This window comes from Varroa jacobsoni, unplaced genomic scaffold (assembly GCF_002532875.2).
Source record: "Varroa jacobsoni isolate VJ856 unplaced genomic scaffold, vjacob_1.0 contig00557, whole genome shotgun sequence".
NCBI classification, from domain to species: Eukaryota; Metazoa; Arthropoda; class Arachnida; order Mesostigmata; family Varroidae; genus Varroa; species Varroa jacobsoni.
In genome coordinates this window covers 1-141,612 of record NW_019214486.1, presented here as the reverse complement: position 1 = coordinate 141,612, position 141,612 = coordinate 1, and the positions used below count along the sequence as shown (strand labels likewise).

General features: G+C 41.2%; 2 protein-coding genes and 2 long non-coding RNA genes across 4 annotated transcripts; 2 read left to right on the top strand and 2 right to left on the bottom strand.

The window, feature by feature from the left end:
* Window positions 1–58,956: 58,956 nt before the first annotated feature.
* On the bottom strand, window positions 58,957–83,235 carry LOC111271357 (uncharacterized). The gene is made up of 2 exons (XR_002686817.2): window positions 82,943–83,235; window positions 58,957–59,108 (listed from the first exon to the last, which is right to left on the bottom strand). It is a non-coding gene; the product is annotated as an uncharacterized LOC111271357 (long non-coding RNA).
* Window positions 79,707–111,140, top strand: LOC111271356 (uncharacterized). The gene is made up of 2 exons (XM_022852091.2): window positions 79,707–80,010; window positions 110,551–111,140. Exons 1-2 carry the CDS (start codon window positions 79,781–79,783, stop codon window positions 110,948–110,950), a joined length of 630 nt encoding a protein of 209 aa, XP_022707826.1. The 5' UTR covers window positions 79,707–79,780; the 3' UTR covers window positions 110,951–111,140.
* On the bottom strand, window positions 110,847–122,115 carry LOC111271358 (uncharacterized). The gene is made up of 3 exons (XR_002686818.2): window positions 121,997–122,115; window positions 113,256–113,353; window positions 110,847–110,936 (listed from the first exon to the last, which is right to left on the bottom strand). It is a non-coding gene; the product is annotated as an uncharacterized LOC111271358 (long non-coding RNA).
* Window positions 122,116–137,060: 14,945 nt separating this feature from the next.
* LOC111271359 (uncharacterized) lies at window positions 137,061–140,598 on the top strand (the record flags this gene model as incomplete). The annotated part of the gene is made up of 3 exons (XM_022852092.2): window positions 137,061–137,747; window positions 139,766–140,058; window positions 140,390–140,598. Coding segments are annotated over exons 1-3 (504 nt in total), but the record flags the coding sequence as incomplete, so codon positions are not given.
* Between the last annotated feature and the right edge of the window lie 1,014 nt (window positions 140,599–141,612).

Here is a 141,612-nt window from a genome sequence, read left to right as displayed (position 1 = left end):
TACGTAATACCCTACGGAAGCGGGTTGACGCGCGTGTCTTGTACGTGCCTGGTCCAGATCTTTTCCTTTTCGGTCATGCTAAATATCACTTGATAATGGGCCAACCACACCGCCAAAGGGGCAGAAATATTTCACAACAAAGACACAGGCGGAAAATTAGACGAGCAGCGTCTCACCATTGTCAAGTTTATTGCATGAAGTAAGCCTACCCGTAAGCCTACACGCCCTCCTTTCAACCTTTCTTTGAACCCATCACTGTATAATAACCGCTTTTAGGCAACTAATATTCGCAGACAACCTATTTGGAAGTAAATTGCAAACGTGCTTTGCCTATTTGTATGACCTCTACTCAAAAATGCATTTTCTTGAGCTTTACCTACACAAGAATTTAAAGGATACGTCCTAAGAAATATTCGAAATAAAAACATGCGTGTATGGATCATAGTAAAAAAGGACAGACTTTAATGAATGTAGAAAATGCAGGTTATCTAGGTGGCCTCAGATGACCTTACAGACAGTGGTCCCACTGGTCTATATGAAATGTTGCTGTATAAAAGGACCTGAATTTGTTTTGGTTAAATATGATTCTTCGTATGATGAAATAATAATAATGTGTTAGAACTTCTGATCGACTTAAACCTCATCTCCTTTTTGTAGTTTCTACGGAATAGAAACGCTATATATTGAAAATTATGTAAAGTTTGTGCCTGGAAAGCCTTCAACTTACCTACATTTGCCGTTCTTTTAGCTAACCTTTGAAGTATTTATGTTGCGAATGTTTCGATTATCGGGGGCATGAGATTCTCGGGGCGGAGGTTATCAGATCGTACAAAGCATCAACAGAATTTGGAAAAAAATTCTATATATATATATATATATATATATATATATATCTCGCTAAGAAGCGCAATTTCGGGTCGCTTTTCAGCTTCAGTAACCAACAATTATATGTTCCTGTTCATCCGAATTTATGCTAAGAATTATAGCATGAGTCTTCGACATATGTATAGAAGGCATTTACAATCAAGATTCACATTAATACCTGCCAAAAATCGCCCAGCAATGACTCAAAGGAAAACCAGAACGGCATCGTTCGGCCGATTCGTCATAATGATTCTCTTACTGTATTTATTGTTCATGCAAGATCCTATGGAGATTTATCCAGCTATTAGGATCGCTGTTATACAAAGACAAAGTAAGTCCTTCTTTTGCTATTTTAAACAACAACTTGGAAAATAAGTAAAAAGAAAAAGCCTATTTCGCATGGATTCAGGTTGACTTAGCTAGCACGCCTAGCAAACCGCCATATTGCTGATACCATTATTTCGACACTCCGATGATAGATGTCGTGTATTTGCAAGGATTAGGTTAGCAGTAAATAGAGGCAATCGAGAAACACAAGTTATAATGCCGGAAGGTACGATATTGAAACATTTATCGTTCTTCAGTGAGGTAATCCCACTAATTTTCTATGAAATTTCATAACGCCAGAGTGGTATTTTGGTCGATCATTGTCTTGATAAAAAGTTGTGCTTCTTGAGCAGGTAGCTAAATTTTTAAAAGAAAAAACATGTTTCTACAAAGGTACTAGCACAAGTTACATGTTAATTTGGTTGTCTAAGTTAGCAAAGAACATCGCTACGTCTAGTCCTGAAGTTCTTGATGAAATTTTTTCTGACTAAATAGTGTTCTATGAAACCATGCTTAAAGTGTTTTTTTTTTTGCAAAATGTTTCTATGTGCATATTCTCTACTCTAACAACTAAAATTACCACAGAAGGGCTGTGCATTACAGTGATTATTTCTGTGTTTGTAGGTAGCATATTCTGACGGTAACTGACGATTGAAATAAGTTTTTTGCATGGGCAGGCCTATCCTTACCTATAGTTTTCTATGATATTTTACTAAATTAACGAAAGCATCAAGAAAATGTATATTAGAGCTTAAAATAGGCAAAAAACGAATTCAACTCCTTTTGCACTAAATACGTCTTGCTATTTAAATGGCACAGGTTGAATGGCGCAGACCTATAAAATATAGCAGCCTGATCATTTTACTATGCTATCTTAATATATGCACCTGAAAATTTAGGCTTCTTTTTCACAGAACCTATGTAGGCGGGATGATGTGTGTGAAGTGCAACGGGGCCTCATCAACGTGAGGTCAGACAGTGAGTTGGTCTACCTGCACGCTCATACACCTTGTTTTGTGGATCCTAATTGAATTTTGTTTGCAAACTATATGTTCTACTGAATGTATTGCGATAAGGCATAGAATCAACATTGATTTAATATAGTTATATACTGTGACAATATCTTTTTGTTTATGTTATTATCAATGAAGGTCTTTATTTGCTGCGTTACGTAGAGTAAGGATCGCTGTGAAGAAAAAAGTAAAATTCTATTTTAAAACTTGTAGAATTTATTTAATATCTATGCCTTACTTGTACTTATAATATTTAAGTATAAGATAAGTAAGAGATGGATGCCTATACACACAAAGCTAACATCGGTGGCCATCAAAACTGTTATGGATTATATTTGAAATAAACCCACAATCGGGCTGACGGTGTCCATTATGCCCAAAGAGCGCAACTTCAGCTACACCAACAACGATCATTTCTGCAAGCAAACAGATGACGACGCGGCTGGTAAAAGGATAGCCTAAAGCATTTGTTCATCACTAAGCTTCATTCGCCATTCGAACAGTTACCGGGATTTATTTACGTTGACCGGCCCACTGTGGAAGTAACAAATGCCGCAATACACATAAAACGTTACTAACTTATTGCAAGCCATCTAAAAACGCTAAGTATCATCGTTCGCTGCGGGCAAAGAAGACAGGGTAATACACTTTTCTGGAATCGTGCTTTATGACAGAATAACTTTACCTAAACAAGTAGCAGGCCGATCAGTTGATATCAATGCATTGCAATTTGCCACAGGTCTCTCGGCAGTAGTGTGTATCATGAGGGTATTATGGCTTTCGTTAAAGAGGATTAAGTGGTTAACCCTTCGCTCGTTTCGCCTGACGCTACGAACGGCCTGCACTACATGCCGCGTAACCAAGTTGTTGAGTACAGGTGAGATAAGTAAATGACGTACTGTGTACGGCCGCTTTCAGGCAACGCCAGACCGCACTTAACACCCTTTTGGCGCTCGGATCCGATTTCCACCCTAATTTAATGAATTTTCTAATCAATTTTGGGCGATAACGGATCCGTTTTTGCTGTCGTTGCTTGACCCCGCATGTGACTAGATCTCGGGAAAAACAATAGTTTTTTTTTCTGCTTCGTTTGATAACGAACCGACGATGCTGAAGCCTGCTGCCTTAAAACGAAAAAGGTAACTCTGGCTAGTGGCTTTTTACTCGTAGTGACCCCTCTAGAGGCTTTCAGTCTCGCTGGTCCTGAATACGCTCATTACCCGAGTGAGTTTGTTTATATAGCCAACCGGCTCACTTATTGGCTTAGATCTGCGAACAGTAGTTTGGCCAAGGCGAATTTGTTGGTTATGGAAATCCAATAGGATCAAGAAGATGTTGAAAAGGCGTTAGCTTGATTCTCAGATGGTACTTCTCTCAAGATACTGGGTCTTTCGTGGTCATCGTTCTAGGACCGCTTTCTCATTTAACTGGCCCAACTCTTCAATGGTATCACAACTTCTAACATATCATAAAGAGGGTGGTGCTTAGATTTTTAATCGTACGAGGTGACTGCTCCCATTAATGCTGCGGAGAAAATTGCAGTCCTTCGAATCCATACGAAATTTTGCGTTTTCGAAGATGTACGCTGCAGCTGTTTATCGCCGCCCACCTTCCACCGCAAGTTAAGATCGAGCCTGTCACGGTCTCCGTAGATTTAACTGTTCTCAGTTACTGCTAGTCAGGTAAATGGCTGCAGCGATAGAAAACACTTGTTTACAACGGTGTTGAAAAGATTAAGCACAACTCAATATTCAACCAGTGATATCTTCCAACTACATTCAACATCGCTCATGTTGCAAAGCGCGACGTGTCAGCCACCCTACTCGGCGCAGGCTCAAAGCGGCAGATAGACCTTTTACTCCATCTTTACTTGAACAAAATCCTGCTGCAAGTGCGCTACATGATTGCACACGATAGTGCCTGAAAGGCAGCCGTTGAGGTCATGGTAAATTCTTTGTGCTCTGTAGTTTACTATAGGCTTTCGCCGACTCCTTTTAATGAAGATCTCCAACGACTCAGAAGTTCGAGATCCTCACAGATTCCAAATGTCCTTATATTCGCTATTCGTTGCTAGCGAAAAACTTCTAAGAGTCAAAGTGCGCCTTATGAAGAGACTAAGCGTTAGACAACATTAGAACAATGCCTTAAGCGTTGGACTAAATCTCATCTAACAGGCCTGTTTTAAAAACTTAGGTCATCATTATCAGCATATCGCTGTATACGTGAATTTGAGCCCAGTATTTGTTCCTAATGTCAATGCTCTTGGATCATACCTTTGCGATCCTCCAAAAAAATGCCAAGAACTATACCGTATTAGAACGGCTTATTTGCAACTAGCTATATATGGATACCGTAGATCTGCCTCGTCTTCGAAAGTTCCGTTGTATGCCGACCTTGTACACAGGCTGTCACTGTTGATGCTTCTATAGACCCTGAGCAAGTTCTCGATTCGCCATCAGCATTGTCTTTCGAAAGTTGCTTGCTCAACATCGGGTCAGTTGGGCCTGATGGATTCCTTGAACGAACTGAGGGCATCACAAAGGTGGCATTCACGAACGTGGTGCGTTATGGTTATTCAGCCTTAAGGAGTTAAGGGCAATCGTGTGTCAGATTGCTTCAATTACCAATTAGAGATCCCTGTTTTGGGTCAACAATGGAGCATACAAACATCGTCTACTGATTTCAGCCTGTTTTCTGCGAGTTGGCCTACTGAAATTGCCACTGTGCCCATCCGCCCCTTCGGGCAAACTCGACCTAGATGGACACACGCAAAGGCATAATCTGTGTGTGAAGAATTCTATTTTAACTAACAGCAAGGAACAAGGTACCCTCTTTAGAGCCTTTTTCTTAGCAAGAGAAGGCTATTCTAATCGTTGCCGTCTGTTAGCTCTGACATAGCTTGCAACGAATGTTTCAGGAATAGGCTTGCGATGCAGTAGAAGCGATATTCATCTACGCTGATTTAGCGTGCATGTTGCAGGGAGTGTTTGCTGACGTTGCTTTTATCGGTAGATTTCTCACAAGAGCTACATCCTTTCAGTAACGTGGCCAGTAGTAACTATCTGTTGATCCTGACGTGGTAAGATCCAATTTAAATATACTGATAGTACAGAATGTAGAGCAGGGATTGACGATACATGAGTAATACATGAGGTTGCCTGTGACCAGCGCAACTGCGTAGCGAGTTACTAAAAGCTTATATGATTTGAGCGAATTTCCAAGATCCAACCCAGTCAAAGCCTAAACTTGGTGAAATAAGCTGATTGACGCCCAATGATGAGATATCAACCGGCGGATCAACCAATAATTTTATAGTTGTGAGCTCGTCAGCCTTTTAATGGCATCATGGAGGTGTCCTTGTCTTTCAAGTAAAGCACTGTCTAGTTAAACTTATTATCAACATTAACTATAAGTTCCAGCTTATAATGTTACATTGATTGTCTGTTTTATTCTACATTGCCGATCTACGAACAATGATCTATCCATTTTCGTAGGCTGTTTCGATGAAAGTCATGGCGTGAGATGCTCTATGCTTTTGTTACGCAATGTCAGCGAGATAATCAGATTTTTGCCCCGACGATTCAGTCATAACTAGTTAGGCAATCATGTCTTTTGTCTGCATTTCATGGGATGTTGCCTATTTCCTGCTATTCGACCCAATATGCACTAGAGGCGATGAAGACAAACGAAATCTTACATTAAAACCAGGTACGTCTTACAGAGCTATTGGTAAACGTAAATTACTAGTGCAGTCATCATACATTATTTAGTAAACACTCCGCGACAGTATACTGTTATCTGTCTCGATGCCGCTTTGCCGTATGCTGAGTCCAGTATTTCACTGTTCAAATTCATATATGTTAAATAGTAAGTTTGGGCTTTATAGGTAATTTTTTATTTGTTTTTTTCTCTTAAGTCGGTTTTACAGCAGTAACAAGTGATTTGAGGAAAAATGAGCCCGTTCGATAGCTAGCGACTGTCAGAGAAGAGAACGCAATGAGGCCGTCTCATCAGACCGTGCTCACACGTCGAGTACCGAGATTTTTCATGTGGTCGTAATCAATAATTGATTCATATCTCATTTATACGACCTGAGGGATTAGTGACAGAAGAAAAAATGCATCATTAATAGAATTACGTTTAGCCGATTATCTTGACTGTATTTTCTGATTATGCAAAGGCCAGCAAAGGCATAATATGCGAGTATACCGCGATGAATTCTGCTTGGTATTACCGGGATCTTACAAGATTAAGCAATTCGTGCGTTTGCCTATGACCAGTGAGTGCATCGTGCACCGTCTGTCCATGCAAAAACAGGCACCGCCTATTCTACCGCAGGTCAAATCGAAAGCAATCGCTAAATACGTACTCATTTTCTACGGAAATTTGTAAAATACACTATTATGACTCTACGCAACGCCTGCTTAAACTGTTAGTAAAGCTGTTGCTGGCCACTGCGACACGTCGTGTCGCGGTCTGCCTTCAAGGATTGCCACCTACAAATTTCCAACGACTCTCACTTAGGTACTAAGGAAACGCTCTTTATAAAATCAGCTAGTCAGAGTTGATTAATGTTCCTCAGAAGAACCTAATCTGCAATATGTCGATAGGCCCTGCCTCAGTTTCTCATATAAGAGGCCTGTGAAGAGGGAGGATCTGTTAAGGCAATTCAGATACGCGTGAGGCTGGCAGTACTTGAGAAATGTACCAAATCCACCCGTAAAAGTGGCGGATGAGGAAGAACGTAGTGACACAATCTATTTTTAACTAAATAGGGCAGCTCTTTAAATTAGGGCTCTAAAAGGCGTATCATATTATAGAGTTTAACGGATATCTAAAGCTGGTTAACGAAGCTTCGTGAAGGCTTACATGACATCAGCATACAGCTTCACGACATTATTAAAAGCCAGATCTAGCTAATCAGTAGAGTGCTAGAAAGCCGTGTCCTCCAATGATTTCATATCCATTTCGAACACAAGTTGAAAAACTTGTATTTATAGGTTAGCTAATCTCATTTACATTTCAAATAAGTTTTTGCTTCTTTCAAAGATCGAACTTTAGCTTCAGCAAACATCGTCATTGTATGAGTGAATCAGAGTGGACCGATTGACTCCATAATGACCTACTACATTAGGCTTAAAGAGGAACGTTATAAAAAATAAAGTTAACAGCATTTAGGTAGATCGCTTGTGAGCGAAAATCACCCACTGGCTCTATGAATATATATAATAATCCATAAAACAATTTAAATGCATTTATCAGAAGAAACCAGCAGTCCTATACATGACGTTAGCAAATTGCAACTTCCAAGATACCAAAGTCCACTTCGTCTGATTTCTTTCTAAGCGACATGAAATATTTCTATTGATATTCTGTGCGTTTCATCACTATCACTATCACATCATATTCTGTGCGATCAGAGCAAAATAAATGATCTTAATAAAGCTCACGTATTCTCTATAGAAGGAATGAGGTGCTTCGAACCTTTCTTTATCATCGTAGTGTAAAACCGCTACCTTGGATAATTAACTATTGAAGTACAGATTATCACTATATAGCTAAAGTACTTTCGCTTACGAGAAAAGATTTTACTGCGCCTACAGCATTGTATATCCGAAACAGCCTCGGGGTGTGGGGCGGGGGTTCCAATACTATAAACTGACATATCATAATAGCGTGATGTAATTATGTCGTCTATTCTTTATTACTCTTAAAGCATATTTTGATCAATTCGAAAACAGCTTTTTATTATTTAAAAACATATTCATCTAACCTATATACCAAGAAAATATACAGGTTTATAACTTACTATTAAACTGTACAATTCTAATATTTCGATATTCGCTACAGACAAAGGCCCAGGTTGTTAAGCTACGATGTAGTTTTTCTTCGTAATCATACATGCAGCGGCATCGTGAAGAGGTCGAGTCGTTCCCAGGGATAGGCATAGTGCAACGGTTAGCGACTAGCATATTTGCCCGCCAATTTTAAGAACGCGTTGTTGAGAAACATGGCTTATTTCGTACTGGAAGCTAGCCCCCTGTCTGGTGGAATTCCTAACGGCGACACCGGACGTAAAACTCGACACAGGGACGTATATCGTAAGTACTTGTCGTCGACAGACGTTGGCTAAGCTTTATACGTTCGTTCTCCTGACACCATTCTCAGTTCATTGGGCACGTTTGACACGTCAGTGCTTTAAGGCAACAGTAGCTGCTAGCGCTCTTCTACAACTACTGGTTCATAGCATAACGAACCGCGTCTACTGCACGCCATACTCATCCAGCCCAGTAAAAATGCCATTATATATGCCTGACTCTATGTGCTATATATTTCCACGGCCTTTGTGCCACAGCGGCTTTACACGATAGACACAGGGCTGGTCCTAATGATAAACTTATACGAGGCAGATTGCCAAAGGGGATTTGGACATAGGGCCGGCGATTTTCTGGCGATTCAAAGAGTTCCACGCTGCGGACACCTGATGAGGGAAGACAACTTTTCAAAGCGCCTCAACGCTTCAGGAGAATGTGCTGTAGCACTCAGGGGCGGGCATATGCACGTTGATGTGTTGGATGGCCGAACCGAGAACAGGAAAGCACTTCAACGAAGTAATACTTTCCGTGGTTCCCTGCCATGTCGAGCAGGTCGCGTTTGTCATGTGAAGTGTCTGGCGAGACGCAAACCCCCTAGGCTGGAAGGATGCCTAGGTAGTTCATAGCCAATAGAATTCACGCATACCTTGTTTTCTATGCGTAAGTAGTACAAAAATCAGTTGCTAAACAACATTTTGAGCTGTGTCATCATGATGTAAACATATAATCGCTCGTGTGTTCATTCAGGTGATGCCCCAATGATAATATACAGCTGCGGCTGGCAAATTAGATATCCGTTCTAAAAACAATGAGAAAGTTTGCTTTTTATAGCATTTATTTTTATTATCGGAGCTAAAATATCAGTAACTATAGCCATAAGGGAAGAGTTCTGATAGCAAAAGCTAATAAAACGTGCTCTTGCTTCCAAGCTCGGATGGATGCCTCCAAGCTCCCTTACGCAAGGGTCTAGTCAAGAGTCTTAGTTTCTGCTTACAGGTGAAGCTTTACGTCGCTACGAAAGCAGCAGAATACTGTTTACCTTTGTAGCTGTTTAAACTGAGATGTTTCAACGGTTATCGAAAAATACATCTTTTCATAATTTTAGGTGCGTTGATATGCACTGATTTTACTTATCAATATACTAGACTATTTGGATCAGCGCTTCGTTATTTGACTATGGCACTATCTAAGCTATGAGGGCTCGCACATCGCCCGTATTAGAGCGCGACTGTTCACAGCAACGTTCACCCTTCGTTTAAGATATTGTGTGACAAAATAGTAACAACTATGACGGTGGGTGGCTAGTTTCTGCATCCTTGTATGTGGTCGATCCTTATGCAATCGACCCCGGACCTTCAACTGCCAGGGTATCCGGTCACGTCAGGCGGCAAACCGGAGTGTGACGACACTGCGTAACTAAAATCGACCAATAAGTCTGTGTACAGTCTCTAAGCTATTTACAAAGCACATACAATATACAGACATTTGTTTACATTTCTATAGTTTAGTCCTGCTTAGCCAGTATTGTGGCTGCTGGTCCCATTGCCAGGACTAACATGGACCCGATATCTTTTCAGATGCCAGTCGTCATTGCCTTAGTATGACCCGTTGGTGTGTCTCGCATCGAATACGCCGCAAATGCTATGGGGTATATTGACCGGACATCGGGGCTTGGGCGGTGGTAGCTGGAACCTAGGTACGACGATGCCTCGTCCGGCTGTTGAAACCCGAACGCGGCATTTTTCCTTCTGTTCTATTTATGTCTGATTCGTTTCTGACGCGTCATGTGTGTTCTGCTATAGATGCTTACGTGTAATGTGGGTCACGTCTTGCTGGGATTGCAACGTCGGTGCTCTACAACGTAATTCTTTTACCATTCATTTCAGGTAGCATCCCTTGTGCGTATCCCACTCACACACAATAGAAAGACACGGGTGAGTCTCACATGAGCCCACGGTTGGTTGAAGAGGCATTTCCTCCGCACGCAAATTCCTTTAGACTAACAGCGACTGCAGTGGGGGGGGGGGGGTAGACGTGGTAGTTCTGCCGGAGATGAGGTTTAACTCAAAAGAATATTTTATGTGAAAACGTTCAGAGTTCGGTCCACTTGAGTTGGATTACCTACCGACAGAGGCCTTCCATTGAGTTGCACTATGTGTTCTCGTCGTGAAGTCTCTTGTGTTTACGCAATTCGTGCAGGGTCCGAGATCTCAGGATAGCTTGGAATTATCAAATTAAATTTAACTTCTCTACTGGAAAATGTGATTATGCAACGGACCCGCAGGTGATGGCTTCGCACCTATCCGTAATATGCTAAAGTTTGCTCTGTACAGGCGGTTAATCCATTGAACGGAAGCCCAATGAATACATTTTTTCTTATGTTATATTTGAGACTAAGCTTAGTTTGTAAATAAAGTAACAGCCCCATGGCCGAATGGCTATTGCTGCTTATAATCATGCTAAGTTCTACTATAATTTGGTAGATGAAGCCGGAGATTGGTCGTTTTTGCTCCATGGTTTTACGTCTATTCGCCGTAGTTTAGGCTGCAACATTCTATTTACACTTGATAGTGATGACTACATTAAACTTCATATAATCTCAGCTTAGAGAAATATTATCAAATAATTCATTCATATTTTCCTGATCACCACCAAAATTTATAGCATCAAATGTTCATTAAATAACTATACGTTTGAAGGCTTACCTCTGCTGACACTGCGAAGCATCTTTTCAGACGGCCGGTCCTCAGTTTGATAGGACTAAGGAAATACCAACGGAATGTAGAGTTTACGTCCGAGATAGGAACGGGCAAGAAAAGCCCAACAGTTATAACAGCAATATTTAACGAAGCTCGACATCAGCAGTTATTCAAGGTAGATATGTGTTGTCCCCATGCCCCTTTACCTGGATATGTAACGACACCTGGGCTGCAGTTGAAGCTCAAATAGTATGGTACAAAAGGAATATACTATTTCCTTGGATGGCCGGCGAAGGTTACTATGTCTTAGAGATATAAGTTGACCGATGGAGCTAAAATAGGATTGCTGTGCTAAGCGCAGTTAAGTAAATCATGTACATCAATAGAGATAGCAAAAGCAGTCGTATTCGTTACTCTATGAACCCGCACCGTCTAATAATAGCTGAGGCTGTGACTGGCAGGAGTGGTAATGTTGAAGCCAAACGGGGTCTCTTCCTACCATTTGGGAGCGAGTACTAAATGCAACTGGTAGTGCGTTGAAGCGGCGCCACATCGGGAAACGCTTTCCCATCTCGAACAGACCAACTGCTCACGTCACCGCCGCGCTCGTGTAACTTTTGTCTAGCAATACGACCGAGTCCGCTCGTTCACACAATACTATATAGCGCTGACGATGCTTTTGTGTATAACGAAATATCGACGTTAATCATGATCTTATTCTATGCTAGGCTCAATCGTCGCGGAAAAGGACAGGGAACTTTGTCAGAGTGACCTAGAGCAGGATCCGTGTAGCGCACATGCCGCTCTCGCCGAATTATAGTACACGTGGTGTTGCCGAGTTTTACCAGGAGCTTGCGCGATCCGCGCGCTGCTCCGTGTGTCCATTACAACAGCTGTAAACACAATTGGCAGTTACTGGCGCCCACACAAAGACTTGTTCGAGCTACAGTTGGCGATATATCTTGTTTTCGTTCTGTTCGAGCCACTGTTTCCGCTAACGCTAATGTGGATATAAGTCATTAATAGAAGAGAGAGAGAGAGAGAGAGAGAGAGAGAGAGGGAGGGAGGGTCGTCTGCAACTGGCGCCATCGAAGCTTTTGCCCGTTTTGCCACAGTTGCTTGTTACCAGATCTTGCAGCAGCTCCTGCTTTGGATGTTGCTACGCTAAACGTGGGCAAGGCATAGGCTCACGTCAAAAACTAGTAGGATAAAGTGCACAGTAGATCATCTCTTTAGTAGATCTGGACGAAGTTGGCACTTCTTTACGCTCAGCTCAAGCCTATTCTTCCCCCGACCAGCGGTGAAAGGCGGTCTCCTTCCTTATGCTGTTACAGAAGTGCTAAACCCTTATCGTAACCGCTACAGCCAGCTAGAAATATAACACAAGAGAGTAGTTTCATTTGCATATTACGGGTGTGTACCGAACCGCTGACACGCCTACCGCTAGCTAATCATGGACTGCTATTAACTGCGTGAAACACTGAACGTCGAGACGACGCCACCGCAGCCGTTAATGGCCGACTATGTCGTCACGCAAAAACTCCGTCCGCCCTTGTCCGCTACTTCTGTCGACACCATTTCACTGAGTGACAAAGTTACCGAATAAGTCGCGTTCCGTCCTACAATAGGCTTAACAATGAAAAGTAACACGAGCGAGGCGAGCTGAACTAGAGGTGGGCCAGAGCACCTGCCGACGGCTGTGGCCACTACCGTGTTACTCAGTGGAGAGACAGCGAGCTTCGTTTACGTCACCTTTCCGACTGTTCTGCTCACAGGACGAGGCGCAATGAGACGGAATCGTATAGTTGGTTGAAAATAAGTAACGACTGTCCTGGAGCACAGAGTTTTTGCGGGCCTTGTATGATGATCTGGCCTGAACTACATATTGTAATCGACAGCTAGTATCTGAGAGGAGCGAAGAAGGCGCAACACATGCGTAAAATTTTTGCAGCTCAGTCTGTTCTTTTATCTGACGTTAAGGTCGATATACGATGCAGTTCAATATTTAAACATAGCGGCAGGCGAGAATCGCTCTCGAGTACACCCAATCCAAAGCATTTGAGCCCTACCGAAAAGCGTATAAATTATTGCTTGCTCACGCATTGGTAAGACGCGTTTTAAAAGTCGAAACAACACTACTACATGCGATATCATACTATTAGCCATAGTTGGCATCTGTGAAATGTCTCAAATCGAAAAGAGAGTGCACTCTTTATACGAAAATTTTTAGGGCTCCCACCTTAGAGTCCTAATCCAAGATGACTAAATAATCCATTTGTCGTTATGGCATGTTGAATCAATTCGTCGCACTTCAATAAACAAAACGATATGTTTATCCAACAAATGAGTTGCTCAGTTCTACATGTGAAACATAGCACATGTATCCTTTTTCAGGACCTAATGTCAAAATTGTATTAACGGACGCCGAACATCATAGCGGGGACGTTCCTCCGTCCCTGGTCTCGGCTCAGTGTTTATCTTAATTTATTTCAATAACTGCTGAATTCACAATTTGATATATTCGTTCCTTTATTTGTTTCGATTAAGGTTACAATATGGCTCCTGACTTTGTTTCTCCTGCTTCCGCGAGATTGAAGTAAGCATATTTGAAATATAATTATCCTAATGAGTTAGCATTTCAATTCACTCAGGGTTCAAGGGAATAGAGCACGGGCTTCAAGCAGCCACGATCAGTTCTAAATTAACATGGCCTCTGGCTAAAAATCCGGGCAATAGCATTCCCCAATGTCGGCTCTTGACTGCGGCAAGTGTAGCTCCTGTGAACTTTAAGGTAGAGCATTTTTTGGTTTTATCTTTGGACGAAAGGCAAAGTCAAGACGATGATTAACTTCACTAGTTTACTGTTGGATGTAACATAAAAGGCCTCTTAAATTTTTCAGCTAGCCTGCAAGCGACGCTTGATCCAGCTCGATCATATCCGGTACCATTCATCTTACAACATTAGCATTAGTGTGCACGAGCCCGACGATAGAAACGCAAAATAAACAGTTAGTGATTAGAGAAACCAATAGATCTAATCATTTTAGTATTCGTTTTGTCCAGCACAAAACCTCTACGTTTTTTCTCAGGACAGTAAAAGGAAGAGGAAGATGGACCGGGCTTAATCCGTCCAAAATAAGATTTTTTTCTGGCGTGTATGCGCAATGCCGTCTTGCGAGTTACGATGCACCAGTTGTTGGCGTCATTATCAGATGCTATCGTCGTCGTGCGCCGGAGCGAATACAAAAGGGAGCTTCTGCGGCAAGAAACCATATGCCCTCCGTTCTTTTCTCGACCTTTTTCAGTCTGTTCGCCCCCCTTTCACCCTGCTTTCGGTTACATATTCCAATGTCTGCCACCCAATCCTCAACCTCCCTCATGCCCTGTATAATTGCTTGTTCATTCGTCGTAAAACCTAACTACTCTGTTTCCAGAACAAGCGTTCCGCCCTATCTTGCTGCCAACCCTGATGAACCACAAAACCTCTCTGACCTACCACGAAGTTGCAATATCCCAACGGGATTTTGGCCTTCAAGCTTCGATCGTCTATGCGCTCCTAACTTCAACCGTCCGTAACGCGTTACGGCCAAGCAGAGTCGGCGGCACTGACAAGATGAGGGCTCACCCTCTCTTTTATTCAACAGCTCTAGCAGTGGCAGATATTGCCTCGCCAACTCGAACTCTATGAGGTTGGTTTTGAGAGACTGATGCGATGACAGAGTACGTTGCCGGGTGAGCGGAATCTGGACCGCCAAATTCGACAAGCGGCCTCGGATTGGGCTGAAGCTTTCGATTGTAGCCCTCTTTCCTCTCTTCGTTTTTACCTTCAGCCAGTAGCAAGTAAGGTGAGGCTGGGGGTTGAGACAGCTACGACTGCCCGGAGCTAAGGTGCTTGTTCCACTTTGCGGATAACGAAAACGTAACTTTACCACTGTGTTGGTTGGCTAGTCTGTTCGAAATAGGAAACGCTAAAATGACTAGTATCAATTTATAAATATCCTTTGGTTCTGATCAATTCGATTCCACTTTGACTAAATCACGGCGACTGGGCTGCCGACGACGATGCCTGGAGAAAGCCCGGCGACCGAAAAAATAGACAGTTGAATGAACGATTTGCTCACAGCCATTAATTCCAGATGACAGAGATACGGACTGTTACGAGGTATTGAGGTCGTCTGTTTAATTGCCATGGCGTCCTGTGGATTAATTTTGCGTGTAAGACCCATGTTCTCACATGTCCTCAATCCGAAAGCAGCGTTCAATAAACCTTATCAAAAAGAGTCCTCTCATGAGGGACTGCAGTGGGGTGAAACCAGCTCAAAAATTACTAACTACAATCAAACAGTCGAAGAGTCGGTGATTTGGTCTTGTAGAGATTCTTCGCTTAAGTAAGTTGAGATAAAGAAAGTCAAATAGTATAGAAAATGTAACTTTTTTGGGCTTTTGTGGTTTATGTGATTCGGCAAATTCAACCCAGTTCACCACCATAAGTCTATCTAACCTATATCCCAATGGAAATTAATGAATTTACATTTAGTTTTCCCACTTTGGCTTGTCACGATGTGCCATCCTAGAAAACATGAGGAGCGTTGCAGCGGGAGCAGTCCTCCATTGCGAGAATGAAAACAGACAGACAAGCGACTTAACATTAGATGAATCAACAAGTTGTGACGAATTCAGGAGAACTGCGTGGGGCGCGGCGTGACAAACAATCCAATGGTCCGGTGGCTCTCAATAGTCGGGCGAGGGCTCATATAGATGAAGACAAGGACCTGTTGCTGAGCTCCAAGGAAACACATTCGAGACTGCCATCGGCGGTCGATTCTTTAAAACGACTATGCTCTCAAGCGAGAATTCACTCGATCAGTTCATAACAAACAGAACTGAAAATTATACACTAACTTCTGCACGAGCGTTGGAGCTGTAGATGTGAGATCGTACCGCACTGCTTTTCTCATCGACGGTAAAGATAGCTTGGAAGCGATGCTGATTGTTTATTCGTTCAGGCCTATGTCGAGGATTTGCGGAAAGAGGTTCGTTGTCGAACCTACAAGCATTGGTTGCTAGGGCAACGTCGTCGCTCAGGACGTCCCTCTTGGAGGGGATGAGAACGTCAGCGGTAGCAGCGATGGCCGTAGCAGGTAACTCTGATAATGACCCAATGCTAGGGGTGGTGGCCACAGCGGCCGCATTGTTGGAGAGACGGGTGGTTCGAAAGAGCAGCAGTGGAAGCTCTCGAGAGAAAGGGAAACTCGGTGTGAGGGTTTAGCGGCGTGGCAAGGGAGCCCTTGGCTGCTTGCCATGGCCGTGTGCGATATACAGCGCCGGGGGAAACTGTGCGGTCTTGTGGGCGGATGATGGCAGAGAGCTACTGGAGCGAGTCCTGTCTGGCTACCAGTTGACGTACAAACTGCATGCGGCTCCGGCTGCTGCCACTGTCACTGCCATTTTCGCCGCCAGCGCGATGCTTGTGCATCCAACTCGTCTGTCACAGGGGGCCTTAGAGCGTAAATGGGACCCTGGTAAAGAGGGAGAGAGAGTGGGCTATGAGTTTTCTAGAGGGGAGGGGAGGTGTAAAGGTAAAGGGTACGGCGTTCATCTCAAAAAGCGCATGCGCAAGCACCTGTTTTGCGGTGGCTGAATGCAGCTGGCGACAGAAGGCCGAAGCTGGCAACCCCAACCTGGTGGAGGAGAGCCATTTCGGAGGAGAAGAGAAAACGACGAACAAGAGTCGCGAGCCAGCTCAATGCGAAGAGCCCGACAGCAGCAGCAGGCCAACAGCCCTAACAATATCAAACAGGGACCAAACGTATGGCAGGCGCGGTCACCCGCAGCCGACTACCCGGATCAGCATGCCGAATAGTAGAAATATCAATAGCACTAACAACAGATACTACTACTACGGATACTACAACAACAATAGCGGCCGCAACGAAACAGAAAACGGTGAGAAAAGTAGTTGATCCGTTTGTGGCAGCTGCGTCGCGAACGGTGGAAGACAGCGAAAAAAAGAACGTCAATCGCAACATAACGCCGAGCTGGCGAAGATCTCTTGAGGCTAGGCATCCATCAAGACTAAGCATTAGCAGTCATCGCGGCCGCGGTTCAAAAAAAGTACTTTGATTACAAACGCAGAAATAAAACAAGCAGTAATAACAGTTCCAGCAGTGGGAGTAGGACACAAAGGCGGAGCAGCTCGATTGGAATAAGCAACAATATTTGTTGCTCCAACAACTTCAAAGGAAATTAGTCAGTGTTTATGACGTGTTGCCCTAAACGGCGAGCTAAATGGATAATCGACGCCCAAGCGAGATCTCTCCCGGAAGCTGTCTCGCTTCACGTTATATCATCTCTCCTCCCTGCTATTCCTAACAGTAATAGTTACCCATCGAACGGTTTCGGCGCTGCAACAGCTTTGTTAACAACTAACGTCAAACAGAACAGCTCTCTATTGACGGCAAGGAAACGACAGGCCGCCAAGAACGGAAGGATATATTTTCCATACTTTTATACCATGATGGCAAAGTGGACGGCAACAAAGTCAGCGAGAGCAACGACGAAAGCCTAAGCTGAAGCAGCAGAAACTCTAAAGGTAAACATAACTTAAGCTACTTCGGCGCGACGGTTGGCGGTAGGCGACGGGCGTGCGTCATGTTAATGAACGCTACAAACGGGACACACTGTTGCTTTTGATAAACGAGTTTTTTTTTTTAGAAAACGGCCATTAATAGGAAAGAAGGAAACAGGCTCGAAATAGCTAAAGGATTATTTGTCTTTATCAAAAGGAAGTGGCGCTAAACATTGAAGGAGGAATCGAATTTTAATAACAGCATTGATAATAACAATAATCGAGATAAAACATATCTAAGTTGGCAATAATAGAAACGAGCCTTATCAGCATAAATACTAGCGAAGCTTTTATTAGATCGGACACCAAATGTCAGCGATGACAACAGCCGCTTATTGATTCGATACCGTCAACACCCTTTCTGATGAGAAATTATACCGCCAGTGCGACTACTTTTCCAGCTCAAGGTTCTGTTGCGGCCGTCATCGTCGCCTATAACAATTATTTGAAGCAAATACAAACTTTTCATTAAACAGTGACTGCCCCGCGGAGCTTTCCGCAGCGGGAAGTTTGTCTGCGCAGCGGTATGATGATTAAATTGTTACAACAAAGGCTTTCTACTTTATCCACGACTACCGCTCTACAGCAAACCGTTAGAGTTCAAGTGTCGCCATCCGGCGTAATTGCCGACCTCGTTGTGGGGGTGCGGCAGAGGGAAACCTTATAGCGACGACGCAGTGAACGAGCAAAGTAGAGATCTCTAAGACGTCAATGTAAAAGCTGATGACGATGGCTACAGCCAAAATGACGCTGACGACCACGTTCGTACCTCGAGTGCATTGTTTTTAATCAAGCTAATAAAACCAATAGGAAGATAACAAAAGGCTCTATTAGCAGCTGGAAAATTACGCTACGCCAAATGGCGACGCAACGACAGTACAGTTAGAAACATCAACAAGCGACCGCAGTAAGGCCAACAGTTATCGAGACAATATGGGTTTTCATTAGTATTACTCGCGATCTAAGCCTTCGGAGCTTCATTTAGGGCGATGAATTGCAGTGGTGTAAAATCCGTGAAGTGATGTGATGTGATCGGTGTTACCGGTAGATGCAGTAGTCGTCGGCTGTATCGGTGTGACTTTCTGTTGGATTATTGCTTGGACATTGTGTAGATCCCAGAAATATCGTCGTGTGAAATTCGGTTTCATCTGAGGTGGCTGGCACAACCATAATGAGGCCGTTAGCTTGAAGACCACTAGCGCTGACTGTATGGGCCAGCTGTTTGTTGCCTCGTTACCCTCTGTGTGAGACGCTCAACTTAGCCTCAGAGAAACACCGAGTTGAGACGTCGGCCGATCGGTCAGTCTATATAATTCCTTCGATCCTCGTTGTTGCTATTCAGCGATTGATTGTGCAATGGGTGTGTCGTAGGTGCATCGTAGTCTTTAATAAAGCGGTATACAGTGGAAGGAGATCGAATGGAAGCGTTTGCACTTGAACATCATGGCCATATCTCACCGCAACGCCTTGCATGGATTTTATAGACTGTACACCAACAGATACCATCATACTAATGAAAATGTTCTGCTTTTAACTGGCAGTAGCGGCAGCACTGGTCCTTTTTCTGCTTTAACTGCCCGACCCAGCTCAGCTGAGCAATTCGTGCTCTGGGAAGCCGCTGGCCAATAGTTACGGTAGCGCACTATTACAGGTAGGTTTTCCAGTAGCGTTTAAAAATTCGAGGCAAAATATCATCGTCCAACCCCTGCATTTGGGAAAGGGAATATGGCGAACAAACATATGGGCGTTTAGCTTGTGCCTCTACAAACTAACATTTTAAATCACGTTGCTCCCCATATGCCAACGATCGAGCGGTGCTATTAGATTGTGCGATCGTAAATCACCTTCGGCGTGTATACGTGTAAAGTTGAAAAAAGAACGATAATTCTAACTTGGCCCGTGTACTATGTCATTTGTCTTTTTTCCCACTGCTCGGTGTCAATCAAGTATAGGCACGGATACGATTCAACAACCTGTTGAATCTCGTCTGTCATCTGATAACTATATGGCAGCGTTACGTACGGTTTTGGCGCCAACTTACCTCATAGAAGTAACTTTATCTGCTGATCATGCAAAAAAAAAATAAGCACCAGCGTCCAACGGATTGCGAAACGCAAAAGACGTAACGCTTCCGTTGTTGTACGAAGCCACAAAACGCTAATAGACTTAAGTCTAACCAATTGGCTCCCAGCCACCTGTGGATTCACTAGGACTCCAGCGCATATTCGACTTCATATAGAAACGCTTGCTTAGTGTAGATACTGTAAGTAAATCACAAGATCTATGCTAAACAAGTACATATATATATATATAACATGAGTAGCTTCACGATAGCGAACATTTTGCGTTAATGAAACTGGTCCTATGTATTGTTATAACAGCACACCATAATTAACAAATACAATGTAGCCATAATCTGCGAAATCAAGCTTGTGAATATTCCAACGTTAATTCAGTTTAGTGTTTAGACAGACAAATGGCGGCCTCAAGCAGGCGCTGAGCACTCATATTGTGGACCCCCCCCCCCCCCATTTGCTAACTACATATGACTGGTATTCTACTGCGTTACAGAAACAGAATGGACATTGGGAAAGCATTTTAGGTTGTATAGTCAAACAGAGAGTAGAATAAAGGAAGACCACGAGGGTAGTGTTCGATCCCGACGACACGTTTCATTGAATTGGTACCATTTCTGGGTAATTCCCGCATCTCGACCGCCGCTCTGCCCACTACAGGCCTCTATGCGAGTGGGACGTGGTCTGGCTCTTTGTGTTCGTGCGTGTGTATATCTAGTTATCATCCTATTTAACCTCGACCATTCGGTATGGCCTTTTAAGCTGAAGCCTTCGTGACTCTTCGTCCTTATTCTTTTAACCTTTATTCTCCTGTTCGTGTTCGTTGTTGCTAATTTTGCGCGCTGCAGAACAAAACTGATCGCAATTTACTGCTAGTGCTACTATTTTGTTGTTTCCTGCCATGGTTGCCGGTGTAGCGAGCCCAGTTGACATATTTTTCGTCGCAACGTGGCAACAAGAGACCAATTCGAGAGGGGTTTTGCAGGGCGTTGGATACAGGCAATTACAAGTCGGTTGGCGCCAGTCCCAACACATGTAGCGTCACTGCCCTAGCCAGCGGCTACGTCGACAGATTACCTTGCTGCTGTTTTTTCTATACTTGTTCATACTTCTCTTCATTCAACTTTCAATTTTTTTTTGTTTTATATGGCCTTGTTTCCTATATATGTTGGTGTGTGGGTGTATGTGTGCAAACTCGACGAGAAGGCCAGCCATCATGGGCAGCTTTGGCCTGACAAAGCGGCAGGCAGAAAAAAGAAAACGAGACAGAACAACGAGACTAGCCGAGCATATTTGCATTCGCAGACTGCCTTAATGGCTAATGGTGCATCTTTTAAAGAACTGAACTTGTGAGCCCGTTTATACTGCAGCTGCTTCCACTGCGCTTCCTTCGTCTCCTTATGCTGGAGACCATCCGTTAAGTCTACCTCTATCTGTTTACTTTTCTTTCGCTCTCGTTTACAGTGTATTCTTTCTGTCCCCCCTTACCGCACCCCCTTTTTGTCCCTTCCGTCCAGTTTGCAGCAGCCCGAAGCAAGCCAACTGTTTCACTCTGTTCTTACTGGCTATCAGATCAGCGGTCGCGACGCCTTTCAGTTGAACGTACGCTCCTCAGCCAATAGCACCATCGCCGCTGCCGCTTTCTTTGCAGGTTCATATTGTGCTACCATGTTTTATGGTATACAGAGGGGCCGTCTCAAAAACTACGGCACACTTTCTTAGTATTGGTTGGCCCCCCGAGCGGCGTGATGATTATGGATAGGAAGAAACGGTATGGACTCGCCCTTTTGCCTACGGCTAGCAAACGTCCTGTATTAGAATACGTAATGCGTCGAGACATACCTTATGTAGGCTCACATCGACAAAGAGAACTGTATGTCTAGATACGGTTAGGTTTCCAACAAGTAATGACTTGATAACAAGTAATTGGAGATGTAATGTGGGCCGGCCTCGACTAATGCTGATATTAGTTTACTGTTATGACATGGTATTCTGCTCGGGGCAGAATCGTAGGAGGAGAAGCGAGACACGGAGCGCCCACCTAGGGCCAGTAGCACCTCTACGATACGAGTATGCTCAAAAGACGAGAGGGCGAAAGGAAGAGGTGAAAGTCTAAACACCAGCGTCGATGGGTCGCTGTCGTAACAGGTCCACACAATGGAGATGATGGATTATGTAATCCCTGAGCTACTCCACCTTCGCAGAGGCGGCAGCAACAACAACAGTGGCGAAGGCGACAGCCGCTGTACGGCTGAAACACACACAAATGAGTACCTTAATAAATAAAAGCACGAAGCAGACGACGAAGACATCAAACAGCAACTAGATGGAGCTTGCGAAAACGCCTATTTACATGATTATTAGGGAAAAGTCAATGAGATAGCATTGTATGTGGGTAGAATTTTGCTATATCCTGGACGAGAAATCGCGAACATAGTCGCAATAAATAAGACTAGTTCGGTTGGTAAGTATGCTGCTAATCGTGATGGTTCGTCCACTGGTAGTAGAGGAAACTATGAAATGTTTTACGTGTTGTTTCTGGCCATCAAAAGGGCATGCAATAAGTATTTAGATAGAAGCTATTGACTGTAAAAAGATGCCGGAGATATGTGTTGATCTATTAAACGCTTTTGACTTCATGATAATAATTTCTATCTAGTCCTCACATGGATTCGGTGACTGTAGTTCCAACAGCGATGTTCGCCTCGAAAACGACGCCTGCATTAGAGCGTAGGCGGACCGACAAACAGCGGAGGCAAATTTGCTGGTTGGGTTCCTGCCAAATTGCAACCTGTAGATAGATAGATAGGTAGGTAGGTAGCTAGATTCGGAATGAATAGTCGTCTTTTCAAGGCTTTAATAGTATTACCCCCCAAACGGCCCCAAAAAATGGTTATGAATACAAGCTGTATGAGCTAGCTAACCGTTCAAACGATGTACATTAATTCTAGCACATTTTATCGTTAGGCACCATTCTGGGTAGCGAGTTCTGATTCAACAAGCCTATAGTAAGCACGCTTGTTGGGTATGACTATTGCGGTTTGCCACCCGGAAATCCTCATCGAATATCTGTTCCTTTCAACGGACTCTAACGGGGCTAACGTCTGTAACGCGTGTGATGAAGATTTTCCTCTACGGGGAAGTCAATTGTCGACCGCTGAACTTCATTAATGCGTTTTAGCTACGCTTTAATGTACGTACGACCGACGTATATGGTACGAGTCGCAGATAGCTAACGATACCAGGTGCAGTCTAGTCAAAACCTTTCCGCTAGCCATAGATGGAAATACCCATCAATGGCTGTTTGCCGCAATCCGCTCTAGACTAGATGATACGTTAACCCTTTAGTTCAGAACTGCAGCTGTTGTCAGTAGTTTGGAGGCGACAGGGTTTGCGAATGGGAAACAAAATCTTTTATTTATGCCCTACCGGTGCTACCTCAAGTGGACGGAGAACTCATTATGAATCTCGTCAGACTTGATAACCTCAGAGGCAAATAAAGTGAAGGATCTTTATTGACTAACAGACGTCGATAGCCCCTTTAACGTTTTTACTAAATTTCCACTAAATACTACCATGTCATTTTTACTTCAGAGTTCCTTTTCATACATTTGTGATAATTTTAGTTCGGCGACAACATGGACGCGACTAATATGTTTTGAGGATAAACTCCAATGGATATCTAGTTGCGCATATTACTCAAGTATCAGCGCGGTCTGGTGTTGCTAGCTGCATCTATTCTGATAACCTCCCACCACCTACAGAATGATCAGATTTTTTAATAAAGTAACGCGTAAGGTCCACGTAAACGTGTCAAGCAGATCTAAGTTAAGCGTTATCCGATTTTCTGCAGAAGAATTTAGAAGTATCTAGAATGTAATGAATATGTGGATCTAGTTATATGCGAAGTGTTCAGGAACATTGGATACGCCGCGCGCGTAATTTTTCGTTCGGCAATCGAACAATCTCGCGGCAGAAAAATCTCCAGAAGTGACCATTGCATGCAGCTGTAAAATTTAGCCTTCGTGCAAATTAAGCGACAACATTTCCGTAATGTATCACGACAAATATCAACAAAAATACCTCATCGCCTGTCAAGGAAGTATTTAAGGTGTTATTTGTACTGATTCCCACCAAAAACCAATACTCTGCCTCTCGCATCTAAAGTTCATCTATAGTAGATGTGGTACACAGTTCTGTCTGAAAATACCACAGATCATATACACGTATATGTATGCCCATGCGTATACGCTAAAAATAAGGCTACTTTTACTGGAATACATTCTTCTATATAAACTTTTTGGTCAACGTTTATTAGGAGTCGCGGCCGAGTGTTTACGAGGGAACGAATTGCGCGACAGCGTGGGCAAACTTTATTCAACCACAGATGGAGGCTGAGTTTCACTTCTCGTTCAGTCCTTGCTGTATGACGCTGGCAGTGATGTAGGTCTCCTTGGCTGAGCTCTTTCTGGGCTCAACGCGTCCAGTTAGGACCGGGATGTTCGCTTTGACGCCACCCAGGGCAAATATGTTCTTCTAACTATACACGATGGTAGAGAAAGTAAGATAGTCGGTTTCTGGCAATCCAGTCGACTTGACATAGTTCCCATGTTGTGCGGTCTCACGAGACCGGCACAGCTATACAAGAGCCCACAAACAGCCAAATAACGCCGTTACCACTTAGAGTTTGAACATGTAGTGAATGCGTAGAATACGTTCTCTCGTACACTCTCGCGACTTGACGGCAACGTCAACGATGGCGACAGTGGTAACAGTTTGAGGCTCCCAATCGTGACGTTCTTTCTTTCTCCTTCCGTCAGCCTTGTACCCGGCCGGTACGCGTAGACTCGAAAAGCTCCCTATTTGAAGTGGCTGTATAATATAAATACATATCAAAACGTACCAATGTGATTGACTAAGCTAGGCTAGTCGCCCTGTGAAAGGTTTTCTCGACCTATTATTTGAGGACACAATATTGACCAGTCTCTATTTGTATATACGTGTAACGTTCAAGTAACTCAGATCGAAACGCGTTTTCCTCAAGTAGGGAACGGCAGGTCGACTACACGTCCACCGACGGATTTCAATCTCTTTTTAGCAGGATATTGGTGCGTTATAATTCGTTCATTGCTTGGATACATAAGTCGATTATTTTTTGTCAATAGTACTAATAAACGGCGTTTTTGTTCGTTAAGGTCGATGTTTTTTTGTTTTCCGCTAGTCCGAGGTGAAACATCTATGGACACAGCATGGCCGATGTGTACCAAGAAACCCTTCAGTAAACGTGCTTGGCTGGCAGTATCGTTGTGAATCTCGACCATAACATAAATGACGATCATCATCGCTTGGAACAAACCGCGAACAGAGTTCAGGAGCCCTTTCCCAGCGACCTCATCAAAGCACACCAGGTCACTACTGACCACGAAGTAGTAACTACAGACCGTAACAATGGTTCCGCGTGCGGTCCGAGTGTTCGGCAGAAGCTGGTCCCATCGTACCATAGATTCCTCCACCGTATTTTCAATCCGCCTGCATCAGCTGAGCCTCTCTAGATAGTTCTGCCTCCACCGCCGCCGTTGCTTTTGCAGGGCTTGTGCTATCGAAAGTCGCCAAACCAGTTATATCCTGGTCGTTGTTTCATTATTCTTAGGGAGTGAACTTCGTCTTGTCTGCCGTTTTGCAAGCTGGAATAGCATGCTAAGCACGATCGATGGTAGCAGAAGGTGGCATCGAAAAGAAACGCGAGAGGGACCAGGAACGGGACGAGCAAACCAGCGTGTGAACATTGGCCTTGTCCAATGACAGTGCGAGAAATAGCACAGGCAGCAGTGGCCAATAGATGACGCTGGTCGCTCCTCTGATCTAGAAGGCTCAGCTGGTAACACACCTCGCTTCCAGAGGGTTACTCTGTCCTGCAACACAGAACGAACGCCGTGTAGAGCTCGTATACTAAGGCAGCCCCTCTGTTTACTATAGTGGGGTTGATAATACGTGGTGTCCAGAATTGTCGGCGTGGGGGAAGGGAAAATAAAGGCAAGTTAAGCAACACTAACAAGGAACAGACGGGCGAATGATTGTACATTTTCACTGCGTTAAACCATAGCATGTAGGAAGACACTTTTAATAGCAGAACGAATAATGGTGGACAAGACAGAAGGAAGGAAGATTAGGAATACGATAAAAGAGCTACCTTCTTGCCGCTCTTCTTAGCAGATCGTGCTGCCAGAAGAGCGGCTCAACAGTGAGCGTGTTTCCTGGTTTCGAACACAGTCTGTGTGCCCATTGTAAAACGTTGAGCTGTGGCTAACATTAGTAACAGCGTGCCTGTCAAATAGTGTCCTACCAACGTTCTATAACTGTTCGTGCTGGGATGAAGGGCACATTTTCTAAGAGCAAATCACGTATTTTGCTGCGCGGATCTCGAGGAGATAATAGTAGACACTGATGGATATCAAGCTAACTAACGTATTACGTGCTCTGAGTTTTATGTTTAAGATGACAAATGCCTCACTTGCCCTGCGTTTATTGTATTGCGACGGTGCTTGCGGCCGAATAGAACGCATTTTACTAGACATATCAACAAATAGTTATACGCTGGCGGCACCATAGAGCTAGCTCATGGACTGGTCTGATAGTTATTTGTCGTATTTATACAGTTTGTTGGTCCGCTAGGGGACAATTAAACGTCATTAGAATCATCAGCCTGTAGATTTTTATTGATAAACATTATCGCTATCAAATACGCAGCCGGCATTGCGAATGTCCTACAATAGTTCAATAGTATGTGTGATAATCTAGTAAGGCATCGGTCAATTCCGATTCCGATTGAAGGTGACGACGAATCTGTTTTAGGGCTACGCTTTGATCGGCCTCATTTATTATACTATAAAACGTCATATTATGTTAAATAGCAATGTTTATGTCTCATTCACTTATTATCATCAAAGCTAAGTGTTTCACATAGAACACTAGCGAATCACCCCCTCCGTCGTCATAATTGCAGTTAGTGGGAACGTTCTTCTGACGTGACGAGTGGGCTAGTGAATAGTCGTAATCGTTCGTGTTGCGGTAGCCACTGTGATCAGAATAGCTAATAGATAAAGCGACCACCGGTTACTTCATCAGTTATTCTGTCGGTGACCAAGCGTCGTCTTCCGTCATGGCAATGGCGGGCAACTCTTTCTCCTTAGGGGTCCTTACTTTGGGCGCCTGTAGGACTGTTGACGTTTCCTGAAGGACTATTGCATCGCTGTATTTTATGCCCCGTCATGATAGTATATCCTACGCCAACTACTACATTTGGCCAGCTTTCTGGTTATTCTTCTAGGCCAGCCATACCCCTCCCGATTAGGTTTCCGACGTTGTTGCTAGACTAAATTTCTTGTTGAATTTGTCTTAGGAAATAACAAAGAAACGAGGTTGACTGTTTGTGGCCTTGTTTTTCTACACTGAGAGAACTTCAGCTGTTCTTACATTGCCGTTTTGCCTAGATATGTAGAGTAAATTAAACCGAATGAGACCAGGGACGAGGTCAAATAGGGCTTGCTTTGGATGTGATAAAATAAGACCCATTTAGCGCCTTAGATGATCTAAACGCACTAAATGGATACCCTCTAAAGATCTTCGTGAAGTATACCATAGTGTCAGCCGTCAAAAACCGTGTCAGCTGTTTCTTTGTTAAATTGTTGCATATAACTATAACGATTTTCAAGTTGACAGATCGCTTCTAGCAGTAGTTCGTGAATTTATTATAATTATTTGATATTCAGACGTAGATCTGAGAACTTTTACTCGCAGTATCGTTCCCTTACTACATGTGTTCTCATAGAAAAGATCTCCGCGATTGTCGCGGTGCGTCAAGTTACGGCTTACAGCTCAAAAAGAACGTAGTTTTCCAACGTGGACTTGAAACGTTATCATTACAGCATAAATTATAAGTATTTCAACAGCTATTATTTTGGATTGCTTGATGCTTGTCGAATCTAACTCAAATTCAATTAGAAATAAGATTCGGACTTTAACAAGTGACAGCGTCTTTCGCAATGGGCTTTTTAAAAGACTTCTTTGAACAAAGACCAGGTTAAATGCCCAGTACGTCCCTACCCTCGTATTCGTTAACAACGACATAATGCTGCTCAGTCGGGCAAACGATGAACGAAAAGAGCTGACGTTCAGTGCTGATGACTGTAAGGCCTTAAAGACCATGTTCATGTATTCTCCGGCGTCACCTAAACCTTTACCAGTGCCTATCAACTCGTTTGCATATTGAATTGATCCGCAGACGAAGCGCCAAAGACGTCCAGCGAATAGGTACCACGTAAACTCAACCGGTGTTTTTACCAGGTCCATACTCTTCGTACGCAAAGCACAAGTATCGCTTTCAAATGCGGCCATGTATAGCACAATCTATAGCCAGCTGCTTGCGCTGTCCTGAAAGGTGCACACAATACACGAACTGTGAGCCTAAGACTAGTATATTTGTAGTAACGATGGCAGAAATCGAAAACGAATTGGTCCTTACTCGCAACGACACTCATGCACGTTAATTATCGGAAAACTTACAACTGTGTAAGGGGATAATACTAGCTAAAAAATACATCCATGAAGTTAGGATATTCCATCCATATCGATAAGGCCAAGTAAGATCATGACCAATGTTTCGATAGAATCCTAATTTTGCAATATTCCCTATTTATTATTTATATTCCCTACTGGCTCGAGGACGAAACCGTTTTCAAGAAACAAAAACGAAATCATTTTCTGCTTATCATTTTTGAAGTATGATCGTTGCCGGAACATCATTCCCAACTCTAATTTTCGCGTGAAAACCAGATTTGTCAAGCAACTGCTCCACTAGCACCTTTCTGACAGCAATGGTCTAAATGTCTCTAAAAAATACATTTTAGATATATCGCCTCGTTCAGTCTTTACTGGTAAATTTAGTTGGTTACTCTTCTAAGACTAATCGAGTCTGTTTTCTTTCGAAGCATAAGTGTAACAGAGTTTTTTTTCTTGAACAAATCCTCCGTCTTCGACCGTTCCTCTGTAATGCCACAGGGCAGCCACCATGATTACTTTGGGATCCTAGAACCAAAGGTGAACGGTACTAAAAGATCTTTCGGCCGACCCCATCTATTTTCGCTTTTTATTACACAATTTGATGAGTGTTTTTTTATCCTTTCTATCAGTGTACCGTGTTTCTCTCCTAGAACTTTATTTCACCAGTAATATTATATCGAATACGTGTGGGAAGTAATTATGTCTTTATCATTTCAAGATCCCATCTAAACGAAGTCCTCGTTCTATACAGTGACGAAGGACTAAACAAGCCAGGGAAGGACATAGTGTAAGCCACAAAACTGGGTTACTTTTCCCCATTGTCGATCCTCCTGGGACGGGCTAAAGACTAGCAGACGATCCTGTCCAAGACAAAATTCTGCCAGAAGTATTCAATAGCTAAAAGAGTAGAGAGGCAGGCAGCCCTAGCAACAGGCAGACCTTCGTACAGCCGTTTACCCAATCCTTCTTCACTCTTAACAGTTCTTCCATACAACAGTAGGGCGCTCCTTGCCATTGTCTGCTTAAAGACAGTCATGCTGTCTGCGCCTTCTCTCGTATGATTACCTCTGAAAAGAAACTTTCTCTTCGTCTCAGTACTTTTTAGTTACGCCGCATATTCGCGACTGGTTCTTCTTTAGCGTCAGAATATTATGAAATCCTTAATTTATATATATATATATATATATATATATATTGTAAATGCGTTACCAAAGAAAGGCTTAACGGAATCTAGTGATGTGATTTCTTTCGATAACGTTCAAGGGTCAAACATCTGCGGAAATGTATTTTATATAAGGGATCTGTAACCTCAGACTTACACGCGCAGGCTACTTCGATTACATGAAAACTATATACACATTGGACGCGTCATTATGGTGACAGCGTCAAATAGTAGTAGAAAAGCTTTCAGGGAAAATTTTTTCCGACTTTCTGAAGGCGCATTCCAGCTGGACTCCTAGAGTGAATAGATGAGGCCGGCCCACACACAAGTTACATGTTCTGACCGCACTATGTTAGGCCAAGCAGAAGGATTTCGCGGGTCGCGGCAGTCGCACAACAGGCACAAGGTAAAAGGTCGTCTGGAAAGTGAAGATCGGTTGCACAGGCGATCGCGAGAAGATTTTTTTTCTGAAGTATGCGTTAGGGCTCAGTAGGACGGGTGAAAGCCTTGTTCTTAAAGTTTATATTTTATCAAACCATAACTCCCGCACAACGAAGAACGAATGACTGTGAGAGAATTTATCAATGCACTTGAACATTGTTGACAGGGTAGCAAGCATCAGATGGTAGGTAGAAATAAATTAAACCTCATTGACCGTACGAAGCATATAGTTATAAAGAGAAATTCCTGAAATGCTTACGGGTTAAGACATTGCAAAATAAATGGGTTGGTATCAAAAATTTCAGGGCTATGTGTCTCCCCTGACTAATTAAACGTCTATTAATTAGAGATTTCCGTTAACATATGTTCCTGCTTTTTTACGTGGATTCGTAATTACGACTCCGAAATTAAATAAATTACCCAAAAATAATTAGGTTAATAAAAATCTACCCCACTTAATGGGAATATTAACAAGTTTATGCTATTACATTTGTCGCCTTAATCTGGCCCAGCCGGGTTTTATATATATGATACTTACTAAGAAGATTAGTAACGTTCTGCTATGAATTAATGTATGGACTGCTATGAATGGATTAACTATGAATGTTTAATAGCCCGTAATAGAATTGGTAAGTGCACATAAGGCTAAATTTAAAACGTTGTGATTTTTGAGTCGCGTAAACGTAACGACAATTACTGGACCCTTATGAAACTGCCACAACAGGAACGTCATCTACTGTTAATAATTACTTTACTGTTAATTATTTGAATTAACAAGGCCTGTCAGTATAATTGTGGTCTCATCGAAATATTTTTACCCCACGCGCTGATCACTGAGGTCGCTTTAACAACGTCAGCAGGCTGACTAGTTTTACCCCCCTGAGTTTAACTAGAGGGTATATTGCGAGTCTATTTTCAGCCGCTATATTTACGACCATCGTTCGATGTATTTTGGCCTGTATCTTTGATTGAGCTTTTTCCTTTAAGGAAACTTACCGTATGACATCTTCTATACTTCGAGTTTTCTCATACATTTTGTGCGGTGTTCACTGGGTTTGCCGGAAGTGGGTCTTCGTGTATGTGTATTGCAAACGAATTTCAGTCGGAAGACGATATAAACGTTTTTCTTCTCGAAATAGGGATAGCAGAGATGGATTTACTTTGATGTTAACCGATACGAGTAAGCCAGTTTGCATTTTCCACTAACTGTAATCCTAAATACCATAACACTATTTACACTCCACACACACATTGGATTGTCGAAAAAATACTGACCGTTTTTAAATTAAATATTAAAACAAACACTTTTTCTATTTCAAAAGAAAATTCCTAAGTACGCGGCATTTTGACCGATAACTTTTTGCCATTTTTCTGCCAACATTGTAAGCTTAAAATATTTGAAATTTCCAAACGAAAAATTTGTACAGGTGATTCTTGAATCCCTCAATTCTCATTCCCCCTTTAAAATGGCTAGACTTCGTTGCATTTCTTCAGAATTCTTTTGCGTTAATTGATTTGGCATTCAAATATGTAGCGAGCATTTTCTATAACCAGCTCCCTTTAAATGGCTTAAGAGTTTTTGGCGATTCACGTTGTTCCTTGGCCATATCGTGGCCGTTTGCACGTCTGGTTTAACTTGCATAACAAATTTAGTACTTTGTTTTTCTGTAACTGGCCGGCCACTACGAGGAGAACTTTTTACATCGAAAATTTCGAAACAAGGACCGTTTCTTCTGATAACTCATCTTGACCATACGCATCAGAAATTCTTTTATGGGTCTGGGCAGTATTTGCGAGCGCAGCCTTTAATACATGGACCTTTAAAACCATTTAGTTAGAAAAAAGATAATACTTTTTCAACGTACCAATACGTCATGTATGTTTGATATTTTAGTATACTAAATATTGCCTCGACTACCTGAGGAAAAAATCGGCGAGATGATCTCGTGCAGGAGGACTCTAGAGTTTTCTGGAAGTTCATCGAGACTCATTCATGTGGAACTAGCCACTAAAGCTAGACATAATATTCGGTTGCGCAATAGAACGGCGTTCTCCAACGTAGCTCTCCGTATTTCCGTAAGCAACAACATTCATCCATCCAAACATAATACTCCTGTTTTCTTTACCTAACAAATAGTTGCTACTTCTCTGACTTCAATAATATATATTTATAGCTCTGGCAAAGCAGAATAGCTCTATAAAATGCGGTGCTTCTAAGGTGTTCGTGTACAGATCAGTCACAGTTAAATTGATAAGCTTCCAGGTATCGTAGGAATGCACAAATTGCCGTTGCCTGTTTGTGAGCTGGTTGTCGATCGATCAATTTGACCGTTTTCTATATATAGCTTGTTACAGCTGACAACGATAACGTAATATATGTAGTACATGTGTTCGCGCTAAGTTCTTAATGAAATTTATTGACAAAATGCGCAGGCAGAATCGCGCTCCTTATCTAATGCCACTCACTGAACGTATGCATGTGACACCTAGTGGAACCGAACCGTTTTATTAGGAACAGCTAAACACAGACACTAATCAGACAGGTCATAAATTACTGGTATCAGAGGCAACTCGGTTTTTTAATACAGGGGGGGGGGGGGGGGTAAGCGTCTATCCTCTGGGTGAGGCAGGCAGCCGAACAGCGAGCGGGGTAAGCTGATAGCGGTCACGCCCAGGTTGAGACCTAGTTAGTTGTAGCCTAATGTACTATTGGATATTTGTCTCTGGCTTCTCATTTTCAAGGGCGTTTCGCTAGACCACACCTGAAACTGGATGCTAGCGGACTCCCATAGTGGGGTACTTATTGCTAAGGTCAGTGGCACCACATCCTTCGACTTCGAGGTAATCAGCAGTAGAGGTGAGGAAGTACACCGTGTTGTCGCTGCTGTGACCCCATCTAAGTGTTCCTTTTTCATTGCGTCGAATTGGTACTTTCTTTTATAGTGGTCTTTTTTAACTATGGTTAGGGAAGACGCCATTCAAAGACTCTTTTGTTTCATCCCAATCCTAATACGTTTACATTGGAAGTTATAGCACGTTAAGAATAAAGATTGGAGCACGCTTGTCTTCACGAAGCAACAGTCTTGAACCTTCAGTGTAAGATTTCGCGGTAGAACAGATTAGTAGGAGCGAAGTGGATCGTGGACTGTCAGGGCCGGGAACTGCGTTTACAGAACGAGCTGGCGAGCATCTACCAAATGACGATGTTCAGTGACGACGTGAAATTTCAAACAGAAAAATAAGGCTGACCTAAACCAAGGCTACTTGAACTGCACGTGGGGACTATTAGACTAGTAGACTATTCTGCATTATTCTTTCCTGTGTTTTCCTCGAACTTAGTCAACGGCACATAAATATTAGAAAATTGTTATAAATAAAAGACGTATTCCTATGCCCATTAGCCCTTCAAGAAATTTAACAAGCAAGTTTACGGTGTTTACAATTGCTGTTCTATCCAAGACGAAACGTACCCCTGTGTTCGAAGTAGTTCCGCTCACATTTAGCTGTACCAAATTGGCAATTTCCTCTTAATCTCTTTCTTCTAACCCGAATGGACTTCGACCGCAACGAGCAACTTATGGACCAAAAATAATCTACGCCTTTTTTTTGACCAATTCTTCGAATCCAAAGTGACAATATTTGTAGAATTGTCTGTGGAAAGCTTGGCGTCTCGCAGCGAATAGCTATATGGTCAAAAAGATTGCTGGTCCCCTGCTCCTCACGACGAGACAAATCCAAAGCTATTGGATCTTCTATGTAGCTATGTGTAAAGAAACATGAACTTTAATCGCTAAATACACAACGGCATATTGCATAGCTTCAGTAGGGCTTAGCGGTAAAAAGCAGAAAGTTCTAGGTTTGATCTGAAAAGTCAAAAGTGATGTGGGCAGCTTTCTTTCTTTCAACTTCTGAAGTGTTGTCGGCTATTAGATAAAAAGAACATTTTCACGTTATATTTTAAAATCACGCCTGAAGTTTTTCATGGATTGTATAATATTACTGTCACCGAAATATCTACAACGCCGAGACCCTTTCAACAGTATATTTTTGCACACACTAATAACTTCTGTAGGTTGTAATGAATTATACAATTGTACTTAACAATGGCCCATACAAAGTAATAAGTTGACCCAGTGTGATTAATTTAATGTCGGCTTAGGGTTCAAGAAAAGAAAAAAAAAATTCATCGTACGCACGAAAATTAAAGATTGCCTTCCGTCGTTTTCGTACGATGGCCCAACTAGGTTTACGACACAGTTCGTCACAGGATTTTCAGTTTTATGACTAGGTCGATAAAAAAATTTCGAAAATGTGTCACTTTTTACGAAGCCTTGAAACGAGAAAAGGTAGATAAATGCTATTATCAAAAATTGTATGCGACATACTACACCAAGCAACCAGTGCCATATAACGCTCCTGAAACTTCCATTGAAAACCATATATGTGCTTCAACTCCTACGACTGCTCCAATTTTGCCTACAAGAGAACATCAGCGGCTTGAAACTTGTGGCCTGACTAACCCAGTCAAATACGTTTACTACATAGATGTAGTAAATATAAAAAAAAAAATACTTTCCCCCAATTCTCCGTCAACTTACCTAGTAAGAAAATATAGGTAAATCGCGCTTGCTATTATCATCTGTTTATATCACAGCTGCGAACAGAAGATTCCAATCGACTGAGCTCTCCTGTGATTCAAGCCGTTATGAAAGGGGCAAACCCGTTTAATTTCATGCTGAAGTCAACAAAACTGACCAAAACCGCGTCTACTGATCACTGTATACAGATGCTAAGTGACAGATACACGGCCATCAAAAAGGTGGCAATGAGTTCTTCACAAACGATTCTACCATACCCGCTGAAGTAGGGACGAAATATAAATAGTTTTCACGATGCGTCGTTTGCTCAATCATAGTAATAGCGTCTAACGTATCTGAAAGAAAAGCTCGTACACTTTTTGTATCATGATATAATATAACGCAACATACTAAATAGTGTATGTCAGAGGCAAATAACTGTGCAGAGTCATGCAAATTTCATCGCAGAAGAGCCCCTTCCACACAATAATAATATAATACAATATAAGATAGTATAATATAAATAGAATAATATATCTTTTGCCTTTACTAGATTAACACGAGGTTAACCTCTGCCTAGCAATGTCTAACAGGCCTAGAGAAGCTGTTGGCAACAGTGACACTACACAGGGGCCAATAAGGTCACACAAGGACCACTCATATATATTTTTGGAGATTAAGCTATGCTAAGGTGATTCCGGCAAGAAAGCCGGAATAAGATTTCCAACGTTGAGCGTTGGAGTTACCGTCCGAAGCTGAATATCTCCCTAATAACTTGATCGATGCCATTAGAGGTAGCCTTTTGCACAGGCCCAAGAAAACCATTGTCTTAATGAAAATAAATTAAATAAATGAAAATAAAATCTCCGTCGCAGGCGTACTTTATCATTACACTAAGCTCGTACCCAGTTCAGCCGGACTTACCTTAAGCAATCCCCGCTTGCAGGCCTTAAATAGTTGAATTCAATTTTTTTCCAAACTCCCATTCAAGAACTGCTGCCGTATAAGCTTGTTCGCCGAATCTATGCTTAAAGGCTTCCGGGACTAGTTTTTCAGGTATTTTTACCTCTGCTAATTTGTCCTTGCAAGTGTTCTCCTATGCCTCCGAGTATGAGGACAACCGAAAACCTACCGCGTGAAAGTTCTGCGTACGCAATGGCGTTTGACATTGATCGGTTGTTTGAGGGCTCAAATATATATTAAATATATAAAGATATATTGCTCTACCATTAAGTTACGCAAAATAAGAACGAGCTACTTGTATTGAAATGCATACGCCCATCATGCGCTGGCGTCCTCTGTGACAAAAGCAAGGCAAAGGCTTAAAAACAACTCCGTTCTGATGTATACTAGGAACACTCAAGATCCTTCGTTGATGTTGACCCTTATCAGCTTTGATAAAAGTCAAGAGAATCTCTTGCATAGAAATGACAGTTCGCCAACTCGGACGTATTTTTTTGGAACATTAGGTAACCAGGAAGTGAAAGAGCAGAACAAATAGTGATTACCGTTTCATTCCGCAAAAAACGTTCTGTCTTGACGAACGTGCGCAAAGAACTGTTGCCCAAGTGGACTTTGGCCTTATTCATTTAAAATCATCAACTGGCTCTACAGAATTTAACTTGACGTAAGCTATACGTGCATTCTCCATGTTGCTTAACCTAGTCTGAATGTTGAGCTCACATCGCTTCGAATCTGTCACCCTGATCACAACAAGTTAGAGCTCATAACACATACTCCGTACAAAAGGATATTCAGCCAACTGTATATTACGTTAATAGCGAGTGCGTTTCCTAATCACCGGAAAAGCACGGAGCAACAGAACAGACAGATACAGCGTGTCGAGATATTTACGCGGTTCAAAGTATATGCGCGCGTTTCAGAAATGGACCATATTCAAAATGAGTCATCTGTTTTTCTGCTCTGTAGTTCCCGAAACAAGGCATATAGAACAGTAAGCATCATAACATACTACTAATACATAATTTAGTTAGCTTATTATTTAGTTAATTACTTAGCAGTTACTATCTTATTCTCTGGTGACGATGCCTTTCCCGGCGCCAGAGTTCTTAGACACCCCTTCCGACTGTGTGTAGGTATTGGGCCACCGGAAAGGTATTGATAATTTTCGGCCAAAATTAAAGCAAATATTTAGTTATAGTGTACTTTTTTGGTTGATGACCTACTGTGGTCTATCTAACAACACCGTTACCCTATCAGTGTAAAACTTCTATGACACAAATTGCATCCGTCCTTTAATTATTCCATTACTATATGTCCAAATGAACACGGTAAAGAGAGATGTTCCGCTGGGTCGCTTATGCTACATCCGGGTTATAGCGCGGATGCACTGAAATTTTCCGTACAGATTTTCTCAATCGTTGTTGGATGTCTAAAGATGTCTGGTATTATCATGACATAATTGGTTGTGTGCTATAGAGGCCCGGACTATTTCGTCACGCAGAAGCAACGCATGACTCCACCCAGCATGTAGGATCGCTTTCTTTACCGCTAAGCTGTCTTTTTCTATTTGCGCGTCACTATCGTATGTGGTCCACTTTTCCTTACCCGTGATCAACCAAACGTCGCGGATCGAAATACAATTTACTAAGATTTTCTTAAGTTAATTCGTGTCGAACCTAAACATCGAGCGTTTTCTCGGCAGTACTATAACTACCAATGTATTAGTTCAACTTTCATGAATTTTTTCCCGTAAGTTACATATCGAAAGTCGTAGAATGGAAGCGACCGAATCACTTGTGGGTCATTCTTTCGGATCACGCGCCCCAACCGTAAACAGTGTAGATTTTTGTAGGCCTGAATAGCATTTATACCTTTATTGTTGCAAATATATATATATATATATGTATGTTCACAGAAATTTCACTTAACTCTATAAATGCACATCTCCAACGATTTTAGCGTACTTCTACCAAATTTCGGCTTTCAAGCGACATCAGCGACGCGATTCATAGAACAATAAGTGATTTAGCTAGAAAAATACTAGCCAGTACTTTTGCAATAGCCCCATGTATATACCCCGAAAAATCGAAAGAAAATATAGAATATATTTTTAACGGAAACGTAAAATTGACACAACAAAAAGGAAAGACACACATATCTATACAATCATGTTATTGTACTTGTATGCACTACTACTCACTAGACGTACAAATATACGCTCGCTTGTAATGTTACATTTTTATGTTTGATGATGAGATCATCCGGCGAAAGATTCACCGTCCCTTCCAGACATGGCAGACACGTCGGTCTAAAGCTTGCTGAGACACTAGGCACTGAGGTTTCTTTCAAATGCTCTATATTCATATATAATCTTGCTTCCTATAGCTTACCCGGCTCATCCATATGGACAGTAGATGGGCGTGTATGACGTCCCACAATGGCGAAGCGACGAGATTTGGGTGATGAAACGAACTCGGTATTCTCGCTCCTTGTAACACAGACGGGCCGAAATAGAACGAGAGTTGCCCTTTGGCTGCTATATTTGGCGGGTAGTAGCACTTCCTGGGTCTCCGCGAGGCCAGCAGGTCAATGGCATCATAAATCCTCTTCACAAGTGCCGATACCTACCTCGCTTTTGGTGGATCTGTTTGTGCCCTAGGCCACGCTAATTTCAGTCCGTTGACCAGCCTCGTACACTTTGTTATATGCCAGGGTATCCAATTTGTCTACAACCATCTAAAGTAGAAGCAACATCATGTCAAAACGAGAGTTATCCATACGCAAAACAGCGAAGTCAAACAATAATAGAGTCTGCTAGACATTTCCAAAATTAATAACCTACCTATAATTCGAGACGAGTTACCTAGTAATCAAACTATTCAAGTGTACGATACTGCCGTGGGCCACCGTAGCATTATATTTGCGCTGTAGCACCATATGAGCTTTCATATATTCTAAATTATCATCTATAGAGTTTTTCGATTTGAATCGATTGAAGAACTTCCGATTTCCACTACAGTCCCGAAACCCTACAGCAAATGATCTTTCGGCGACCGGTGATCTTCCGATGTTTCGTCCAGAGAGCTCTTCCGCGTCGCATAGTGCTTTCGTAAAATTTGCCCTATTCAATTGTTGCTTTACGAGGACTGTCCTTGACAAGGCCCATTTGACAAGGAAAAAAATTAGCGGATCATAGTTCGTTACTAAGCCGAATACACTGGGCAAACTTGAAGGGAAAGAAAAGGGAAGCATATACTCGGCGAGGTAGTCCCACGCGAGTTCACATACATCACAACATCAGTGATAGGTAGCACTGTTTTACACATTTAGCTATGATCAAATGAATTCATGTTCGAATCCCGCTCGTCCAATTCCTGTTGCCGTTTTCATAGTGGACTATTAAATGAATAGGTTCTAATAATAATTTAATGTACAATAGCGGTTCCTTGGCATAATTACTTAAACTAATTATTATTTTCAATCGGTTTCAGCTTGGTGAAAAAGTAGTGTCCGTTTTGGCCCAATAAAAACAGCTATTATGAATTTGCCGCTATTTTCTATAACGTTATCTAATTTTTTAACCAATTCCTCTCCTTCCAGGGATTCCAGAGAATTTTGCATTAAAAAATTAGTCCTGTCAGGAGGTTATACTTTCTTGATTGTCAAACGTACTATTACGAACTTTGGTTGGAAAAAAATTCCGTCTGCTGGGGGTGAAGATTTGAAGATTACATTGGATGTAAAAGAACCTTTTAGCCAGGCTCTTATAACACAGTTTTAAGGACTTTTCCGTGCGGTCTGGCGTTGCCACGAAGAAAGATCACTGCTCTTTGTGTTGAGGGTCCTATCTGTTGAATAGCTTCGCTTCCTCGTCCATCCACGGACTCTTGTTGACCGTCTTGTACTCTTCAATTATTTTCCAGTCTATTAGACCTTTCCAATTCCACTAAAGAGAAATCACAGTCCGAATCCTGGTGGAGATCTGACTTAGCTTAAGGCTAGGGCGTATCGTTCCTATTTCGTGACGCATAACAGTTTTGTGGAAAAATATAATTGAGGGTTCATGATATTTGTAGGGGACAAGATGTTACGTTAGGAGGTAACGAGTAGTTTTGTGACCTTCACTTAGTTCATTTATGCCTAATTTTTGAATAAATTCCATCGAGTAACCGTGGCTGCTAGTCGTCCTGCGAACGTAGTTAGCCTTCTTGGTTAGTGAAATGATCACCGTACGCGGTTTTCATAGACTTGGCCAAACCGAGTAAGGTGCATCGTGTGTGTTATTGTTACACCTGGCCAACCAACGATCAGTTATCGAGTCTTCACTGTACCCGAAGCAAATATTCTGATAGGCTTTTGACTTTGAGAACAGACGAAATAAAATCGGTATCGTAAACACAATAACTCGAAATAAGTTTCTATTTAGCATGCAGAAAAGTTCCGATGAGGACCGGATATAGAAAACAGAACAGCGAAGATAAAAGAATGTATTCGAAAATATCTAAAGTTACTTCTTCATTAAGCCACTATTAAACTCACCAGGACGTTAGAAGTTATGCAAGAAAAGCATCTATTGGGATTTGGGATGTCAATTAGTTTATACTATACGTAAGTTTGATAGTTGCTCTTCAGCTAACCCTAGCACGTTTCGCTAATGTGATTGGTTACGTTTAGTACTGGTATGTATGTAGTACTAGTATGGAACTGCGAAGTGCCGCAAGTAACACAGATGTCAAAAGGAATATGATGTAAATTGTTAGATGTTTCGTCATTCTTCGTTAGTCAATCTGGAACCGCTGAGAAGCACGAAATCTTCGAAATGAAGCTTGTCTGCTTTCTGAAAAAACTGTTTACTTAAAAAAAATAAAACTGATCTTGTAAATCACGATCGATTTTCAATAAATATATTATTTTTATCTGAGCGATTGAGAAGGGGCTGTTGTTTTTTTTGCTGTGTGTAGTAGGATGGGTCTCGCTGCCTCTCTGGCCATGTCAAGGTTTAACGTTATTTATTACGAATAGAGCTCGTTCGAATGAAGCAAAACAAACTTTATTTGATCAATATTCGTTTGTGCTTCTGTGCCTATTGCTGTACACTTGCACAATTGTAATATAGAGAAGGCCTTACGTGTGTCATGTATACTATGAATCGTGTCAAGGCTCAGATTTGACGGAAACAAATACGATAATATTTGAGATAGGGCGTCTTTAAGGTAAGTGAAATTTCTGTTAAAAAAATCATATTACTTTGCGACCTTTATACAGTAAGGGCACAAATGCTTCCTCGACCTATATACAAATTAGGGAGAAAATTAACGAAATTATTTTGAAAGGTAACAAACGCCGGCACGTAAGTAAGTAACTATTATATTGCTAAGGAATTAAACCGTTTGAAGAAAGATAGCCGTCTATAAAAAATAAAGCTCGATGCACGAATAGACGCTGAAAAAGAACTTTAGTCAATCTGATTTCTGTCTGCGAAACTCTCTAGAATTGCAACACAGTCAAGTTGAGTTAATTACGGATGGTGGAAAGAGGATCACGTACGACAATTATGTACAGATAAAGAAAAGAGAACGGACTTCATAAACTGTACCAAAGCCCAAACTGGCGCCAAGGAAGGCAACGCTGTGCATGAATTTCCTCGCCTAGAAGGATAATTCATTCGGGTCCCTGCCGTCAACAACCAACAACATTACAACAATCTACGAAAACAAAAAACCAGCATTGGTGAACGGAAGAAGCGTACAATACCAGACCACATATATCGTTAGTTACCTGGCAGAAGTTGAGGCAACTCGGATGGACGATTTCCATTTGTCCGCCGTATACCCTCAATCCTAAACAATAAAACTTAGCTGTTTCAGTCTCCGCAGCGCTTTTTTTAATGATGTTTATTTAGCTTCAATGAAGGGATGAAAAAATCTCTTGTCACGGTTTCTCATTCAAAAGCTAGAAAATAGACAGAGGGTCAACTATCAAAATGGCGCATACCTAATAATTTCATTTTAGAACATTAACGAATTACTTTTAGCTTAAAACGATCAGTACTTCTTCTTCGACAACTCATTACCTAAGGAATATGTAGCAGACTAAAGGCCGCAACGTGCAACTATAAATAGACCGAACCGAATTGACCCCCGATCCATCTCTGGCCCTGGTCAAATCCATCCATAATATCGACGCCTGTCTGCATAGCATATATCCGTGAATAGGAAGCCGGCCTGAGTCTAATAAAAGCGGAAAGTTTTTAACATACATCGAAAGCGGACATGGAACGAACGCCTAGAATCGATTATTCGTTCTTACCCAACTGAGTGACAACAAGTCTTTCGCCGCAAACCAACTATAACGTATCTACACATTCTATACAAACCTGCCTTAAGCGTCAGCTTAGCTTATCCATAAATACTACTTCGTGCTCATTGAGGTGCCTAGTTGAGGGCTGCAAGCGTCACGGCGCGTACATGTCCATAACAGGTTCAAGTTGGGGAAAAACGTACATCACTTGAACGTACGGTGACAGGCATCACGTACCTCATACACATTGCGGCTGGCCCACGTACAAAGAGTGGCTTCTTGTATGTTAACTCAAGTAGCGACAGAAGCTGTATAAAGGCCAGCACGAAGCGGGTCGATGCGCGTAACGTCTACGTATTGTTCCGCTAATACATTAATATTAGGGGACCAACACGTTAGTAATAATAGGTGATTTCTAGGCTATCCAATTTACATAGTAGAAAGGTAAACCTGTCAAAGCGAAACGCGGACCGTGTTAGATTGCCATTTGAATTATCTCTGTCACTGTGGAATAAATAGTTACCGTTAAGTAAAATGGCAGCTAACAAATAATCGATAAGCTGTTTGCTTCCATTATGAAATGTAACATTTTATACGCTTTTATAGGTAAGTTAAAAATGTATAGCTTATAACCGTGCTGATTCAGGCATACTGTGTCGGATCTGCATGTGCAGATGGGGCTACGTCTCGTCTTTGGGTTTGTATGCTAAGTATAAACTATTTTCGGATAAGTAAAGATTAAGTACTCCAACTGTAACTAGATTAAGTGCCATGTATGAATATCATGCTTTTATAACAAAGCTTACAAACTACATTCTGTCCAACTCATTGACTGGCCTGAATGTAGACACACCTACTCTTGAAGATTTTACGTTTGTCATAATTTCTTTCCAGCACTAGGCCCGTTAAACTGATTATACGAGCACATAGAGACTGCTAGTGCACGCCATGGAGGTGTTTTTATATCACCCGCAGTTATGATGAGGCCTTGCGACTCTTTGACATAAACACATATTTCCAGGTGTCTCTGCCCCTGTATAATTGTCAATTCGATGCCTATTTGCGCTTCGTCTACGTCGCTATGCTCGATGTCTGCGTAAAATATAGAGAACTTATTCAAGAAGCGTCGATCTGCATCCCGCACGAGGGGCGGTGAAGCTGATGATGAGGCGCTGCCGCAGACGGGTCTCTCACGTCCATCTGCTGACCCTTCATTCAGAACCAGTTTTTTAAAATTCTAGATGCAAAGTTCTTTCTGCCGCTCATTTCTCTCAACAGTCGAGTCGAAGCAGGAAAAAAGTTGTCTGAGCTCATGGTTGGGATGATACACATGATCACACAACAAAACATTGAGTGACTCCGTAACCGAGGGACTTCGTTCCTCCGATGGGGATAAGGGCGGCGACGGACGCTCCAGGCAGTACAGGCCAGCAGCGCGAACAATAGAGCGTGGACGCAATGTGTTTTCCGGCTGAATTTTAGTCCGGCGAAGGAGAGCTCTTTTTGCCAGCACAACCTTCACTAATGACCCCACGACGACCTCAGGGCAATAACGTTGTGAACTGGGGATCGACCGGTGCACTAGTTAGAAAGAAATGCTTGAAACTGCAATGGCGATTGTTGGGGTAATGATGCAGCGCCGAGACAAAACGAAGCGGTGTACTTCACAAACGAGCATTGGCTTCGGACGTGTGCGTGTGTAAACATTTTCTAAGAAGGTAAAAGGTGGTAAAATTGTCAACGCCTTCATCTGCCCTGTTGGATTTCAATTTGTTCAAAGTGATGGGCCGAAACGGTAATGGACGCCCGCCATAAAAAGACGGTGCCTGTCTTACTCGCCTGCTTCCACAGAATATTCTCAGGTACTCCGAGCAGACGGTATTGTTCGGTTAGCCAACAACGGTAATTTCCATACTTATTACATGTCGAAGAACAGTAGTACAAGTAACACTATGGTTTCAATTGTCTTATGAGGCTAAATGCTACAGCTAGAAATGCACGTTTATAGTTGAAAAGTAAAATTATGACGTAAAATAAATTCAGTTCTACACCTTGACCGATAATATAATTTATAATCTATAGTTGTTTTTAATGACAACTAACGTTTAGCTGCGTTGCATGACACATACACACCAAAATCATTGCATAGGTTTTCCATCTTTGGTCTTTATTCCACCGATTTCGGGGAAATTTTAGGAATCGACTAGTTTTTTACCAAAGGAAGTTCCAAAACTGCAATTGCTATTGCAGAAGAAGGTACTTACCTTTAGTTAGAGAAAGACGATTGCTACTGAACCAGAACCGAACCTTAGGTAGCAAGCCGGCTTACTTGCAAAATTCGAGCATGTGCAATGATTTCGAGAAATAACAGTTTGGTACGAAGCAAAAGAGTAGGCTGGATCTATTTATAATCATTAAAATACGGTTATCGGAGAAACATATTGCCTCTCTTGATTCTACAAGCGCGTCAGAACGCATTTATGACTCACGCTGATGTTGATAAAATCCGTTCTGACAATGTTATTGTCAGAGCGGATTAGCAAACATTTAATTAAAACTCTATGCTATCTTGAGTTGACGCTTCTGGAACGCTTCCAGAGGAAGGATCCCCCAGCCTCCCTGGTCTCAGAGGCCAGGACAAGCATTTTACTCCAGAAAACATATCCATCAGAGCAGAACGTACGAAAAAAACCTGTCCATTTACTTCGTAGTGGTAAGAGCGTATGAAAAATCTTTATGAAGTTACCATCGATGTAACCTAGCCTGCAGTAAGTTTATACTGGCGTTCGTCATAGTGGAACAAGTTCAACTGATGATGGGGAAACAGCGGAATATTGTTTCATAATCAAGCACACTAATACTAACTTCAAAAGACCACCCTGAATTAAATGAATTTTGTAACAGTAGCTTGTTGGCGAAATTGCTGAGAACTTTTTGAGGTGTGCTGTGTTAAACACAATGACGCTTAAATGCATATCTGTAAATTTACTTTAAATAATGCACACATGTCACAGAAATACAAAGTTACTTCTCTATTTGCCTTAGTTGACTCCTCGCAAAATCTGAACTGTTCAAATTAATTTTTAAGAACCTCTGCTAGTTCTGCTAGCCAGAAGTAACACTAACAATTACAATTACAAATAACAATTACATTTATGGTAATAGTAACTAGGTTCTAATCCGCCTTAGGTCGGCTCGTTTATATATACTACTCCGCTTTATCGGTGACCAAAGCGAAGTACTTGTTGGAACTTGCTCCAACTCTTTAAACCTAAACCTGTTCGCTTATTCGGATATATTGCAATGCAATCAATTACAAACCGCAAGATCATTATCTATCAAGAGAATATAATATGCAGTGAGACGACTGGTTAAGTGTAGATGCGGTTAATGGCTCGAGTTTGGCAAAAGTCATGCAAGTTAAATATGGTTATTTTTCAAGTTTGATAAGTTTGTGGGACTGGTCCCATTTCCCTTAGGTATAACCAACGAGAAGAACAGCCAGCGCGTGATCACTGCGCACCTGACGAGAAACTCTGTTATGGTCGTAATCGGCTATCTATCTTATAGTTACTAATTATATATTATGCATACGCGACACTGTTTTTTTTTTCGGCGAGCAATCGGATTGCCATAGTCTGTATGATTAGTATAATTCAATCCTATCTGTTCAACTGTGTACGGCTATCTACGTAGAATATTGGGATGCAAAAGGCATATATACACCATTGCGCCGCCTGCATTTAACAGTATATTTATATTAATAGACTCAAAAAAATAACAATTACATTCTTAAGTTAAGTAGCCACGCCTCCTCGCCGTGAATGGCGCTGGCACGCACTCTGGCAACAAAAGTATGGTATGGCGACGCTATTATTATTATAGTGCCGCGATCGACGTGGTGGGTTTTTTTGAGTTGCCAATAGAGAAATACTCGATATTGTAGTTTATATAAAGTAAAAGCATGGTTCTTGCTATTATCTGCTCGGCAGGAGGCCGGACCCCACTTCGGTCCCCTGGGCTAGGGTAACCATCTGCAAGTAAGATCCAATTTTGTCACAAACAATAAAGTAACATGGGCAAAAGACAGAATCTTCCACTGGTGATGATCCGGACCGCGAAGCCGACCCAATCTACGCCATAACTTCATGTTCTAAAACTGTCGTGAGCGGATAAGTAGCATAGTCATGACATTTTCTCATTGACTTTTGACGTTGCTTTAAATGCGTATATAGGGTCGTGGGACGAAATACATATTACACTTTATATGTATATACATAGTTTTACCAAGAATATAACATTTCTAAAATAGATGCTTACACATACTTATTAATTTGATTCAAGTTAACAAAGTCAGCGGCGAAACACGTTGGCCTGTCGAATTTTATTTGAAAATAAAGTGTTATACTGCTTGATCCTTGACCGCTAGCCGAAGGAAGCGCGCAATTTTCAAAGGGTATTCTCAGTTTTGTTAGTTTTTACTCGGATATTCCAATGATGAAGCAAGCCGACAGCAGCAAAACAAAACAAGGAATTGAGCGAAGTCATTTTACACTGTGTGTGTTATAAGAGAATAAATTTAGGTCTGCACCTAGAACTCGCGGTATATTAGATAAAGCATCGTATTAGAAACAGCGAGCACCGTTACGTCGGACAAGTTCTAAACACGTTTGATAAACTCTGAATACGAACTGCTTAGGACAAAGCTATTGATTGTGATCGGGAAAAGCTTACAATGTGGTCTTTTCTTTGTCCCCATTTCAGGTTGATATGAGCCATATGATTTTTGCATCCGTTCAACTGCAAGGAAACAGGTCCACCATGATTGCCACCAACGTCGTGTCACTTGTTAAGAAGGTAAGCTTTGTCGAATACATGTACAGCTTCCATGAGAGCAGATTCACAATGGGAAAAATCACTTCTCCATGCACCGTTCGACTAGCTAAGCTAGACGCTATTATAGAAACCATCACAGACGAGTAGCAAAGAAAGGTGCTTAAATTGCTCAAATGAAAAGAAACACAGGTGGAGCCTGTCTAACACGGTCTTTCATATTATACGTTAAGGACAAATTGGTAGCGATGGTATATTTCAGGCTGAAAGGAACTTCAGGCTTTAAAAACCTAAGAAAAATCACTCCTGTTGTTTAACTAGACGCCATTATTGAATGCCCTTGAGGCTGGACCCTTCTTTATATTAGAAAAATGCCTTGTTTTTTTGCAGTGTATGCTTAATTTCCATGCTCCCTTGTTTTCAAAAATTTCAGCATCTCTGAATGCGTCTTGCTGAATGAAGGAGCTATTAGCAATCCTCTTTTTGTCGGCTAGCCATTATTCGTAAAGGACAAAAGGATGCTTATCTATCAAGAACTGTTCTTCTTGAAAATTTAGCTTATCATGCAAGGTACGATCGAATCGAGGTACCAGCGAGGGCGTACGACCTACGCATATCCTTAAAAGAGATCAGCTTCATAAATTACCAATGTTACTGTTTTTCAAAAAACTTATTTAGAATCATCAGAGCAACATATAATTTCTAGGAGACGAAGCCGTACGAGGCTGACCTAAATGTTTCACTAGTATCGCTTTTATCGTCTTTGCGTGGTTACTGGTACATGTACATAAAATGAAGGGGTAGCTGTTGTCAACTGTAGTTTACATGAAATCCGCATTTTCTAACTTACTAACACACTATTTCTAGAGTCGGGGGATCATCTGCATAAAAATGTCCACTTAAAATATGTACTTACAGAAAAGTATATGGGCCTCTGCGTATACATTGCTAGTGTAATACTTACACATGTTATACTTAACTATTTGAACTATTGTTCTTATGTCACTATCTCTAACCGGAGGCTCAGTGAGGACCACAAAGTACGCACAGAGGATAACCAGGATACTCAACCTAGCTTTAGCACTATAAGCCTTAATGTCTCTTTCGTGATCATTACCATGCGTAAATAATTTGAAACACTATTTTCTGAGGACAGCTATGGAATACGTGCTAAAATCATTCTCTCAGAAGAGTCATTCATGCTTTTTTAGCTTGTTCGGGGTTGGCTTTATGCATCGTGCGCTAGTTGTTGTTGACATCCAGATCAATCCCTATAGGCGTTTACTTTATTCTGACCGCGTGCACGTCTGTATTATCAACATACTTCCGAATATTCCTTGCGTTACGTTCATCACGTTCTAAAGGGCCATACGAACTTATTTCTTTAACGAACATGTCCAGATGTCAATCTCAACGTGAACCGCAATTTTTCGGGCCATAAGAACAATTTCAGATACCGCCGTCAAAGTTTGCTTTTAAGGTTACCCAAGCTTTGGACCCAGACAACCCCCATCTGTGATTAATGGTAATAATAACAGCCATAGCGAGTATCTAACAATACGATTATTTATTAGTTGTGATCAGATTGTGATAGATCCTTAGAAAGCCCACAGCGCAGGCAAATTTCAGAAAGATTTCAATCTAACTCGAAATATATTTTCATACCACGATGACCGGCTTAACTCTAGTTCGTATTCAAGCACTGACTGTGGGAAAAGTTTCGCCCGTCCAATGGTGCTTCGAAAACCTTATCCAGGATTCCCGTTCACCATATCATTATTAGATGAATGTCAGTGAAGAGCCGCTGCTATTGGCTGGGCCCTACATACACAAAAGCCTTTACAAAAAAAAAATGCTGTCTCTGCTTTCATGAAGCGAGCTTCGGCTAAATCGTTATCTTGGCAAGAACATGCTTTGCCGTACATGAAACATGCATTTTCAATGAGCACGTTTCTGTACTACAAAGACACGATTGTGAACGTGGCAGCGAATCGAGCATGCATCAAAGTGGTATTTTTCTACAACTTCTATGGTATAATTCCTTTCACAGTGACGACACCCGATGTATTATCCAGTTTAAAATGTGCAACCGGAATCGGCTTAAATGGACAGTGCAGCCCTCGCCTTCATCGAATTGCTACCTCTGAGGATTTTACATATTGAATGTTTCCAGCTAAATACGCCTTACGATCTGATAGAGGAAGTCTAAACCGGTTAGGACGATTACGAGCCTAGGAATACATCTAGCAGAATCAAGCTCTGGTAGGATAAGCATAGGCCGAAGCAAGTTTTTCAAGTATAGTATTTATTCCGCTAAGTCACAGAAATATGACAATGACGGCACCGTTAAAAATGCTTTTCATAGTCTACACGCTGAGCGTCGTGCATCAGGGTTATGCTTAATCCGTTTCAAAAGAAAAACGTAACTTACTGTCGCTCGCTTAACGCCGCGTCGACTTTTGTCTTCAACATGAAATATTGCCAATAATAAGCCAGACTCGTACGGGTAGGATTTAAGGGCAGCCGATGTAATGCTTAAGGCAGCTGGTAACTGCAGAACTTACGACTCTTCAATGACTGTATAAAGTATGCGTTAAAAAATGTAGCACATAGGCCATCTAAACGTGAAAATTAACTTAGCACCGCACCATTTTTTTTGCCCGCGTCTAAGCATCCGAGGATCGCAGGCTGCTTATCGTGCACGTTACATTCCTCTCAAACAGAACACCCTGCTGTTATCCTTGGGGCTGTAATCACCTTTGGAAACTTCTACGGTTTTTCTAATAGCTTTTCTCGGCTACTAGCAATACTTTACTTTGAGTACTTCATCCTACTTCTGAGAACTGATTATCTTGGCTACCTGCAAAGCAAAGCGATCGAACTTTTGTTTATACTTTTCCTCTACGAATATTCACAGAATATAGTTTATTGGAGCTGCCACTGGAAGGAATCTACTTTTTCACACATGTTTAACTAAATAAGTTACAAAACCCAAAAAGATTCATTTCAACAAGGAGCCACGGGCCATTTCATACAGCAGGTTTCATTAAGAAATTGGCGAAATAATGCGGCGTCTACATTTACTTCACACCAACTCGAATGTTGTTATACGATCTATGCGTTTAACCAGAAGGGATTATTTCTGATAGGGTTAATAGTGGTATCCGCGTAAAATGTAGGGCCCGTTCGTCTTAACGAGCATTGCATCAGGATTTGAACTTTGTTGTTGAGACTAAGATACAGTATTTAGTTTTTGTATATATAGGAGCAAATGCAAACTTTTCCGCGACAGTGTGCAGCAACTATTGAGGAAACCGCAACTTCAGTGACCTCAGGAGCAATCTGCTCCAGGACATCAGATGGCTTCGTCTCCTCCTACTCTTTGTAGGCAAATAGACGACGACAACAACGACTTTACTCTGAGCACTTAAGTACGTATTTAGTTGTTGCACGGAACGATCGTCGCAACTCCTTCGCCCTTAACTGTGAGAACAACTTCGCTTACTAAAATAGCGTAGGGCAATATATTTTTCCCGAATCAAGATTTGTATTTGCCGGTCACAGGCTAAGCTTGCAGTGACAATGGGAAGCCAACGCGTCTGGGTTGTATCAAATCCAGTTTTCGTTTCCCTAATCCCCAATCTAGTTATTTTTTATTTAATAAAAGGTCATTAAGACTAGGTTATGCCTTCTAGCCTTTCAAGTCTGCGACAGATCAAAGGCCCAGAAGACATCTGCGGATGATGGGTCTCGTGGATCGTGGTGAACAATTTTAAGAAGTATTCATTACCTGTATGAGTGTAAAACAGTAAAAGCATAAGGGGTTCAAGTTGCGTTAACAGCATTTTCGATCATCAGAGTTGCAAGGAAACAGCCTTTTAAATGCAACTTATAATGCTGTTAATATTTGTCTGCTCCAGGATCTATACGCGGAGACGTCAAGCATCGTCGTACCAGAACCATGCGCCTGTGGCTCATCTAGAAAATTTTCTCAAACCGAAAAGACGCTTTTAGAAAGAAGCGTCAGGATGATACTTCTGTACATCCTGCGGCATGCTTAGGACAAAGCGCACCTCCACGAAAACAACTACCGGAAAGCGTTGCTGTTCGCGTATTCCATTTCTCAATACTGGGATTCTCATATTTGAGCCGCACATAGTCTGTATATCTTCCATCGTGAGAGGAACACCTGCAACAACTGCGTACGCGTATTGCCCTATACCTTCCAATACGTTATCGTTCCCGAAGCAATTCTGGAGCTGGTGGGGCACTGAATAGGTAACAGCCGAGCGATGGATAGACGACGCCATTACGTACTTGAAAAGTCCTTAAGCAACCGCACTAGGATCGCTCTTGTCATGTTATCTGGCCTGCGTCATTATTTGACGTCGGTTACTCAGCTCAGTCAGCAGGGACGTCGAGCTGCAGACCTCACAATCCCATGGGAACTAGCAGGTGTGGTATATCCTGGCTCCCGTCATGTGAACTAAGCTGAACGGACGGAGATTTAAGTGCGGATCAGCTATTAAATATTTTCTGTCAGCCAAGGAGTCTACAGATGAGAAAAAGATAAGTAGACGGACGGGCGAAAGTTGTCTAGCGAATGTAAAAGACTGAAGGCGCAAATCGCGAGTACACTGGAAATGAATGTAAGTCATTATTTCACGCAGTATCACCGAAAGTGCAAGACTGAATGACACTTTAAGATGTTTAACTTCCCATCAGCGTTCGATTGCATCTCTTAGAATAGTAGAAAAAGACACAGTGAATCTAAATTTCGTAGTCCCGAAATAAACAGCCTTCCTGCTGGACAGTTTATCCTCAGTTTGAGGGTTGGGTCTACCGACGGACAGGTTTTCAAGGTTGCAATGAACGGTCCATGCGACAAAATTGAAAGATTGTCTTCATTTGCATATCCTCAGTTGTCTAGGTAGACCGTAACGTTGCCTTCGCCTGATACAATCAGCTTCGGCCAAGGCGGACGCGCGAATATTTCTATTTGCCTAGAGGCAGCTTGCTAGATGTGTCATAAGCCTAAGAAAGTATGTGGGCAAACGGAACGGCGTACTGCTCCGATATCCTTCACGGCCATCAGGCGTTACTTTGTCCGCTCTGTTAACTTTTTGAAAGCAAATTTTTTTGCTTCAGTGCAGAAAGTAAATAGAAATACTATGATGGAGTTTACGATGGGAAGTATGACTAAGCGTTTGTTCCATCATTTTTGATATGTGAACGAACTGCACGATTTTCCAATTTGATCGAATCCACATGCACCCCGTTATCCGTTACCGTCGAACATGTGACGATTTTGTTTTGAGGGATGCCTCTACCCAAACGATATTTGCACTTGGCGAACGGAATTAGAATTAGTTATTCTGGAAAAAATCAAAAGACCCATTCCGCGTTGTCCTATTCGCATTTGCGTAGACTGACAGCTGTTTTTCGAGCGTTAACAAAGTTCTCACCTAAGTGCGGGTCGTGTAGGCCGATAGGCTAACAGGCCCTGTTGAAACGGTTATAGTAAACGCGTCCTAGGATCAGCGTTGTTTTCTGATCTACAACGTGTCAACAAGTTAAGCAGTACAGTTATGCAAGTGTCAGAGGACGCGGCTGAGGGGTGAAACACCTTAAACTTTAAGTAACTGTGTTTTACATACAAAAACGAACGATCGCTCTCACAGTTAGACCCGTGATGAATAGTATATGGTTAGTACTGGCTAAATAATGCTTCAATGGTGTCAACCGGAGTATATGGGTTATCTAAGCGGCAACTTTCAATTTGGAAAAACTGTTCCTTCGATTCGATACATCTTGTTCCTTCTTTGCTTAACGTCGATGTTTACGTATTTGATACTGAGGGAGGCATGGTACTATTTTGAGGAAGATGCTTTCCAAAATGCTGTTTTTCATTACTGAAAATCTCTATACGTGCGTTTTATAAAAGTAACCTTTTGACACACGAAAAAGAGATAAGACGACATTTGGTAATACATTTGGGTACGTGTGTCATGAATAGCAGACTTATAGATGCTTTTATGTATACATATACTTCATGCTATGTAGTCCAAGAACCGACACGCTATTTCAAAGTGCCAAACAAGCAACAAAGTTAAGAGAAGCGTAAATACGTTCTCCTGTACAAAAAAACGAAGCGCCAGATTTTAAATAGCACGTAAATGTTGGCGAAATGGGCTCGATAACGTACTCTGATTAGTCAGTTACGTGCTACGAGGATCCATATCTAATGTAAAAGCTAATTTCTACTGCTTTATTTAAAGGCTTATATATATATATATGACTAAGGTAAATGTCTTCACGTAGGAGCGCACGCCCATTTAACCAAGCATATTGATCACTATGATCAATAATAACTCTTAAGGGAAGATTTGCCAAACGATTGACCATATTGTACTTCTACATTGATTGATACTCCGCTTCTTGATAGCAGCTAACTAAGCAATGTGTAGTTCGCGCTGGATGGCCTAAAGGTACCATAAGGAACATATAGGATCATCTACTGCAAAAGTACTAAACGCTCTGTGCAATGCGTACATCGCGTAAAATCAATTTAATAAGTAAATGTAAAAGAATCATAAGCTTAAAAAATAAAAATTAACCATTACAATAGGAATTTCCACATAAAATACATGCAGCGTTAAGGCAATCTTTATTTTGATTCTAGATTAAAGAGCAGGTTCCGAATATCAATGTGAACTTTTGAACCCTATAAAGCAGTTTACGATTGTTGGCAGTTTCTTTATAGTCGAAGGTGGTGTCATACTAAGGTGGGCAAGCAAAGGAACAATTACCAGTCTTTAAAAGTTCTGATTGAATTTTCAAATAACGCCCAGATACTGACGCTCAGCGGGCCTAGAATTCTGCTCTCCCCAGTTGCAAGCCCGTCTAACAAGAGTGAGAGGACCGCTTCCGAGCTATTGGTCCCTGTTAGCCTACCCAACGTTATTCTACATTCAAGAACCTTGGAGGCATGAAAAGATGTAACTATGCCGTACGCACATATCATTATGGCTTTATCGCAACCAAATTACGCCGCTCTACGCCTATGTTAGCAGGCTCCCTAGGTGGATAGGTTAACGGGACTATATGGTTCACCCCTTTTGGAATTTAACAAGCGCTTAGAGAGTGCTATGGAAAACTAGTTATTAATTTTATCTAGGCTTTATCTAATTGCACCTGCTTAAGTACCTTTTCCCGTAAACTGAATTCGTTGTGGTAATGTCAGATATATCCGTAGTCAAGGCGATGAATACCCTTGAGAAACTGCTTGACTGTTTGTGAAATACCGTATTAATCGTTCGAATTTAGAAAAAGTTAAAATCACGTATAGAGATGATGATCGTTATACATTTTTTTAATCCATAATTGTTATGGAAGCGTCTCAGTATAATTCAGGCGACGCGCGCTATCAGTGAAATAGAAAAGGGTTTTTCCTTGGCTGTAACTCATTATACCGCAGGCAGGAGCACACAGCCCTTTCTCTCTTATAATACTTAGGTTAGGTAGCAAATGAGCTTTTAGCGGCCTCAAACGAAGCAAAGACGACGATACGAATCAAAGTTTACGTCTAACTCAAGTTGAAAAGTGTTACTAGGGTTTATTGCGCTTGTATACACAACGCTTATCTCTTAGCATGGCGCACAAAACAGCTAAATTGTGTGTATTTGTCAACTAATAATGTATTCCTCTACACAATATATATGCTGCAATATTATTGTTCATTACGCATTTACTATGAACTTATAAAACATCGGCTTCTATATAAATGCAAATCTCTATGTCAAACATCCAATACAGGGGGCGGAGTTTTTATCGTGCTATAGACAAAACTTATTAATACATTTAAAGGCATTTTATATACAATCGAACTGGTACTGCTTGAACCTGCCATGGAATCTCTATGGCAAGCTTTATTCCGCATGAACTCGATCCTAAGTGAGCTCAATCATCTCAGACTTGTCGTACATATCAGGGCAAACGTCCAGCTAATCTGTTTCAACATACACCTACAGATCATTGGTCAATGTAAACCCCTTATGTTAAATAAAAGGCTGTTTCACTGTGTGAAATTTAGCGCCTAGTGTCATTTTTTTTCTACCTATGCCTGTTCCATGCCTGGATAGTGACTAATTTTTGCAATGAACTTTAAATTTGCAGTATGCACTTGGGGGATCTTTCGGAACCGAGGACGGCACCGAAACACCAAGGTTGATCTATATTGTGCCATCGATTGACGGTGCTCGTATGTAATTTTGCATACAAATGCATACTTTTATAGCTGCAGAGCTTTAATAACGTTGGCCTTCCTTTTTCTATACAGTTATCGCTTCACGGCAATCAAGTGCCGTTTATCGGAAAGGCTATACGATATGCCTATTTTGAGACAAGCAGGGAAGCCGTGTTCCGTCTGAGGCTTCACCGTTCAAACATGCCAAGGCTACTTAGCCATTGACTGGTGTTTGGACTGTCGATCCTAAGAAGGAATAGTTACATATTAAATAAATTCATAAATTTCGTCAACAACCCCGCATCCAATTATTTCAGAAATACACATATAATGCAGCCGTATTACCGTCTAGATTTTCATTCCGTAACGCGTCGATCATTAGCAGTTTACCGTATTTTATCACCACTATTGCTATATTGCTACACGGCTTTATCGCAGAATGGCACGAGAGTGAGTACGAAGGCTCACTGTACTCGGTATATTTTCAGTTGAAGGCATATACGAAAACTTGCGTTGAGCTGAACGCGGAAGACGCCCTGATATTGCGTACAACAGATCAATTCGGTAACGCAACAAATAGACATTTTACTAAACTCTCATACGTACACAGATCCGCCTTGACATTGACATTGAACAGAAAAGATTTTCAGTAACTACTGAGCTATTGTATACGAACGCGTCGTTTCTAAGTAGTTTATCTAAAACTCAAAATTGTAGTGCACGTACAAACCTGCTACTGCAAAAGTAATACCGAAGTATCACAAAAAATCGCTGAATCACAAGCTTTATTTGCTCCGTAATTTCGCCACAAAGCACCTTAGGGACACTGTCATTTAAAACAAACACAGTGTGTTACGCCGATATAAACTCGAAATGGCATATTAACTTCCTCATAAACAAACAATGATGGACAATTGTGATATGAAGCGAAGGACCCAGTTAAGCTAAATCCTGACAAATTATTACGTATGGCCACATAGTGTACCGTATGTATGGACCGCTGAGTCTACGATATAATATTATAACGAATGCTATCTTTCGAAGATGAAGGGAAAATTCCCTGATGCCATGTAGCTATTTTCGGGCATAACCATCTAGTAATATAAGCTAATAACTCATCCTGTCGTCGTCGTCGTCGTGGCCTATCTTTTGTGAACGCGTTCCGCCATCTAATTGTACAGGCCGCAGCTTATGAATTCCAGCTTAAACGTCCATTCACTTTCACTCGTTTTATTATTTTTGCTTAAGTGATTATTTAAATCAACCGATAAGATTCTAGTTGGACTCACCGTGAACGACGAGCCCTGGCTGCACGTAAATTGGTACGACGCTGCTAGATAACAGCTCAATGCCAAACGGTAGCCAGGATTAATTGGTAACGGCGTCGCCGCATACACTTCAGTCTTTCTAGACGCACTATCACCTGAATAACTATATATATAATGTATTCTCGACCACACGGCCGTTTTTCGGTAAGCCAACTTATTATAACAATTCAATCTCATCACGTAGCCGTATTATGCTGAGTTACCAAGGGTCATTAGCGGAACATTTTTTCAAATCCAATCAGACCTTCTGATATCATTCAGCTAGGTTGTACTGTGGTTTGATAGGTTCAGCCCGGTCCTGGTTAGGTGGTCAGCCATTCAATTCCCCTTTCTTGCTTCTTTCGGTTGCAAGTGCCATTTTTTGTGCAATGCCCACTGTACGAGATCCTTGAACTTGCAGTAGCTATGTGATTGGTGCATGGATGAGCAGCGGATGAACGCTACCAGCTTTCGCTATCTTAACTTATCCAGTTTCGCTCTATTACCATATTATGTGGCAGGCAAACACGATGAATGGTACGGTGTCTCTAGTGCGGCACATGGTGTTCATCGATGCAGAAATAAGCCCATCATCCTTCCCTCTTTTATATATTTATGCTAACTAATAAGCTCTCCAGCGTCACAGTTTCGCCACCGCCGTTCTTACCGTCAGCAACTCTCTGCCATTAGCCTGCAATCATGAGTTCCTATATGGCTTCGCCCACCCAGAATTTCATCTCTGTTTCTATGCTACTACCGTCGTGTGAATAAACGAAACACTGTTTGAGCATGAAGCCCAGCTGATATCCGCCAACGCAGTCCTAGTTTGGATAGATGGCGTTCCCTTTTCAGGTCGGCCGCCGCCAATTTGTCTTCTTCCACAAGCACTGACTTAGTACGCCATTTCACCAGCCGCCTCGAACACACCGCTGTCGATAGTTGCGACAATGTGAAAGCGTAAGCGGCTAGCAGAGCCACTACGTTCCTTAAGCACCTTCCACCGGCGTTATTCCTTCTGCACGCAACATGTCATGAGCAATATTGTTCTGCGCATGCATACACCCTCATTGACATACGTTTTCGTATTTTCCTCTGTTTATGGGCCAACGTGGCTCGGCTCTGGATTCCAGGAGCTCGCCTGAGCAGCCCTTGACGGACCTGTAGCAGACTACGCCGTAAAGGGGGCTGAATGCAATGGCATTTAATGTAACCACCTGTGGGCCCGCGGACGGTGGGATATTTCTGCTCGTTTGCTAGTCTCGCTCCAACGAGGCCGGTAAAGAAAAGGCCAAGGGAGCTTTATCAGGGATCGAGGCGGTTGACCTCCTTTGTATCACGGGTAGACCTGTCTGTTTTGCGATGCTCGGATTCGTGCAGTGCATGTGTTTACGATCGTGATTAACATGAAATGACGACAGACAGTCGACGGTATATGAAAAATTTATACAAAATAAGCATAACATTTTATTTTGGGACTCAAAGATAATACTGTGATTTTTAGCAGATTGTTTGGTAGTTGATAAAATACCTCATGGAAGTTGGAAGAGGATTAAAATGTTTTCAAAAGGACGCTACAACACATGAAAATTTTTAAAGCACCGTTCTAGTGGACAAGCGGGGTCTACCTATTACCGGCTCAAGAGATTTGACCTAAGTAACCTGTTAAACTGGAGCCTCGTGCCAAACCTGAGTTTTTGTTTGCATGCAGATAAAGTAAATTTGTTTTACTTGGTAATTTGAAGGCTGAAATAGGTTATTTGTCTGGCAGCAGGATATAGCGCAGTGTAGTAGCGGACTAATTACAATCAGAGGAAAAGACAGCGTCAGAAGAGAAGCAAAGTGTACATTACTGATATGTTCCACTAACAAGACAAAATCACAGCAACGACAGGGTAACGTGGTAGCCAGCGACAATACATTAAGGACAACAAGATAGCCGGTCCCTAGGATAGGATAACTATATAAAAGTCGACATGGGCTCCTTGAAACACAATAACAGATAGACTGAAACAGTTCGATAGTTGCAACGGAATAATGCAATTAATAGGACAGGGTCTCGGGACAACTACAACCAGGTAACAATAAAGGTTTAGGTCTTAAATTGAGGATGATTATGCGAGGCCGGGTATGACACGAAGCATATTTGTTCGTATTAGAACGGGCGGATTAGAAGATCGCGCCAGAAAAACGCTGACTGAAAAAAAAACCTACATTATTGCAACCGGTGCACTGTTTCGCTAAGTTGCTTAGTACATAGCCAGACGCCAGATATCAAACGATAACAATAACTGCGCGCTATTTTGTGGCATTTTTTCTCATTGAAATTGCATTTACACTAAAATGAGAACGTGGGACTATCTATCAGATACCGTCACTCGAACGTTTCGTCGGCAAACTTCTAGAAGCTGTGGGAATCGAAAGAAGTCAAGAGGTTTACAAGTATAGGGCTACATTTTGTAGAAAACTACAACGTGTAGCGTGTTTGAAAGAAAGAGGGCGGGGCAGGTCTAGCAGAGTCACCCAAATATCGTAACCATACAAGTATTACCGTAAATTTATTACTGTAATAATTTAATTAGTGACATAGCGTTTTGAACTTTTTCTCAACGGAATTTTTTACATATATTAACTGAAAGTTTGAAGTATAATATGAAGTTGACTTTCGTAGAAAATCCTAGACCATTTTCCTAGATCAAAAGTTTACAAATATATATATATATATAACTAACAGAAGAAATCTCAACGGTAAAATATCTTTAGGCTTTAGGAAACAGAATCGGTATATGAACTGAGACAATAACGTGTCTCAGTTCATATCATTCAGTCTCATATGTGCAACCACTTATTATAAAAAGGAAACCCTTATAATACTTTCGCGACTTCCAGGGAATATATTTACTATTCATTTATTCGTATAGTATGCGTAAATGTTTTCGAGTTTTGGTGACTTTATCGATCGCAGGTCCGCTCGGTCCGCGTACATCCCTCTCATAGGTCGGTCGACGGCCGATTCTAGTTACCTGCAGTAACTCAACAACAAAGTCAATTAGTTAACTTAGAAATAATTATAGAAAAAGAGAAACGCGTTGGTTAGGGAAAGGTTATATGCAGCGAAATAACTACTGTTAACGTGTACTTGGTTTATGATTTTCGTTAGCCCAACTTAACGAATCGGATTAGGCAAATTCAGCAAGGGGCCGAAGCCCGCGTGTCCGTTTACCATGTTACTAAAAATCTGTATATTTGTTTATTACGTGTGTACCTATTTGTTTGCTCATTTGAAATAGCTTATACAGAATATCCTTTGTTGATTGATTGATTCCTTATGAACTCGTATAGCTTCACCAAGAGCTAGGTGGGCGTTGGACTTCTGACGATAGGATGGTTTTAAAAGCGATATTTCCTATCTTTATAGAGCGTTATGCTAGTTCGGGCTAGTTTCCCTGAATGCTTTTTTCGCCAGCCGTTACTGATAGCTGAGAGTGTTTTGTCTTCAAACTTTACAAGATAGGCGTTAGGTGCTCTAAAAATTTGATTCTTATAGTTTTGCGACTGATGTAAGGTAGGTAATGTTTACAAGAGTGGTTGGATTTGTACGATATGTCGATGTGGAAGTAAATATAAAAGGTCATCATAATGAATGAACGTGACAGCTGCAGTGGGGTATCGGGACGACAGAGATGCAAGAGCGAGGTCGTTTGACAGGATTATTTAGGTTAACACCTTCGGAGCCAGGAGCAGCTATTTCTTTAAATAGCTAGCTAGCTAGCTAGATACATGCATCATGGTATCGAACAAACTGTAACTTGTTTGTATTCAGACAGACTAATGAAATAACTACAATGGCGTGAAAGCTTTGCAAACAGAAGATGGAGTAAGTAGATCGAGATAACTGGAACAAGAGAAATCTTCCTGTGTATTTTATCTGCAGTTTATGTTGCAGCTGGCTGTGTGATGTCGCTAGACCAAAATGATTAAATGAATCGATGGCTGTACAGGTACGAGGTAACACCTCGGATCAATGGTATATCCTAAAGCGAACCTTTCAGTTACCGAATAAGACTTCTACTTAGATGAGATAAAGTAGGTTTATGTTAACGCCAAGTTAACATGTTCTAATATTGCTTCTCTGCTATTTACAGTATCGAAAAATGAAGCTGACGGTGTTGATTGAAATAGGTTACGTCGTATGGGGTGCTTTTACCTCAAGGTCCACCTATCATTTAGCATAAATAACACTGTTTTATCGATTGCCAAATGACTTGCATGTTTATAAAGTTGGTGATGATATGAAGAACTGCAGGACAAGAAATAGGGCAATACGTCTGGTGAAAGAAAACTTTGGGGGCTTTCTAGTTTCGGTGATGCAGCGTACTTATCAGTCGGATGCTTGTGTGACACATAGATAAACTTTGTTTGGGTCTAGCCTGGTCTAGCCTGTTTTTGAGTCGATCTGAGACCCACACCCCATCTCGGATCGATTTGGCTACAACTCTCTATACGAATCGTTTTTTTGATGGGTCTGTATACGAAAACTACTCCGAGAATATAGTCACCGATCCTATGCACGCTGATGTTGCTTAAATCAGCATTTATTGCAATCCATTAGTGATGCATCGTATATACTGTTTGCAATATGGCAAATCGATCGTCTGCGTCCCAGATATCGCCAGCTGACGTTCGTGAATTATTTATGTACACGAAATATTTCATTTAGTGTTATGGCGTATCGGGACATTTTAATCTGTCAGTGTAGTTGATCTTCCAGCATAGATTTCATCTTCTCACAAAAAAGAATCTGCTGGCGTCAGGTCTGAAAAACAGACAGGATACGCAACGCGAGCTCTTCGATCAATCCGTCTGATTCTTATTGGGAGACAACTATGGTGGACAAAGACGGTGACTCCTGTTAGAAATCAAATTTGTCTTCTTACCAAAGTCCTTCCAAATGCATAATCAAACAGATCCCCTTAGTAAACTCTAGTAATTAGCACCGATGACCTTACTGTCAGACCAAGAACAGTCCGCGTGATCCATTGCCTAAAATATTGTTTCTACAAACAATGTTATTTAGTGTAATTATGTCGATTTACTGTGCCACTTAATCACCACCATTAAAAACATCCTAAAATGCGATTGATTCTTGATTTGCTGACGCCGGTTTACAACCTGATTTCCAGAATCATTCGCTTTGAATTTCCAGCACCCTTTTTTGGCCGATTGAACCCCATCGTTTGTTTTCTTTGGTGTTTCTGTATGAACATCTTCAACAGTTTGATCTGTTTCGAACTTCTGTTATCCACTTCATTGCACACTGTGTGCACGGACCTAACTGAAACTCCATATAGTATTGAACTAATACTTCTGCTAGATTTCGATGTGTACGATGACGCTGTAGCACGATCAGTACATTGATAGCCTGTTGAACAGTGTGGACACCTTTCAAGGCACTCAATATGTGTACACCGAAAACACACGCAACTCAGCAGGTGCCAAGATGGATGATCGATCTAGACTATCGTCAGGCTGGTAGTCAAATGAGCTGGTATCGCCTCGTTAATAGCACACTTTTCAATATAATACACTAACAATTTCCCTGAAAGCTTTCTTTGGGCAAGAAGGACCTAATAAGAGAGCACTAATAGTCGCAATAGTCAAACTCGATTTAGTCATTGTAGGTGACATACATGGTCTTCAGCCCTGCAGTAAAGGGATCAGCGTAGAATTACCGTGTAGGAAATACATTGAGAAGCAAATGCGTGGGAATGGCTGAAGATTGCTGCTAGTGTAGTACGAATGATCCGTAGAACACACGTATAGAAAATAATTTTCTGCGATGACGAGTTAGGTGCCTGCTACTCCACCTGCCTCGATCTCTTCACGCATTTCGACTCGAATATGGCATGATAGGCGTACAGTACGTGGAAGATATAATTGTCCGCAGATGATTTGCTCTTCACGTTTAAGTGAGGTTTGGCTATTTATTCCTAAAATTTGTTCTGTCATAGGTTCTTTATACCCTATGTAGAAGGGGTTCAGCAATGAGTCGTACAGAGGAGCGAGCATCGATTCGTCCTTAGGGCTCGCTATCTCTCAGCTGTGCCCGAACGATGTAAGCCTTTTTGATGCGGCGATATTGAAGATTTAGCTTATGCGAAAAATTGAGCTAATACCGGACACGTACGGCTAGACACAATCCGACCGGTTGAGGCAGCTATAGAGTGATTACAATGAAATGCTGCAACGAAATGGTTATCATTGCTCCTGTCTTCAACTGAATTGTCGTTCAGGACTTAGACCTGCCTCATGTTGGGACCAACTAAAAAAAACCTACTGAAAACATGGCTTGTTATCGTGATTCATTATTTTACGTCGTTCATTCTTCGATACCGGTGATATTGAAATTTAGATGATTTTCTGCTTGCATATGACCTTATGAGGCCTGGAAATCGTGTAACAGCTGTATGGATTAAACTTTCCCGGGACAAACAACGATCTCGTCTGCAAGAAAGCTGAAGTAGGAGTTTTCAACATCCTGTTCTCTCTGAATATGTACCGCGATAGATAGCCTGAAAGGACAATTTAAAGATGAAGATATTGTCAGCGAATGGGCACATAAGCACACTGAATGCGTCGTATCGTAGACACACACGTGAGATTCGCTTCCATAATGTTGTTTTAATCTCAACAAATCATAGCAAACTATAGCTTCACTGCAAAAGTTCATGGTAGATCTACGGGACTGTCTTTTGTACAAGCGATTGGTAAATGAATTACGCGATACAGTTACGGCTGCTTGTCAGGCGCACACGAGTAATGAAAGCCATCAAGCTAATAAGACGTCATTAGAAAGACGTTGATCCCCGTATGCTTCGTAAGTCCGAATGGAAATTGGAAAGGAGCCGTTAGGCGTATCGCATCGTATAGAATTGTTTTTCTTGCCGAAGGTCTGCGAGGCTGATTTTATTTAGCATGAAATAGTGACGCGTTTACCTCAAGTCTACCCTGGTGGGTCTTTGCAGCGATTTAAACAGTTTGCAAGAAAAAGCTTTCGGAAATAGTTAGCCATATACTATATAGCCTGCACAAGAAGACTGTAATGACCACTACTATAAGACAAGTAGCGTTTGGGGCAATGTTCAGGTTGTTCATTGGCGTGTAAAAGGTGTAACTAATACGCGCCCAACAAAAAACACAACAGACATACGATCTTCGTCAAGATCAGGCCAAACAACCCTATGCTGGAAGTGGACCAAGCAAATCGGAGTCACAAGCCTAATTCTGACGACCGTTAGCCAATATAGTACGAAAGTTTTTGTTTAAGTTATGTTTCCTAAAAAGCAAACGCTATAATGGTCACTATATTCATATTGAGCTGTAAATCAAATGAGATTATTAGAGATAGTCGCGGACTCAAAAAATATTTATCGAACTATTAAATTTAAAAACGTTGATCGGCAATTTTAGTTAGAATACTTTATGGGCATAGTTCAGTCATCTAATAATAGGGCAAGGGGGAGTTTTATTGAATTATAAACTCTTCAGGGATTATTACGCTAGTGTTAATCCTTAACCTAGCACTACTAGTCAACTTGACTGGTTTTTTTTTTGTTTTACAAGTTCACATGTTCTCACACACCTTCTCATGTACTCATTAACCTAACGTCATCATTTAACTATTATATAAAAATATCTTTTTAAGGACGAGTGATCTTTATCGCGCACAATAGGAATGGGTATAAGAAAGTATCAGTAGGCTTAATGCTGAATAATGGATTTCAGAAAAAAAAGATCTGTTACAACCCAAACATGTCTCACATTGGTGTTAATTTCGTCCGAAGTATTATTGCGTGGCACGTGTTCTAACGCTGCCGGAAGTGTCCAATAGGTACCCCAAGCATTGTTATAGCAAATGTTTTTGTGAAGGTAAAGCGATAGGCGCATCCGGGTAAGCTGTCGGTGCTTTCCCAAAACCCATTTCAAAAAAGGCATTGATATGTATAGCTCGGAAATAAACTCAAGCTCAAAAAGTCAGATTCGAAACAAAGCAGGCAAAGGATCATTCACGTCATGATTCCTTTGAAGTTCATTATTAAAAATAGCTATAGCTAGAATGTAACAAAAAGAACTGCGGAACAAAAAGTTCACCTCAAGATAATAAATAAACCCGACTAAAAGACAAGCATTTCTCTTTGGGAGTATACACCAACCTAGGATTCAGCCAACAACAAGCACACCTCGACCGATAACCATCTGCTAAAGGCGATCGGCCATAGGTCTATGACAGTGCAGAACGACTCGGACAATTGAAAGCCTATTAATCCTAATTATTATATCATTTTCTGGATAAATTATTTGATTTGTATCTTCTATTGCAGCTGAGAACTCCAGAAGTCAAAGAAAGACATTCATTGGGAATAAATTTTTGTTAAATCGTCCCGAAAAAGCTAAACACGCTCTGCATTTATTTTTGCTATATACATAGGCTAGAAAACGTTCAGGCTAATTTCGTTGACCGTGGAAAGCAGTTTTTTTAAAAACTGTTTTTTCGGCGACAATTGAATAGATCTTATCATGACGGCAGAGCTAATAGAAAAGTGCACCCTGCCACCATTAAATAGAAATGAAGATAAATAGTACACAAGCTACCGGATAACGGCACGAGCTCAAGTCACATTCGACGAAGGTGCTTCCTTTTGCTTGTCTTCGATATTCGTAGATCTAGAAGACCTAGCAGATCTGAAAGGTGCCGGCTTTCACGCCGCATCAAAAGGGACTACCAAGCTCGTCGGTCGACCCTGGGCACGGTGGTGAAGTTGCTTTTAGAGTTTTTTTTTGCCTTATTACATTATAGTACTTCACTGTTGCTACACACCGCTGACGAACTTCAGTTGGTGCTTCAAGCTGGCAAGGTGAGTTTGTCGTTTTTTTTTTGGCCTAAAGTGGCCAAACGCTGCTATTTGCTTACAGTCTTTATTTGAAAGAGGCATGAGCGCGACGCTAATGTTGCTAGGCGCTGCCGCTAGGCATTCCGTGGGACAGCTGGGTCCCAGCACGAAGCTAAAGCTATCTGTCTGTGTCCAAATCCAAAGCTACACCACAACGTGTACCTAGGATTGGCAGGCAAATGCGTTAGCTACCAATCTGTTACAAGGAGTGCTCACGACTCTGGAAACAATTTACCTGAACCTATACTCTAGTAGAAGTTAGTGGTGATAAACTTCTGTTCTTAGGCGTATTCATAGTCTCTGGTCTGTAAAGTCGTAGAGTTATTATTGTCTCGAGGCCGCTCTCGTATATTGGTGAGCTAATTTCTCGTGGATAGTATAAAAACCTATGCGACAACGTATGCAATTGTAGTATACTATGGCATTTCACGCTACCCCACACGCTTGTTTTGGCGCATGATGTCGCTTCGAAGTGGTGGCGACATTTCTCGTCAGGTACGCGATTTTGCAACACGAAACGGAAATCTTTCCTCAGTCGTTACTAGCCTAGTAAATATATTACTTTTTTTTCTTATATTTTCCTGGCACTTTAACAGTCCTTCGAATAAAAGAAACGCTTAGGCTAACCATAGTAAGCTGGGTTTAGCGGGGAATAAATACTGGATGTGTCTATTCCCCGTAGATTATTACAATAATTTTTAGAGTAAATGGAGAATCGCTATCTACACAGATACGTCCGACCCAGAACTATCAGCATTCTATCCAACTCTGGGTTTCTACTCTCCGTAGCCAGTATCAGCAACGAGTTAAATTTCTATTCGACTGCGTCCGACTGTTTAGTAGGTAAGCAATTTTTCCTAAATGCCTCATACCCAAACTGGGTACATTTAGAGCATTTCGGGATCCGCAAAGCCATTTATTTTGGCAGGGATTATTATATAATTGAAAAGTATCGGTGGCCTAGAAATAATGATTTCAAAGCAGTTGGTTTACGGTGGGGTTGGGTGTTAGGGACGGATCAAAGGTCCATTGATTGAGAATAACGAGTCATCTAGGAACATCTCAACCGGCGTCGACTTTAAATTGTGGAACTTTTAGAGGAGCCCAGGTTAGTCAGGCAAACTGTCAAGCTTGTATCTACTGCTCAGTCGGGTTACACCGCTTTATTTTATATGAAACTTCGCTAACGATTTAAAAAATTAGAAAAAGAATGGACAAGCTATCCTTGTTTTATATTTACAATGCTACATCCCTTGTTTACCTATGTGAATACTGTTTTATTTTCAGAGTATGTTATTCCTGACGGGAACTGTTCAGTCAGTAACTTCAAGTGAACGACGTATATTTGCTTGCTCATAACGCAAAACTGCCTCATCTTGTCATGACGCTTACTATATTGCGATTCATGTTTTGGCCAAATTGACGGAATCACCGAGGCTGCCTATGATGAGGAATTGTGAACAATGCAAGAATTTGTAAACTAGCTTCTTCAGCGATATAATCCTTAAAAGCCTGATGATAAACCTCTAAAGTTTACAAATCTTAGGTTTCCATTTTCTGTTTCCCCGAATGAACCCGATTCATGCACTGAACCACTAACTAAGCTTATGCATGCTAATTGCGCGTAGTATCCTGAAAGAAATTCACTTGGCGGAAATACACCGTCAATTCTTCACTTTTTATGCTGTTCCACAAAAAACAAACGTTTGGGTTATTATAGGAATCTTTGAATGCTTACTCTTCTCTCCTTTTAGTTGCTTCAAAGACCAGTAGACAATTAGAGAATGAGGTGTCCTCTGGCCATCCTCAGATCGTCGTAATGCCAAGAGTAAGTAGTCGTTTCATAGAAAAAAAACGTAGTTACTTTTTTAAATTAAAAAAAAAAAGTTAACCCGACTTGAATAAACAAATCGTCAACGATACACGATCCTAAATGGCGATTTTTATAAACTCTAACTTAGTACCCCTGGATCAAGACATGGGGACGTGTTTATGAAGCTGATTATTTTCGTTAGTGTTTATCTAAAAATTTCACCATAGGGCTGATTAGATAAAACGAATAACCCTTATATAAACGACGCACGTGTTTTAGCGTAGCGCCAGCAAAAAACGCGTACAGCCAACACTTATATACCTGAACGTAGAAAACACCATTCGCTAGTTGCTAAGCGTGTTACCTAGAAGTGATACGTTCTAGGGTGAGATCCCTCAAAGTACATTACCGGTAATATCCAATAATACGTTTGAAACTGGAACAGTAAGCATCATCTTCAAATACGATATTAACACAGCGACAAGTAGAACAAGTCAGATCATCTTCGAATCAACGCCATTTGTTCCAGGGATGGTCTATCAAGTTGCTTACTTGCAAACCTCTGTAGGTCATTTGTGCTATATGTTGTAATGGATTTTACGTACATATCCTATGTTAGAATTTTGATTTGCATTCTTGGAAAGGACTGGCTGTTACTGCCCATAGAATATTTGAAACGACATACACAGAAAACAAGTGCACAAGGCAGGTGACCTCCCATGACGGTGGAACCGTGCTGGGCTTATCTTGGAAGTTATTAGATTTTGTCCCAGCACGTTTTCTCCAAGAGCCGCAGTTTCGCTCGTAAAATTTTCTACTCAGCCCCTTCTCCCTGTGTCTTTCGCGTTCGGCTTCCAGCTGATGACTGTGCCACTTCGAAGAACACATCTAGCATTCATATTCAAAACACCGTCTCAATAATAATTATCTTAAGTGCGCCTCCGTTACTAGAAAAACTTCAAGATCGAATGTACGTTACCTTATGACCTGTTCCCTCCTAGCTTTTTTCTGCTAGGGACTCGCGCTACTGGCAGAAGTAATCTAGCTTGTCGGGATACAGTAATCGGTAGAGATTGCGCTAGATAACGGTAAAGTATGAGACTTATAAGTTACTTTAAAGCTAAAAAAATAATCCGACTATGTAGAGTAGCTACGACTTTATGGTTATCCGAGACAACGATGACTCGTTGTCCTGATGTGGCTAAGGATATTCGGCCAAACACAAAAGTGCTACACCTTACTATTTTACCGAGTTGAATTTTTTACAGAAACGTTATTATTTAGTTTCGATTTTCTCGCCACAAATTGCAAAGCTACTGCGCGTACAATTACTAGCGCAAGTATACATTTTTCATATCAAGCATAACAGGAGCATGAAAATATAAACAACAGGTGTGCAGCTTGTGTTCTTATGAGCTCTGATCTGCTGGCTCGCTAGTACGCCATGCATATGCCTACATCTCCGATCAAATAAGGCCGAAAAGGAGGCGTAGGTTGCGTCGTAGGCAACGCGTTAAACACTTATAGAGCGCGCTTCCATGGCTGCCGCGATGATCGACGTGGCATCCTCGTGAAAGGTTTTCATCTCACTAGATTCTAGGTTGTCACCTTCCCCAGTTCCCCTTATTCGCAAGGACGATACCCTTTATCGTAGCTGTTTCTTCTAGTTGTGTCTACTTATCGTTCTAAATGGTATGGAACACGTATCCCCCTTCCGCGAATCTGCTATTATTTTGTAGTAATAGCCACAGCAGAGGCAGCCCCCTACGGTACACATTTTATTCACGATATCGTAGAGATCACAAGATCTTAGGCGAACTACGGATTAATAGTGGCATCCGCAGCAGTAACAGGAGGGAGGCAGGCGGCAGTAGTGGCTGTGGTAACAGCTCAGGGAACAAGCCGCAGTGTAAAACTGTTATCGCTTTCTTGCCACTTGCTTTGACTTATATTTCAGTAGTCGTTTGCTCTGGATGGGCCCGACTCAAATGCTCACGTCGCCATACATAGCTGCTTTTACTAGATGGTAGTAAGTACTATTCCATTGGCATAAGAAGCTTTTGAGGGTATCTGCCACCCCATTCTGTTGCAGTGCGTTCCTTTTCTTCCCCTTTCTCACTGTTGAAACGATCAAACGAAAGCGGCAGCAGGTGAGGATAGATACAAGCCGTGACCTTGCCAACTCTCACAAGCCGACTCTTTACCATTCACAGCGTAGCGGTTGTTTGCTACTGCGTCTGATGTTGTCTAATGAACCTAACAGAATAATCTGCGTCCATTTATTGCCAGCAATGTTAGTTAAAGAAACTACCAGGACTTCTTTTCCGAGTAGGCAGAGATGGACGCGGGCGCCTACCCACCTGCCTGCCCATAGCAAGACGCATAAAACATAAAACATAAATGTCTATCAACGCCAATGGAATTGAGCGAAACGGATAATGTGATCATTATCCATATGTACGTCTCTATTCCGTCTCCCGTAGATAGTAATGCGCAAATTAATTGTGATGAGTTCCGTTCCTATGGAAACTATGATAATATAGCCGTCGACATGTTTGCTGATCATGAGTAAACTGATGAACAGGGACTGGCTATCTGATATATTAGTAGACTGCAAGGATAGAAATAGATCGAGTGCCCTCTCGGACGTGTAAAAACGTTGCCTGGGATTCAGCTTCTAACAACATGCGAAACGAAAAAAATGCCTGATCATCGGCAAAAACTACCTGCAGGGGGACGCCCTATTTTTATTAACAACGCTTCCCCCATTTTTAAGAAAGGTGATATACTTCCGAAGCCGCCAAAATGTTTTAGGTAGTCCAATTTTTTTTTTTATAATCTGCTACCTTCGATAAGCGAAATTGGCCCATTGATTCCCATCACTTGAGCGCCCACGATCCTATTGAGTATTCCGACGCTATATTCTATTTAAAGATAATTTGGCATCTTTAAGGACGACGTTCACTTGACAGGGCCATCTCAAAGGCATCGACTGAACCTCGAACAGGATTATATGAAAGAGTAAGGTGTGTATTATAGACACTGCGTCATTCGGGTTCAACCGAGATTACTGCATCAATCTTCCAACAGAACACTAGGAAACGTATATTTCCAGCTTCTAGTAAAGGTCTGAATAACTAGCCTTTGGACCACTCAGCCGCCTGCCAGACAAGAAATATAAAACATCTTGGTTTGCAAAGATCTGTAACATGCTTAACTGGAAAGCTTCAAAATCAGGAAATTTTTCGCTATCTAGCAAATTCATGCTCCAGATATCTTTTTTCTCTCGACCTTTACATCGATATTGCGGGCAGATCTCAAGAACAGACGCTTTTCTTGGATGCAAAATCATGGCGGCCACACTAACTCCTGAAGTCGATCTGAGCTTGATACTCAATAAGGCCGCTCCTGATTCGGGAAGCGGAAATCATCGGCTTTGATTTTGCAATGCAGATATTCGTCCATATTCCTTACTTACATACTTAAAAAGATGCAAAGGCACAAGTGTATTCCGAAAAAAAAAAAAAGAAGAAAGAATTAACCCATGTTCTATGTCTGGGTGGACAGTTTCCAATTAGCGATACTTTGTTTTTGGTAGGTATCGATTTAGGTAAAAAGTTCTCAACGAGTAATTTCGTTTAAAATTCAGTATTAAATGGGTTTAGTGATTCTTAGCAGTATATTTTAATAATAGCTAATTTATAACATGTACTTAAAACGATTAAAAATAAAAATTAGATTATTGGAACAGTAAATGGCATCTATGTAACAGGGGTTACATGGATCACACATACGATAGCATTCTCCCAACTCTTGATCGAACCCGAGCTGATTACAGATTTCCTATGGGAGTGATTAGCGGTATCTCATTAGCAACACGTTTTAACTTGAGTATGGAAGAGGCGAAGGAAACTAGAAGCTTCGCGCATGCCGCTATAGAAGTTAATTTGGGCACGCTCACGACAAGGAGCCTGCTACAAGGTCGCCATTCTTCGTAATAACAATCATGATGGGACAGATCTTCTAAAAATAGATCGACTAACATGAGGCAGACTTTCGACGCATCGCGTTCACTCTTTAATACAACTATTTTTGTCAAAACATATTCTGTGTGTAGTCCTTAGTCTAGGATTATGTTTGTGCCTTAAGCAAAGTTTGCTCCGAGACAGGCCGTGAAACCCGAGGCTTGGTTATTGGGACTAACGATAGCTAAACAACACACAGCAAAATTTGAATCATATGTCTAATTACAAGAAATAACAATACCGTAGTTTGTTACGCGCCACGAATGCTAATGCCGGTTGATGACCCTTTACGGATTACGCTGTATGTCCATTGCGACTGCGAGATTTTGCATGAGAAAAATTGTAAATTAAAGGAAAAGTGCATAGCTTGATAAATACGAGAAACGGTAAGAGCTGTATACACTGGTTGATAACAGTCTTTGAAACGAAAGATATTTGTTTACGTTACGTACGTCTTATCTACTATTACGGGATAAAATTCGCACGGAAAATGCGGGGTGTAACAGCAGACGAAAAATTTTTAGTCGTTTGGAGACAAAGCTTTTACATGTAATTAAACGCTGGAAAGTGTATTGGAAACATCTAATATGATTCATCTTAGTTAGGTTGAATTTCTATAGATTCAGGGTTTATACGGGAGGTTTTTACACAGGGATATGCTATATTCAGCACATCCCTGGTTAATGATTATCTGCCTGCCAGGTATGCAGACAAGGAATCCACATAGTGAACAGATCGAATTGTTTTGCAATCTTACTTAGAGATTAATATTTAATTAGACTTTAAATCCATTGCTGAAATAACAGCTTTAGTTGAAATAACAGCGAAACGTTTTCTTCCTATAGGGGCATTTGGAGATCCGACAATAACTTCGAAATTTGGATTAGCGGCAAAGGGCTATTGACTTCAATTGAGATTATACTCTTCAAACTGAGCTTCATCGAAATAATGGGCAGTGTGTTACTTTATTTCTTCATAATAATTTTCTGCGGCTAGCCTGCGTGGGCTAAGATTCAGGAGTTTTAATTTTTTTTCTAGTGCGTATCGATCATAATACCTAGTCTGCATATCGGTATATCCCGCACCTCTACAACTCCCGTGACTTTCCGACCCCCCACGGTGATTTTAGTCATGAGTGAGAACACGATTCTGAGAAGTAACACTGTCAACTGGCTCCTCATGGTAAGCGTAAGGTATTAAGTGATTTCCGCGGAGAAGAAAGTGTACTGTTTTCGGTTGGGATTGTATCTAGATTCTATGATTCGATTCAAGCTATGAAGTAACAAAACAAATTGAAGAGGCGTTGTACCTCGAACGGTGCTCGATGTTCGCTCACTGAACAGCAACTTGGAACTTCTAAAGCAGTTCAAGACAAATTTCAACTTATACTACTAGTATACTTATAGCACAACTGCCTACTTACTGCTCAGTTGTAACTTCTATGTGTTACAAATATAAGTTGTATCGATTGGCGGAGTAGGGATGCCAAACCAAGACACAAGTCGTATGGGTAGACTCCATTTCACATGCTACGGTCGCAATTCCACTCGTGCTTTTACCATCCACTTTGTGATTTTTCTAATTATCATAGCTAAAAGAGACATGCAAATCTACCAGTTCCCTGACCCAACTTTATATGATGGCCGTCTTCGTATTCGCATGAATTGCGTGTTGTCCGGAGATAGGATTTCCTAATCGTAATATTAGCCTAAGTTCAATATCCGTCAAATAAATAATAGTAGTTTTTTCTCTTATACACATAAACGCATACAAACAATTAACTTTATTCATTCTAAGTTCATAAGTTTTGACAATTTACATAAATGTGCGCTTCCGTTGTGCTGTCCGATATTGATCTCATTGGAACTTCAGAAGACATTGCTCCAAGCAAAATGTTTGAGTGTAATGCCTTCGTTTTGGCACCGTTATTTTTGTAACAGCTGCGTGGTTATCTCAGAACTGGCCGTTAGTTAGACGAATCGGCAAGGGGGTTGTGGACGTACGCTTGCAGATAATCTAATTCCACCCACTCACACCCCCCATCCCCGGGAAATTTATTAGCTGGCGCTCAATGGGCAGCAGCAGCATCTGAAGGCATTTGATCAAAGGGATACGCCAACGATATTTCTTTTCGTAGAATCATCTGTTTCTGACACATTTGCGTCTATGTCACTGTATTTATATGATCAATAGAAATGATTAGAATGCCAAATGTCTTCAGAGAATTGTTCAGGCTCGAATGTTATACTTGTGGTCTTATGTAACAAACAGCAGTCCCTTCGTTCTTCAAGCGCTGAATTTTTCAAGCATCAATATCTACTTAAAAGCTTGATTCCTAGTCCCTTAACAAGGACCAGTTAAAGAGGCTGCAAACTACGTTACAAACATATTTCATCATGTTCGATTTAAAAAGTTGATAGCAACTCTTGCATCCTTTTGGATCTGTTTGATCGTTTCATATATAGGCTTATTTTCCCTGGAAGCATTTTATCGACAGTCGTCATCAACGCCTGTTGCGTTTTACCACTTTCTTTGAGGCTTCGTATAATTTTTGTTACTCTGTCTTTTACAAAGTAAACCGTATCTTCTTTCCGCTCATATATTGTATAGCTGCTTTTTTTTGTTCAGGGTGCTTTACGCGCATCAGATTTAGTACATCGTACCTAGTCCCAGTAACTTATTAACCGAAACTACTACGCACTAGTAGAAGTGTGCAAGAACTATTGCAAGATCCTATTTGACAGCACACTAATGTCTAACTCACAAACGTACTATATAGCCCTGATTGTATACAATTACTAAGCACGACACTGCTGATCTAATGAATTTAGTATTCTATTTTGCTCAAATTAATCTGCTAATCAGGTACTACGCAGTCTACATAAACCAATTTATTAGTATCAAAGCATTAGTACTCAAATGTTTTCCATGGCGTGGCTAGTTAGCTGACTCCAGCACATTTTGACGTTTCAGATCGTGAAGACCGGTGATGGCGAGATCGGCTCTGCGGGCGGGACTGGGTCAGCCGCTGGTGAGGGCAGTACTATCGGGGTGACTCGAGGTGGGGCGCTATCGAAACTCAAACAGAGTGTCGCATCGGGGATTCAGGGTTTTTCTCAGCCTGCCAAGACACCCCCCACTACCCCTACAAAGTTGTTCAATAGGGAACTCACCGGACACCTCACCGAGGAGGAGCGATGCATCCTCGAAAAGGTCTTCGAAAAGGAGCAGCAATTCGAGATGATGCAAAAGTGAGTAAATTTATGCAGCTGTGGATTACACAAGCTTTATCTCTAATTAACCAATATGATTGTGAAGATGTCGAAGTAAATAACTACTGCGTATAAACTGCTGTGGCTTCCAAGGTACGTTGCCTAGTCCCCTAGCCAACTTAATAGGCTAGTTCGATTACAGCGCGTAACCTCACTCAATGAAACAGTAAAGCACCAATATGGTCGGGCGTTGAATTTATTAAAATTAATAATAAATCTCGGCTCCGCTGGACGAACCAAAGTTATTTCGAGGAAAGAACTAAGTTAACCTTTGTTGCCGACAGTGACCAGCAACTGACGGAGCGAGCTCAAGAGGTAACACCTAATAGTGAACTTTTTTTGTACGCCTATTGTCTTAACTTATTGTCAACTCGCCAGCACTATCTTCATTAGCCGACTTTGTACCCTTTGAAAGATACGTCGACAAATTTAAACTCGAAGTAAGCATACGAGACCCGAAGCAATGAAACTTTGTCGCTGGAATACGCTTCCGGTAACATGCCGACTTAGGCTGCCGTTAGGGCTATCCAATATCGTCGCGATTCCTCTGATTGTCTGGGAACAACTACTGAAATAAATCGACCACCAGCTGAAGAGCGCATTAGCAGAAGAACGCTAAAGGCACCAGCGACCATAGTAACTGATAACGGTCTTCCGTCAGAGTTGGCGCTGGTCCACTTTTCACCTAAAAGTTCAGCAGTATAATTTATATCGCCGTCTCTTAATATACGGATATTTTACGGCAAGATATAGAGATACCAATATTTTGAGGTCCATTGTGTTAAATCAGCCGACCTCGAATGTATTCTTTGCCTCGAAATTTCCATTAAGGGTTAACTTGTCGATTTATTTTGTCAAACCTACTTATTTGTTGAAGGACTGAAGCAACAATTCCCATCAGAATAAAGAGAAGCGTACCCACGCTCTTCTGGAAAGTAAGAACCGAAATTTGGTGACATAGACCATTTGCGTTTCGAGTTTTATGTCAGGTACTGCTGTTCGGCGCTATTTATTTGCCGTTAGAAAAGCTGCCTGGCTATGTGGTTTAGTTTCATCATTCTATAAACACCTGTCACTTACCGAATTAGCGAAGTTACTTCAATCATAGCCAATGCAGAAGTTTAAGATGATTTTTGTCTAGGTCAATAGATCATTATGGGGCTCTCTAATGTGTAACGAATATGTTTATAGTAGTGGTTTAGTAGTGTAACCCATCAAACAATGAGTCGATTTTCTTTTGAGTAACTTGGACTTGCTTGTTGAGGACGAAGCTCTCCAGCCACGTAAAAGACGTGAGGAGATTTTTTTGTAATCTAGGGAAGTATATTCCATGAGAATGAACCGCTTGGCTCACCACGTAATGCTCAGTTCGACCTGAGCAGAAACTGTAGCGTCGGAACAGGATGATAGGAGCTGATCGATTAATACTGCACGGAGACGGTGGTGAATTGGTGGAAGGATAAGCAGCATATGAATAGGCCTTGTAAAGCGAACGAAAAAGCCCTACAGAAGTTCAATAAAAAAAAAATGCAGCGTGCTGAGCACCAATCCCTCCACATAGATCTAATCAGAACGTGTATTACTGGGGCATTTTTTTCCATCACGCCGTTGAAAAACACTGCAATATTAATCACGTAGATCTTGAAAACACAGAATGAAACATTAAGTAACTTTGAAAAATTTTACCATATTGCTGTCGGTTCCGGGGTCGAAGGAGGCATCCAACACGCATGAATGGAATCCATGCAACGTTGAAAAAATCGAACTTATAGTATACAGTTTAATAATCTACAGACGTGCAGATATATCAACACTTCGCTAACGACCTACTATGCCATACAGGAATTTGCGTTCCCTGCTACTCGGTAGCATGTTGCTAATGGGAAAAGTCGTTGTCTCATTTGTTCGTTTGAACTGACCTGGAGATCAGCATACGGGCAAGCTGACAAAGGCCTCGTAGTAGTTTATAAAGGTTGGGGTGCAAATAGCATAACGGGAACTTCGTTCCTTTCTAAAACTACCCATCGTCCCTCCATGGCATAAAGATTGATTCCGGGTGAATCTTTTATCGTGTGACTGTTTCTCCTCTCCGAATGAACTACGGAGCAGGAACATTAAGAGTCTTCAAAGGGTTGTCTTCTGTGTTGCTCGGCGTAAACTAAATTGCAGGTACAGGCGTTGGTTTCAGTAACGATGTAGGTGTACCGCGTTTGCCAACTAAACATAGCGACATTTAAGGTAGTTTAAATTCGGAACCAGGGAGAGACGCATTCCGTTTTGTGCTAATGGGATCCAGCTTCTGAAGCAATGCCTAGTGGACGACCGGAATGTTAGATAGTAGATATGATTATTAAATATGACAGACGATAAATACAATGATCAGTTTGTTCTGCGTTGTCGAACATATAATAAAGTTATTATCGTTTGCGCATCTAAGATACCTGTGCTCGCACTGAGCCTGAATAACTTTAGATCACAGCAGCAAAAGACGTTGTATTTAATATGCAAATTTTTATTCATCTACTGAATAAAATAGCTAATTAACTGATTACAGTTACCCAGGAAATTTAAGTTCAGTCTATCTTTTATGTATTTGGAGGGCTTTCCTAATGATTGTGCAGCCATTTTTCTAGACGATTTACCTAAAATGGCCGCTGTTTCACCCCAACAAAGAAACACTGGCTGCGTTAATACTGACTCTGACTAATCTAGCGCACCTGCTTATTTTCGAACTAGCTTGACTTTGTTTACAGGGTATCATACCACGACCATTTGTATGAACGGAGTAATTAACGTCAAACGTTGTAAGGAATAGCTTAGCGAATAACTTTTGATGTCAAAAATTAGTAGAAAGTTCGAGACAAAGCATTTTGGAGCGACTCCTCCCAACTTAGCTGGTTTAAAAAAATAACATACGAATAAAATAGGCGCACGATGAAGCTCTCTGCTGTAAACTTCGTTTTTTTGTTTAATCTGCATAGGAAATGTAATAAACTGGTTCGTAGGTTCAAGGACGTTTAAGGAGCGGTGACGCCGTTGTCCTGAACTACTCTATACATGTAGCCTTATACTTTTTTTTGCGCCCTGCTCATAGGTGAGTTACATTGCCTTATTGATACGCTGGTGATGGTAAGATGGCGGTAAGCAATCTAATTTTTCAAATTTCAGACAGGGGGCGTCCGGGGGAGCATCCACGCAACTAGCTGCGTCTGACGGAACTAGTAGTCAGACAGAAAGTGGAGACGCTAATAATGACAAGAAATTACCGGCCGGCAAAGGCAAAGCTAGCTTCGGAGAGTGTCGCATCTGTCGTAAAATGTTTTCCAAGGACGAGCCTAGGAAGGTTTGTGATGAATGCAAAAGTCCAATTTGTGAGGACTGCGCGTCATATACTTCTGACAATGTCACGGTAAGTTGAGAACCAAGACGGAACGATTGCAAGACTTTGTATCTAATCTTTTCTTTTTATATAGTACATAAAATCTCTCTTCGAATGCTTCGAACACAATAAACCATCCAGGATAGTGGTACATTTGGACCTCGATCCAGATAAACATCCTTTTTTTTTTTATCTATTATCAAATACCAAAATTTTGATCATCATCTTACTGTTCGTCAGCTGTTATCAAGTGGGGTAAGCAGAAAAGAAGCTGTTGTTGGGGAAATCTCACCGATATGACTCATGTGTACTTTGTGTAAATGAGATTAGGAGTTTTTTTTTCTAGGTCCGCAAAGCTCAGTGGTGTTTACACTTAAAAAAGAGGTTAATATATATATATATATATATATATATAGCCGAATAATGGTAAAGGGCTTGGTTCTTACAACTAGCTATACCATAAGTCTCGGATCACGTTCGTCTGGTTTCATTTAGTCGTTGCTGCTTTTTGCAATTTACGATCTCTCGGACGGCGTTATTTTCGACAAGTTCTGTTGTCGCATCTAGTTGCTCACTGCCGAGCCTCTTCCTTTGACTTTTTTTTTATCCAGCATCGCTGTGGCGCCAGCAACTTAAGCCAGTGAAAGACACACAGAATTGATCGCTTTGTTAGCATCGAGCTCTAGTAATAACACAGACATACCTCCCTTGTTTCGACTTTTACGTCCGTTATCGCCATTACGCATTTTATTAAACGGCTGGCTCCCAGCATGAAACAAAGTGCATCTATGCCCGAGTGCGGCCCTCCTCGTTTGTGGCCCCGAGTAAAACCACAAACATATTTATTTGTTGTGTATTGTACAAGCTGTCTTCAAGTGAAAACAGATGTTTAAATTAGATTTTTTTGCATAGGCCGATATATGCTGCTATCCCATAGCGGCTTTCATTCGGAGCCTATGTAGCTCATAGGCCCATCACTTCTATTCATACTTTTAGACGCTTACTTAATGGCAACAGGAAGACAGTTAAGGTTACCATGTATAAACTTATTAGACTACTCCTCACTATGCCTTACATAGTAATCCGAAGGAATCAAACTGGAGCTGTGAAAGGGCCACAACTTCTACTTCGAAACATGCATTTATAGCCACCTGACCCTACACTAATTTAGTTCGTATGAGCTCGTGTGACATTTTTCTGAAAAATGTATGGCCTACCATTCGAAATAGTAACCATCCATAAGTTTACCACTTATTCAAACATCCAATTAAGTTTCTTTGATAACTGTGTTTGGGCTTAATGTCTTTAGAAGGCTTGTGCGTGATAACGTCAATTGCTTTGCATAGGACGTGTGCCTAAAGTCAATTGTTCTGCTGTAAAAGAGCCTCCTGTGTCTTTTCAGCAGATTGCGAACACAGTTGCATCATTGTAAATGGTCGATTTCCAGTGACATCACACATTGGCTGATCTTCGGTCATATTAAACATTTTCTTATTTCTACTAAGAAAGTCCTTTTTTGGATATTCTGGTGCCACTGGTAGAGGATAAACGCCTTCCTTTTATCATACCACACCATATATATCCTGAGAACATACAGCGAAATATCTTGCTCAGCCATAAACTGCCTAATGAAGGAAGGTCTTTATTAAGGACGTTTACCGTTAACAATGAACCCATTTGCGCATTTTCTCGTTGAATCTGTCTATTTGTGCCTTTAACTGATTCTACTTATACTTTCCGATGCCTTCTGCTGAATCGAACTCGGTTATAATCATATTAACCACCTGCATAGATCTGGCGCTGTAGTTTGTGTCGACGAAGATGCACGAGTATCGGATTAGGTATGGATACCGCTTCTGGAGCAGCAGGGATCCATAGGGTACCTTCCGTCAGACGCATGGTATGTATCATCAGCAGACTAATACGGTATCCGCATTGTATTTTTGCCTATATACTTCTACTAATTTTTACTTAGGTAGTTACTCTAAGTAACGATAAGGCAAAACAACGAACGATGTAATTGGATGATGACGGATAGGGAAAAGACGTTTTTACATAGAAACTAATCAGTAGCCTTTTCAGTTTCACATTCCCTCTTCGGTCACACCCTTCACTTAATTTGATATATTTCTATTGTTGTTATTGGGCGTGTTTGGCACCATTCAATAACCCAGGAACAGGGTAGTGCTTGTCAACGAAGCCAACTCACTGACTTAGTGAGTCACACCGCAGGCGGAGGCACCCGCGCCTCCTTTATGTTACCCGACTCGTATAGGGAGGCACTCATCATGGAGATCGAACAGCAACGCCAGCGTGAAGAGCAAAGTCGGCAAAATGAGGACGGTAGCGCTGGTGCAACCAATCCAAATAGCCTTAGCACTTTAGCCATAGGAAAACCCATTAAGAGGGGCTCGTATGCAGGAACGACCGAGTTTCAGAAAAATACTCAAAGCGATCAAGCCCGACCTGGAGGCGAGAGTTTGGGGTAAGTATCCACCCAGTACTTGCCATCGCGATCTACCATGATAAAAGTAAATTGCTTATATTCTGAGCTTCGATAGAGTTTCTACTTGTTTTACTTACAGTAACTTCTATTCACATGCAATATAACAAAGTCGCCGTCCAGAAGTACTGCAAAGGTAAATTTAAAACAACTGGTCACACATAGAATAAGTACAACCGCCAAGCAAAAATTGCTTTCATTATCTAAAAGTTATATGTTTTTTTTCTCAATTTCTATTATAATACGTGTGTGTTCTTGCGCTGCAAGCTGACCTCAGACCGGTTTTCGTCATTTAAAGGCCTCGATTTTCCATATTAGGTGGATCATAACGCTTTATATATATAAAGCATTGATCACATAGGCCGGAAGAGTAATCGGAAAATTATGGCTATATACAAAAAGGTTGTTCAGGACGGAATAGAGGCAGTGGAACCAAGGTTGGTGCGACACGTATTTACTGGCAAATGCGATAAAAGGAGCTGACGAAGCGCTTATGTGCTTTACTTTTAAAATTATACCTGGTGAGTGCAGCTAAACTATTTTTTTTGAAAAGCTATATCACCCCACTCGAGCAACTATCCGTACCGATGACAGTCATATGCCGAAAGCTCGTATCATATGTAAGACTTTTGTTTTACTTTTTCCAAGCCCTACTATCGTATTAAAGTACACAAAAATACAATACTGTCAACCTATATCCAAAAAAATGTTAGATATATAGATTTTTTTTCCCTTTTAAAGCTCTCTATTGTATGGCTGTTTCATAAAGGGTTCAAGTAACAGTGGTCGAGCTAAGAATTAGCATATCTGTTGGGGCACAAAATTTCATTTACATGAATACGAGTTAGAAGTGGCCCGTATTATAAGGAGCTAAAGAGAATACATTTATCTGGAAGCGTTTAGCTGCCTCGTCCATAATTACATGTCCGCCCCCGTCATCAGACAACGGCTCAACAAACTACTCACTCTACTATCATAATATAGGCTTGACGCATTTAGATTAAGGTACGGCATTAGGGTCGACTCTTATCTCGACAGAAGCGAACGCCCGGAACTTGTTTGTTGGAAATTCAAGAAGATAAACTTGGATAAATGCGGAGCTAAACCTCTCTCAGACAATCTGGGCAGACGAACATGGAAAAAAAAGTCACTCCAAGAACATCACTACCCAATCCAGCTACTGTTTGCAGTCGGGCATATTTTTGTTATGGATGTGCGGGTTATTAACAGATGCATTAGTTATATTGCTGCTGATGCTCGTTACCTTGGGGATGGGTTTTTACGAGTGCAGTCCATATTTGCTCTTCACCTACTGTTTCTCAATTCATTGTCTCAGAATAAGTCTAGCTTCATCTAATTCAGCCCAGTTTCTTTTCTAAGCTTCACCGCAATTGTTAACAACGTTGATATACTATGAAGCTTGAGCGGTAAGCAGAATTCGGGTCTATACCGCAGCTCTAACCGGCAAGATACATGTTTAGATGTCGTATTAAAGGTTTTTGCCCATATTAGATATGACTGAACGCAATTGTTTCCGTCTCTGCTGTTGATGTGGCTGTTAGCGTATCTCGTTGTTCTACGTACTTGCTAGCAACGACCCAATAATCTGAATTGTCTCGACCATTTTCTGGGCCATGCCCATTGGACCCTCGTTTGCGGCTATTTCGAATAGCGGCGATTCCAATGCCCATTCTTCCTACTGCACACGCGACCAGCCAATGGCAATATGACGATCGGAAATTAGCAACAAGATGGAACATGTAGAAGACTAAACCAGACTCGGATCAGCGGCGATTAATATAAACCTCAAGCTAGTTCTCTGTCGTACGCCGGTGTGCGTTGTCGCCCGATGTCACGATCTTGAAAAGTACGCATGGAAGATTAACGATCGTTTGCCTGTGTAGCTGAAAACTTGCCGCGAGGTTACTTTATGAACAAGACAATAAAAATGTTTAGAGATAGCTGTTTGGCTTCGTTTTGCCCGTTTTTACAGTCTGCCGCCATGTTCCAGAGGCACTCGTTGCTCCCGAGGGGGAAAAAATAATGCTTTGTGTGCCCGCAACACAGCGGCCTGTGTTATCTTCCTTTCAACGCCTTTTAAAGGGGCGGCTATTGGGCCCGGCGAATTTCCTCGACTAGGACAAGGCAAAGAAGAATCAGGCGGTGCTATTGTTCTTTCCCTAGTCTTGTAAGATAAAGATTAGTTTTGGTGGAATGTCACGCTGATAGTAAATTACAGGAAGTTCTCCGCTAAATGGGCAGCCTGATACAAGCTTGACATCTAGCGTACTGATAATAGCAAATGCGGTGTTTGTCCAAGTTCTGTACTTTCTACCGATTTATTTGTTGTGGGGTAAAGTATCTATAGTGCGAAATTTTGCTTCTGTAGCTGCCAAAATAACGTAATCTCTCTCTAGCACAGCTATTGTTATCTACGCAGTGTATGCAAACAGAGCCTGTCGTCGTATATCGTCTCATATATGTATATATTATTTATAATGCTGTTTCAATATTATTTTTCGTTCGTTCTACAATCTTCCCATGTAGTTAAACAGGCACAATGCCATTCGACGGTATCATTATTCTGCACGGTCAATCTCTCAGCGTTGTAAGTCGTATAAAGACAAAAAATAAATCTATTTACTTCCTGAAACATCAGGCTGGCTAGTTTGCAAGACATCTCTGTGGACACGAAGACATTAGCATTGCGATTGATTTTTTATAAAGCTTTACTATAGCGATGGATAGGATCAGTCACGGAAGATTGGTCGCGAATACGCTGAAAGGTAAGTGTAAAATATACCACCGTGCGCTTTTAACCAATAGGTTAATTTTAAGACGATGATATCATTTTCTCTAGTAGTAATCTTTAGAGAGCACTAAGCAAGCTAGCTGCCTCATTTGGCGTACTCACCGTGTAAGCGTGCCTTATAGAACGTTTTCGACGAGAGAGAACGCCTTTTTTGATATTGACATCAGTCGGACATGACATATTACGATCTCTTATATAAGCAAACGCCGCGTTAATTCGGTCGCGAAAAATCAGTGAAACAAACGTGCGTACAATCGTATAGGCTAATTCAAGAATAGCAAACTATAAGAAGGGTCGTTATAACTTTAGCGTCAAAGAGAGCGTTTTCTAAAAGCCATCCATTCACCGATATGGAGGTCACTGTAGCCAGACGGACGTTTCGCTCACGTTACTTACCAGTGTATATTCTTATCACTTAGATGGACCGTTTAAGAACGCCGCAGGTTATCGTATCCTCAGTACAGAACAAAATAAAGTAAATGCCAACCGGTTATAAAAGGCCCGGGTTTTTTAAAAATATATCTGATTGAAGCTGAATAATAATAAAGGATTTAAAACAGCACATGTAGCTGCTCATACAAAAACAACCATTCTGTTCTAATATATGATTTGCCATTGTGGAACGAAAGCTCATACTCCCTACGGTTGCGTGTTGAAGCGCGTGTTATCGTCGTGTATGACGATGAACGAAGCGAAGTGAATGAACAGATACGCTTAGATATGAAACGGGTACCCAGCCAGTGAAAATACTCGTACAAAGGCTATTGCGGCGTACGCGGCAGTTAATAAGCTTCGCTGGTTAGAGAACAAGGCGCAATGCCGGCCAAAAATTTTTTAGACGGTTTTCTACTCGTTTACTAAAAAGTTAGGCATGTTAGTGCTACGAAGGCGTCCAATCTTTGATTCTACGACTTCTTATGTTCTTCTATATATATATATATATATATATATATATATACGACTTCGAGAATTATAGTTTTTTTTTTGTCTACTCGAGATGATTAGAGCGTTCAGAAACTTTACTAACGTGCGCTTTTATTTACGACCACAAAGTAAATGCGCACGTATAGAAACTGGATATAAATGTTTCGCATACTAAATTTCCCTGTTTCCTTAGCTACTCTATGACATATGCCATAATATTTTGTTATTATTATTTCTAAAAAAATATCATCTTAGGACGGTGGAGAAATGTCGTTTAGGACCCATCTAGCTCAATCCAAATACTCCGTTTATTGATAAGCGTTCGGATCGTGCCAGCATAAGAACATATACACATATATATGTGTATATTCTTATGCTTCTTATAACGCCTAAAGTGGGACAAATTCTGGTTCATTATGTGTGAGAGCGGGCATGCGTTCATTCTTCCGCGTACTTCCGATAGCAGACAAATGCTAGTTCGTCTGTGCAACGTTTTGAACCCCTGTATTTTTTGGGAATTTTTGGCCTGCTACCAGTTCAAAATTTTATTACATTCGGTATTTTGTATGCAGCGCATTTGAGCAGCACTTTAACGAGTTGACGTCTACTAATATCGTCTGACGCACGGTCGCTAGTAGAAATTATTTGCGGATCGAAGGGGTACTTTGGAGACAAGATAATGATTAGTCAGCAGTTGATGCTCATACTAATTCTATTAAACATGTACAGCCATCAGGAATGAGGCTCCCAGTACATGCTAAAATCTCTTTTACTTTTACACTTTCCAAAGCAGCATCACGTCCCAGCTCAAGCCCTTTAATATATATATATATGGGGTTGCCTAGCCTGCCACATAGCACATATATCACTGATAGGGGTTTCGCAAGCACAACGAGAGGCGGCGATTATTCTTAGCGCACGATCACTCATACGATTGTTACGTGCAAGAAGTATTGTCTTCTTCTTTACCGGGTATCGAGGAAAGCAGTGAATCAGACAAAGCCTCCACATGACGTTAGTTAATATTATTATTTACTGTTTACATTACTCGACATTTGGTGATTACACGAAAGAGCATGTCATACATGATAAGGCCGCATTTATGTAAGCCTATGGATAGAAATAGAAAATTTCTGCGAAAAGTGCTTTAGGCTTGAGGTATAAGGCTTACTTATTGTGACTTAGAAGATATCATTTGCCTGTTTTCATACTTCCATTTCATTGCAACTAACATGTGCGAGTCGATATGTACCCAACTGGATTATCATGATCTTACAGTATGGACGTCTTCCAGTGCTTACTAGCGGGCATTGGAGAGCCAGCAACGTACAACCAGCATAGATACTAACTAACTATGGGGTGAGATCTGATCATAAATTGGCTGTCGTCTCGCGGTAACGGTGGCTGGCGAACGTTCCTTGCGGTCAACATCTGCTCTACGATTATGACCACGAGAAACGTACATGAATGTTACCATTCCCTCCGCCTTAAGAGAAAAACGCCTACCTTTATTAGCAGAACAGTGGTCCGATCGAATACGACTCTAATTAACTGCCATCGTGTAACGCATATAATAACAGTAGTGGTAAGAGGAAATAATTTCAACATTTTCATTAATTTTTCATTTCAATAATTGTTTAATGAATCAAGCTTAGCTAGACTTTGGCGAACCCTTATGCTAACCCTTAGAAACATACCCGAATTGTGTATATTTTTTTTTTGTACGAAGCTCTAGCTGCTTCTTTGTGGCTTATTTGTGTAATTACTGCAGTGATTTTTGGCAAGATTGGATTTCTCCGTGTGAGCATGCGACCTAGGCGTACTGTATGTTTCTTCTTTGTTGGCCCTCTTACATCAGCTATTCAGGCATGTTAACAAAGAAACCTTCGAAACTTTACGTCGTGTGCTTTAGCTATCGGCCTGCCACAGGTCGTGTTCGAAAAAGTTTTGATCGAAGGGCTAGAGTCACAAGCAAACTTTTCTTAATTTCCCTTAAACCAAACCAATGATTAAAGGTCCTATAGGCAGATATAAAAAGCTCTTGCATTGTTTAAGTTTTCGTATTCATTATAGAGAATGATGTTAGTAACAGAACTGCACGAGGCAACAGAAGCGCGGCATTATCGCAACCGCGTGGTTACCTCCGTCCTTTATACGATGTCTGCCTCGGCCTCATCGTCGCCGTACGAACATGTTACGTCTGACGTCATTCGATTCCTTTACGTACCACATAAGATGACAAAACTTATTTACATGTGCGAAAATTTACTAACACATAAATCTATAAATAAAAGCAACATCGCTGTTCACCAAGGTTGCTACGTCATAGAAGTTTCACTTTAGACATATGTGTGTTTTGAGTTTTACGTCCGGAATCGTCATTAGGCCTAGTTTCATCAGGCGGTTGGCTGCACGAAACGCAGTCTCTGTCTGTGCCAGGGTTCGAACGCAGGCCACAACGTGTCCCTAACATTAGCAGGCAAATTTGCTATCCATTAGGTTATTATGAGGATTCATTCTAGACATCTAAATGGTCATCGTATCATGTGTTTGGCACGTACTCATGGCTGAATGGCAAAAGATGCAGTCTTATGGTATACTAGACTTGTGCCATTAAGCTTGATTAGCGCCGCGACGATAGAATATACATCTCATACATGGCGAGTTCTCGACAGACCATTGTTTCAAGAGTACACGTGTCTTTGCCTATGAGCATTAGAGTATTCTAAGGACAACAATAAATTAGAAGGTCAGAATACTTATATGGTCGCCATGCGAGATGAGAATCAAAAAGCTATTAAAAAAAAAAACAGCTCAAATCGAGTAGGTATCTGCGGAAGGCAGCATATTGCGGCTTTATATTGCAGTAATTTCTGATGATCTGTATACAGATGCGACGGATGTAATTGGTTAGATGAAAGAGGCAACTCTCTTTGATGGAGTTATTATATGAAATAATTGAATCCAGAAAGGGACGAATATAATAGGCGCAATTTAATCAAAGTACTCATAAAAGTAGAGCAAGTCATCTGGACAAAGAAGAGAAAGAATCATTACGAGCATACACAGACTGCGCCGCCGTGTCAAGGGAGTCAACAAATTTAATGAAAACACTTTCCTTCAAATTTCCTTATGGCCCAAAGCATGTGTATTCTTTTGAGGATCCGCGGCGGACCGATAGACTGCAAAAGCTTCTGTTTGGCAAAACATATATCACTGATCATATACTAACCACGGACGACGCTGGGCAGACAATGACGCGTTGGGTACGTTTTTCATAATTTCGAAACGTGTTTTCTTCCTCGTTATAAAGGCTTGCGTACAATTAAGTAACTTAAAAACATCGCACCTCCGTTTTCGGAACACAAATCGTACTATTTTTCGAAATTAGTTAGCGTCAAAAGTAAAATAGTAAGGCGACTCGGCTACCACAAATACGCGGTACATTTTTGAAACAATATCGTACCTAACTTTTCTAATGCAATTTTACAAATCCGATCCACCTTGCAGACTACCTGATCGATATAGACCAATATCTCAATCTTCGCCTTGGTTGTTCTACTTGGTTCATCGGGCGAGTGGTCCTGATATCTTTACGGTATAAAATAACCGCTAAGTAGGTTTGATCTTCAAATGACCGTGGTCTACATATACCGAACCTTTACCCTCGAGACACTCTTCTGATCCCAAATGATCTGCATTACCTAATGAAATAGAAGCTTAATTTCAGCTGTTGTTGTTAGTGAGGATTCCACAGGAAGCACAGTCCACGTACACATGCAATAGCACGCGATAATTGAACGTATGGATACGGAAGAGTACAAAGCAATTATCATCACTTTACTGCCAACACGACACAACGGAAATCGGTTTCGTCCAACAAATTCCCCCGAATCGTAGCCGAATTGCCCACAAATGGTACACAAAATGTTGAGCTAAAGACATCATGCTGTTCCGCTGAGCCAGTTTAAGGTGCAAATATTTTTCACCAAAGTAGAACTTTCATTCTGCAACCATGAAGGAATAGAAAACACGCTCATATTGACAAGGTAATAGACGTACACTCTGAATTAATGAAGTTATTTGAGAAACAACTATTGTTATATATATATATATATATATATATATATATATATATATATATATATGCGGCACATCTTTGAAGAGCTTAGAACAAGCTGTTTATAGCCATCTAGCAAGGTTTGGACTTGCTGGGCTTGCATATATATCTACATGTACGTTCAAAGACGGTGATCGCTTTGTATGTGTCCTGAATCAGGATATCTTGATGACGAACGTCATCACTTTGACTAGAATACGCTAGGATACTTTGCCGCGTAACGACTTGACAAGTGCGTGGAGAAAACCAACTAATTGGAACAGCATTGGGCTCTCAGCGTATCACTGTTGATATACACGTACCCGACCTTATCGTACACGACCGTAATACACCTTCACGACATTATCATCCGAACGAGTGAAATAATACTCGTCAGAACTGCTATTGATTTAATCTAACGAGATATTCAACAGCTCTCCACATAGTAATTATGGCAAGATAGACGATTTAGACTTCAGACTAAGACATGCGGTACTTACGTGAACAAGGTTCATGCAAAAAAGAAGTGTGATATCAGAACAGGGCCGACTGTTTTAAAGATATATGGGTTATGCACATATACATACATCTGTGACAAACTAATGATAAACAAAGGTTTATGGAGTGCAAAATCGGAGGATCCATATTAGCATTTTTCAGAAGGCTGCATGCGTAGCTTCCCAACCAATAGCATATTGATTTCGTAAATTGCCATTAATATTTCAAGTACGGAAGTGTTGGGGCCAACTCTACACAATCTTCCTAGCGCCAACATGGGTTACCGTGCAGGTCGAAGAAGCCTGAAAACATCGATATCTGGGCACGTCTGCCCTCAATGGAGATAACAGTTTGAGAAGGTCGTCAAAGTTGAAAAGCTTTGACTTAGATGAAAGTCGTTTTCAATTTCACTTTTCCCGCTCGCTTACCTATCTACTGTAATAGCCCGTTCTCCTTTTGAAATGACTGCGGCCAAACCAACCAAAAGGCTGAACGATGAAGACAAATAGGTAATGTATAAGCATCAGTAAAGAGGGTGCTCCATGCATCTCATGTATAACTCGTGCCCATAAGGCACATATCAGTCTTTGGCAGTTCGCTATAGAGAAAAATTGCTTCACCACATGTCACACGATGGAGACCTTTGCTCTAGTGCTCATGACATAGCAAAAATGAATTTGGCTGATACAAGGGATAATAGTACGTGCCTATCAGTAATTTGGCCATCACAATACTAATATGGATCTCTTTTACTCTGTATATCGACGCTAGCCATCGGGAACTGGTTGAAATCACTACCGTCGGTAAGAAATGAGCAATTCTGCATGTAGAATAGTGGAGCCTCCTGTTCATATTTCTGATTGCATGAAGTTTTTAGCATTCGATCCTACGGCGCCCCGGGTAGTCCCAGGCCAGGCGTAGCTTAAGGCGTATCCTCTCGCATAGACGAGTTGTCGTTGCGATTGAGACTATATGGAGGGAAAAGCCTCATATCAATCCGCTCCGCTTGACTTGACATCACATAGACGGTACGCTAAAGCGCCAATTGAAGCGCTCTATGTAACGTTTGGCCGCACCGTGGTGTGATTTCTGTGCTATCACGCCAAGATAGACGGAAGAAATTGCAAGCTTGGCGGCTGACTTGATCAAATCGAAAAGCATCACAGACGCTGGCCAAAACCCCCCTGCTCACCACAGGAATTGAACAAGTGGGCAAAAAGGTAAGAAAAAATTACATCAGGATGTATTTTAAACTCGTCGTCTTCGTCGCGTTGCTTCCGCAAATGAGTCCATCGTTCCTGTCCAGATTCTAGATCCTTACTATCAACTCATCGTTTACTAACCGGGCTAACAGCTACCTCGCGCAAGAGCACAAGCCGTTCAGATAATGAAAAATGCGTGAATAATTACACACATATATACAGTTCGAACGCTGCGTTTATGGTAGATACGCACGTCTATAAAAAAAAAAAAAAAAAAAACGAAGAAGGGGAGAAAGATATTTATGTAACTATTCAGGTAGATAGTGGTGTGCGGGATAAAAAAGGTGTAACGCCGGCCTTAGTTTAAAGACGAACTAGCTAAAAGAAAAATTAAGATAAATATATAGACATATTAAGATCAAGGTCACGGTAGAAGCAGGCAGCCGTCCATGAGATTACCTATCGGGACAGTGGTTAGTCAACTTACAACTTATCATAGTGAAGAATCGTAGTAAGAGAAGGGCCCACTTCATACGAAGCAGACATCGCTACCGGCTCCCCTTACTACCACGATGCCAGTAGGCCAGATTACTGTGGTAGGGAAAAATAACAAAAACGGTCAAGGTTGCTTGTACCCTTACTCTGGAGTTCTCGATGTTTTCCTGCATTGGACCTCCTTCTTCTGTCGCAGTTGCTGCAATGCCTCTTAGCGACTTGGGTATCCATTGCTTCTAAAGTTTCGTGGGGTCCTTTGCTTTGCCTTCCATTTTTCGCCTTTAACCTTGCACATACAAAGTGACACGGACAGAAGATGGACGAGCAGGAAACGTGACCTCCTGATCCCGAATTTCTAACGTGCTACGGTGATCGCCGTGGTGGTTGTTGTTGTTGTTGTTGTTGTGGCTGTCGCTGTCGCTGTCGCCTTCGTTGCTTTCACAGCGCCTGCCTCACTGATTGCCATTCAGGAGGCAGCTATGGTCGATCCCGAAAAGCCATTCGACTCATACTACCAACCGGCTGCCGGCTCGCGTCTGTTGGTTTCCCAATATCTATATAACGCTGTGTGGTTTAACAAAGCACTGCAACGAAGGTTCGCTGAATCTTGCCAGCTACATGCAGCGCCCAAAGAAAATAGAGCCAAGTTTCCCTCCACACCTCAGGATTTTTTTGATAGCATTTAAACAGCGGCACACAGAGGTCCCTTTTAGCGAAACCCTCACCGTCTCTATGTGACAGCGCAGTCTGCCTATCCAACCGCCGAATCGGCTGTCCTACTAGTCGCCATTTAATTCGCTAAAACGCCGGGGGCTGCTTTAGCCGCTGCTGCGGAACAGGAAGAAGGAGGATCATTTAGCTCAGTCAAAGTTGGCGCCATTGCGCGACTGACAATCGACTGTCAACATTGTTAAGTGCCCTTTAGTGCATTTTGTTTTTTCTTCATTCATAATCACGAACTCCCACGCTCGACAACAACTGATTGTGATTTCTTTAAATAATTTGAGTTTTTAATTTCAGACCACACGATTATATTTGACCAGCATGGATACTACCTGCTTGTAACGTGTTCTGAATTGGTTCTCACCGTGCCACAGGTACGATCGCCCATTGCTGGAGTATTGCTGCTAAGAGGTTCTAGCCCGTACAAAAAAATCATGATTAATTTAGGGGGTCAACAACATATGCCATGAGATTCGAAAGGCAGAAGCACCAGCACGGGACGAGAGGCAGTTAGAGCAACGTCAGAAACGCGATTCGACTGTGAGCAGCCTCATCTAGAAAACACGGCTGGGAAAGGAGCGGGACTGCTTTACGGAATTTTGTCCCGGTTTTAATCGGAAGAAACGTGCTGGAAAAAAATTCATTACGCTTCGTCGGGGTCTAGTACGTCAGAGCGAAAGACTAAAGGTAGCCCATGAGTTTTAGATTCTCAAGTGGCGATCGTTCGTAGAAATGACGGCCATTTTTAGACGGACAGCAGTATGCAGAAAAATGCTTGTTCTTATTAACGTAATTAAGTTACTTTTATCAAAGCTGTTACGCAGCCAAGTCCATTTGAAGGAGCTGCATATGACAGATTTTACCTATAAATCTTATTGTTGCTTTAAGTTTCCCCAGAGGATTCATGACGATGTATAATAACAGACAAAACAATTCGCCTGGTAGAAAACTGATTTTTGGTTTGTATGCTAACTTCATTTTTTAAAACGATACTATATATATATACATAGGTGCTTAGTTTATAACAAGCATCACCTATCCTAATATGGATCATTACGCACACGAATGAAGTCACCAGTATAAGTGTGTGTGTGTGTGTGTGTGTGTAGACAGTCCTTACTGCTATAATACTAGTGGTATTAGCTATATAGCATATTAAAACTATGTTAATTATTATGAGTATGACACACTGAAATGTAGTTATATACACATAAAGAATATGCTTATATATGTTATTAAAATTTAATTTATAAGCAAGTTGTGCATGAAATAATGCCTAGAAAAGCGCCTCTTGTGTGCATCCTATGTAAGGTTATTTTCATTCGAGTGGCCTTCGGATAAATATAGATGTTCAATTTTATATTTATTTATATTAGAAAAGTTTTGAACGATCCCCGATTTTCGGTATATACTATATAGGTTACGACATCTAAACTTAGACTTTGTACTAATTTCTTTTCTAAATAAAAATAGATATTTGAATTAAATTTTTAGTATGTGTTAAACATTTCTAGACGGGCACGTTCATTCACTATACATCCAGCTAATAATTAATAACTTTTATGCTCAACCTAAATTAACTGGCCATTTTTCAACAAAAAATATTCACATTTCAACAAAAAACAAAAATCTCAATTGCTAGCTATAAGCTTATTTAAGGTTCGTTCGAACAAAAAGTCTCAAGAAGACTAGCTGCTGGACTTAACATGGACGACTTAATTGGTAGTTGATACTCTCACTACGAAGACGGTTGATTTTTGTCCTAAAAATCTCGGTGTACATGAAAATATTTTTTAAGCCATTAAAAAATGTTGGAGATTTTTGGAACTTGAATTTTATCTAGCATCTTTGGGTTTGCCTCACAAAAGTATTCATCGCGTTTTTGAGAAACCGCATGCAAACGTGCAACGACGTAAAGCGTCGGTTTTAGTCCTGGTGAGGATTCATCTAGTGCGGAAAAATCTGATAATAGCTGATGCTCGTTCTGGTTCCGAAAACGACGTACCATTATTCGCCATGATGGGCCTGTGGTTTTGCTCTCGAAGGAGCGGATTTTTCTTGTGAAGAACAGCGGATGAAGGTGTGCTCACTACGACAGAGAGCGAGCTTGTCTCAATTTGACTGTTTTTCCATATATATATATATATGTATATATATGAATCAACATTGCAACGACATTCTGAGACTAGCGACCCATGTGCTACAAGGAATTTCCATTTGACATTAGCTTTGCCAGCGCGTAATTGGACGAGGTTGGAACAAACCATTTATTACTTAAATATGATCGGACTAAAACTAAATACTCCTTCACATCCGGAACGAAGCTGTCTCCACCAGTACCAGAATTGTATCTACCGCCTGTAGCAAATACGTACCTCTCATGTATCTTTGGGGTCCTTGGTTCTTTTTTGTGCGACAACGTGAGAATATTTTGCGTCGTCTGCTTCTGTTGATAGAGGCAACAATTTTTCTAGTAGCCCTCATCGATATAGCTGATTCTGCGATGTGCCAAAGAAAATGAAATTCTTTTTTTGCGTTTTGCAGGATGCGATTCTATGGACCGCTACGCTGACGTTTGTCTCTCAAATTTAAAAATATATGTATCACCCTGTCTGCAATCGCATCATTTAGACTAGCCTAACACTAATAATACTACTGTCCGTTAGGATCTTTAATGGGAAGAAAGGGTCTCGCTAGCCGCTTTTTTGCGTAAAGGTACAAATTGATCTGTTCATACTTTTGCCACGAAGCTCGACTTCTATAAGCATCTTTGAAGCAGCCTATTATGCTACAAATTAAAATAAGTGTGCAGATGTCTTCAACGAATAAACTATTTAAACGTGAAAATACTCATATCCGCTAATTCAAATCTGTAAGAATTTATCCTCCATCGATAGCTCAAAGGTTACTGCAGTAACCAATAAGTCACTATTAAGTTTGTAGGCAGTCACATTTGATACATTTGCGGCTGTCGTACCTGCGACGGCAGAGTATTTTGTGTGCGTTTCCCCTCAGAGGCTATGATAATCCTATACCGAAACATCAGTGCCGCTTCCCTACAACGCTATGTGATATCCAGTTTCATATTTGTCCATGTGACGACTGGAAGACAAAATAACATATTATATTGTAACAGCACAAGATGGTATCGGAACCAAAATACAACCTCTATTTTAAAAAACCATCAGAAAAAAAAAATCACGTAGTGATCACACCGATTACTGCGTGATCGGCGCTACTGAGGTTGTTTCCCGTTGTGCAAAGCGGGAGTCTGAGCTAATACGACCAGTACATTGCTTTTATTTTCAATAATCTCTGCGTTTTCCTCGATTTCCAGATTCAACCACTAATTTGTGACGTCCAGCGAAAAGATCTTTATAAGTGGGCCAGAAACCTGGCCCCTCATTTGTCAAAAAAATATACTGTAACTATTTGCAGCTTCTGTTAGAGCCTTCAAAGGAAGCGGGACATAGCATTTCATTTTCCCTTAGTGGAAGTTTCAAGTCTGACCACATCTTAATCGAGTCCTTGTTTTTCTTTTGGTGTCTGACATGTCCACTGGTAGCAGGGCCGCTATCGATGTTCAAAACAATCTGTAGGAAGAGTTTACTAAGTAGCCGGGAGGGGTTTGACCCAAGCCTTACTCAAATAGTGGAGCAATCCGCGTGGAAGATTGCCAAGAAAGAATAGGGCTGTTCATTATAAGGATGTTAACATACAAAGTTTTCTGTCAGTCTACCTTAGTGTTGGTCCAACTTACGGAAACGGAGACTGGATAACAGGCCTGTAACGGACAGGGCGCCCTATCAGGGAGTGTGGTTGGGAAAATGCTACAGAGACAAGAAGAGCTCGCACGGAGGAAGGCGCTCGTGCAAAAGAGGGAAAGGACAAAAAAAAAGGGGAAGATGGTGTCCCCGCCTTGCGTCAACATTCGTTGGCTTGCTCACTAGCCAGTTGGATGGCTGGCTAATTATACCTCAAACGATGCAATCCCTGGAGGTGACTCTTGCGGCCTAAAGTGAGAAGTGCTTTAGATTGATCAGGCTACATGCATGAGTAGCCTAATGACCTGCTCTGTAGTGGCCGGATCAATTCTGTTCATATTTACGATTATACGATATGGCCGCGCGAAATAGAGTGCTAAGGCTCATTATTATATAGGTAGACTTCACAAGTGACGATACTTTCGGTCTCCCGGGGGTTCCTTACTGTGCCAAGGTATATGAAGGGTCAGCTTTACCGATTCCTCCTGAATTCGGTATCGGCTGTTGAGATGTAGCACGCCATAGCGTGATACATGCAAACTACGTGAAATATCGTGTAAGTACGTAGGCAATCCTGGCCATTCGTTTGAAAATTGACATATGTTTTCGATACGTCTCAACTTGATTCTCCGAATTGATTCATTCAAGTAAATTCCACTATGGAAATAAATTTGGTAAATAATGGGTGCATCAAATGATGTAGTCCTGTGCGCGGAATATCAAGGTCTAATTTCCATTTTGACGGTAGACTAAGCGAAATCTCAGAAGTGTCGTTGTAGGGGATTATAAACTCGGCCTCAGTTGTCACTATTTATCGGGTAATCAGCCGATGTAGCAGCTATCCTTTGTATTTGCCTTTCAATCAAATCTCATAACCAATGTTTAGTGATATTACTTTATTGCCATTGTAACAACCTGTAAAATATAATTTTACAGCTCCAAGGTTCATAAAGAATAGCTTACTAGCCTGCTAGTGCTAAATAGTCTTAAACAGAAAGAATTATGGTAAACCTAGCACTCAATGATAGCCGATTATACTACCGAGTAACATAAAACACATACATTTGGATCGAACATTTCGATTGTCAAATGAGATTGACAGCCCGTGAGCTTAATTTTGAAATCAGTTCCCTGTCAAAGTTGCCTCATTGGGATCTGCACTATGGTGATCACGATTCTTACATGTCGCAAAAGCGGGGCCCATATGAGTATGAATAGATTGTGCGTTGCAACGTATTGAAGTAGAGGGGAAAAAGGATGCGTTCATTTGTCCTATCAATTTAGCCCAAAATGCTGTTTGTATGGGTAGTTCATGACACACAACCATCATCTACAACGTGAGCTCTACGGCCCGGCTTGCAGGTCTCGTTGGTAAGATTGCCCAAACTTGGAGTCAAGCCGTTCCCAAGTATTGTGCAGAGTCACGTTCAATGTTGCTACGTAGCCAACGCCTACATAGAAACCTCTATATTTCATTTACTGAATTAGCTCGTTGCCCTCAAAGATAAATGAACACACTTAGAAGTATAACCTTACCTTCTTATTTTTAACGCTTTCTTTTAGCTTTCGTATTTTGAATACTAGCTCATGTCGACGCAGCATCATTCAGACCAGTCATGTACGGGACTAACTGAGGCGAGATTTAATCCAATGGTGATGATACCATCGCCGTGATGTGGGACCGCTTTCCATACAAATGAACCGTGGTATTAACTATTGAGCAGCGAGAGCTGGCTTCAGCCGTTAGCAGAGTTACTACAAAGCTTAGTGCGTACTTAATGATGGCCGCACGGGTCAAACAAGAATCAATTTTTGTAACATTGTCGGAGCCATCAGCGAACGCTAGGGTACTGGCAGTTACTAGACGGCTCTGATAGCTCGTGGCTGCGATTGCTGTTTCTACTTACAGAAGTAAATAGAAGATCTGTTTTCGCCTCGTTGACGTACTCAACAGCTGGCCTAATAATAGACTATATACAAATGGTAGTGAACATTCTTCTATTGTCGAACCCGTTGCTTGTGGCGCAAACATTACGACCTTCGTTGTGGATGCTAGGGTGCACGAAGTTCAACTTCATGAGCAGTAGTCACTAGCCCCGAACTTAATTACATGCTGCTTGAATTTCAGAATGAGAGAATGATCAATTCTTTGACTAAACAGTCAATCTGTGCATTTTGTAAAGCTGCCCGTCGGCACGTGCACATTTGAAGGAGGTAGATAGTACAGCGACGGAACGGCGTTGTCTAATAGCGCCCGTAAAAATCGTACGTCAATGTAAGGTCCAAGTATTCCCAGAGCTGTCAGCCCCGATTTTGAGCACACATGGGTGTGCATTCACTTTCAGAGATCACTGAATCCCGTCACGAAACTGCAAAGAGAAGTCTACAAAGAATTTATATTGGACACTATGTACTGGCCTAATATTCGTTCTTGGGATGTACCTTAAGAATCATTATTCACTATACTAAACTTGCAAAACACCGTAGTCTTTCACTGACAAGTTTGTTTACGCCTATAGATATGGCCAAAAAATAGTGCGTACACAAAGCTGTTACAAGGCGCATTTTGCAATCTGCCTTAGCTAGGGAACCTTCCCCTACCATTTGGAAGGTTGTAGAACTTCTGTATTATAATGTGGTAAGTACAATAGTTAATTCCATTTCAAATATGATGCAGGGAATATACTCTGATATTCAAGAAAAGAATAGCAGAGGTCCTGGTTATTTATTTTCTAGATTCCACTGCATTTTTTCGTCAACTGTATATTATTAGAGACGGCCCCTAGAAAGCGTGTCTAACTGCTCGCTTTGACAAGTAGTTCATGGGAAACAGCTGTAGATAGTTGCAGTGTTTGTCTCTATGTAGGGTCTTTCCTTTTAAATATTTGCTCGTTAGTGACTCGCTAGACGAATACCCATTTTTCCTACGTTATGTAACTGATGGGCTTCGGGTTCTTCGCAAGCAGTCTTAGGTATGATCCTAGAGACGCAAATAAATTGACTTCGCCCTTGAGGGCTAATCAATAAAACAACAATGCGACCTTTTGGCTGTTGCTAACCGCTAAGCACTAAAGCTAGAGTAATGATTCGTATATCTACCATATATTTAATTCGGCAACATAATAGCTGAACAATAAGAAATTGTTTAGATGCGTCTTGTATAAAGATCATCCATTCATTCATTTAGAGATTTGAATTTCTCCAATGCAACTTGCGAAACCAAGACGGATTGCTAGCTTATGTCACTTATTATATATATATCTTCTGGTGAGTCCTATCTTATGAGTATTATATCTTCCGGTCCAAGGACCAATCGATTATTGCTTAAGGTTCTTCGACGTCGTTTCTTCATCGCCTGTTTGAAGCAAGCGTTACAAAATAGCCCAGTCCTCGTTGAAGGCGCTTGTTATCAACGGTAGACTTTCTATAAATAGGACGGATGAAAATTAAACAGCTTACGTTACGTCGTAACGATGTAACTTCACGTCGTTGTTATTGATAGACGTTATCAATTGGCTAGATGCGTTGCAGTTAACAGGCTATATTCACTTAAATCTACTATTCTGTAACTAGTCTTGCTTTTTAGGTAGTACAGCCTATACGTTTCAAATTCACACTGCTTAATCAGGAGTTTGTTAAGTATAAACTACTACATCCTAGATCGTCCTTTCATAAATACCAACAACAGGATGAGCATAACTTTTCAGACTGGCATAAAGAGAATTTCGATATTATAGGCCAACATTAAGAGTATAGAGCTCAAAGTACCAAAGGATGTCAACTTTGTCAAAGGATGTCAACTTACTTCCTCCACTAATTGTTACATTGAACTGGTGTTATTTATGCTTCCTACATTCTACATGGGAATAATATCACAGATTTGCTATTTCACAGAACAGCTTTGAATGAGAGTGACTGTAGATTTTCCTGCGCATGTAACATGTATATATAACACTTCTCTGATGATCTGGAGCTGCTATTTTTGGCCTGATGAGAAGGCGCATATAAGCTGCCACGGAGCACAGGGCGTAATGCAATAAGATTGAAACACACGTGCATAAACATTAACCCTAGTTCAGTTTAGGTTTTGCTTTAGATTTAATTAAGAGAAGCAATAGGATAGTGCTGCAACGGCTACAACAGGATAGTCTTAGCAGCTAACGTACACCCAACAACGAGTAATTAAAGTCCATGGTCTGGGCTTATGCCCAGCCATAGCCCGAAGTGCAAGATGTAACGATAATCTGCTTTGTCCAGCACACATAATTTGCGCCATAGCAGTTCCGTTACACTGCTAGCGATAGATTTTAGCTTATTAAATGTATGTTACGCGCTTAGCGGCTTTCTGTCCGCGCCTGGTATGTATCTGATGTCTCTTGGCCGTTTACGGTCATTGAAAGGTAAACGGAGTTTCGCAGATAGTCCCTTTTCTCGCCCGTGCAAACAAAAAAAATGTACAATCCCTTTTTCTTCAATTGCGTCTGAGAACTGAGGACAGTGTCACGCTCTTTGGCCTGCGATATAATCGCACGTCAAATCAGCGGTCGGTTATAAACATGTCGGTCTACTCGTAATTGTGCTGAGGAGAGGTCAATACCCCTATAATTGCAGCACTCAATGCACTTCGGATGGGTGAAGCAATGTGAAAAATCAGGTGTAGTAATCCCTTAACACAGAGACATGCAGGGCCGCAAATCTTCCAATATGTTGACTGACGTATTTCGTTCTTTGACACAAATCGGTACCGGACAACATGAATCTCCTTCTGTTATCATTCACTAATAGAATTAGTGCAAGTATGTTAAGGTCGTACATGTATCGGGAGTGTAATTAACTTTTTCTATCTACTGTTCCCCTGCTGCAGTGATCTGTCTCTACGATACGATGAAGCGAGCTTTCGTCGCAGGTATATGAGGCCTGTATTGACTTCCTCGAGGACACCACTTTATTAGGAGCAATGTCTATATCTTATTGGTTTCGCTTGTTCGTTGGCACACAGCGTAACGTTATACAAAATCACTTGTTTTTCGCAAGGGACAAGTGACTTCAGCTGCCTGTCGATATGTTTCTCAGGTACCAGGGGTCGCTATCGTACTTCTATATGAATACCTGCCGCTGGACAGCTAACAGGATAACTAAATAGATACGATTACTCAAAACTAATTGCTGACTAACCGGATAATTTCGAAATTATTCGAGCATCCTTACCAATAAACAGGAGATAAATCAGCAGGGGTGCTCTGCGCTTGTTCCGGTAGCTTTTTGAGTTTTCTTTGAACGGTCTCAGTTATAAGCATGCAGAGACAGCCGGATTTACTTCGAACATGAGTTCGTCTTGCTTTTTAGATACGATTTTTGATCACCTCACTCTGTTGGAGACAGAATTTCTATCGACCCACACCACGGCCAAATACTGAAGCTTAATCTTATAACACAGGCAGGCTCTTTTTCCGTGCGCGCCCAGTTCCGTCAAGCTACTTTTCTGCAGATATTTCTGGTACGAATCGTCTCGTAGCCTTCAAAATGCTAGGAAGTAAACTAGCCAGAGCTAGCTTTCACCGATTCAAAAATATGTTGTTCCTCCTTTATTCATCTCAAGTCTCCTGGACTGGTGAGAACTCGTAAGGGGCGTGCAGTTTTCCCGTGGTCCATTATAAGCTATTTGTTATAACGAAACATACATGTTACATTATTTGCGTGCATAAAGGGAGTTAGTTTTTCCTTATCAACCAAGATAATCTCTACAATTCTACACCACAGAAGGAATTGGGTTAGGAACGGGAACCTGGGAATAGCCTTGTATAACTGCTAAGTACTTCGATGGTGGTAAATAAGCATTTGTGGTACCTGATAAGTCACACCTACCGCTGTAGCCAGATGCTACCTAACCGTGGGACAATCCTTTCAGCAGGCTAAAGCCCCAGCTTGTTCGGTCCTAGCCGTCAAGCCTTTACCGCCGACATTACTGCCCATAGTGCCAGCTGCAGACAAGTTCTGCCAGTTAAGCCTTGGAGCGCCTTTTCTTGCATCTTAAAGTTAATTCCTTTCTCACGGCGTCAAGCAAAGATAACCAGTATTCCAACGTCACAGTCAAATCCTTTTCGTTGTTGGTTATTTCGGCCTATGATAGGTACATGCTTGGAAAATAGTAACAGTCATCTTGCATCCATCTGTATAACTGTACGCCGTTGGTCGCTTCGAATCAATGACACAGTGGCTCATTTAGAACGAGTCTTTGAAAGAACAATAATCATTCGATTTTGAAGCCTTCTGTCGCCGTTAGATAATGCGTAAACAAGTCAACGTATCGATTCGAAACGCATGAACAAATCAAGATGATCTATAGCTACGATAACATTATTCCTATGGTTATTGAAGCGTCAACTCTACTGCTTCACATAGACAAATGCTACACAATCAAGCAGTGTAAATAGCGTGTCTTCAAGGTCGTAGTTACGCAATTACTGTTACAGCTTTGCCGAGACACGAGCGAGGTACCTGTTTCGGCCATCATCAGTGGTGGTTAAAAGGGTCTGCCTACTAAGCCACACAAAAAGGGAGCCGTGACCTTTTTGCGATCGCGATCGTTTTTCGGACTGACCCTGACGACAATTGAAAAAAACCTTCTTTTGAAGAAATCGCTATAAAGCGCGAATTTGAACAGGCTAAATTATAAGTAGATCAAACAGTAGGCTTAATGCGAATAACGCGTGTACGAAATTACGGACGCATTTTTTGACGCTCAAAAAAAATTAAGGCCCCGAATTGTGTGCCCTACCTCTGCTCAGCCGGAAGACCTTTATGGATTCTAGTTACACATTGGTTCGTAAATTTCTTGCCTTATATCCATTTTATTACATGGCCATAATAACACAGTGCACATTATCCAATGCACATGCGCACGACGTAGTAGAGACATTTCTGTAACCTGCTGTAGGCCACGGCGGTAGGTGGGAGAGAGGGTCGACCAACCGACCAACGGGTCTAATCTTGCTGACGTTTGCAAATTTGGAAGCGGACGATGTCAAGGTGCTTCATGTAACTGTTGTAAAGGGCCCTCCAACGGGAGTACCTGTAGAGTATGAGATCCCTAAAGTGACTTATCTCGAAGAGGGCAACCATCAAGATGGTTAGAGGACCAGGAGAACGATGTCACAAACCAAGTCGGGCGAAGGCTAAGCGAAGCTATGTGAAGTAAAGGCCACTGGTGATATAATGCAGATGCGTAAGAGCCGTCGATCGAGGGGTGAGGGATGAGGTTGAGGGACCGCTTCCGATTCGCTAACCCTCGGAAAACATTTTTCCCGTCGTCTTGGTCATCCCAAATATCATTCCAAGGTTTGGTTCAGTACTAGGTCAGACGTTAGTGCTAGCTTGCCTAGGTTGTAATCATACCTCTGCCGATTTTTGCTCACAGCGAAAAGTTATACAAGAAAGAGGAGAGCGACATACGTTCGAAATCAAACATGCTGAAATATTGAACTAAAATAGCCCTTGAAGGAAAGATTGATTGTGTGATAGGTATGAAATGCTACAACCGTCAGATACCGTTCCACTAACGCCAGCGGGCCACATGATCATGTACAAGCAATATCTGATCTGTCTCCCAATACAGATCAATGCGGAAATCTGAGGCACCGAAGCATTATGAGACACCAATTTTTTAACACCTCCTGGTGATTATGGATTTCTCTCTAGTTTGGCCGACGCCGAAAGCCTAATCCACAAGGGCGTTCATGAGTATAACCATACAATTGCTTATTAAAAAATTACCAATAGGCTCTCTAATAAATAAGATGATAGGTGCGTTATGATATTGTATGAAACTACGTATGAAAAGATTCGATTTAATAAAAAAAAAAATACTATTTGATGCAGTTATCTATTTTCAGACCTAGAAAACCGTTTAAACTCTAGAACTGGTCGGAAGAATGGGCTATAGATTTGGTACGGCGTTATAAGTGGCATCGGGTTCGAGATCGGGCACAGTGTCTTCTGGTCAGTTGGGCAACCGTTTCTTAGTTCTGTAGCCATCATGATTTTCTGTGTTGCTGTCTATTAATAGCTTTTTGGGGTAAATAATCAGAATTGTCTAAGAGACCAGGAAACCTTTTTATAGCTGACTGTATCAAGCATGCAGGACTTCTTAAACATATACACTTAAACGTATGCAGCGAAAATATGCAAACAAACTTAGAGCGCGGTTAGCGTAGTTTCTGTGGTCAGATTAACTTCTCGTTCCAAGCAATTTAGCTAGCTGACTGTATCTTATTACACGGCTTCCGTATGGCGACGCTGCTTACGACATCAACCTAGTGTAGGCGTACGGTGGAGTACATAACGCCAATATACGCATACTATCTAAATATCCTATTCACACTGCTATAAATACTTCGCATCTTATGTTTAGAACCGCCGTTGGGCATAATGGTATTTGACAGGTAGGTGCTCGTTTTCCCTAAACACGAACTTCGTATATGCTCCTCATATCTAAGACACAGCTCACGGGCGTTTTCAGGATATGTAGATCCGCACGGTGCCGTTGAGCCATCAAGTGGACAGACAGTTCTTGGTATGACAACAACTGTGTGACGTTTACTCAAACCGACAGCATTATATTTGTGCTGAAGGGGGCAAAAAGCAGTTTCTGAAGCAGAGCGTTGTGATTTTTTTATGATATCCATAGAAACGTGAAGTCCAGTTTTGTGTCCTGCAGGAGTCAGTCCTACAAGTAATCGGACTGTCGCCTGTTTCTCAAGGAGTAAGTGCTCTAACCCTTCTCCCTCGGGTACTATTACCACCATGACAGCCAATATCTCTCTCTCAATTAATTATGCAGGGGCTTGTATGTAATCCTACCTCGTTCTTTTTCTTCTAGCGCTTTAACGAAGAGAATCTGCAGAAACTCCCTAGTACAAATCAGCTGAGACCTTAAGGGTCTTTCTAGTGACAGCTGCTAAATATAGAAGGGAAACGCTCAAGTAAATGAAAAAATTCTATCTAACGCTGTAGATACAGAGGTTTTCAGTGCGCGATCTGTGCGAAGGCCAGGGGACATTACCGGCCATGTCAGGGATTAAGACCGTGCTATTTTATTTGGGACATTTTTGCTAACTGGGCCGTATGGCCATACATAAGGAAATCAGAATGGTCAAAGTGGATGACGCTTATTACATTATTTACCTGTACTATAAATAATAGTAAATAGCGGAATATGACATCTCCGTGTTTATTATAGGACTATTGTGTTATAGGGCTACAAAGTATTGAATAGTCGTAATGGATTTACATGTTTCAACAGCTTGCCGGCCAGTCGCTGAATATCGCTGAAGCGATATTAAAACAGATTGTACCTTATTAGTAACAAGTCGCGCACATCATCATACGGTCGTGGAATAGATTTAATTGCTTCTGTTGAAGCAATATATCGTGTGAGGACCACTGTGTTATGCTGCGTGCCTATATAGACATCATAGGTAGGCGTCATGAAAAAGACAAACACAACCCTTAGTTAAAGCCGTCCTATTTGCAACCCGTTATTTGGAGCATAAAGTTTTAGGTTGCTTTTTTAGGTACCTTTATTCATCTAAAAATATCTAAGGACAACTTAACAGCAACAGGACCGTTTTTTAATCAGCAATCAACGTACAGCACATAGCATCATTGGGCATAACATATGCTTCAGGCCGAACATTTAAAGGTATATAGTATTTAGCTTGAGCTAGATAAGTTCACAGGCTGGTGTTTGACGTATCATGCTATCCAGAAAGCAGATCTCTGTGAATCGTAATATTTGGCACTAGTGAAAAATAACTTTTAATTTATTTATAAGTTAAGCCAACGAAGTAACTCTCTGTTAATAACTCCATAACACATAGACGAAACGCAAGTTCGGCATGCGTATAAGTTATTCCCGACAATAATCTTTTGTACAAAACCAAACACAGCTCGCATGAGGCTACTTGAAATGCATCGATAGGCCATTATTAACAGCAGTATAACCCGTCGCATGGCAAAGCGCAAGATCAACAATAGTTATAATGATGAATGGGATGAATTAGGTAATGAATTCGTCCCATGAATTGATTCGTAATGAATTAGGACACGTCATTTTAAAGTTTAGCATCGAAGTATCATCATTAGAACTTCAAATATATTTGTACTTCTCAATATGGTGGCTTCCATAAGTAATGTCATCGTTTTCGGCCAGTGAAATCAGTAATTGCCCTCTCTGCTCCATCAAATAATAGAATGTTTGTCATTAGTCCTGATCATTATCGATTTTTATCTGATCTTTCCAATGTGGCCCTATCAGAATGCGTTCCATTAATACGCAAATAGTTCCACCGAAAGTGTCTTCCACTCCACGAACTTCCCGTACATCTATTCACGCATAACCTACTACCAAGTTGTCTATGTTTGAACTTAAGAAGACACGCCTCGCTAATAGATCCGTACCGGCCAATAGGTTCTCATATATAGCTGTCGTCTATGTGCGAAACGTTTTGTGACATGACAGACTAGTTTACTTGGCGTATTTTTACGCGCTGGCCTCCACTGATCGATCGATCCATTCATTTAGTTACTTCTTAGAACGGTGTTTCTTTTTTCACCCATCCATCCATTTATCAGCTCGTTCGCTACTCACTTAGAACCATTTCATAGGCGTCCATACACATAAACCGAATGCTATTAAAACTACTACCGTTGCTGGTTTATCTACGAGTTCCGCTTTAGACTGCCGTAGCAGGATGACGTTTAGCCCTTACTGACATTTGTCTGGAACGATTGCATGAGCAAAGTCACTTGGTTGGTTGCCACCTATCACGCAGCTACGCCGACTGCAGCATTGTCATAATCCCCTAAAAGGGGCGACCTCGTCAGAGCCATCGTGCTTCCGACTATCTATTATATAGCATGCGTCAGCGTCACTTCTGCTGTCTGGTCGACGACGTCGAGCTATATTTGCAACACGGAGCTTGTACCGATATATGCGAATCGCTCGCTACACAATTTTCGTTTTCGGTAGCCGTAACGTTTCTTTCAGTGAAAGCTGAAACGGCTTCGGGGAAAGGGAAACCTTAAACTATAGGAAGATGTCCGCCACCGTGGATATCGGTACGGCGTACCGGGTTATTTTATGGCGGAACTTAATTGATGAAATAAACTAACGTTATGTTGCAATATAGCTGGCTATCGGTTGAGACGAAGCTTAATGAGCAGCAGTCTCAATTTTGTTGAATTACAGTGCTCTGTGTGCAGATAGTTTTCTAATTCTCCTAACATCTTACTTTATATTTGAGTAAAAGACTATTACATTGCGACTTCAACTTGGAACTCGCTACGTCCTTCAACTCACTTCGTCAAAACTCGCTACAGCCTTTCTATATAGCTTCAACGTGTACTATAAAGACACACTTCACTTTCAACCCAAACCATAAAACCCAACGTTTCAAATATAAATCATTACCCTTAGATTTTTTCGAAGGCGTTTAATAATCTTTGCCGAAATGCCATCTTTTGTATGAAATTGTTTCCAACCGCAATCCGAGAGTTATATGAGACGAGCTTTGCCTTAGTGAATAAAGTAAAGTTATTGGCCACCTTGGATTATATCTAGTCAATATATTATTTCGTATTGTATTTCTTGCAAAAGCCATCGGTTACCTTAATGACCAGGCTTCTAGCTCTCTCTCGTCTGTGTATCATCGCCACGTATTTTTCCCCCCACCGTTGTTGAGATTTGACAAGTTGACGTGTAGGTTTGTGCTAATATGTGTAGTTGTGTTAAAGCTTCACCGTCGTCTGCTGCTGTGTCATCTATAGTGTAACTCCAAGCTCAATGCAAAGCTGGAAAGCCGTCAACTTTTAATAGGCGAGCAAGGAAGGGAAAAAGGGTTTGTCGTAGCGGCTCATGTTGACCAGCAACTTTCCAGATTCCAGCACCAACAGACATTGTTCTCCTGCCTGCCTAGGATGATGCGAGGGACGAAGGTAGGTTTCTCCCGCTTCCGTGATGTTCGTCTCATTGCGTCGGTGTGTCTTGTAATCTAATGAATGTTCCCTGCTGTCTGGTCGTGAAACCAAACGTGCAACATGTTACTAAACCCAGCGGGGCGCGCATGTTGGTTCTTGTACGCTGAGATGGTGGCCGGGGAACTGAACGACATTAGTTCGCCAGCGCAGGAATGTCTGATGACAGAGTTGTTTGACCTGAAAAGCCTAACTGCTGGAAGGTATCTACCGGATTGTATGGAGCGCACAAGGCCCTCGTAGGCGAGCCTCTTCGTACAAGCTGGGAATGTCACACTTAACGTCGTACAGCAGCTCTTCATCTATAGAGTCAGCATCAGATATCCGCTGCCCGTTCGCCTTTCTCTCTGCAGTGGGTTGGTCTGAAACGACAGAACAGAAACGACCATGGGATGCACGCAAGCTGACCAAAGACATGTAAGGCAAGAGCGTACTATATAAGGCCACTGCTTTTCTTCGTGGTTGACTTGTTGGTAAAAGCCTCAGTCAGCTTTCGCCGTGCCTACCCCTATGCGCTCCGGCTGCTATGGGTATTACTTGTTCTAACAACCTGTTTTTGGTGTTTTCTACAACGTTTTCTACCTCGAACTCTCTTTTAGTCGAACTACGGCTGTCATTAGACCTGGGTTTCCACGTACGGAAGTCTACTATTCACTTCGATTGCGACCTCCACTCATCGTAATTAGTAGTACACCGACAGCGACAGCAGCTGTTATATCAGTGACAGCAGTAAAAGTAATCACTAATGTCAGTATGCAAGCGGGGAGTCAGCGCGCTCCATTAAGTTGTGACGATCCACCTAAACTGCCTAAGTTGTTAGAATAGGTCGTCACGGATGGCATTAAGGCTGGCTAATATGGATCAGAGCTATCGAAAGGCGACGGTAGAAGTTTTATCTGCGTTGCATATCCTTATTAACGACGTTTCGGATATATAGTATATTGTAGCTCATCTCATCTAGTCAGTCCACTATGAATGACTTCGTTTCTGGAGTGTGACCCTTGTGGCGACCCCTTTGAATGACTGTTGAGTAACAGCGGCCTGGTCCAACTTGAATGTTTTTCATCACTACTATTATTGATCGTTATGGATGAATATATTGATTTTTATCCTATAAAATAATAATGTAAAGCAATTTAATACAGTGCGCACGTCGTAGACAACGACGATTGACAAAGGTTTATTCAATGTCACCCGAAGCAATTGCCAGTGAAAATCGTCTGCTTGACAAATCGACGAACTTCGGCTGTGTTCAAACCCTGCCTGTGCTTGTCTACGTACTAATAGAAAAACTTCTTGTGCGTTTCTGTAGAAAAAAAAAAAAAAGAACACTAATTTCAAGAATCATAAACGACAAACAGACAACGCTGTTCTGGGGTACCATTTGCACTGATCTCAATGGTGATACGCGACCGTTATATTGTTTCTTTAAGCCTTAGACTTTTCTGGGAAAGAAAACTTCGCATAACTTACATAACTCAACTAGCTAAATGCAAGTTGATTGATATAATTAATTATAACGATTTTCAAAAATTTCAATAACATTAACTATAATATAACTATTTTTACATTTCGTATCTCGTAGTTGATTATTAAGCGTGAGACGCTGCTCTAATATATCTCCAGTAAGTAGGCTCCGTGTGCTTTCTAAAGAGGCTCATCTTCCCCGGGGATTTTCACAGAGTTTCTCTCAACAGCGCTTTCATTCGAAATATTTATGTTTCACTGACGCAGTCCCTTCGTTGCGTCTTTGGTCCTGAGATGATACCACTACGGAAAAGTAAAAGACAGATAGATGAACGCTTGAGGGGGCGCCACCTACTGATCTGCAGGCTAGCTTAGCCTACCTCAGACCAACAGGGGTTCCATCCCGACTCTGGATCTGAGTACCTAAAATAGTTTTCCAAGACATTTAATTCTGTCCTATTATCTGCCCATTGAACCAGTATTTGGACTGCGTCATGACCGCTGTCAAATCGATGTCTACCAACTATATCTTTCAATTCGGTTGTTATGTAAGAAACGCAGCGCGTCAACAAGATTGGCGGAGCAACCAACAAGATGGTTTCATTTGCCGTTTGAATTGGGTCTTTACGTATCCTATTCATCGTTTTTGTCATCCATCTGTGGCGTGCAACTGTAACTTACATTTCCTGATCAATAGTTGAATCGCCGGTCGTATTTCTTAGTAGATAGTAAAATAAAGCCGTAATGCAGGTTCCAGTAGTCCTATTAATAAACGGAAAAATTGTGTAGAGCTATTGGATAGAAAAATTAACGGGCTCCCTTGTATCCGTTGATATTCTTGGCAATTTAATTAGTCCATAGCACAGCCGGCCAAATTCACACTAAGAGCTATCTCCTACCCTGTTCGACCTATTTAACTATCTTTTTGCAATTCATTATAACATTCAGTTACTTTTAAGGTGTTACCGGTTCATTATATCTGCCTGCCGTTACGTTTCACCCAGCTTCAATTCAGATTTACTCTGTTTGAGTTTGTCGGGACGTTCTTGCACTAACGCCATTATCCTGCTCCCGCCGTTTTTTTGCCGATTGAGCTAATCTTTTGTTCCAGAATAATAATGATTCGTGCCACTCAACCCAACTTAAAACTCTATAATAGTTATTCTGCTACACTCACCCCGTTCTCTGTTTATCAATATATATATATATATATATATATATAGTACCTAGTTTTTTCTATGAACAGATTCTATTTATGTCTTACTGTATACAAATAGCCAACTGCCGCACGCAAATACTTCGTAAGTTCACCTAAAAATTCTGAAATAAACAGTTGAGGAAATGGAAAAGGATGAAACTTTCGTTCTATGTTTACTAAGCAGGATAAGTCAACAAAAAAAAACACCAAACAATTTTTTAACACGAACTTAAATGTTCTCTCAGCGTCGCCGAACACATCATCCGAAGAATTAAACTGTACCCAAGCAGCATTGCGGCCTATGAGAGAGGAAGTTGTTTGTTATAACAAAAATGTTGACTAATTCTATTTACCAAATCAATCTACTACCGTTCTTTAGGTACCCTGCTGCTCTGATCATTTAGTTTTTGAAATACTTAGGTGATATTACTGCTTTGCTTATTGTGATTAGCCCATATTTCTATTCCGATTTGTGCATATTTTGTTGTCCGAAAGGAAAACTTTAACGTAAAAAAAAAACATGAACCCCGCACACCTGTGCGCACGGGGCGGCAACAGTCTATCGTTAAAGCCTTAACTAACTCAAACCTTCCACTGATAAAGGCACACCCTTGTTTTGGCCCTTTGTTCCTACTCAGCCACAGCTATAACCGTCGCTTTCTTAAGACGCGTATGTGTATAATTCCTATATCGTTACTGCAATTAACCCGCCCACAGCTTTCACGTCGGCTTGTTTTATCAATTCGTAACAAATCAACAAAACTCGGCCTGAAGTAAATCCGTTTATAATAATGAACCCCCCCCCCCCCTTATGTGGGTTTATTGTTGCCACCTTATTCTAGCCGATTTTTGTGGGTTGACGAAGTATCAATCTGGGGTATTTCGCTCTGTGTGGGACATTTTAGTAAAGTAGACATGTATATATATATATACGTACGTATGGGTTGCATATAGACAAGATAGATAGAACATAGATAATTGCATACAATATAAGGCACCGCTAAATGATCTTGATACGCTACGAAATCCTGAAAAGCTCACAGGTTCATCGAAAAGAGGCAAGCAATAACAACCCTATCGATAAGAAACGGAACGCTGAAACCGCGTGACAGAACTTCTAGTTCTTATTTTACACAGAGCATCATCTGCCATATCTTTATAGACTGGTTGGCTTAAAGTATCTGTTTATAACACTTTCTTCTGGAGACACTCATAAGGAGAGCGCACAAAAATGACACAAATGAAATATTTTTCATTTGTTTCTGTTGAACAGTCGCTGTTTTTTCTGTCATCATCCGTTTATTCAGGGGCTCACCGAACCTGAGGCGCAACAGCAGTCGCTTGCAGCACCGTACGGAAAGTGCGGGTGAACGTGTCGAAGGCGGCAGCAGCAGCAGCAGACGATCCTCGTCCGAATCGACGGGTGCCCATGGGAGTGGGAACGCGAGTGGCTCTATGGGCGGGGGGCCGCTCCGTAGCAGTCCGGGGCACTCGTTTTCATCACATAAGACACACCATGGTCAGAGCCAGCCCGACTCTCAACACGTGCCTTATTCTGCGACGGCAACAGGATCGGCAGCCTCGCATCATCGTGATATTACGTCGCTCAGCCAACAGCAATTGCCGCATGGCCATTCCTTTTCGGATGGAAGCGGTGATGAAGACGACAGGGGTAAGTGTTTTACTTCAACGACTAAAACGGTATAAACAATAGGGAAGTGAGTTAAACACCAAAAGTTAAACAGCCATAAACTTGTGATATGGTTGAGAAGATTCTAAGTGATCTTTGCATGTTTAAATGAAAAGTACACAGCTCTATTTACTTAAGCTCTTAGTTACTTAAGCTTACTAAGCTTAATTCTAAGCTACGTTCTAATGAACGTTTATGAGGTTATGAAGGTGTAATAAACGGGCTAGCAGATATGATGCAATCGGTACTCTCTATGCCACTTCAATAGGAACACTTGTACGTTTTCTAGGTAAGTCTGAACAAATCATATCATGCTGTCAAATGAATGTGATTTATTACAGTCGCCTCAGGTAGGACACTTAGTGTCACTCAAATGCCCTAATTTATTGAGTTCAGTGCTCCCTTATGTAACGTGGAGTTCATACACTATTATTTTTTAGAATATATATTTTGAATAGATGTACATTTTGGCCATAGCCAGATACCTAAAAAATCGGCCAGAAGGCGAAACATGGGTCCTCTACTAGTTTGTAGGTTAAAGATCGCAGAGACTACCAAAGCGAAACCAAAAAAATATATTAGAAACTGGAACGGTGTCTCTTCTAATTGATCTGGCGTACAACCTGAAGCCACGACTGCTCAGTATGTACGCCATATTGAGGTGTTTGCCATTCAGCTATCAAATTTGGTTTGAAGCCGAAGCCAGCTACTATATAAATATTCAGTGTCAGTCTCGGCAGTTATGGGACACGTATCTAATAATAACCTAACGTACTTTAGTGTGCTGCATGCCGCATGAAGCTTGCTTTGTCGTATCACGTAAATCACGTTACACCGAATATGAAGAACTAGCCGATACGAGAGTAGAGATAAAAGAGGTTAGCAGAATCGTAAACACGTCCAGGAAGACATTTCTTACGCGTGAAGGTTTGTTCTTGAATAGCCTATCTTTCTTTGGCGAAAAAAAACACCTCCGTGACTGAGGTGTCGTAGAAAGTCGACGAGACCAGACTGGAGAGGCGAGACAGCCTACCAGGGTAAAGACAGCCATTAGAGTGCAGGCATGCTTTGCCCCTTGACTTCGCATCGTGGATGCAAACGGAAATAGCAGAAAACTAGATCAGGCAACGAGCCTTCGACTGCCTCGAGCAACGGAAGCGGCTTCTGCTTCTTTAAGCCCCATGGGGAAAATCACTGTGCGACTAAAAGAGGCAAATTCGTTTACTATATGCCCGTGGGAGAAAACTACCCGGCACTACTAGACAATCTGTTTATCAATATAAGCTACAAAACTCTTGACCTGATCTACATAATTGTCTTTTGAGTACAACGAAAATTTGCAAAAAAGCCAGCGATTCGACACATCACACTCGATGAACTTCAACGTCTCTTTGTAACTTATATTATTTCCTTATTTTTGCAGCCACATTTTCGTCTGACAAAATTTTGAAAATCTGTTCGGTTGACTAAACGACAGAAAGACACTCTCGCTATCTGCTATTACAACACGCGCATCAAAAACGCGAACAGACTTCCGTTCAGTTTGTGTCATTTGACGCAAAACGCCGGGAACACAAGATAGAGGCACAGCCTGAGCCTAAGCAAGCAGCCTGTGCTGTCTTCCAACCTGACGTTCGTCCTTACGCCTCTTTCAAGAAACGCTATTGGTTAGGATGCTAATTCTGATTCCGTTTTGCCGACCTCGTTGTTATTAACATTCCCTTGTAACGCCTTGTGCGCAGACCAATCGTTGATGAGCGTTGCCCCCAATTCTACTCCCGTCCTTTATTCTTTCTAGGACCTACTTTATGGCCTGTGTCACCTGTAGTTAATTGGGCAGTCGCGCAATTAACCAAGCTTTGAGTAGAGACTAGTGTCGCTATATAACGTAAGAGAAGTCAGCGTCCCCATAACGTTTCCGATTACGGCTGATGGCATAGAAGCGCTTTTTTGGAGGGTGCAAAAGGAGGACAACAAAAAAAAAAAAGGAAGTGCAAATACGCAAGGTGAAAAATTACCTCATATAAAAGGAAAAACATGCTCATTCTTTTCTAGTATTATTCGAGCTTTTAGCGCTAATGTAGATGCAATATCAACTAGAAGACCATTTGCCCCGAGCAATTACAGCCTTTAATTTATACATGAGTAAGTTACAGTGTGTAATAGTGTGTCTACGGGAAGATGCATGCCTTACATTTATCGTGCGACGGGTGGATTTCGTGCGTAAAGTACAAATCTGCATGCATTACAGAACATATCTAATAGACAAACATAAGGGCTACTTCAAAGTGTTAATTATCATATTCATAGTCTTACACATACCGTTATCAGACGCGACTTTCGCTACGTAGGCAAACTTCGCTGTTTTCACTATTAACGCCTCATCTTCACTTCTGCATCAAAAATCACGACAAGTATTTCTGGATAAATTAAATAAAAGATACATTATTAATTAAACAAAGGCAACTAGGGCGTCATTGAGCAGTAGAGGAAATTCAATAGCGATGAGCGATTTTGCTGTTTTGAAAATTGTCTCAATGACTATTGCAGTATCAGCGTTGATTAGTAATATTTCTACTGATATCTGTAAAACTATATCAACTTGTTATCTAGAAGTTGCCACGACAGTCTCTGATTTGAAGTTACAGCAACAAATACGTACGAAGAATTGCCCAATTTCATCTTGTTTGTCCTGTAGTGATACGGTCGATTTTGTCAAGCGATAAGTTTAGGGCATCTCTATGTTGTTTTATTTTTTTTTTTTATTAAATAATAATATAGAAAATGTGCAAAAAAAAACTCGAATAAAACAGCAAGTTGTCCGAAATCGACTGCTTAGGGCGCTAGGCGAAGAAAGAACGGATGCCCTCGGATTACTCCAGGAATACTCCAGCGATCAATGTTATCCTAGGGCAGAAAATGTACATACTGAGGACTTACTGGCTGTTTACCTAATAGACCTTACCTACAACACATCTCATACATGTTACAAAGCAACAGCTGAATTTTGTAAAATAAGAGATATCAAACTAATAATTGATGAAAATAGTACCGTAACATCTAGCCGTGTAACAGAGTACGAGATATCATTACATGTGGCTGTTGGTTGGAACGAAATCGACGACCGTGTTTTTGTTCTGAAGCTTATATTTTACCAAATTTCGCTCCTTTATATTCTGTTAAGTGTTTCTTTTCTGGTTGTTCTATGATGATAGTGGTAGTAGTATGCCTGATTGTCAACACAGAAAAGTTAACAATTTTGCAAAATAGACTAGATCGATATTACGATCAAAGTGAATGTTTATGTAAACCCTAGCGTCGGGGTGTACGACGCTTTAATAAACTTTCTTCGTTCTAATTATAGTTGGCTAGCGTTTGTCACTACGTTACGATTTCAGGTGTAAACAAGCTGCCGATTTTCCATTGCGAACGCAAACATTGTAGGCAGTATATCTGACCGGCTAAAAGCCTTTTTCAGCCTTCGTACAGATTCCGCCGTTAGATTATATGAGGGATGATCGAATCAAAACAGCATCTTGCATTACTTCTAAACACCGACCACGTCTATTATTGCTGGCACCAGCTTTACTTGGCTCGATCTTGCCTCCTAAACATGGTCATCCCCTGAACAATTAGTCCCCTTTCAGATTGATACAAATCGTTGAAGTACTGTTTTTTTTTAGTAAGAACTTGAAACAGGTTATGGTCACAGAGAATCTCAAGAGCCAAGCGACATTTGAAAAACTGATATCCCCCCAAAAACATAAAGCTTCCTTTAGACATCTGCATATCAATGCGTAGGTAATGCAGAGCCCTGGTAAAGGCTTTGGCTTCAACTCAAATATGTAAATAATTAGTGTCGTATGTCCTTGGAACATCCTTGGCAAATAAAAGCTTCTGTTGAATTAGCAGAGCTACTTTCATAGCGCAGTGGTTTAGAATCAGGTAATAAATGATTCAACATTCACTACTATGGTGTCGCTTACACCGGCCGGCCCCAAATCAATACGTCACGAAATATATGGAAAATAACCGATTCCACGATGGACGCCATTATATAACTTATATATTATAGTATAGTAAAGCATGTTAATTTATAAGGCCGTGTTGTTCCGAATTTAACAATCTTACCATAGGAAAGAGACGCCCAACCATTTATAAGTTATTTATATAAAATTTTAATTTTTTTTTACATAATGAAAGCTTTTAGCTATTCTCTAATGAGTCTGCAAACACATCAGGTTACGCAAGGGTCTTATTTCGCGAGTCGGGTCTAGGATCTCTAGAACGCGAGGTTTCTGCTATGTCGTAAATCAAGTTTTCATTGCCTTAGTGTTACATAGAGGTACAAGCTCTGCCTATCCAAACGAAATGTTGATTAATGAAAGTCGCAAACGATCATTCGAGAGTTCATATTGAGTCACATGTTCTGCCGATGCTGAAGTAAGTTTCATTAACCTGAGATATTTTGCGGATCGTAAACTTCTAAGAAATAAAAATATAGAGGACTAAAAGCATCGCTTGTCCCCGTTTTCCACGCCGAGATCGTACGTTGCCGTTGAGTACCTACATTAGGTGCTATCCGTTTTCGCGTTATGCCTCTATGAGGCTTTTTGGTCATCCGAGGTATTTAGCAGCACTGGCCGTCCCCTTTTCAGGCAGTAACTCGTAATAATAAACAATCCTGATATCTATTGCGACCCGAAATCCATTAAGCAGTACAACTCGAGTCGCTTCCTTTCCTGTTCTACGCCATTCTCTTGCTTGACCCGCAACCTATCCCAAAAGTAAACCGCTCCTGGGTATTTACCAGTCTTGGACTTAGTTCCTGGGGAACCCATTTTTTTTCATTTCTGCTTCGTCTTTAGTATTTTTTTTTGCATTATAATTTTACATATTTACTTTATATGAAAAATATTTTATTAAGTCAATAGGAAGTATAGTAGCCATGTTCTGATTTTCTTAAAAGCTTCCGTGAAACAGGAACTCGTTCTTCCATCTAAGGTTTTATTTCTTCTGTGGTTACCACCCAGTTTCCGTTTTTCGCGGACAACCCTGTGGCCCAGCTTTTTTTTTTTTTTCGCCTTTATAGGTTCCATCATCATTCTCACCTTCGAAAAACAGAAACTTAAGCGATCAGTGCTAATCTTCAGTATTGAACGATATAATACAACTATATAGGAAATAGTTATTTAAGGCTTCATATATATATATATATATATCTACCTTATTGTGCCTGGTAATGGTGCGCGGTGAAATGAAAAAAAATGGTCCAAGTTTTCGATCAGCTAAATAGCACCGGCCAGACGAATTCTTTTGTTATGAATCGTATAATTACAGATAATACTTGTCTTCAGGGGAAACGAAGCGTTAATGTATATATGAGTCAAATGTAGTAGCTTATAGAGAAGAAGAGTTCCGGGCTCATAAGCGTAACATGTCAGGTTCGGGTTAGTGATTTTATAATAAAATATAAAAAGATAGCCTAATGCAAAGGGTAACGCGTTCACATCCCTTTGGCAAAGCTACACTATGCCGAATCACGAGACCTTTTAAAGGAAACGATTGGGCCTCAAGCTGCTATCTGCAGCTCCCCTGTCATCCTCCGGACGGCATTGAGAAATTAGAAAAGTAACTTTTGTAAGGACCTAGCTATTTCACTTGCTAAGCCGACATATCATATATGGTTTAACTTTCAAGCTATCGCAGTTCGATAATCATATCTATGGTTTAATCAACTGGGAACAAAAGATGTACAAGCAACATGTTTTCAAGAATATGTCTGTTATATATTACAGGATCTAATCTACGTGAAAGGGCAGTAAAGATGCGACTACACCTTACCGGTGTAAAGTATCACAGTAAATAACACTTTGGGTTAATTTGTGTTATTATGAAAACAAAACCGATGCAGTCGGACATTTCCACCGACGGCACCTTTAGCGTGAGACACGGTAACCTAAAAAATGATCATATCTCGTTCTTCGCTTTTAGTCCGCTGTCCTGGTGGGGGTGCGCCATCTGAAGGTGAATCACATTTGACACGACAGACCCCTCAGAGTGGTCGACAGAAGTCTCGCAGGAGGTCGAGGATTCACCGACAGGACTCAAGAAAGGAGCGAAGACATTCTAGCAAGGTAAAAAGTTCCCTCGTCAACAAGTACGTATGTCTCTCAATAAGCATTTTTTGGTATAAAATTATACGGCGAGCAAAACGAACTGCTTATATAGACCGTCTCAATTTCCACTAAAAATGGCCGAGATGTGCTAAATTGTTCGTTAACGATACTCCCTTTTTTCTATCCCGGGAGAGTATATCGCACGATAATACACATTAAAAAAATAAAATTTAATGACTTGAAAAATTAAGTACCTGTAACTTGGAATTTTGATGCATTTTTCACGATAGAGTCTGATACATTACCGTTTAAACACTACTTATATTGTACAGACACGAACTCTTTCGTAAAACGTCAGCTCCTACTACAGTTTGTGCGCCCGTTCACACAAAGCTAAACTAATTAAGGCATGGCCGAACACAAAAACGCTACCAGCAACAACGATAGGCGACCTCGCACCTGCATGATGTTAGTGGTAGCCGCCACAGTTGTCAGCAGACAGGTCAGGAAGCCAACACTGATTAGCCTACGCGGTCACCGGATTCATTTGAAGACGATAAGAGTAGCTCTGAGGCTATGGTTAACCCAACCAATCATTACCTCACAATTATTACCAATTATACCAACCAAAAAGAGTTTCGATACACACGATTCTCTCATATAGAATATAGAAAAGTGCAAACGATAGATTCTGACAATGCAGGATACCACAGTCATTCAAACTAGCGTCGTGATCTGATTCGATAAGGGATTTCACCGGCGGGACGATGTGACACATCAGGACTTCTGCGTAAAGCAGGGTGAAGAATTGCGTCTTGTAGGGGCTGTGTGGGAACATTGTTTAAATCTTGTTCTATTTATTTATTTAGAAAGTACTAAAATTCAATAATGAAGATAAATCCATATTCTGTACTAACACGACTGATACAATCAGCCGTCATTCACTATCTTTATACAAGAGCAGCCTCAATTTCACGCCGTTTGTCGACGATAGACATCTATAGGAGGGGTCCTTCAGAGGACTAACTGTACCATACCTAAATACTGTATTCATTATTACATGTATTAGTTAATATATATCACATACTAGTTAATATACACAGTTATTATTTAGAACTCAAAAAACGATGTTTCTCGTTGGCATCCATTTAGTAGTTCCGTGTGCCTTTCATACTGCGTACGGAGTTAGGAGCTTTTCGAGTATGTGAGGCTACCATCTTGGAATCAAAGTTAGTCTTTATTTAGCACCGGGCAGCTCGATATAATGCTGAAAAAATCTGGGTCGTTACGTTCATTGTAGAACATAAGAAACGAAATATCGTAAATGCATTTAACTAATAAACAAGGTAGCATTTTACACTCATTGCCACAAGGGCGCTGTGCTCCATTTGAGGAAGTCGATATAAACGGCTGTTGAAATGGCAGAATTGGACGTGTTAACCAATCGGAAGAAAAAATTTAATTTTTCATGGTTAAACCATTGTTTTTCGGAAATTTTGTTGTGAACTAAATCTAAAGTGAGATAGGAACACGAAACAAGCCCGTATACGGTCAATGCTTATCGATCCGTGTAAGGATACATAGACAATAAATGTATGTACTTTTAGGCTTGTGCAGTAACACATTGTTTGCACAACAGAAATAAAATTTCTAGGAAAATCTTTTTCAACTAGCCTTTAGGTTTCCTTGTGCTTTTTAAAGTTTTCTCATTTCTCAAAAAAAAACATTCAGAAAGATATCCTGCGTGCTTTTAGAGGACGTTCAATCACGGAACGTAGCGTTACGTGCAAATCGTTTAGGCAGCACTCTGTCTTACATGTTTCGTGATCGTGGTAGATTGGTCTCCTGGTTCTCATTTTCGAAGCGTGACCGAAGCTCCAGACATGCATAATCCAATAATAAAAACCGGCTAATTAATAACAGAGCCGGATTCAATGATAGAAACTGTGATGAGTTCACACAGACACCGTCGCTCGACTTTTTACAATCTTCATTTATTTTACAATGAAGGTCAGCGCTTTATCTTACCGCAGTTGGTCGTTTATAAAAGTTACCTTCGATATGTAGCACGAGGATCATACTCACTCAACCATCGCTACCTTGCGCGTGCTCAAAAGCAATCCACAATAACTTATAGTAAGTTCAGCCCGGATGCGCTATTATTTTTTAAAAAGATCACATAAGCTAAATTTATCAATATTGTTGATGAATTTGGCTTGCGATAGCTCGAGCGAGTGGATCCATAACATGTTCTCTTCCAAAATTTCTTCTGCGATATGCGAAGATAGATAACTGAGAAAATTATACGCTATTCAGAATGCAACACGTACAGTCTTCTGCACAATTCTTCTCACGCATTGTAAATAAACGTGATGTCGAATCAAATTCAACTTATTGAATACAAATCCTATTACATTTATAGTGAAGGTGAGTTATTAACTATTTACGTTAGCAAACGGCAATTGTCAGGTAAAAAAGTAGATACGATCTGAATCTCTGATCTTAATTAAAAGATAATTTTATAGATTAAAGCATTATTAAACATATGCTACCGTATTTCAAGCTATTATCATCAACTGTTAAATATCTTATTGAGAGGACGTTATAAGGTTGTTGACTTGAACCTTTTAAGTAAGCCTATTGTGAGGCTAAACAAGGCACAAGGCTCTCACTATTCACAGATATGCTCGAAGGTTCCTTTAACGAAATTAAGTCTCTGCGCTGCACACGCCCTCTTAGATCTACTAAACGTTTTATGCGATATCAATACAATAGTGCACGGTATTAGTTTTGGAAGAATTTCTTATTCGACCCTTGACGATTCTGCATATTCATTCATGAACTGATCGAGTTTCTTCATGATGCGTACACATGAAGGTTCCCGAATACCTCAATGAAGCGTTAGTCGTAGTCGATGGTAACATCGAAAGTATCGCTATTAAATACTAAGCAGCACTACACACCCATATAATAAGTGTACTTAAACAGCAAGGAAGCTGCGTCAAGGGTCACCGTGTGCTGTTGTTTAGTTGCAACTGATGACCAATAATGGCCTGAATTATACACAGCGGCCTGTTCAGGTGCGACATAACTCTTCATAATTCAGAACACGCTGAGGATACTTCTGAGACCAGCTCTGGTACAGCAGACAAAAGGACAAGCACTCACCACTTATAGACCTGCCGAAATATTACGACTATAGCTCTCCTGCAGATCGCTTATTCGTGAATAAAAGTTACCAGAAACAAAATCTTTATTTAAAAACCAGTCTCATATACTGGAAATTCACTAGAGTGCCCATAATTCCTTCTGCCGGAAGCTGTCTTATTCTATGCAATCCAGTGCCGTAGCCAACGGAAGGTTTAGCTTCATTCTCATGGGTAAAAACTCATAAACGTCTTGATACACAGTAACGTTTCTCGTAGTCCGAAGCCGATTTCCTCAAATTTTTATGAAGAAAAATTTCTTATGTATTATAATAATAATTATTATTTTATTCTTATATTTAGTATTATAATTATTATAGTGGTAAAAAAAAATGATCTAATTATTCATCGGGGCATTAGACGGTGGTGTTATGTTCCGGTAATTTTTTGTGTGGCTGCTATATCGAGCGTCGTGACGCTATTAAAGATAACGGTCGCAGAGGGTAAAAAAGATACTTCCCATGGAAAGGTTCCCACCAACAAAAATTCAACGGGCAATAAAAAATACCTCAGTCGGTCTCTGAGTTATGCTTTCCTTCCCTGTTTTCTTTGCCCCTTTGCTTTAAAACGTAATAATAAAAATGTAATGTGAAAAAAAAGCTGAATTAAATTTCGGTTCATCTCCTATAGGCTTTGCATAACTTTCTAAATGTCCTGTGTATAGCAAATGAACATGGCGTACATGTTTATCCTTCTCATAAGGTAAAAATCGAATAAATTCCTATAGAAATAAATGGGATTTTTAAAAATCATTTTGACCACCGAGTCTATTTAGTTATTTCGAAGGTTCTGTGGGTCTCTCTCTATCACTTATCTCTATGCAATTTCACAATTACGCCTATGAAATACGGATGTTTTAAAATTGTTATGGTAGTTGGCATGTCACCGCCATCCTTCCAACACGAGCCTAGTCGACAGGGGTAAACAGGTTGTCTGTTACCTAACAGTTATATATTTAGTAATAGTTTTTGTAGTTAAAGCTGCCCTCTCCCCCCCCCCCCGCGCTCTCCTCTCGCGTTTTCACCGTTTACAAATATCACCGAACAACGTATCAGTTTTGGAGCTCAACGGCGCCCTATGGAACCAAATGTAATTCACAGGCACGTGATATTGTGTTTCCAAACGCGCATATATCTGAACCTTAAGTCTTTAGGCTTTGCAAATGAGTGAAAAATGACTCATGAAGTTGACATAAGAGTGCGTAACAATATTGACCACTAGAATACCATATTTTAATCTATATATTTTCCGCGAGAAACAAAATAGGGAAAGATCGACCATCGTCACGACTTAAACCTACTGGTTCCTAAATATTCGTAATTTAAACTTACTTTAATGCATGATAAAACCAGTAATTCGCAAAGACTTTTCGATATCCGACAACTTCCGTTCCGAAAAAGCATACTTTTATTACTGTGCAGAGAGTATTTTTACCAAAAAAAAATTTATTCTAGTAATTTATTTGCTGATGTTCAAACGCTATACATCGCTGTTATACATCAGAGTTAAAAGTTCAAGTGATGAGCACGTGTTGAGTGTGACAAAACAGCCTTTTCCACACCTCTTGCCAACAGCTGCGGCGGCGACGACGACAATTCGGGATACGTGAACAAATCTTTATAGTTTAGTTACAGATATCTTAAAAATGACTTACCGTATTCAACTCTTCGCTCCACTTCGGTAGCTTTGAAGGAACGTGATTACACGATAAGCTTATACGTACGCTTCGAATGCTCACCGTATGCGAAGAAACTACCATCGGTTGCTTCCTTAGCTCTTCCACGTGAGGGAACGGTCGATATTACACCTGATTAATGCATCTTAAAAATTCAAAATCAGGTTAAACCTTTGTGATACAATGAGCCAGCGAAGAGATCTGCACACACGTTTGATCGTCAGCAGATGCATAATTAGAAAAGGAAAATAGCAAACAGAAATCGACAGGACTAACGTAATAGTTACATTTAAACCCATACTCTCACTCCTATACTACGCATTTTATTTGTTTCCTCGAACACGAATTTATTATGTTCTGATAAAAAATGAATCAACAAGCCATAAAAACACCTCCATGGATGATAACAAGTAAGAGTCAGATTATTAAAGTCCTCATTTAAATATTGATGCATGTATGCACGGACGAAGAGTTAGTTTTTGGATGTGTCAGTCTTCAGTAAATAACGACAATCTAAAACGTTTTTGCGTATTAGTGCCAGTTGAGCCGGCAGGCCACCTGCGTTATATTGTCTACATGTTTTTAGTACGATGCGGCTTAACGCCGAACGGCGTTCAGGCAAACTTTCCAGTTATTAGATAATAAAGGCGATTCTGCAATGAAGTGTTGATGTTATCTCTCACTAGAAATCGTTGCGATATAATTGCGTTTACTGCCGTGGTACAGAATACTAGGACTTTCCTCATTTATTTAGCGGCAATTAAGACGTACTCACAACTAACGTTCTAACTGAACAAATCACGCGCCATTTCGACATCCGCGAATGGGCATTGTGTACTCGCTGAAGGGCATGAATCGTGATTTTCATTTGATGAAAACGTGCGAGTTTCCTTCGTCTTTGTACGTCAAATGTAGAAGTTCTAGTTAAACAAATTTGTCTTAAAAAATCATCATAAGTAAATTTGCTAACGACAATTGATGGGAGCTAGTACGCATGCAAATACGGTAAACTCCTATTAGATTTTTTTCTCTGCGTCAATAATTGTGATCAACTCAGGGGTAAAATCGAGCAAATGTCAGTTCAAAGGGAAACTCTTAGAAAGGCCAATGGTTAAAACAACCAAAATGATCTAACGAAAAGTAAATCCTAACAGATTCCACGGAATCCAACAAAGCGGATCCCACGAACAAGGAAGTATCCAGAAAAACCTAATCGTCTTTAAAATACACATCAGCGTCTGTCACAATGTCGATGCCAATTAGTCCTTTATTTTTACCATCTCTTTGTCGGGTTCCTAGACATCCTGCCATACAACTCGCCTGCAGCGCCAAGTTCTGGGGCTTATTTTGCAAGTTACCGACATCAAGCTCTCGCAAACTGCCCCGTTTCTATCTGTGTTTCTGACAGAGACAGCCGCTTTCGAAACTTCCCTCGTTTTGCTCATTTCTCTCACCCTTCAATCGTTGGGGAGTACATAAAACTTCCTTTCGCTGGCCCCAAAGCCTGGGGGTTTTTTCCTATTTCCTCCTCACTCTCCGACTTGCTATTTCTATTTATACGTGTTTCTGGCTTTGAGAACGATCTAGCATCGGCGGTTGTGGCTAGTTCATTTTTTACGCATGCACGTGCGCTCAAAGTTCAGAACACTGAGATGATGGTTGTGGGCCAGAAATAATAACAATCAGTGGCTGCAGCAGTTACGTCTAATAGATATAAGGCGTAAATGTATGTACATGAAAAAGAAACCTGAACAAACCGGGAGAAAGGGAGAGTTGGAGAGGACGTCGCAGCGGCTCTTTTGAGCTAAGATCCGGAGAACGAAATGGCTAGAGTATTCTTTCTAATGATGCATTGCCTCGACGACTTAGTAACAGCCCAGTAAAAGAACTAATGGCAGTATATGTAGCAGAAGTATCAAAGTGCAAACATGATAAATAGAACGTCGAAAGAAAGAGAAAGTGGACTGGTCGAGTCAGCAAAGATCGATAGCACAGTTTGGTGAATTGAGGTTTAGTAGAGAGTCTGGTTGTTTGACAATGGATTTCCGGGGCTGGGGGCGTATACAGTCCGTAAGGTTGGTCTCCCTTCGTTTCTTTCCTTCACTACCCCTCAATTTAGGTTTACGCTCTTAAATAGAGTTCTCCTTGCTATCTGCACTTCCTTTATTTGTCGCTTTTTTTTTCTATCTGGTCCTTATCTGCTTTCCCAGTTTTGTGTACGAAAAAACGCGAAAAAAATCATTTTTCCGTTATCAGCATTGAGTCGTGACCGATTTTTCTCCGTCTTTTATTTCTCAGGGGTTCTTTAAGGAATGACATGTGCCTACCAGCTTACGTACTGCCGTAACCGGTTAGTGCGTACCCCCCGGTGATCCATGTGTGAGCCTGTATCTGCGTGAGAATGACAGACTTAAACCTTTTTACCTCAGACTTCACGCATCCAGTTGAGTGGGCCGCCAACCTTAGCGGTCGTATGGTCGTTTCGTCGACATAGACTATGCGAGTTTGGGAGGTGTATCGAGGCTGACATCTATTTGGCAACCGAATAGCGCTAGCGGGCACTCAGCGAAGAGGTTGAGGATAAGTGTACGCCGGAATGCAGCAGCGAAGCTATTTTGATCTCGACGCATTGTAAACAGAGACGGTGATGGTGAGGATGGATGCGTGACAAAACGGCAATACCGTCCTGAAAAAGGCACTCGTCATCTGAAGGTTTTTGAACGATTCATTAAAAGAGGCAGCTTAGCCAGATTGGCTTTTCAGAATAGAAAGAATATGAAGGGTAAGACAGGAGTATGAATATAGGAATATGCGCAAGGGAAGCTGCAGTGAAAAAGAGTAGCAACATACAATCGAGTTGAGGATTAGCGTCTCGACCCAATTTTACATTCAGTTTCTCTCAGTACCGTTCGTTCGAGCTCTCCTTCCACGACACATTGAACCTGGCTTTAGGTTGAGTTCAAGGTTGAAATTCAAGTCGACTTTCCCTTTTTTCAAAGTGATTTAGGTGCTAATCAAACATAGCATCTGACTCAAGTAATTAACAATCATTAAAGAGTCAAGGATAATATATTAAAAGGTCAGGCCGTAGTAGATATCAGTAGTGAATGGAATTGGCAGCGGTCGATAGTAAGTCCAAAGCAGCTCATGCATTGTTGGACCGAGGGAGGTTGTTATGATACTTTACGGCGTTCAGCTTCCGTTACGTAGCTATTGGGTAACAGGCTGAATAGCGAGTTATGATGGCCAGACTTATCAAATGCATCGTGCTACTGCACGAGCGAGAGTCGAGATGACTTGCATGAAATGCGCTTAAAGGCAAGCTTGTGAACTCAGTATCAGTTCTGTGGATAAGGAGCGGCACCGTAATGGAGCCACGTACTCTTGATAAACAACACTAGATATGAGACTTGCAACCATAGGCGTTGATCTACCGTTACAGTGTGTGGTTTACGGAAAACGGCAAATCGGTGCAGACGGTTGTATTCCGATAAGGTCGCTGTTGGCCGCGTAAACCCGTCGGCTGGAAAGCGTTGATGTGGTACGTTTTCTCGAGTGTGTTAGAAGTCTAGGATTAACATGTGATACAACATTGAGTACGGCTTTTTTCTCTTCTATGATCTTTTCTCGTCTATAGGATGAGGAAGGTAACAGCGATCCTGAATGGCAGGGACGTCCTGACGACTACAACCAACGATACGATCAGGTCAGTATCTAACGACACAATATAAATAACTACAATAGCGCAGCTTTCTTTCGCCAGCTAATCTAGCGTAAAACAGTCCATAAAAAAACGTTATTTTATGTCCATACACATTAAGCTAAACACAAGTAGAATCATCACAGGGACAGATTAATCAGTCAATGTGTTCTTCGTCAATTGAATTATTAAGAACAAATTGGCCATTGTGTTCGGTGATCAGCCGACCGCATTCAGTCTGAATCGATCCCGAATAAGCGAGCTTATGCTTTTTATACGCTGTACCTCTCAGCATATTCTCGAATATCTGACCTTTCTATTCTAAACAAACCATAAGCAATGGCAATCACTTTAGTATTTATTAATGATAATTAGCTAAATTTGTTGACAATTGGTCATTTTAAGATGCAATAAAATGTGGGCGGTTAGTATTGACATTATTGATAAGTAAAAAAAAAAGAAATATTAGGTTTCCGACAAAAGGCTGGCTACAACTGGAAGCTTCTTATGTAAAAAATACCTGTTCTCTAATCGGAAGCTTTCAGTTATACATTGATAGCTTGGGTGGCATCTTCCCAATGACTTTAACTAAATATGATTTCTATATACACTTTGGGTGGAGCTACAATAATTTGACAGTACTAATTTGAGGATTGCCTATGCGCGCATATGTGCTATATTCAGTATAGCTACCTTTATTTATCTACGTAGCACTGAAACTCGGTGTGTGTTTTGACAATGTGACTCACTGTGAAGCGGTTTGTTACATAAGGAAAAGGTGTGACGAGATTGGCCTGTTATGGAAACATGAGCATGGCGGGAAGGCCAAGCCTCTCAGAGACCGTTGTGGACTGGCTAGGGACGCAGACAACAACATCCGACACCAGGCACTCGTTTTTCAAAAAAGAACGGCAAAACAGAAAGTGAAGCCCGTTCGTCAGGTTTACTAGAAGTTAGAGCCCAGACACATATCTACTGACATTTGACAAATATAGGTCTTTAGTAAATGGATTTTCCATTTGTATTTGATAAATAACGATTCGATGACGGTTGGATCCCATCCAGAATATACTTCAATTGCAGATCTAATGATGAAAATGTTAAAAATCAAACCCACTAGCGAGAGTATTTCTAGGAAAATCCCCACAGGCTATAAGATCATCATTGTGTTATGTTTTGAAGTCTTACAAGGTTAGAACGATATATTTGGATATGTTTTATTCTGGGCAGACCGAACAAGCAGTTTTGAACGACAGTAAAATAGCTTCATACGTTTATCGTTCTTTTCGATTTCGATATTTTAACAAACGTCGTAACTCGATGGCCTAATGAAATCTTATGTAATTCTTTCTTGACGAAGCCAGAAAAACTTCATTGCAAACCTGTTCTCACTATTAAACGCTCAAAGAACATAGCCTTCACCTTGTTAACGGCCTAGCAAATCATGGTCCTACTAACTATTTACTTATAAACTATTTTTAAGAAAACGTCTTCTAAATAATTACTTATTTACGAACCCATTGAGACAACACATTGCTAATTATTTGCATATATTGAAACGGCGTCTCATCAACGGCGAAATATCCCCAGTCATTTATGGCCTCACACTAAATATTACGATTGACCCATTTGGGACATTCAGCTGCGGGCCTCATGACCATTTTTGTGTATCCACAAATATCTCACGGAGATTTACGTACAGTAGACACTTGCAGAGCTTGAAATTTTACTATCGACACGTGAATGTAAATGTATCAAATGCCGTTAAAACAATTTTAACGATAGCCATCAAAAGTAAGTAGGTGATGGGTTATTAGTATCGCGTCAAAGTTAAAAGATCGCACTCGAGAGTGCCATAGGCAGGAAATGCCAGTTACGGGTAGTGGAATTGTATACTGCAGAACGAACCATGTGTTTGAGGTCGAGCATGCAACAAACAAAGAGGTAGGTCCTTAATTCTAGAACTTCATAAGATAGTAACGAACGCCATTTTAGGCCAACTTGGCCATGATTTCAGCATTTAAGACGTGACCAATATTTAGAGTAAACAAGTTCGACGAATAGTAGATCTCAAAATGTCCACAAATAATTCTCGCAATACGACGAATACGCACGGCAAACTATCTAGACGCAATAACAGACGTAACAGTAACGAAGGCTGAGTATAGAGCATACCTCATAGCGTCAGATTATCAAGGGCAGCTTATTCTAGACGATAGCAGCTATCTCTTGTCAATGCTGAACTGATGCTAAAACATTCACTGGATTAAAGAACAAGTGACGTATTTTCTGCTCGTTGAACTGATCAAGCTATCGACTCACAGGGTGTCCAACTTGATTGCTTCTTGCTAGGAAGTTAAGTTAGCCTAACTTTTACCTTATCCATTTTGCTTCGATCCGTGTTGTACTATCGTTTCAAAACACCCTTCATCTGTTTGGTACTGCGAAATACTGTGCGGCAAATTGAAATGTTTACCATTGAGCCTTCTCTTCGTACAAGGAGAATCGTAGCAGATAGGGGCGTTTTTGACCAAATAGGATGGGAGGGCATCCTTCCATTACTTTTGTGCTTAATGAATTAATGCAAAGCCGTGCGCTACGGAGGGAGGATCCCAGCTGCTACAATGGATAGACATACTAGTTATTATTCATTACGCCCACCACGCAACTTCAGCAATTCAGTGCAAAAGTGCGCCGACTTCATTTGTATTCCTATCTCCTCCGTCTGCCAGACGTAAAAACGTTGCTTCGAATGGCCAATTAGCAATGAAAACCATTTGATACGTTCCCTACGTATCTTCTTTATAGTGGCGCTTGGGAATCGCGTTAGCAGTGGTCGTAAAAGGGAACGGCTGCCAAAAGCGGCCCAGGAATTATGCCCTAAACAGATCTGATTATAAATTCGAAAATTGTGTAGCTTAGAAATGAGAAATTTTTGAAACTTACTAAATTTTCCAAGTGAAAAATGAAATTCTAGCATACGAAACTGCATAAATATTGACGCTCGTCTTTAACTGAACATTTAAAATTACTAGATTAGTTGTCATAGCGGTGGCGTATCTTGAGCGATTAGGGGATTTTCGCCCACATGTTTCTTGTCTCAAGATCGTCTTTGTCACTCGTATATGTATTATTTAGTATCTACTTACACGTTATGTTGAATACAGAAAACTAAATATGTTAAATATATATTGAAAGACTGAAGGAATGAATCAATTAAAAACATATTTCTATTTTCCTAGATCTTTCCCGCAGAAACATTTAAGACACCCTGTTTCCATCTAATTTATGCAAGTACCATACACAGCGAACAAAATGTGCATATAATGGAGTGCGGAAATATGTCCTGATACAAACTAGCAATACCGTTGTTTTTCAGTTACGGGGCAGGTTTTCCCTATCTCTAGTAATCGTTTAGAAACTAAATGAAGCTCAATCTTTATTACAGTTTCAACAAAGAAAGAATCAGAACGAGAAATGCCTTCACGAAGAACAAAGACGATTTATCTAATACTTAGAAATCCACGCAGGTTTTATGGTTAAAAACAACGAAGATTTTTTGTTTACTGAAAAGAAATTTTCCCCAATATACCTGCTGAAGCAAACAAGGCCAGATCAAATAAATTTACTCAACGTCTCTTTATTATAGTTCGAAGTCAAATTGCCGCCTCGGGCAAGTAGGTTCGTCACTGTCGTACTATTATTGCGATCGTGCATGCGTTTAATAAAGAGCGCAAACTACTATAATTAGCCGATAAAATAACTTCGTAACTATGATACCGTTCCAGCTATACGTGTTGCGCTTGCTGCTTAGAAATACGTGTACATAACGTATAGCCACCCATATTTCCTCACACGTTCTGCCCAAAGCCATGTGTTGATTTTGGATATACAGTTGGCTACCGTAAGTGACCTTGAGTGTTTTCTAGCGTCTGTGAGACTTGCCTGGCCTGAGCGATGTTTTCTACCACACGCGGACCGGACATGATGACATTTACCGTCATCTATGGGCGACATCGGACGTTTATATGTTAGTCGAATTAAACAATGAACACCGTGTTCTCAGGCCAGTTCGTGTCTGCATCGAAAAAATATGATCGATACTATAGAGAGTAATATTAAAGGAGCTCTATTGCATAGTATTTGGCTAACAAAAAAACGAAAATCAAGTATTTAGGGAAACATCTTTCTTATAACATAAATTTTTTCTTATGTTCCCTTATAAAAGTTCCCTTATAACAAAAATAAACATTGAAGTTGACATTAGAGTGTGCGCATTACGTTCAGGAAACTTAAAATTATTAGTAACTTTCTTTAGCAATAGTTATAATGTGCAGCATAGTTACGCACAACGTTACGTAACGTAACGTACTTTAATAGCGGACTAGCGCTGGATAGGCACCCAGTCGAAATATTGTGCATTCCCATTAGCGTAAGTTATGTCCTACTAGACAATACACATTAGTATCTCTCTTATTGTAAAAATGCCAGTACATTTTAAATTACGACGCTGCGTTTAGAATGCAGCCCATGTAAAGGGCCGGGCCATCATCTACTGAACATTTTTTATATCGAAATATTTAACTAATACAACTTTTCTCGTTTCGTCTAAGTCGTAACTACATAGGACTGTTGAATTAAATTGCCATATATAAGGACTCAAATATGTCTAGAGCCACCACCAAGACTTAAAAACTCTGGCTGGTTAGCTGGTATGTTTTGACTTTTCCACCTAACATTGCAAGATCTGGGTAGTTTCATGAAGTGCTCAACTTGATTATTCTGCTATGTCTAGCTGCAAGAATGAAGCTCCTGTACCTCTAAATAGACACGTTGGGTTCAACTGTGCAGGTTGTACACCGCACGTCGTACAGCAAGGTTCAAGCCGAGTGTTCCAGCTAAGCAACGTTTAGCTTACTTGATTTTTTACACACTTTCATTAACCTGTTTCGCATGAGATTTTTAGACGCAGTCTCGAAATGAGTCGCTATGGGATTTCGCCGTCATTTCGCTACGCCATCATGAATGCTTAAACTAAATGCGGCCAACAAGATCATCTGGAAATAGTTGCTATGCTATTTTCGCTAACCAAAAGGAACCTGTAGATCACGAGGGGGCAAATGACTACACGTAGGTCATTCTATCCCAAGTGATTATAGAGGTGTCTCCCAATGGTGCAGATCGAGCTGTCATTGGCCCTGCAGGACTACTCAAGCATCGCCACTTTCGTGCCGCTTCCTTCCATTTACTATCCTTTGCCACATCGGCCCAGCTTGCGCTGTATTCGGAATGCTCAAGTTGAGATTTTAACACCGCCAATCGTTAGGGAATAGAAGCTGAGCTAGCGCACCTCTGTGCAGACACGAATAAAGACAGAGTAAGAGAGGCAATGGAATTGCCAGTTACCCAAAGGTGCGTGGAAGGCAGGAGAAGTACAGGACTGTTAATCCCAAAACGCATTACGCTTTTTCTTGCTTTCCATCATCAGTAAGGCTTGTGCTTTACACTCGGTCTATGCGGCTTCTTTAAGGCGACTTTTCGACCGTCAACGTTGTCAGCTTGACCTTCTGCTGCTTCAAGTCAGGGGACGGCTTTTACTTGTTTCTCTTTAGAGTTAAGGGGTTATTCGGCTTTTTGTTACGTCTTGCTTCGCCCTTTTCTCATAGGTGCGTACGTCCTCTTTCGTTTCTCTTCATATCTATTCCAGCGACTCTCTTTTGTACTTCCTACCTTGGCCGATTACAGCCTTTCTCGGTTGCTAGCTGACCCCGTTCGCGTGACCGATTTGATTAAGACAGACTGGCGTATTCAAAAATCGCCGCAAACGGACAGATTTCATCCGTAGCTAGCGGCAATGTCAGTTGCGATATCTTTTTTAAACAAATCGTTTCGAGCTTTGTGGAATTCGAACTGGAACATTCGTAGTTCGAGTAAATAAATTCTTTATTAGTAGGATAATACCTACGTAGCAAGGAAAGGTCCGCCATAGTCCCATATGGACGAAGTCTACAATCCTCTAGGGATACCCATAGAAAATACGTATGAAATACAACCAATATGGATATATCAAAGCTAATGTCTCGAAGAAAACCGCATCGATTTTTGACAGTCGGAAAACTTGGACTATTGTACGAGCAATAATATGGAACGGATAAGCTAAATAGGGATCAATTATATCGCACGGAATAGCACAGATTAGTTTCAGATTAGGTAATAGAAGGGTTGCATGAAGAGGAGATGAGACGGGAAAAAAGCCTGAAGTGATGTTTTAAGCAAGTGTTCAGCAGATGTTAGGTCTGGCCGGAGGTTGAAAAGGTCGAGGACGCATGTGAAAATAACGACTAGGGATATCTTGTATGAGGGTTGGCGGTTTCCGCATCGCCGATGTAAAGCACCGCTGTTAAAATCAAGGAAGAGGTCGATGTTCTCTGTAGAAGCTATGAGATAAACAACACTGTAAGTTCGCGCTATCGCAGTAGAAAAGTGTAATCGGCAAGCGTGTGAGAAGCGTGGTACATATTGTATGGCCAGGGGCACTGTGTGACGCTTGAGGCCAAGGAGATTTCGCACGACGGCAGTGAATCTGGTTGTCAGGAAACGAAAAGTAAATTCATAACGAGAAGACGTTTCAGGACTGGAGAGGGCGGGCAGTTTGTGGGCAGCGGTTATAAAAATAGTAACCCTTAACACCCTGGCTTAGGGTCATCCTGAATAGGATGCGCCAGATGAACGAGTCGTCAGCCGATGGTCCGCATGTTGTATTTTTTAGCAGATGGGGCCCGTTAGAGCATTGTAGATTGTATGATCTCCGGTGACGACCTAGTGTTGAACCAAGTCGGTAAACGAATAATAAGACGCGTGGTATACGTAGGCCAGGCTAACTAAGAAAAGGTGGGTACCGGGAGGGGGTCGCCGTAGGGAAAAAAGGTTATCAACGTGCTAGCTAGTTGCATTATACAGCTCTGTAAGTGCGGTCGCCAGTTTGCCTTTGCGATCGATTATCAGTTAAATCGAACTGTGTTTAGAAGAGAAAACGCATTTTTGGAAATGGGTAGTGAGCTGGAATACGGCAGATAAAAGAGAAGATAGAATAGGTTTCGTTTTCGATTGGGCGGTGAGAAAACAGTGTCACCAGGGGCTCTGGTAAGAAGGACAGCGCATCACGAGAACAACCAACTGACTGGCAATAGGAATGGCAATTGTTGCGAGTATCTGTGAGTGGAACACGAGCGTATCTATATAAGAAGTGAGTAATTTACTTGTAGAATGTAGGTCAGTGTATCGTTTGAGGCAAATATGCGTTGTTCTATCAGTGTTACGACGTACACTTGAAACGGCAAGCCGAGTAAGTAGCGGCTCTGGCTAAAACGTATTCTAGGCCTGGCTGGAATGGCAGACAACCTCTATGAGTGATTATTTTTTTGTGTGGCAAGATCGCATGCTGGAAAAAGGGAAGTCAATAATGAAACGAATGCGCAGGATGAGAACGTACTCGTGGGTCTACAATTCGATGGGTGCTTGGATGTAAACACTACGTGAAAGCATACTTTCCACAATGATTAGACTACCAGTGACGCAGTTGAGATTCTGAAGCTTCTTGCGCTAGATTAATATCGTGGCCAGCTGAACAGACCATTCAGATTTTCAGCGTAAATTAGTGCAAAGGCACGCCGTCACAATTAAGCAAATAGAAACCAGTGGTAGAACTATACTAGTAGATAACGTTGAGGGGACAACCCATGTTTGTGTGCGTAGTCGGGGGATTGGAGGACCTTGTGCGACAGTCTCATGGGTAAGGCCAAAACTTCTCCATTTAGACGGCAGTCAGTTGTTGAGAGTCGTTCCGTGCCCAAAATCGTATGTCGGACTTTTCAAGCTCGCGGGCTGAGACTGGTAATGCTGTGGATACAACAGCGACATCCGTAAGGGGACAGGCCGCGCGTACGCCGCCTATGTCAAACAGTCACTTTTTGGAAGCAGGCGAAGCTTCGTCCGTACAATGTTGCGGGAATAAGTTTTCCGGCATCCTCTGGTCGATGTGGGAGAATTGACTACCAGGATCACAGACTGCGCTAAATGGTAAAGAGGGCGGCAGATTTGCCCCCGTAAAGGAACCGTCGGAATATATTAAGCTCTTAGAATCTAAAAAATCGTTTGAGGGAGCTTCGATTGGGGGAACGATTGCTGGTGGTTGGCAAGCCAGAGTATGGTTTCACGTGCGGGCGTTGATGTCGCCGTATTTTAGTTAAAACTCGCGAAGTGGTTACGGTCGGAGACAAATTAAGGTGTACGTAACTCTTAGTAGGTTAGCTGTGAAAGATGTTTCACGAACGATATTTAGGAGGAAAAAATCTATTGTCTACGCAAATCAGTGGTGATCGTGTTAGGAATACGCGCAAAGCCTCGTGCATGGTACAGGTGTGGTATATCCAAAAAAATCTCAGTAATAACGCTTCTGTACTACCAGTCGATGGTATAGAATTTGCAAGAAAAGTGCATTTGAGTGGCTGTGAAGGTAAACTACGGTTCGTAAAATATTTTTTCATTTAGAAATGATCTGGTTGAGTCGTCTCGAACTATCTACGCAAGACGCAATGCAGAGATGCGAGCGAAGCAATCGAATTGCTTAAACGCCGGATAGCTTTGTATGTGTATGGTGCACATTTTTGCAGAGTAAAACGAACGCGGGTTAGAAATCTGGGCCAGTGAATAAGCAAAGTGCCATCTAAAATGGGAGTCGACGTCCGATCTATGTCACGCGCCGGCTAAAGCCCAATTCAAAATATGTGTTTAAGATACTTATGTAAATAGAAGGACCATCACCAGCCTGATAATATTAGGGGAAATGGCAATAATTATTTCGATAAATCTTTCGAGTGTTACGCTAAGAACTGCCGTTGCTTCAGACGGGTGACTCGAAGCACAAACCGCGTCTATACCCGATTTATAGCTAGGCTACCACGTGTGCTTGGCATGAGGTATTGGTGATCAGGTGCAGCGTGGTGATAGGTCCTGCTGCGCCATGTGAATAAGTGTCTACAAAGCACACATTGTCTAACGAGAACAACGGGACAATAGAGCCGCGGGAATGACATACATGAGTATTGAGTATAGGGATTAATCGCTCACAGAGAAGAAACAATACAAGAAAGCTGATAAAGGGTTGAGTAGGATGGAAGAGGGGCAAAGCCAAGATAGATCATTCGAGACTTGATGAGGAAAATACGCTGTGTGATCTCTTTTTTCAGACCTTCTTAAATCTTTGATTTAATTAAAGCAATGTGCATATAATCCACTCAAGTTGGGAATCCTTTCCTTTTTTTTTTAAGTAATGAAACCGCCTAACCTACCATACATTGCCGAGAAGCTCCGACCAAAACCACGCACAAAGCTAACGTGGCGGGTTCACATTAGACACGTGATCCAAGGCGAGCGTACAAATACACTGACATATATATCACTTTCCTTACGTTTTGTTTGTTACCACGAGGCCTGTACATACAGCCAGGAAATAAACCATTATGGCTATTTGTTTTTGTCCATATATACAGGGAGGGCCAAAAGCCCTTTGACCAATTGAAAAATAACTCGAAAATTTTTAATTCTACACCTGCTCCAGTAATGCGAAACATGCACATTGCTCCAATAACGAACAGATCAAACCGTGCACATGACAATGGTGCATGTTGAAAATGCAATAGACTAGCATGGAAGCGTACGTTTTTTTTAAATATGTCACGTGTTTGTTTCCGTATTACTATAGCCAAATATTTTCGTTCCTTTCTTCTCCTAACGACTACATATGTACATACTAGCGTAGTCGTACGTTTCTCGCTTCTCGTCAAAGTCTTTCTCAAAGTACAGCCATCCATATTGAACGAAACGTTGAATTTCGCGATCACCTATTTGATCGAAGGCAAAATTGCTAGCTATTCGGTACGAGAAACGTAAATACGCAATTTGTATCGCAACAAGCGCTTGTATCTACGACGTTCCAACTGAAAAATTTCAGCAGTCTGTCACGTGCCGCTCGCCGACAGCTACTTGCAATCTCCATCTATTGCCTCTCCCATACATTTTGTTGGATATTACCACCGAAGAAAGACGGTTCTCTTAAGCTCAGAGAAAAGCGAAACAGGACAGCATCGAACTAACGTCGGCAGTCTCTCGCTGCCTATTTTCTAATCATGTGAAGCCGCCTTTTGTGGCGTTTCCTCCATAGAATCTTACGTGATAAATTCTGATGTAACATTGTAGAAGCTTGCCGGTGTTCTGCATCCTCAAATGTTAGTGTGCAGGACGCATGAAACCGTCAGCGTAGATTGAAATCTGCGAAAAACAATCGTAGATTGTAACGGCATTCTTGAACGGAGCAATACCGACATGTCGATTGAAAACTAATAAATCTTCTTAGTAAATGAAACAGAATTGGGCTGGCAGTTCGCTAATCTTTATGTCTGCAGTTATAACACTAACGTTGCAGTTAGGAAATACTTTCAATTGAATCAGATAAAGTCTCCCGCCGTAACGGCGAGGCCTCCAGCGGAAGTAATGGTACTAACTAATTTCAGCTTTTGTAGAAGACGCCCCCTTCACGACAACTCTACGTGTAAAATACGTTTCTCTATGTATCAATAGATTTGTTCGAATCGTGTACGATTGCATTGTACGATCATCTGTGTCCCTACCCTGTGTGTGTTTGTTAAGCGGAATCATCTATTTTAGTCGCCGTTTATCGTTACTTTAATCAAGACAATATTAATCATATAATCAAAAGAGAAGTATATCATTTTTTCATAAACTTCTTTTATCTTTTAAAAGCCTTACGTTCCCATTGGAAATGTGCTCTAGCATCTTCTTGGGCACTGATGTCGAATTTTGAAACACTTTCTAGAGATGAGTACTTCGGCAACCAGAAAGCCTTTTGTAAAAAAAAAATTTGGAAACGTTCGTAATAACCTTAGCGTCTTTTTTACGAATTAAATAAATCCTATTCATGTCTTTCTATCTTAAGCTCATAACAACTAAACCTTTCTAGCTATAACTCAGCGTCTTCTAGAGATTCTAGAGAAAATATCCCAAACGTAACGCCCTTCATCATATGTAAGTTCTCGTCTAACGGTAGCTCAGTGGTAAAATTGTTGCTTCAAACCCGTTTTGCGGCTATGCATGCACGAACGAAAATTGCTCGTAAAAAGTCTTCATGTCTTAATAGCTCGTTGTTGACTTGAGGCTTATTGATTGTAACTTGCGTTAAACGTTTACCGTAGAGAAAGTCTACGAAGAGAAAAAAGAAAGAAGTAAAAAATTTATTATTATGATGATTATTTTTATTTTATATACGCTCCTGACTCTCTCTCTCAAGAAGTTGTACCTACCAAACAAAATCAATTCAAGAATTGTGTCTAAACGCAACAAATTGAAAACTTACAGCTAAAAAAACTGTGACAAGTGCTTCGTATTTATTTATTTATTTATTTATTGATTCTTTTTTTTACTTTAGTTCCTGTTTTGAAATCTCGAATGAATCCCAACGTGTTAACCAAATACGTAAAAACTAAAATCATTGACCATATTTATAGTTAAATAGTTAATGTTCGTAGAATAAGCGGAATAAAATATCGATACTTTGCAAAAGGCCGCACCCTAATATGCTGTAATTTAATCAGAATCGTAGGACTGCCCACTTTTCATAGTACATGCAAAGTTCACAACTTTCAATTTGTGATCATACGTCAAAAACAAGTTCTTAAATGGAATTTCTAAAATAATCGTAGCATGTAGCTTGGGCCATTTTGGCTTCGTCATAAACTCAACGTATGCACTTAGCTAGTGTTCAGTCATTGCTGCGATTTTCTATCGATTCCGAGATAGCTTCGCCGTTTCGTATCAAACGATAGAACACTAGTTCGTTAGTCCTGACACATTTCGGACTTCTACCGACTGTTAATAATAAAAACAACAATTTTAGACCGGCAACCGTCGACGCTGTAGCTCAGAAAGCTCAGACATAAGTGATGTTAGCGGTGACTACTCTGCTCACTCGGACCGTTCGAGCTGCACTTATGGGGGCTACTACAAGCCTCCGCTCTCTCCGGTACGCAAATATACAATGTGAGTAAATAGACATATACAAAACCTGAATACTTTCCTATATATCGTTATTATTGTTATATGGTAATTTCGTCCTACGATTAGAATGTTTTTAAGTAAGTTTAACAAATCCACAAGTGTATATGTAGACTGCTTCGTATCATATCTGCTCTTTGAGACGTAATATCGACATGCACAAAATATCCAAAGCGATGTTTACTTTGAAAAACTAATACGCTTACATACGGTTATCTGCAAAAAAAAAAATACGGCTTACTTTGCATTACCCAGGCAACGTGGTGGGGGCTACTTGGATAACCGTACGATTCAACTGTTTTTCTCGAGTATAGTACGAAGGTACAGGCGAGATTTTACCACCTTAGCAGCCGTGTCGAAAATCGAAAAATGACTGGGCCTTATTTTTTACGAAATCGTTTTCAAAGCAATTTGATATATACTTAATGAAATTTACGTAGTTTTTCCTATCCGATATGGGAAGCCTTTCGTTCTAGCTTCGACAACCGTTCCTTAGACGCTTATTTGTTAGCTAAACTTTTTGCGAGCGGACAAAATACATAATTATCTAGAAGAGAAGATGACAACAAGGAAAAATGAACATTTATGTTATTTTAAAAGGGTTTTGTAGAACGTACACTATACACAGCAAGTACGCGCTTCGTCTATCCATTGCTGTTAGGAATTAGATAAACAGAGCACAGAAAGTTATAGTTCTATTTAAAAATGTGTTCTTTTTTTGAGGAAGAGAAATTTAGCTAGGGTAAACTTACATTAATTTCAGGACAATAATAATACAAAAATAGGGAACATAATCTATCTTATAAGTAATTAAAGCACAACTTTACAATGGCGTATCGCAGAGTTAATTTGTTGTAGACACATCCTATTGCTTAGGCTTCATCTGTACTAACAACAGAGTGTTACAATAAGCAGCTCGTGGGATGTTTGTAAAAGCTTTAGCCCGCTACGTAGACCGTCCTGTTTTCCTGTTCTTCTTCGTTTTTCTAATTATTATCACTGGCTCCTATGGGATTTCCTACCCGTCCTTCCTCGCTAATTACATATTCTGTCGATTGCTTGTGGCTCATTAATACTGTTTTTTTTTTTTTCGTTTCCATGCGGAATATAAACGGTTCTTGACGTGCTTTTAAAGGGGCATACCACATTGTTTGTTCTAGCAATTTAAATCCCGTTCGTGCATCACTCGTCTATACAGGGCAATAACCCTTCTGCCAGCCCGTCTTTTTTGCCTCGTGAGAAGAAACGCCAGTGACCTTAGCTGGCGTTACCAACGTACTTCCACCGAGCTGATAAAATGGAAATTTTTTTTCCAAACAGCAGGCTGAATATTGCAACTGTCGTACAAATGGATAAGGGCCATTACTTCAAGGAATAAGCATGTTGCATACTTGTGGCAATCTTTATTTCGCAAACATTTTTATCCCTACGACTAAAAGCCTGGTCATGTCTTTAACTTCATAGTTCAATATGCAGTTCTCCTGTTAGATTGCACGAAACAAACGCTTTATCAAAACCATAAAATTATACCTTTAGAAACTTTCTACAAGTAGCTTCAATTTATTCGTTCCAGACAATGCATTCATGTACGGTCGTTTTGTACCTGCTAACGAGTAGCAGCAGGATAGAGTATGCTTTCATTAGACAAAATCTTCATGGAATCGTTGAATAAAAAAATATATAGGCGGCGCATAGAAGAGGGTACGCCACTTGAAGTACCAGAGGGTTGCTCTAACTCCAGCGGACTCAATGAAATCTAACCACTTCGCTAGAGAATATTATGTTATATCGTTGAGTAGTTGAATGAATGTTGGAACACGAAAAGCGGAGTCCGCCTTGACTAATTTCAAGCCGGCGAATCTTATTCAAAGGCTTTGAGAGGCTTTGAAAGAGGTTTGCACCCAGTAGCGGTCTCATGAGTACGCGTCTACAACTAGGAATCCTTTTCTGTCCGTTGCCGTCATCAACGCCGTTGTTGTCCGTGCTATCGGCGTACGTTACAGGCCTACCCAAATGGGCCGACTGTATGACAACGCGGTAACTGTGGCAACGGGGGGAAACACTGTGGTTACAGTATCAGGCGAAACGACCCCACTTGAAGATCATGTAAGCAGGGTGGCAGGGCCAGGACCTCATGGAGCTCCAGGAGGTCCCGTCAATGACTACTCAGCCAACCATCATACACATCTGCATCTTGACCGTAATAACAGTTACGACGCAACAGCATTACTTCGAAGGTCCATCCCCAGCGTCACTGTGGATTGTGCTACTGAAAGCTTTTCTAACCTGAACAGAGGTACGCCCGTAGATCTCAAACAAATTTATTACAGACACTTTGTTGTACCCAATAGATGACACTACGCCTGCTTGTCTTGACATGGATATCAGGGACCCCACTCTTCCTTTTACCCTTACTAAAGAAAAATTCGTGCTTGGTCGTGGGGTAAGCGAAGATCGATAATAATAAAGGATATAGTTGGTGTGGGTCTGTGTTAGTGACGTTGTTGACTTCGTTGCTAACAAAATGCCACCGTCCGAAATGACGAAAGTTCCGATTTTGACAAGTATGAGCATGTGCAACTATAGCTGGCCGTTGGTGCCTTACGTTAACCTTCTCTAACCTACAGGTTACGGCAACCACTACATGAATATGTTTTACAACGACGGTTACTCAAATATTGACACGGAGCAGCCACGACGCTGTAGTACAGGTAGCGCATTACCAAGAATGGAGATACCTGAGAATCAACTCTCGCTGCTCACAGCCTGTCATCCACACGGCGCCAAATCGCTTTCAACACATTCGCTGGATCTGCCACGGGGCAGTATTGATCAGGTAGGCTACGCGGACGAACAATTCAACCGGCTCTTTATATGTAACGACAATGAGCAGGGTTTAAGCGACGCCATTGATGACAGCCTTGCTTTTCAGGAGAATGCCTAGTTAATAAGATTTCCTCAGCGAGTTACTTGGCATATATATGGTCGCGACTATACGACGCAATGAGTGCTAGACAGCTTAAGGCTGGAGTAACGGGAGGCTGTTTTCGAAACTGAAAACGGGAGGGTAGATAAAACGTGCCCATTGTGTGTGTTTGTTAAAGTTGATGAGATCAATCGATGATACTAGTATGAAGCTTAGTATAATAATATGTAAGTTAAAAGGGATATTATGAGGGCCGCTAAAGTGACCTAGGAGTAAGTCCTGTAGGATACAATTTTTACGTGTCGATTACTGGCCCACTGTTGATAGGTGAATAAACCAATCCGTGCGAGGCCGACTATAACGCTAACGCAACGACCGTGACTGAGTATTATAATGAGTTAACTAACTAGCAGACTCATATATGACATTTATGGATAGAGGACGTACTACACAAGAGCCGTAATTTGACATTGTACAATTATAATCTGTTATTGTTACTGTTTTCTACAACTCTGTCATGCATTTACATCATCTCACATATTATTCTATATGTAGATCTACCGTCCCTCATCCTTGATTTGCATCGACCAGCTGCGGGAATACATATCCTGTTCAATGTCTGCGCGGTCGAGCTCAATGCTGTGCAGATGCATTAAATGCTACATATAAACATGTATATAAACTGCTATACGAGTGACCGATAATTTACTTTGTTATTACAAGAGCTGCTGCTGTTTTAACTATTAGCGTTTTATCATCTGTGAGTGTGTGTGTGTGTGTGTGTGCGTGCGTGTGTATGTGTGTGTGTTTGTGTGTGGTGTGTGTGTGTGTGTGTGTGGTGCGTGTGTGTGTGTGTGTGTGTGTGTGTGTGTGTGTGTGTGTGTGTGTGTGTGTTATGTCGAGAGCCGTCGTGTGATCGCTGAG

What these genes read in the sequence shown, in the direction of transcription:
- LOC111271356 (XM_022852091.2), top strand. Translation starts at nt 79,781, where the DNA reads ATGTTACCCGACTCGTATAGGGAGGCACTCATCATGGAGATCGAACAG. An exon ending in CCTGGAGGCGAGAGTTTGGG is followed by an intron (nt 80,011 to 110,550) that starts GTAAGTATCCAC and finishes CCGTTTATTCAG; the next exon opens with GGGCTCACCGAACCTGAGGC.